We start from the raw sequence: 144179 nt of genomic DNA, 5'->3' as shown, positions 1-144179 counted from the left end.
GGATTTTTAGAGTTATAGATCTCTGTGTATTCGATTTCGTCTCTCTGTTATGCATTTTTCATTCTAAGGTTTTGAAACCTTAGATTTATGCCACATGGTAGTGGATAAGTGTTGACTCCCATTTCTCACTCATCGGTTGGGATTTTGGAGTTCTGGCAGAAGAGAGATATTTGCAAATTTTCTTGCTGATTTCGATTATGCAATGGCGCCCATGTTTTGAAGCATCTCAGGTTCTATTTTCAGTAGCGCTCATTACCGTGGGACTATGATTTCTTGAGCATACCTTATGCAGATCACTCTGGTTGTAGTTTGAGCAGTGTGCGCTCATTCGTGGTATGCATTGGGTTGCAATGGATGATTTATAGGCCATTTGGATGCATTGCGGTTCTTATTGGATGCGCTGATAGGCCCAAATTGCCTTGTGGGATGCTATTTTTTATGGACGCTTTGCACATGAATGCTATTTTATGCTGAGGGACAGCTTTGACACATTGCAGGTGATGCACTGATAGTGCTATGCTCTCTTGGATGAGACATTATTGATGCATATGCCAGTGGACAGTGTTTATGCTTGAGTCATTTGGCACTTATTGGCATTTTCTTTTGGGCCAGATTTGCTCATATGGATGCATAGTATATGCACATGAGTCAGATGCTTTGAGCTTTGAGTTTTGGTGATATTTCACTCTATTGTGGCATACACATTTGGGTGCACCTAATATTTGGTGTGATTCTCTCTTGAGGCACTAGCATTTGGGATTTTGCTTTATTTGCATCATGGCATCCTCTTCCATGTCTGAAAAGGAGTTTTTCAGCATTAAAAAGTTTGATGGGACAAACTTTTCTTTGTGGAAAGAACAAATAAGGGATGTGCTTATTCAAAAGAAGCAGATTAAACCCTTGGCAGGGATTGAAGCTAAGCCTGCAAATATGTCTGAGGATGATTGGAATGAGTTGGATGCATTAGCAAAGTCTACTATTAGACTTCATCTTGCAGAGTCAGTTTATTTCACAGTAGTAAATGAGCAGACTACTGAAGATTTGTGGAAGAAACTGTGTGCCACTTATGAGAAGGAAACTGCCTCTAATAAAGTTTACCTCATGAAGAGGTTGTTTGAGCTGCAAATGAAGGAAGGGGTCTCCATTGCTTCTCACTTGAATGAATTCAATATTATTTTCAGCCAACTTCAGGCTCAGAAAATGAATTTTGATGCGGAGACTAAGGCAATATTTCTCTTATGTTCATTGCCATCCTCATGGGATACCTTCCGTACAGCTGTCAGTAACTCTGCACCTGGTGGAGTACTGAAATTTGATGATGTTGTGGATAGCTTGTTGGCCGAGGAGATTAGACAGAAGTCTATGGATGGCAACAAGTAAGATGCAGCCTTAAATGTGCAAAGGGGCAGATCACAGTTCAGGGGGAAGTCCCAAGAAAGAGGGAAGTCTCGTAGCAAATCCAGGGCACGGAACATTGAGTATTACCATTGTGGCAAGAAGGGCCATATGAAAAAGGATTGCTACAAGAAGCTGAAAAGAGAGCAAAAGAATAAGAAAAAGAATGCAAATTGGGGTGCAAATCAAAAGGAAGAAAGTCCAAGGGAGGACAAAGGAAAAGTGAAGATCGAGGAGATCAATGTAGTCACACATGATAGTGACAATGATGTTCTCTTCATGTCTAGTTTATCTGCAGAGTTGCTTACCACTTCAGATGATGCATATTCCGAGGATTGGATTTTGGATTCTGGTGCTTCATTCCATGTTACTCCCCATAGGGAATGGTTCTCCACTATGATAATGGAAAGACAGGTTGTGTGCATCTTGGAAATGACTATGCATGTGACATAGTGGGAGTAGGTGACATAAAGTTTTCTTTTGCAAATGGGTCTGCATTTGTTTTGAAACATGTGAGACATGTGCCTAAGCTGACCAAGAGTCTTATTTCAGTGGGTCAGCTAGATGATGCAATCTTTAGCCATATGATCCATTTTACCACAATAGTAGCATTCAACATTGTTGTTTGCATTTTGACCTCTCTGCCATCCACCATGGCCTCTTTGGCTCCCCCTACCTCTAGAGTTACCACGTCCTCCTCCATAGGATTGGTTTTCTTGAGTTTGCTGCATATTCTAATTTCTACCATGGCCTCCAGATCGGCCTCCTCTACCTCTGCCTCTACCTCTTCCAGCATTTGAGTAGAAGACAGTTTCTTTTGAAGCTGTATCCCACTTGGTGATCTAATCACCTCAATGCCCAAGAAATAACGCAGCTCTCTTAAATCCTTCATCTCAAACTTCTGCCTCAATAGCATTTTCACATGAAGGATATCTTCATCACTATCACCTGTGATGATCAAATCATCAACATAAATGACCAGCAGCATAATCCCTTTCTCTGTTTTTCTCACATAGAGTGAGAAATCTGCCTTGGAAATCTAAAAGCCAATAGTGACAAGATACTGTCCTATCTTGTCAGACCATGCTCTAGGTGCTTGCTTCAAGCCATACAAGGCTTTTTTCAACCTCTGCAAACAAACTCGGGATGAATAGCATGAACATAACCTGCTGGCTGCTCCATAAAGACCTCTTCTTGCAAATCACCATGCAAGAAGGCATTCTTTACATCCATCTGATGTAAAGACCATCCCCTTGATGCAGCCATAGCAATGGCTGCTCTTACGGTTGCCATCCTTGCAACTGGGCTGAAAGTTTCTTCATAATCAATGCCATATGTCTGTGCATACCCCTTGACAACTAATCTTGCCTTATATCTATTCACAGAACCATCTGCATTGTGCTTGATCTTATAAACCCACTTACAACCAATTGCATTCTTGCCTTTAGGCAAAGGCACCAATTCCCATGTAGCATTAGCATCCAAGGCATCCATTTCTTCATCCATGGCTTTCTCCCATTTTTCATTTCCCATGGCTTGCTCAAAAGAAGTGGGTTTTGGTTCCTGTATCACTTTGACCATATAGGGATAGTGAATGGCTGTAAATCCATCATATTTCAGCCTATCCACAGGATACCTGACCCTGGTAGACCTGTGCAAAATAGGCTCACTTCTAGGTGCTCTCAAAACATCCCTGGTCTTCCTTACTCCAGGTGTAACAACAGAAGGAATACCCAACTCATAATCAATGCTCTGTTCTGAGCCACTGGATTCACCATCCACACAAGAGTGACCTGCATTCACATCAAACATGGGCTGATCTACCTTCTCTTTTCCTTTTCGTGATACCTGCATACCACTCTCTGCATTGCTTTGAGGAGATTCTCCTGATCTCAATCTGCCTGTCCATGGTGAAGTATGTGAACCACTGCTAGATGACGCTACAGGTCCACTGATATTTTGTGATTGCTGCTGTGAATTTTGTGCAGCATTACCATTTTGTGCATCTACATCAATCATCACATTTATTGGTTTATACCAGCTGCTCATCTCATCAAAAACAACATCTCTGCTCACTGTGAACTTACGTGTAGAAGGGTTATAGCATCTATACCCTTTCTGCTGCAGAGAATAACCAATAAAGATGCACTTCTCAGCTTTTGGATCCAACTTGGACCTCAACTCATCTGGCACATGGACATAGGCAATGCAACCAAAAATCTTCAAATGAGAAATATCTGGTTTCCTACCAGTATACATCTCCTCTGGCATCATGCCATGTATTGCTGCAGTAGTTTAACTTGACATCTCTAATGTCCATATATAGTGCAAGAATTTCATCATGACAATCAATCTCTTTAGATAGCCCGAGATACCTCTCCAATATGCCTATTTTTTCTTTCTGCAATTCCATTTTGCTGTGGGGTATGACTGCATGAATATTGCTGCTTTATACCATGCTCCTGCAAGAACCTTGCAAACTCATTTGAGAGGTACTCTCCCCCTCCATCTGACCTTAGGCATTTTATTTGCAGGCCTGTTTCTTTTTCAACCATAGCTTTGAAGGCTTTGAAGTGCCCAAACACTTCACTTTTCTTTTTCATAAAATACACCCACAGTTTTCTGCTGAAGTCATCAATAAATGTGACAAAATAGTGACAGCCTCCAATAGATGCAGCTTTTGTAGTCCACACATCAGAGTGAATTAATTCCAATGGCTTTTTACTCTCTTGAACATGCTTAGGAAAAGGTTTCCTTGCCTGTTTCCCAAATTGATAGGCTTCACAAACCTTGTGCATTTCTGCAACCTTGAATTTAGGCAATCCTGCAACAATATTTTGGGCTTGCATTGATTTAAGTCGCTGTATATTAACATGACCAATGCGTTTGTGCCAGATATCAATATCTGCAACTACACCGGTCCCATGTGCGAACATTGCTGCACTCCATTCAGGCATGTCTGCATCCAACGTAAACATCCTGCCCTTCTTCTTTCCTTTTGCTATCAAGCGACCATTATTTTTCATATCCTCAACAAAGCATCCATGAGGATTAAATCTGACCTGCAAGCCCTGCTCAACCATCTGACCAACAGAAACCAGGTTCTTGGTGATGTTCGGGACATGAAATACATCAGACAAGTATTTCTTTTTCCCATCCTGCATAGACAAAGGAATTTTGCCAATCTGCACAATAGGATGTGCAGTATCATCACCAGTCTCCACAAATCTTGGCTTTTCCATTTTCCTTGTATCTTGCATCCATTCTGCATGACCTGTCATGTGGTTTGATGCACCTGAGTCAACATACCACACATCATTTTGTTCTTCTGCACTTGTCACAGAATTGGTCATATGCTGCACCATAAATAGATGCTCATTTCTATCATCACCCTGCCTGCTAGAAGATGCATAATTGCCTTGCTGCAATTTTCCATTCATAATGTCATTCTGCTTTTTGTAGCAGTCCTTAGCCATATGACCCATTTTGCCACAATAGTAGAATTCAACATTGCTGTTTGCATTTTGGCTTCTCTGCCATCCACCACGGCCTCTTTGGCTCCCCCTGCCTCTAGAGTTACCACGTCCTCCTGCATAGGACTGGTTTTCTTGCATTTACTGCATATTCTGATTTCTACCACGGCCTGCAGATCGGCCTTCTCTACCTCTGCCTCTACCTCTACCAGCATTTGAGTAGAAGACAGTTTCTTTTGAAGTTCCTGCTGAAGAAGATGCACCACCATTTCTCTGCTCTTCAGAAATTAGAAGAGCAATCAGCTCCTCAAAATCAGGAAATTTTTCACGGACGGCAATGGATGTCCGGAACTGTGCATAATCCTTTCCTAGACCATTCAAGGTCACAAAGACCAAATCGTCATCATCTACTGGCGACCCAATGGAAGCAAGTGCATTTGCAATTTTCTTCACTTTCATGTGGTAGTCATTTATGCTCAAATTTTCTCTCTGCACATTGTGCAACTCCTGTTTGAGTTGCATTTTCCTGGCTTGCGTATTTGTGCTATACATTTTTGCCAAAGTATCCCATGCCTCCTTTGGCGTATTTGCATCCTGAATATGCACAATCATGGAGTCTGAAATACTGATAGACAGCCAGTACATAACTTTCCTAGCTCTCTCATGCCATCCTTTGAATGCCTGCAATTCCTGTTGACTGGGAACATTAGGAAGAACAGGTTCTTCTTCATTTCCTGTAATGAATTCCCAATAGCCTTTTCCCATCAAGAAATTCGTCATTCTAAACTTCCATTCCTGGAAGTTGTTCTTGTCAAGCTTTTCAGTGACAATCTGTGAAAGAGAATCAGATGCCATTACAGAACACTGCAAAATATTCTGTCACTGCAAAAAACACAGCTTTTGCCTCACACGGGCAGATCTGCAAAACTGACGAAAGTGGTATTTCACCACACAGTCACTTCCTAGTGACGATTTTGCATCAAAAGGCAACAGGCATGAATCTGCAACTTCCAATATCTTTGCACACAGGCATATGATGCAATTTCTGTGGCACCTTTCCACCAACTAGCCGCACAGTGGTCGCACAGCCAAAAATAGGGCCTTTTTCTGAGTGCCTGCGAAGAACTTACGCCTTCAAAACGGGCCCCAAAATGGCCTCAAATCAGAAAAATAAAGTCACTAAGGGCTTCGCCATCTCCCGCAGCATATACTGCGCTCTCGCAACACCGCGAAGGGCGTCTCAATCTGAAACAGTGCACTCCTGCACTTCTGGCTGTGCTACCTGCAGAGATTTGCTCCCAAACTCGAAATAGGAAAGCAACACTGATCCTCTTACCAAGACACCACGAACTTGGCTTGCTTTCTTGAGCTCCTTACCACGAACAAGGCTCTGATACCATGTGAAGATAGTGGGAGAGAGGGAAGGAGTCTCACTTGAGGCTTTCTCACAATCACAATGGGGGAATACACACAAAGGTGGAGGCTGAAAACAGTTTTCCTCTTCTTAGTTGTGAAAGCCAAAAGAACTCTAGTACAAAGAAATAAAAGAACCCTATATGTGGGTCTCAAACCAAACTCAACTAACTAAGGTGGCATACTAACTGAGCCACGAACTAGTGTAGATAAGGATAGCTGTCATCTAGCTATTATTCGTGGGCGGTGTACCAACCGCATCTCCAGCTAACAAGTCGGTGACATAAATGCACAACAGTCACCCTGGCATATCGCGAGTGGAGCTCAATATCTCAACAGGGGAAAGAAGAGAGAGGAGGGAAGAGAAGGAGAAGGAGGAGGGAGGAGGAGAGAGGAGGAGGAGGAGAAGGGAGGAGGAGAGAGGAGGAGGAGAAGGGAGGAGGAGGAGGGAGGAGGAGAGGGAGAGGATGGGTTGTAAGGTTGGAGGAGAGGGGAGGAGGAGTTGCGAGGTTAGGACATGCTGTTGGACGTGGAGTGCAAGGAAGCATGGAGACTTGAGACAACTTCTTGGAATACCAAAGTAGAACTCAACACAATGCCCCAAAGAGTGTGGGATTCATTCCATTATGGGGTATTTATACAAGTTGGAGAGCTTCTCTCTCTGCATGTAGGAATTGTAACACATTCTCTCTCTACTTGTAAAACTTGCATATAGAAGATGTAGAAGTCGTATGTAGAACTTGCATGTAGAACTCGCATGTACAACTCGCATGTAGGAGTTGCATGTAGTTGTATGTAGAAGTGGTATGTAGAACTTGCATGTAGAACTCGCATGTACAAGTCATATGTAGAACTTGCATGTAGAACTCACATGTACAAGTCGTATGTAGAACTCGCATGTACAAGTCATATGTAGAACTTGCATGTAGAACTCACATGTACAAGTCGTATGTAGAACTTGCAACTCGCATGTAGGAGTTGCATGTAGAACTTGCATGTAGAACATGCAAGTTGGATTTCTAAGAGGGATTATTTGTAGCCTTATGCAAGTACAAGCGGAGCTTTGCCGCTACTCTACACACACATTCTATTCTACCTAAATCCATGTTGGCATAGAGTCAACATACTCCCGGATCCATTTTATTACCCGTCCTCGAGTTATGGCTTATTTTGATTTCAGAGTTGGGATGCTAGGTGCGTAACTCAGTGGCTGTTGAGCTTGTGGCATGCGAGTCGTTCATCCTGTAATGCTTTTGCACCATACAATTTATGATCTATAGTCAAGAAGCTTATCTCCTCTTGAGGAGGGGTAGAGAGTTGTGAATTTCAGAGGGAATCTCATTGCTGAGGCTGCAGTCTTTGACATCGAATCTTCTTGGGAAGAGGTTTGGCAGGGGTCTCGTTGTTGAGGTTGGCATTTCTTGCTATCTTGCATACATGTCGGCTGCAATTGCACCCGTATCATTGAGCTTGTAGATAAGTTTGTATGCAAGTTTGATATTTTTGCATATAGGAGACTACTGTGATGTTTGGCAGGGGTCTCTTTGCTGAGGCTGCAGACTCTTGTGCCAATTCATCTTGAGTTTTGGCATAGCTTCTTGTCCTGCTTGTGAATTCATTGCATGCTTTGAGAGTATGGAATGATAGTGTGTGATACTCTTATTAATGCAATCTATTATGTGCCTATGCAAAATTGTGTGAGTGCACGTGATGTGTCTAACTATATGCTTATTTGTGGGATTTAATAGGGAAACTAAGACTCAATCATCCCTAATACGTGCATTTGCCAGTGAGTGTGCGTGTAATAATCTAGTGCAAACTATATGTGCAAAAACGTGCACATGCTAGTGAGTGCTCATGATACAATCTAATCCTAGCTAAGGAAGACTTGGTTCCCAAATATTCGTTTTTGTCGGGGATGGCTTGTGTGTTGATGTAGTAGCACTTCAGTCGTCTCCCATTTATTGTTGTGTTGAATTGGACTCCATCCAATGTTTCTAGTAGGTAAGCTTCGATGGGATTCATATTTTGTACTCGGTAGGGTCCTTGACCTAGATACTTCAGTTTCCCCTTATGTACTTTGACATTCCATAACAGGACAAAGTTGCCTTTTTTGATGTCTTTAGCTTTCAGATTTCTATCAAACCATGCCTTTCTTTTGTGTTTTTCTGTTGTCATGGCATGGTAGGTGACTAGTCTTGTCTCTGTATGCTTCTCCAACTGATAGAGCCTTTCTTTCAAACATTTATGGTTTCCCATGCGTTCCTGTACTGCTATGTGTAGGCTTGGCATTACAAATTCTAGTGAGACCACAACTTTAAGGCCATACACCAATTGAAAAGGTGTGTTCCCTGTACTGACCTTGAATGTGGTTCTATATGCCCATAAGGCAGCATTCAGTTTCTCTGCCCAATTAGAATGCTGTGGTTCTACTACCTTGGTGAGGATAATGCATATTATTTTGTTGGTGGATTCAGCCTATCCATTTCCTTGGGGGTAGTAGGGTGTGCTTTTTCTATGGATTACCATGAAGCTAGACAAGAGTTCTTGGATTACCTCATTGACAAAATGTGTGCCTCTATTCGACACAATTTCAATGGGGCATCTGAATCGGGTGATCACATTTTCGTATAAGAATCTTGCTCTGCTTCTGGCATTTGCCTTTCTAACTGCTTTAGCTTCAGTCCATTTTGTAAAGTTATCAGTGGCCATAATGATGTAGTGTGCCTGTGTTCCTTTTGCTACTGGATGTATGGGACCCACATGTTAATTCCCCATTTTTCAAATGGTTTTTATGCAACAACTGTTGTTAGGGGATTGAAGTCTTTGTGTTGTGGTTTAGTAGTCTGTTGGCATACATCGTAGCCTTTTACATATTCATAGGCATCTGTCTAGAGTGTTGGCCACTAGTAGCCTGCGAGGAGAACTTTTCTTGCTATGGCTTCCCCTTGGAAGTGTCCTCCTACAATGCCTTCATGGACTTCACTCAGGATTGGCATGATCTCATGAGGCATTACACATCTTCTTAATATCTGGTCCTTGCCTATCTTATATAGTTGTCCTGCAATGAGTTGATAGGGTGCAGCCTTTAGAATCAATTTTCTAGCATCTACTGTTTTCATTTCAGGGGGTGGTCTTCCTACCATCAAGTACCCAATGATATCTCCACACCACTCTGGAACATCATCTATTTGAAATAGTGTGGCATCTGGTAAGTCGTCTTTAACTCCAGTGGCTTCTTCTCCTGACTTGACTTGAGACATGTGATCGGCAATGTAGTGTTGGGCAGCTTTGTGGACCACTATTTTAAAGTTGAATTCTTGAAGCAAGAGGAGCAATCTGGTTATTCTTCCTATAGTACATGGGCGGTTCACAAGATAAAGCAATGCTTGATGGTCGGTGTAGAAGACAAAATCATTTGCCAGTAGATAGTGCTGAAATTTCTTAACAATATACACCATTGCTAGGGCTTCTCTTCTGTGGTTGTATAATTGATCGTTGCATCATTGAGTTGTCGATTGGCGAAGTAGAATGAGTAGTCTTTCTTATGTTCACCAGGTCAACAAAGCACACTCCCAATTGCATACTTGGATCCATGAGTATGAACATGAAAATAAATATCCCAATTGGGAGATATAAGGATGGGTGCTATGATTAGGCACCACTTTAAAAGTGCAAAAGCTTGGTTGCACTCTTCGGTCCATAAGAATTTCACTAATAATTTGTAAAGTGGTCTAGCTATCATGACATACCACAATATAAATCTTCTATAATAGCCGACATGTCCCATAAAGACATGTACACCTTTGGAATTTGTAGGAGGAGGCAATTCCATGATGATTTTGACTTTATCCATGTCAGTTGCAATCCCATGTTGAGAGATGGTGTCTCAAAACAACTCCGTGGGTAACCATGAATTGGCATTTTGTTGGATTTAGGGAGTTGCCATAGTCCCTACATTTGATTAAGATTGCTTCAAGACATTTGAAGTGGTCTTGTTTGTTTGAATGGATGCACAAATCATCCAAAAAAACTTGTAAAAACTTATTTAGAAATGACTTGAAAGCTATGAATATGACTCACTGAAATGTGGCCAGGGCATTACAAAGGTTAAATGGCATGACTCTATATGCAAAAATACCCCATTCTGTAGCAAATGCTTTTTTTGATTGGTCTTTAGGAGCAATTTTCACTTGGTTATAGCCACTAAAGCCATCCAAGAAGCTATATATTTTTAAACCTGCCACCTTTTCCAACACTGTTTCTGTTAAGGCTAGGGGATAGTGATCCCTAATTGTGGCGGCATTCACATTTTTTAAGCTTATGCATATTCTGAGCTTCTTGTTGCATTTAGGCACAATGACGATGGCTGAAACCCAATCAGTGTGCTCTATCTCGTAGATGAATCTGGCATCTAGGATTTTTTCTAGCTCATGATAAACCATGGTGCCATATTTAGGATTTGTGCAATAAGGTCCACTTACCTTAGGGTGAGTACCTTCCCTTATAGATATTGTGTGTACTGCCACTTCTGGTGAAATGCCTTTCATCTCTTTGTATGACCATGCTAGGCAATCACGATATTCCATTAGGAGTGCTTTGAGTTTGGTTTCATCTTCTTGACAAAGCTGTTTCCCAATGAAAACCAGTTTTTCTTCCTCCCCTTTAAGGGCAAGCTTTATTGTGTGTGTTTTTGCTGGTCCGTCATAGATTGGAGTTTCTCCAATACTATCGGTTTCTTGAACTTCAGATTCTCTTAGTGGTCTTGGCATTACTATTGGCGCATTGCCACTTGTATAGTTCCTGAAGTATTTCAACACTTCTCAAAGATCGGCCTCTGATGGTGTTGAACTAGCTTGACATGTGTCATGTGTACTAGGTGGCATAGTTGCATTTACTAATTTGTTAGACTCTTCTTGATTGTCTTTTTTTGAAGTCTCTTGATCGAGCTTCATCCATACATGTGGCTTATATTTCAAAAACTTCTTATGTTGGGAATTGTGGGGTAACTTTTCCTCTAGTAAGGTGTTTCCAAGTAAGGGTTCATTTGCTGCACATACTCCTTCCAAGCCCTCAAGGGACCATTCAAGAGGCGATGGTTCTGATTTTGAGGGAGCTGACTTTGCAAGGTATAATTCAACGGTCCTTGATTAGACTCGTTTGATTTCATTGAAGTGTCCATCGGCCTTGGCTTTTCTGTGATTTCCTCCTTCAGCTTTCTTGCGAGATCTTGTGCTGTTATTCAACGTTGGAGGTTCAACTTTTGGGAGTTCGACTGCCACCATTAGAGCATGCAAATTGGCTAAGTCATTATCAAAGATTTAATCTTCAATTTCAACATTCTCAGCCTCAGTTTCAAGGTCCCAAGGAAAATGTAAATCATCATTGGTATGGGTACCTTCTTCAGGTTCATTTTCCCACTCGAGGTCAGCCATAAAGAATGGCATCTCTAGATCGATTGGTTCTTCATGTGGGAGTGGAGGATCTACCTATAGCACCTTAGCATCTATCTATGAGAAGATGGGGTGTAATGAATGGGAGTTGTTGATGGTTGCCAATGTTTGTATCCAGTTATTAACGTTGCTTTGTGAGTCACCTGCTATGGCATGCTATTGCAAGGGAGCTGCTTTGCTTGAGATTGTTGTTGAAGATGTGCCATCCAACGCTCTATGCACAATTGGTTTAGTAGCTCTTGTCCCCACATTCACCCTGATTGCGATGTCATGATTCTGGATTGTCAGTCTATCAGCTTCCCAGTCATGGAGGACTGATGCTTCCAGTAACCAAGGATGTCCCAGTAAGATTTGATAGAATTTTTAGGGGAGATCCAAGATTGTGAATTGAAGGAAAAAGTAGACCCTTGCGATCTTTGTGGAATGCCATTCACTATTCCCGAGGGCTTAGCTTGTGAATCATCGGCAAGGCGTATGTTGAAATTAGCATTTTGCATTGGTGGGAGATTCCATTCTTTGTAGAGCTCCTTTGATAGGGCATTAACACTTGCTCCACCATCCACTATGGCTTGGACTATATCTTTGATGTCGTTCATAGGTGGAGGGGGATTTGCGAGCTCAATCCATCCTTTGAAACTCTCCCAAGGATTGGTACAATTTCATAGGAGGATTCCGATGGGAATTGACACAAGGCAACTCAAAATGCTAGAGAGTGCAGCTCCTTCAAGTGGATGTGGCAGTACATTATGTTGTGGAGCCTGTTGTTGGAACAAAGGCTCGAGTACAATATCAATACTTTGTGGGGCCAAGTCATGGATTTGTTTCTTAGCCTCAAATTAAGCTTGTTCATTTTGTACCCATTGTTGAAGTGCCTGAAAACTAGCCTTCTCCACCTCTACATTTGGGTATGGAGCTTCTTTTATTTGAGACTCGGGAGTTGATGTGGATGAGCTCGGCTGCTCATTTCTTGGCGGAGGTGGAGACACTTGTGCTTTCTTTTTCAGAAGTTGCTTTGGTTGGATTGGAATATTAGGGTCTTTGGTGGCCTCTTTCTGTTGGCATCTAATTACATTTATAGGTTGTGATATTACACTTCCTAGACCCAGACTTTGATGATCCACCCCAATGATGCTGATTGGGGATATCAAGCTTAACCTCTATTTGTTCTGGGCCTTATTTTTCATGGGACAATCCATATAGGCATGTCCTATGCTGCAATCTTGACAAACGGGTTGGAAAGTAGCTGGGCTACCATGATGAGGGCACTCTACGATCCGATGATTTTCTTGACAACCATAGCACTTGATTGGTGCACGATATGAGTTGGGATGTACTTAGTTTGCATAAACTGGTATTAGACCCTCTGCACCTTCTACATAGTACACTGGGTACTCTGCTTGATACTCAAATGGTGAATCTGCTTCCTCGGCTTGTAAATGATGTATTGGAACTGCTTGAGGAGTTGGATTTGGTGCTCTTGGATATGGTTGTGGATTCGGATTCTTGAGTAGGACTTGTATATGAACAGGAATAGGATTTAGCCTCGGAGTTGGGGATGCTTGTGCAAGTGCCGGTTGCCTATATATTGGCATGGGTGTCGCTTGGTATTGTTGAGGTCCAGTCGGGTTGTTGCACATGTTGAAGATGCAACTGCTCTCATCATGGCCACCGGCGATGTAGATATGGCACCACAACCTTAGGGGTGGATTTGCTTGTGCAGTGATCCTGGCTCTTAGGACTGGGCACTCATTTAATGTATGATTGGCCATGCAGTGTGGACACCAGACATTTTCTCGCCATGGATATGTCTGAGTTGGCGGCTAAGACAAGTGAAGTTTTTATTCCATGGCCTACATCATGTCTTCTTTCAGCTTCATGGTCATGGCCTCTAGGTGATCTTCATTTGATGTTTCAATAGTGGCCTTTGATTTTCCCTTTTTCGAGTGGTTATCGCGTGTACTAGATTTGCCATCATCACTGCTAGTATCTGAGTCATTCATGCCATCCTTGATGTCAATGGCTACCACATGAGCAGCACTGAACATTTCATAGCTGCTTATCTTTTTCATATCCTTTTTGATTTTCTTTCTTAGTCTTGCAATAAACCATGCCGTGAGGTACTTTGCATATGGGTATGGGTCACATTTGGTAGTTAATCTTTTCATTTTATCCAGGGACGTGCATCTTCTCGTCGGCCTTGTTTGATCTTGCTTAGCTAGAGAGCGGGATCATCTTATAGCCTCTCCATTTGAAAGCATCTTTTCAATTCCGTTTGAAGTAGGTTCCATGTGGCGTGCTCTTACACTAGGAGGTCTAGGTACCATTCAGACGCTTCATCAGTTAAGGCCATGGGAAACCAAGCCACCTTGGTTTCATGGGATTGATCTCCACCTTCTTGGCATGCAGCATCAAAATGCTAGAGGAATCGGGCTAGATCTCCCCTACCATTATATTTGGGAAGTTCCAGTTTTCCCAAGGGGCATCTAAGGAGATATTGAGCTCCACTCGTGATATGCCAGGGTGACCGTTGTTCATTTATGTCACCGACTTGTTAGCTGCAAATGCGGTTGGTACATGGCTCATGAATAATAGTTGGATGACAGGTATCTTTATGTACTCTAGTTAGTGGCTCAGTTAGTATGCTACCTAGGTTAGCTGAGTTTGTTTTGAGACCCACATATAGGGTTCACCTATTCCTTTTGTACTTAGATAGAGTTCTTTTGGCTTTCACAAGTAAGAAGAGGAAAACTCTTTTTAGCCTCCACCTTTGTGTGTGTTCCCCCATTGTGTATGTGAGAAAGCTGCAAGTGAGATTCCTTACTTCTCTCCCACTCTCTTCACATGGTATCAGAGCTCGGTTTCATGGTAAGGAGCTCAAGAAAGCAAACCAAGTTTGTGGTATCTTGGTAAGAGGATCAGTGTTGCTTTCCTTTTTCGAGTTTGGGAGCAAATCTCTGTAGGTAGCATAGCCGAAAAGTGCAAGAGTGCACTTTGCAGTGTGGCGAGAGGGTAGTATATGCTACAGCTATGGGCCAAGCCATCGATGACATTATTTTTTTGATTTGAGGCCATTTTGGGGCCCATTTTGGTGGCGGAAGTTTTCTGAAGGCACTAAAAAAAGTGCCCTGTTTTTTGCTGTGCGACCACTGTTCCACAGGTCAATGAAAAGTTGCTGCAAAAATTGCATCGTATTCTGGTGCATAGAGATATTGGGAGTGAGAGAATCATTCTTATTACCTGTTGATGCAAAATTGTCACTAGGAAGTGACTGTGTGGTCAAATACCACTTTTGTCAGTTTTGTAGATTTGCCCTTGTGAGGTGGAAGTTGTGTATTTTGCGGTGTTCTATAATGGCATCTGATGCTCTTTCACAGATAGTCACTGAAAAGCTTGACAAGAACAACTTCCAAGCATGGAAGTTTAGAATGACGAATTTCCTGAAGGGAAAAGGCTATTGGGAGTTCATCACTAGAGTTGAACAAGAACCAGTTATTCCTAATGTTCCCAATCAATAGAAGTTGCGAGCATTTAAAGGATGGCATGAAAGAGCCATAAAAGTTATGTACTGGCTGTCTATTAGTATTTCAAGTTCTATGATTGTGCATATTCAGGATGCAAGCATGCCAAAGGAGGCATGCGATATTTTGACAAAAATGTATAGCACAAATATGCAAGCCAAGAAAATGCAGCTCAAGGAGGATTTGCATAATGTGCAGAGAGAAAATATGAGCATCAATAACTACCACATGAAGGTGAAGAAGATTACAGATGCACTTACTTCTATTGGGTCACCACTGGAAGATGATGATTTAGTTTCAGTACCTTGAATGGTCTAGGAAAGGATTATGCACAATTCCGTACATCCATTGCTGTCTGTGAGAATTTTTCTGATTTTGAGGAGTTTACTCTTCTAATTTTTGAAGAGCAGAAGAATGGTAGTGCATCTTCCTTAAGAGAAACTTCAAAAGAGACTATATTCTACTCAAATACTGGAAGAGGTAGAGGCAGAGATAGAGCAGGCCGATCTGAAGGCCATGGCCAAAATCAGAATATGCAGCAAATGCAAGAAAACTAGTCCTTTGGAGGAGGACATGATAACTTTAGAGGTAGGGGGAGCCAAAGAGGTTGTGGTGGATGGCAGAGAGGGTAAAATGCAAACAGCAATGTTGGATGCTACTACTGTGGTAAAATGGGTCATATGATTAAAGATTGCTATAAAAAGCAAAATGACATCATGACTGGAAAATTGCTGCAAGGCAATTATGCATCCTCTAGTAGATAGGGTGATGATAGAAATGAGTATTTGTTTATGGTGCAACACATGACCAATTCTGTGACAAGTGTAGAAGAAAGCAATGATGTGTGGTATATTGACTCAGGTGTGTCAAACCACATGACAGGTCATGCAGAATGGATGCAGGATGCAAGGAAAATGAAAAGACTAGGATTTGTTGAGAATGTTGAGGATACTACACATCCTATTGTGCAGATTGGTAAAATTCCTTTGTCTATGCAGGATGGGAAAAAGAAATACATGTCTGATGTATTTCATGTCCCGAATATCACCAAGAACCTAGTTTCTATGTGTCAAATGGTTGAGTAGGGCTTGCAGGTCAAATTTAATCCTCATGGATGCTTTGTTGAGGATATTAAAAATAAAGGTGGTTTGATAGCAAAAGGGACGAAGAAGGGCAGGATGTTTACGTTGGAGGCGGACATGCCTGAATTCAGTGTAGCAATGTTTGCACATGGGGATGGTGTAGTTGCAGATATTGATATCTGGCATAAATGCATTGATCATGCTAATGTACAACGACTTAAATTAATGTAGGCCCAAAATATTATTGCAGGATTGCCTAAGTTCAAGGTTGTAAAAATGCATAAGGTATGTGAAGCCTATCAATTTGGAAAATAGGCAAGGAAACCATTTCCTAGACATGTTCAAGAGAGTAAGAGGCCATTGGAATTAATCCCATCTGATGTGTGGACTACTAAAGTTGCATCTATTAGAGGCTATCATTATTTTCACTTTTATTGATGACTACAGCAAAAAAGTTTGGGTGTATTTTATATAAAAGAAAAGTGAGGTTTTGGGCATTTCAGAGATTTTAAAGCTATGGTTGAGAAAGAAATAGGCCTCTCAAATGGAGGGGGAGAGTACCTCTCAAATGAGTTTGCAAGGTTCCTATAGGAGCATGGCATAAAGTAGCAATATTAATGCAGTCATACCCCACAGCAAAATGGACTTATAGAAAGGAAAAACAAGCATATTGGAGAGGTATCTCATGCCATGCTCAACGAAAAGGACCTGCCAGATTATTATTGGGCTGGAGTAGTTGCTACAATAGTGTACATAATGAACATGATGCCCATTATAGCAATACATGGCATGACACCAGAGGAGAGGTATATTGGTAGAAAACCAGATATTTCTCATTTGAAAGTTTTTGGTTGCATTGCCTATGTTCATGTGCCAGATGAGTTGAGATCCAAGTTGGATCCAAAAGCTGAGAAGTGCATCTTTATGTTGAGATATCGAGCTCCACTCGCGATATGCGAGGGTGACTGTTGTGCATTTATGTCACCGACTTGTTAGCTGGAGATGCGGTTGGTACACCGCCCATGAATAATAGCTGGATGACAGCTATCCTTATCTACTCTAGTTTGTGGCTCAGTTAGTATGCCACCTTAGTTAGTTGAGTTTGTTTTGAGACTCACATATAGGATTCTTCTACTTCTTTGTACTTGAGTTCTTTTGGCTTTCACAACTAAGAAGAGGAAAACTGTTTTCAGCCTCCACCTTTGTGTGTATTCCCCCATTGTGCATGTGAGAAAGCTGCAAGTGAGACTCCTTCCCTCTCTCCCACTATCTTTACATGGTATCAGAGCCTTGTTCGTGGTAAGGAGCTCAAGAAAGCAAACCAAGTTCGTGGTGTCCTGGTAAGAGGACCAGTGTTGCTTTCCTATTTCGAGTTTGGGAGCAAATCTCTGCAGGTAGCACAGCCAGAAGTGCAAGAGTGCACTGTCTCAGATTGAGACGCCCTTCGCGGTGTGACTTTATTTTTTGGATTTGAGGCCATTTCGGAGCCCATTTTGAAGGCGGAAGTTCTTCGTAGGCACTCAGAAAAAGGCCCTGTTTTGGCTGTGCGACCACTGCTTGACTAGTCGGTGAAAAGTTGCCGCAGAAATTGCATCGTATGCCTGTGTGCAGAGATTTGGGAGTTGCAGAATCATGCTTGTTGCCTGTTGATGCTAAATCATCACTAGGAAGTGACTGTGTGGTGAAATACCACTTTCGTCAGTTTTGTAGATCTGCCCGTGTGAGGGAAAAGCTGTGTTTTTTGTAGTGACAGAATATTTTGCAGTGTTCTGCAATGGCATCTGATTCTCTTTCACAGATTGTCACTGAAAAGCTTGACAAGAACAAATTCCAGGCATGGAAGTTTAGAATGACGAATTTCCTTATGGGAAAAGGCTATTGGGAGTTCATTACAGGAAATGAAGAAGAACCTGTTCTTCCTAATGTTCCCAATCAACAGGAAATGCAGGCATTTAAAGGATGGCATGAGAGAGCCAGGAATGTTATGTACTGGATGTCTATCAGTATTTCAGACTCCATGATTGTGCATATTAAGGATGCAAGTACGCCAAAGGAGGCATGGGATACTTTGGCAAAATTGTACAACACAAATACGCAAGCCAGGAAAATGCAGCTCAAACAGGAGTTGCACAATGTGCAGAGAGAAAATTTGAGCATAAATGACTACCACATGAAGATGAAGAAAATTGCAGATGCACTTGCTTCCATTGGGTCGCCAGTGGACGATGATGATCTAGTTTCTGTGACCTTGAATGGTCTAGGAAAGGATTATGCACAGTTCCGGACATCCATTGCCGTCCGTGAAAAATTTCTTGATTTTGAAGAGTTGTTTGCTCTTCTAATTTCTGAAGAGCAGAGAAATGGGGGTGCATCTTCTTCAGGAGGAACTTCAAAAGAAACTATCTTCTACTCAAATGCTGGAAGAGGTAGAGGCAGAGGTAGAGGAGGCCGATCTGTAGGCCGCGGTAGAAATCAGAATATGCATCAAACTCAAGAAAACCAGTCCTATGCAGGAGGACGTGGTAACTCTAGAGGCAGGGGGAGTCAAAGAGGCCGTGGTGGATGGCAGAGAGGCCAAAATGCAAACAGCAATGTTGAATGCTACTATTGTGGTAAAATGGGTCATATGGCTAAGGACTGCTACAAAAAGCAGAATGACATTATGAATGGAAAATTGCAGCAAGGCAATTATGCATCTTCCAGTAGACAGGGTGATGACAGAAATGAGCATCTATTTATGGTGCAGCATATGACCAATTCTGTGACAAGTGCAGAAGAACGAAATGATGTGTGGTATGTTGACTCAGGTGCGTCAAACCACATGACAGGTCATGCAGAATGGATGCAGGATGCAAGGAAAATGGAAAAGCTAGGATTTGTGGAGACTGGTGATGATACTGCACATCCTATTGTGCAGATTGGTAAAATTCCTTTGTCTATGTAGGATGGGAAAAAGAAATACTTGTCCGATGTATTTCATGTCCCGAACATCACCAAGAACCTGGTTTCTGTTGGTCAAATGGTTGAGCAGGGCTTGCAGGTCAGATTTAATCCTCATGGATGTTTTGTTGAGGATATGAAAAATAACGGTCGCTTGATAGCAAAAGGAAAGAAGAAGGGCAGGATGTTTACGTTGGATGCGGACATGCCTGAATTGAGTGCAGCAATGTTTGCACATGGGACCGGTGTAGTTGCAAATATTGATATCTAGCACAAACGCATTGGTCATGTTAATATACAGCGACTTAAATCAATACAAGCCCAAAATATTGTTGCAGGATTGCCTAAATTCAAGGTTGTAGAAATGCATAAGGTTTGTGAAGCCTGTCAATTTGGGAAACAGGCAAGGAAATCTTTTCCTAGGCATGTTCAAGAGAGTAAAAAGCCATTGGAATTAATCCACTCTGATGTGTTGACTACTAAAGCTGCATCTATTGGAGGCTGTCACTATTTTGTCACATTTATTGATGACTTCAATAGAAAACTTTGGGTGTATTTTATGAAAAAGAAAAGTGAAGTGTTTGGGCACTTCAAAGCTTTTAAAGCTATGGTTGAAAAAGAAACAGGCCTGCAAATAAAATGCCTAAGGTCAGATGGAGGGGGAGAGTACCTCTCAAATGAGTTTGCAAGGTTCTTGCAAGAACATGGTATAAAGCAGCAATATTCATGCAGTCATACCCCACAGCAAAATGGAATTGCAGAAAGGAAAAACAGGCATATTGGAGAGGTATCTCGGGCCATGCTAAATGAAAATGATCTACCAGATTATTATTGGGCTGAAGCAGTTGCTACAGCAGTTTATATAATGAACAGGACTCCCACTGCAGCAATACATGGCATGACGCCAAAGGAGATGTATACTGGTAGGAAACCAGACATTTCTCATTTGAAAATTTTTGGTTGCATTGCCTATGTTCATGTGCCAGATGAGTTGAGGTCCAAGTTGGATCCAAAAGCTGAGAAGTGCGTCTTTATTGGTTATTCTCTGCAGCAGAAAGGGTATAGATGCTATAACCCTTCTACACGTAAGTTCACAGTGAGCAGAGATGTTATTTTTGATGAGATGAGTAGCTGGTATAAACTAGTAAATGTAATGATTGATGTAGATGCACAAAATGGTAATGCTGCATAGAATTCACAGCAGCAATCACAAAATATTAGTGGACCTGGAGTGTCCTCTAGCAGTGGTTCACATACTTCGCCATGGACAGGCAGATTGAGATCAGGAGAATTTCCTCAAAGCAATGCAGAGAGTGGTATGCAGGTATCACCAAAAGGAAAAGAGAAGGTAAATCAGCCCATGTTTGATGTGAATGCAGGTCACTCTTGTGTGGATGGTGAATCTAGTGGCTCAGAACAGAGCATTGATGATGAGTTGGGTATTCCTTCTATTGTTACACCTAGAGTAAGGAAGACCAGGGATGTTTTGAGAGCACCTGGGAGTGAGCCTATTTTGCGCAGGTCTACCAGGGTTAGGTATCCTGTGGATAGGCTAAAATATGATGGCTTTACAGCCATTCACTATGCCTATATGGTCAAAGTGATACAGGAACCAGAACCCACTTCTTTTGAGCAAGCCATGGGAAATGAAAAATGGGAGAAAGCCATGGATGAAGAAATGGATGCCTTGGATGCAAATGCTACATGGGAATTGGTACCTTTGCCTAAAGACAAGAATGCAATTGGCTGTAAGTGGGTTTATAAGTTCAAGCACAATGCAGATGGTTCTGTGAATAGATACAAGGCAAGATTAGTTGTCAAGGGGTATGCATAGACATATGGCATTGATTATGAAGAAACTTTTAGCCCGGTTGCAAGGATGGCAACCGTAAGAGCAGCCATTGCTATGGCTGCATCAAAGGGATGGTCTTTACATCAGATGGATGTAAAGAATGCCTTCTTGCATGGTGATTTGCAAGAAGAGATCTTTATGGAGTAGCCAGTAGGTTATGTTCATGCTATTCATCCTGAGTTTGTTTGCAGGTTGAAGAAAGCCTTGTATGGCCTGAAGCAAGCACCTAGAGCATGGTCTGACAAGATAGGACAGTATCTTGTCACTATTGGCTTTCAGATTTCCAAGACAGATTTCTCACTCTATGTGAGAAAAACAGAGAAAGGGATTATGCTGCTTGTCATTTATGTTGATGATTTGATCATCACAGGTGATAGTGATGAAGATATCCTTCATGTGAAAATGCTATTGAGGCAGAAGTTTGAGCTGAAGGATTTGGGAGAGCTGCGTTATTTCTTGGGCATTGAGGTGATTAGATCACCAAGTGGGATACAGCTCTTGCAGAGACAGTATGGATTGGACATGCTGTCCAAATATGGGATGACAGGCTGTAAGCCTATTTCAGCTCCTTTGGAGCAGAATGTGAAGCTGAGCACAGATGTAGGTGAGCTTTTGGAAGACCCTACTATGTACAGATGCATAGTAGGAGGTTTGATTTATATGACTATTACCAGACCAGATTTAAGCTATGCTATTGGATTGGTAAGTCAGTTTATGCAGGCTCCAAGGAAACCGCATTTGGATGCGGCTAGACGCATACTCAGGTATGTGAAGTCCACATTGCAGTATGGACTATTTTATGAGGCTGGGGTTCAGATACAGTTGCATGGATACACTGATGCTGATTGGGCTAGTAGTATCTCTGATAGACGATCTACCAGTGGATATGTGTTCTCTTTTGGGAGTGTTGCAGTCACATGGAGCAGCAAGAAACAGCCTACAGTTGCCTTGTCGAGCATAGAGGCTGAGTACAAGGGTGCAGCAATGGCTGCATGTGAGGTAGCTTGGTTGCATAAACTACTGTATGATATGCATCAGTATACAGATGGGCCAGTTGTCATTCATTGTGACAACATGAGCAGTATACACTTGGCAAAGAACCCAGTCTTTCATGCTAGAACAAAGCACATTGAGGTGCATTATCATTATGTGCGGGAGAAGGTTTTACTAGGTCTTATTGATGTTGAGATATCAAGCTCTACACCCGATACATCTCCTGGATGACTATCATTTATGTCACCGCCTATGTTAGTTGTACTCGTGGTGTAGTTAGACTACCACGTATGTTTTTGGTTTGGGTTCACATATGAACCACGTATTCTAGGTTTTGACATATAGGGTATTTCCCTCTTCTATTGTATAGTTGTTGTGTGCAAAAGTGAAGAAAGGCTTCACCCTCCAACCTTGTGTCCTCTCTCTTTTGTGTGTTGTGAAGAAAGCTGAACTTGAGTCTCCTATCTCTCTCCCTCTTTCGTTACATGGTATTAGAGCCTTGTTCGTGGTAAGGAGCTCAAGAAAGCTAGCCAAGTTTGTGGTGTCCTGGTAAGAGGACCAGTGTAGCTTTCTTATTTCGAGTTTGGGAGCAAATCTCTGCAGGTAGCACAGCCAGAAGTGCAGAGTGCATTGCTTCAGATTGAGAGGCCCTTCGCGGTGCGGCGAGAGCGCAGTTTATGCTGCGGGTGAGGGCAAAGCCCCCGGCGACTTTATTTTTCTGATTTGAGGCCGTTTCGGGGCCCGTTTTGAAGGCGGAAGTTCTTCGCAGGCACTCAGAAAAAGGCCCTGTTTTTGCTGTGCGACCACCGCGCGGCTAGTCGGTGGAAAGGTGCCATAGAAATTGCATCGTATGCCTATGTGCAGAGATATTGGGAGTTGCAGATTCATGCCTGTTGCCTGTTGATGCAAAATCGTCACGAGGAAGTGACTGTGTGGTGAAATACCACTTTCGTCAGTGTTGCAGATCTGCCCCTGTGAGGCTCTTTGCAGAAGTTTTGCTATTTGCCCTTCTGAGGCATTTGCTGTGTTTACAGGTTGCTGTTGCAATTCGTGATTTGTAAAATGTCTGAGAATCTGTCTACCATTGTCAGTGAGAAGCTTGACAAGAACAACTTCCAAGCATGGAAGTTCAGGATGACAAACTTCTTTATGGGAAAGGGAGTTTGGGATTACATCAGTGGTGAAACTGCAGAACCAGTTTTGGGTGCTGCTCCCACTCCTGTTGAATTGAAGGCCTTTAAAGAATGGCATGAAAAAGCCAGAAAATGCCTGTATTGGCTGTCCGTTAGCATTTCAGATTCTATGATTGTGCATATACAGGATCTAGAGATGCCTAAGGAGGCATGGGATACATTGGTGAAGCTGTATAGCACAAATACCAAAGCACGAAAGATGCAGCTAAAGCAGGAGTTGCACAATGTGCAAAGGAAAAATCTGAATATAAATGAGTATTCCTTGAAGGTGAAAGGCCTTGCAGATTCTCTTGCCTCCATTGGAGCACCTGTTGATGATGAGGACTTAGTGTCCGTGACCTTGAATGGTCTTGGGAAAGATTATGCACAATTTCGGACATCCATTGGAGTCCGTGAAACATTTCCTGATTTTCAGGAACTTATTGCTCTCTTGCTGAGTGAAGAGCAAAGGAATGGTGGTTCAGCCACCTCAACTTCTCAAGAGACTGCTTTCTACTCGAATACAGGTAGAGGCAGGGGTAGAGGAAGAGGCCGTTCTGGTGGCCGTGCAGGAAATCAGAACCAACAGCAACAACAGGAAAACCAGTCCTATGGAGGAGGACGTGGTAGTTCTAGAGGCAGGGGGAGCCAAAGAGGCCGTGGTTCATGGCAAAGGAACCAGCAAGTAAATAGCAGCACAGAATGCTATTATTGTGGAAAGCCTGGACACAAGGAGAATACATGCTATAAAAAGCAGAATGACATCAAAAGTGGGAAGTTGCAGCAAAGCAACTATGCATCATCAAGTGGGCATGGTGACGACAGAAATGAGCACCTTTTTGTGATGCAGCATATGGTTAACTCCATGTCAGGAGATGCTGCAGCTTGCAATGATGTTTGGTATGTTGATTCAGGTGCCTCTAACCACATGACCAGTCATGGTGAGTGGTTTCATGATGTCAAAAATTTGGATAAGCCAGGTTATGTTGAAACAGGTGATGATACTGCGCACCCAATTACGCAGGTTGGTAAAGTGCCATTGGCTATGCAGGATGGCAAAACAAAGTACTTGGCAGATGTACTTCATGTTCCAAAAATCACTAAGAACCTGGTTTCAGTTGGCCAGATGGTTGAGCAAGGTCTGCAGGTTAGATTTAATCCTGATGGATGCTTTGTTGAGGACCTGAAAAATAAGTGCCGCTTGGTTGCGAAAGGCAACAAAAATGGAAGAATGTTCACCTTGGATGTTGATATGCCTGAGGTGAAAGCTGCTATGTTTGCGCATGGGAGAGGTGTCATTGCAGATATTGAGATATGGCACAAGCGCATTGGGCACGTGAATATACAAAGGCTGAAATCTATGCAAACGAAAAACATTGTTGCAGGTTTGCCTAAATTCAGAGTTGAGGGAATGCAAAAGGTATGTGAAGCATGCCAAATGGGTAAGCAGGCCAGACATGCATTTCCTAAAAATGCTAAGGTGAGCAGAAGACCTTTGGAAGTGATCCATTCAGATGTTTGGACAACCAAAGCTACTTCTATTGGTGGATGCCATTATTATGTGACGTTTATTGATGACTACACAAGGAAGGTGTGGATTTATTTTATGAAGCACAAAAGTGAAGTGTTCAGCCATTTCAAGGCTTTTAAGGCCATGGTTGAAAAAGAGAAAGGTGTGCATATTAAAGTGCTAAGATCTGATGGAGGGGGAGAGTACTTTTCAGAAGAATTTTGTGAATATCTTAAAGAACAGGGAATTCAAAGGAAGTACTCATGCAGGTCTACCCCTCAGTAGAATGGGGTTGCAGAAAGGAAGAACAGGCATATTGCAGAAGTAGGACGGGCGATCCTAAATGAGAAAAACATGCCTGATTATTTTTGGGCTGAAGCAGTAGCAACTGCTATTTATATTATGAACAGAACCCCCACTGCAGCTGTCCATGGCATGACGCCTGAAGAAATGTATACAGGCCAAAAACCAGATATTTCTCACTTGAAGGTATTTGGTTGCATAGCTTATGTTCATGTTCCTGATGAGAAGAGAACAAAGCTGGATCCAAAGGCAGAAAAATGCATCTTTATTGGATATGCTCAGCACCAGAAAGGGTATCGCTGTTATAACCCTTCCACGCGCAAAATGCAAGTGAGCAGAGATGTTGTTTTTGATGAAATGAGCAGCTGGTATGCACCAACTGTTATGGTAGGAGATGCAGATGCAGGAAATGGGAATGCTGCAATAAATGCAGAGCAGCAATCTCAAGCCTTGAGTGGACCCAGAGAGTCCTCTACTAGTGGATCTAATGCATGGACAGGGAGATTGAGATCTAGTGAATCGTCACATGGCAGTCCTGATAGTGTTGTGCAGGTATCACATAAGGGAAAAGAAAAAGTGGACCATGCTCCAGTATTTGATGTGTCTGCTGGTAGCTCTCATGTTGATGGAGAGTCAAGCGGCTCTGAAATGAGCCTTGATGAGGAACTTGGGATTCCTTCTGTTGTTACACCTGGTGCAAGGAAAAGCAGGCATGATTTAAAGACTCCTGCAACTGATCCAGTTGTACGGAGGTCCACTCGTATTAAGTATCCAGTTGACAGGCTGAGATATGATGGGTATACAGCACATCACTATGCTTATATGGTCAAGGTTCTAGAGGAGCCAGAGCCCACATGTTTTGAGGATGCAGCAGGGCATAAAAATTGGGAAGCAGCTATGGATGAAGAGATGGCTGCCTTGGATGCAAACCACACTTGGGATTTGATGCCTTTGCCTCATGATAAGAAGGCTATTGGCTGCAAGTGGGTTTACAAAGTAAAGCACAATGCTGATGGGTCTGTTAGTAGGTACAAGGCAAGATTGGTTGCCAAAGGTTTTGCACAGACATATGGAATTGACTATGAGGAAACTTTCAGCCCAGTTGCAAGGATGGCAAGCCTGTCATCCCATATTTGGACAGCATGTCCAAACCGTATTGCCTTTGCAACAGCCATATCCCACTCAGGGATCTAATAACCTCAATGCCCAAAAAGTAACGCAGCTCTCCCAAATCCTTCATCTCAAATTTCTGCTTCAACAGCAGCTTCACTTCATTAATGTCTGCATCACTATCACCTGTAATAATCAAGTCATCAACATAGATGACTATAAGCACAATCCCTCTGTTTGTCCTTTTCACATAAAGTGAAAAATCTGAATTGGAAATCTGAAATCCAATAGTGACAAGATATTGCCCTATCTTGTCTGACCATGCCCTCGGCGCCTGTTTTAAGCCATACAAGGCTTTGCGCAACCTGCATACAAAATCGGGGTGTGCTTTATCTTCATAACCTTCTGGCTGCATCATATAAACCTCTTCCTGCAAGTCACCATGCAAGAAGGCATTTTTCACATCCATCTGATGCAAAGACCATCCCTTTGCAGCAGCCATAGCAATTACTGCAAGCCTATCTCTGTTCCATTGGAGCAGAATGTGAAGCTCCAGGTGAGCTTCTTGAAGATATTACTATGTACAGGCGCATAGTAGGTAGCTTGATTTACATGACTATAACCAGACCAGATTTGAGCTATGCTGTGGGGTTGGTGAGTCAGTTTATGCAGGCACCGAGGAAGCCACATTTGGATGCGGCTAGGCGCATACTGCGGTATGTGAAGTCCACATTGCATTATGGACTGTTTTATGAAGCTGGGTGTGCATTACAGGTACATGGATACACAGATGCTGACTGGGCTGGTAGTGTCTCAGATAGGAGATCTACTAGTGGTTTTATGTTTTCCCTTGGGAGTGGTGCCATCAGTTGGAGCAGCAAGAAGCAGCCAACAGTTGCCTTGTCGAGCACAGAGGCAGAGTACAGGGGTGCAGCAATGGCTGCATGTGAGGTAGCTTGGTTACGGAAGCTACTTGCAGATATGGGACAGTCAGTTCATGCAGCAGTTGTCATTCATTGTGACAACATTAGCAGCATCATGCTTGCTAATAACCCAGTTTATCATGCTAGAACGAAGCACATTGAGGTGCATTATCACTTTGTGAGAGAGAAGGTTCTAGCTGGTGAGATTGATCTTGTCTATGTCAGCACTGAGGAGCAGGTGGCTGATATTTTTACGAAGGCATTGGGTACCGAGAAGCTTCACAGATTTAGGAGCTTGCTTGGTGTACGTGAGATGGATTTGAGCTTGAGGGGGAGTGTTGAGATATCAAGCTCTACCCCCGATACATCTCCTGGATGACTATCATTTATGTCACCGCCTATGTTAGTTGTACTCGTGGTGTAGTTAGACTACCATGTATGTTTTTGGTTTGGGTTCACATATGAACCACGTATTCTAGGTTTTGACATATAGGGTATTTCCCTCTTCTATTGTATAGTTGTTGTGTGCAAAAGTGAAGAAAGGCTTCACCCTCCAACCTTGTGTCCTTAAAGTGTAAAGATAGTGGGAGAGAGGGAAGGAGTCTCACTTGCCGCTTTCTCACATGCACAATGGGGGAATACACACAAAGGTGGAGGCTGAAAACAGTTTTCCTCTTCTTAGTTGTGAAAGCCAAAAGAACTCAAGTACAAAGAAGTAGAAGAACCCTATATGTGGGTCTCAAAACAAACAAAACTAACTAAGGTGGCATACTAACTGAGCCACAAACTAGAGTAGATAAGGATAGCTGTCATCCAGCTATTATTCATGGGCGGTGTACCAATCGCATCTCCAGCTAACAAGTCAGTGACATAAATGCACAATAGTCACCCTGGCATATCGTGAGTGGGGGAGCTCGATATCTCAACACTCCCCCTCGAGCTCAACCCCAATTCCTGCACACCAAGTAGGTCTTTGAACTTGCGCAGCTTCTCTGCACCCAATGCTTTCATGAATATGTCAGCAACCTGATCCTCTGTGCTGACATAAACTAGATCAATTGTAACGAAAGAGGGAGAGAGATAGGAGACTCAAGTTCAGCTTTCTTCACAACACACAAAAGATGCTATAACCCTTCTACTTGTAAGTTTACAGTAAGTAGAGATGCTGTCTTTGATGAGATGTGCAGCTGGTATAAACTAGTAAATGTGATTGATGATGTAGATGCACAAAATGGTAATGCTGCACAGAATTCGCAGCAGCAATCACAAAATATTTTGGACTTGTAGTGTCCTCTAGCAGTGGTTCACATACTTTGCCATGGACAGGTAGATTGAGATCACGAGGATCTCCTCAAAGCAATGCAGATAGTGGTATGCAAGTATCACAAAAAGGAAAAGAGAAAGTAGATCAGCCCACATTTGATATGAATCCAAGTCACTCGTATGTGGATGGTGAATCCAGTGGCTCTAAACAGAGCCTTGATGATGAGTTGGGTATTCCTTTTGTTATTACACTTGGAGTAAGAAAGGCAAGGGATGTTTTGAGAGCACCTGGTAGTGAGCCTATTTTGCATAGGTCTACTAGAGCTAGGTATCCTATGGATAGGCTAAAATGTGATGGATTTACAGCCATTCACTATGCCCATATGGTCAAAGTGATACATGAGCGAGAACCCACTTCTTTTGAGCAAGCCATGGGAAAAGAAAAATGGGAGAAAGCCATGGATGAAGAAATGGATGCCTTGGAAGCAAATGCTACATGGGAATTGGTGCCATTACCTAAAGACAAAAATGCAATTGGCTACAAGTGGGTTTATAACGTGAAGCACAATGCAGATGGTTCTGTGAATATATACAAGGCAAGATTAGTTGTCAAGGGGTATGCATAGACATATGGCATTGATTATGAAGAAAAATTCAGTCCAGTTGCAAGGATGGCAACTATAAGAGGAGTCATTGCTATGGTTGCATCAAAGGGATGGTCTTTACATCATATGGATGTAAAGAATGCTTTCTTGCATGATGATTTGCAAGAAGAGGTCTATATGGAGCAGCCACCAGGTTATGTTCATGTTGTTCATCCTAAGTTTGTTTGCAGGTTGAAGAAAGCCTTGTATGGCTTGAAGCAAGCACCCAGAGCATGGTCTGACAAGATAGGAAAGTATATTGTCACTATTGGCTTTCAGATTTCCAAGGCAGATTTCTCACTTTATGTGAGAAAAATAGAGAAAGGCATTATGCTACTTGTTATTTATGTTGATGATTTGATCATCACAGGTGATAGTGTTGAAGATATCTTTCATATGAAAATGCTATTGAAGCAGAAGTTTGAGATGAAGGATTTGGGAGAGCTGCGTTACTTCTTGGGCATTGAGGTGATTAGATCCATAAGTGGGATATGGCTCTTATAGAGGAAGTATGGATTATGTATCTTGTCACTATTGGCTTTTAGATTTCCAAGGCAGATTTCTCACTTTATGTGAGAAAATAGAGAAAGGCATTATGCTGCTTGTCATTTATGGTGATGATTTGATCATCACAGGTGATAGTGATGAAGATATCCTTCATGTGAAGATGCTATTGAAGTAGAAGTTTGAGATGAAGGATTTGGGAGAGCTGCGTTACTTCTTGGGCATTGAGGTGATTAGATCCACAAGTGGGATATGGCTCTTGTAGATGAAGTATGGATTGAACATGCTGTCCAAATATGGGATGACAAGCTGTAAGCCTAATTCAGTTCCTTTGGAGCAGGATGTGAAGTTGAACACAGATGCAGGTGAGTGTCTGGAAGACCCTACTATGTACAGGCGCGTAGTAGGAAGTTTGATTTATATGACTATTACTAGGCCCGATTTGAGTTGGTAAGTCAGTTTATGCAGGCTCCAAGGAAACCGCTAGATGCATACTGAGGTATGTGAAGTCCACATTGCAGTATGGAGTATTTTATGAGATTGGGGTTTAGATATAGTTGCATGGATACACTGATGCTGATTGGGCTGGTAGTATTTCTAATAGATGATCTACAAGTGGATATATGTTCTCTTTTGGGAGTGCTGTAGTCACTTGGAGCAGCAAGAAACGGCCTCTGCAGTTGCCTTGTCGAGCACAAAGGCTGAGTACAGGGGTGCAGCAATGGCTGCATGTGAGGTAGCTTGGTTGCGTAAGCTACTTTATGATATGCATCAGGGCCAATTCTCATTTATTGTGACAACATGAGTGGTATACACTTGGAAAATAACCCAGTCTATCATGCAAGAACAAAGCACATTGAGTTGCATTATCACTATGTGCGGGAGAAGGTTCTAGTAGGTTTTATTGATCTAGTTTATGTCAGCATAGAGGATCAGCTAGCTCATATATTCACGAAGGCATTGAGCGCAGAGAAGCTACGCAAGTTCAGAGACTTGCTTGGTGTGCAGGAATTGGGATTGAGCTCGAGGGGGAGTGTTGAGATATCAAGCTCCACTCATGATATGCTAGGGGGACTGTTGTGCATTTATGTCACTGACTTGTTAGTTGCAAATGCGGTTGGTACACTGGCCATGAATAATAGCTAGATGACAACTATCTTTATGTACTCTAGTTAGGGGCTCAGTTAGTATGCCACCTAGGTTAGCTGAGTTTGGTTTGAGACCCACATATAGGGTTCACCTATTCCTTTTGTACTTAGAGAGAGTTCTTTTGGCTTTCACAACTAAGAAGAGGAAAACTGTTTTTAGCCTCCATCTTTGTGTGTATTCCCCCATTGTGTATGTGAGAAAGATGCAAGTGAGACTCCTTACTTCTCTCGCACTCTCTTTATAGTGTCTGCCTTGATTGTTATTATTTTTGTAATTAAAGAAATTGTCCGCCGCCTCTGCATCAAGGTCGATATCCCCATCATGTAACAACAAAAGGAATACCCAACTCATCATCACTGCTCTGTTCTGAGCTAATGGATTCACCATCCACATAAGAGTGACTTGCATTCACATTAAACATGGGCTGATCTACCTTCGCTTTTCCTTTTTGTGATACCTGCATACCACTATCTACATTGCTTTGAGGAGATTCTCCTGATCTCAATCTACCTGTCCATGGCAAAGTATCTGAACCATTGCTAGAGGACACTACAGGTCCACTAATATTCTGTGACTACTGTGAATTTTGTGCAGCATTACCATTTTGTGCATCTACATCATCAATCACATTTATTGGTTTATACCAGCTACTCATCTCATAAAAAACAACATCTCTACTCATTGTAAATTTAGAGTAGAAGGGTTATAGCATCTATACCCTTTTTGCTACAGAGAATAATGAATAAAGATGCACTTCTCAGATTTTGGATCCAACTTGGACCTCAACTCATCTGGCACATGAACATAGGCAATGCAACCAAAAATTTTCAAATAAGAAATATCTGGTTTCCTACCAGTATACATCTACTCTCGCATCGTGCCATGTATTGCTGCAGTGGGAGTCCTGTTCAGTATGTAAACTACTATAGCAACTGCTTCAGCCCAATAATGATCTGGTAGGTCTTTTTCATTTAGCATTGCCCGAGATACCTCTCCAATATGCCTGTTTTTCCTTTTTGCAAGTCCATTTTGCTATGGGGTATGACTGCATGAATATTGCTGCTTTATGCCATGCTCCTGCAAGAACCTTGCAAACTCATTTGAGAGGTACTCTCCCCCTCCATCTGACCTTAGGCATTTTATTTGAAGGCCTGTTTCTTTTTCAACCATAGCTTTAAAAGCTTTGAAATGCCCAAACACTTCACTATTCTTTTTCATAAAATACACCCAAACTTTTCTGCTGTAGTCATCAATAAAAGTGACAAAATAATGACAGCCTCCAATAGATGCAGCTTTAGTAGTCCACACATCAGAGTGGATTAATTCCAATGGATTCTTACTCTCTTGAACATGTCTAGGAAATGGTTTCCTTGCCTATTTTCCAAATCGACAGGCTTCATATACGCATTTCTGCAACCTTGAATTTAGGCAATCTTGCAATAATATTTTGGGCCTGCATTGATTTAAGTTGCTGTACATTAACATGACCAATGCGTTTATGCCAGATATCAATATCTGCAACTACACTGGTCCCATGTGCAAACATTGCTACACTCAATTCAGGCATGTCCACGTCCAACGTAAATATCCTGCCCTTCTTCTTTCCTTTTGCTATCAAGCGACCGTTATTTTTCATATCCTCAACAAAGCATCCATGAGGATTAAATCTGACTTGCAAGCCCTGCTCAACCATTTGACCAACAGAAACTAGGTTCTTGGTGATATTCGGGACATGAAATACATCAGATAGGTATTTCTTTTTCCCATCCTGCAAATAGACAAAGGAATTTTACCAATCTGCACAATAGGACGTGCAGTATCATCACTAATTTCCACAAATCCTGGTCTTTCCATTTTTCTTGCATCCTGCATCCATTTTGCATGACCTGTCATATGGTTTGATGCACTTGAGTCAACATACCACACATCATTGCTTTCTTCTGCACTTGTCACAGAATTGGTCATGTGCTGCACCATAAACAGATGCTCATTTTTGTCATCACCCTGTCTACTAGAAGATGCATAATTCCCTTGCTGCAATTTTCCATTCATGATGTCATTCTGATTTTTGTAGTAGTCTTTAGCCATATGACCCATTTTACCATGATAGTAGCATTCAACATTGCTGTTTGCATTTTGGCCTCTTTGCCATCCACCATGACCTCTTTGGCTCCCCCTGCCTCTAGAGTTACCACGTCCTCTTGGATAGGACTGGTTTTCTTGAGTTTGCTGCATATTTTGATTTCTACCACAGCCTCCAGATCGGCCTCCTCTACCTCTGCCTCTACGTCTTCTAGCATTTGAGTAGAAGACAATTTCTTTTGAAGTTCCTCCAGAAGAAGATGCACCACCATTTCTCTACTCTTTCGAAATTAGAAGAGCAAACAACTCCTCAAAATCAAGAAATTTTTCATGGACGGCAATGGATGTCCAGAACTGTGAATAATCCTTTCCTAGACCATTCAAGGTCACAAAAACTAAATCATCATCTTCCACTGGCGACCCAATGGGAAGCAAGTGCATTCGAAATTTTCTTCACCTTCATGTGGTAGTCATTGATACTCATATTTTCTCTTTGCACATTGTGCAACTCCTGCTTGAGCTGCATTTTCCTGGCTTGCGTATTTGTGTTGTACATTTTTGCCAAAGTATCCCATGCCTTCTTTGGTGTACTTGCATCCTGAATATGCACAATCATAGAATCTGAAATACTGATAGACAGCTAGTACATAAATTTTCTGGTTCTCTCATACCATCCTTTAAATGCTTGCATTTCCTATTGATTGGGAACATTAGGAAAAACTAGTTCTTCTTTATTTCCTATAATGAACTCCCAATAGCCTTTTCCCATAAGGAAATTCGTCATTCTAAACTTCCATGCTTGGAAGTTGTTCTTGTCAAGCTTTTCAGTGACAATTTGTGAAAGAGAATCAGACGCCATTACAGAACACTACAAAATATTCTTTCACTGCAAAAAACATAGCTTCTGCCTCACAAGGGCAAATCTGCAAAACTGACGAAAGTGGTATTTGACCACACAATCACTTCCTAGTGATGATTTTGCATCAACAGGCAATAAGGATGATTCTGTAACTCCCAGTATCTCTGTGCACAGGCATATGATGCAATTTCTATGGCAACTTTTCATTGACCTGTAGAGCAGTGGTCGCACAGCAAAAACATGGCCTTTTTCTCAGTGCTTGGGGAGAACTTCCGCCTCCAAAATGGCGGGCCCCGAAATGGCCTCGAATCAAAAAAATAAAGTCACCAAGGGCTTGGCCCTTTCTCGTAGCATATATTGCCCTCTCGCCACATTGCAAAGGGCATCTCAATCTGAGACAATGCACTCTTGCACTTTCCGGCTATGCTACCTACAGAGATTTGCTCCCAAGCTTGAAAAAGGAAAGCAACACTAGTCCTCTTACCAGGACACCGTGAACTTGGTTTGATTTCTTGAGCTCCTTACCACAAACCAGGCTCTGATACCATGTGACAATAGTGGGAGAGAAGGAAGGAGTCTCACTTGCGGCTTTCTCACATACACAATGGGAGAATACACACAAAGGTGGAGGCTGAAAACAGTTTTCCTCTTCTTAGTTGTGAAAGCCAAAAGAACTCTAGTACAAAGAAATAGAAGAACCCTATATGTGGGTCTCAAACCAAACTCAGTAACTAAGGTGGAATACTACCCTAGCCATGAACTAGAGTACATAAGGATAGTTGTCATCCAGCTATTATTCATGGGTGGTGTACCAACCGCATTTGTAGCTAACAAGTCGGTGACATAAATGCACAATGGTTACCCTGGCATATCATGAGTGGAGCTCGATATCTCAACACACATGTCATTAAATGAACTAGTAACTATCAGATCAAAAGTCAACTAGTGTTAGGGCTAATGCATTGACTTCCAACCCGATACACTAATCAAGTCACTACCATATCTGACCCGTTGCATTACATGACCCGCTACTATAAATGTCGCCTAGCATTAATAATCGTCGTGTGAAGAGAGTGGGAGAGAAGTAAGGAGTCTCACTTGCAGCTTTCTCACATACACAATGGGGGAATACACACAAAGGTGGAGGCTGAAAACAGTTTTCCTCTTCTTAGTTGTGAAAACCCAAAAGAAGTCTCTCTCTCTCTTAGTACAAAAGGAATAGATGAACCCTATATGTGGGTCTCAAACCAAACTCAACTAACTGGTGGCATACTAACTGAGCCACTAACTAGAGTACATAAAGATAGCTGTCATCCAGCTATTATTCATGGGTGGTGTACCAACCGCATCTGCAGCTAACAAGTCGGTGACATAAATGCACAACGGTCACCCCGGCATACCACAAGTGGAGCTTGATATCTCATCACTCCCCCTCAAGCTCAATCCCAATTCCTGCACACCAAGTAGGTGTTTGAACTTGTGCATCTTCTCTGTGCCCAATGCCTTCATGAATATGTGAGCTACCTGATCCTCTGTGCTGACATGAACTAGATAAATAAAGCCTACTAGAGCCTTCTCCTGCACATAGTGATAATGCACCTAAATGTGCTTTATTCTAGCATGATAGACTGGGTTATTTACCAAGTGTATACTACTCATGTTGTCACAATAAATGACAACTGGCCCATCTATAGACTGATGCATATCCTAAAGTATCTTATGCAACCATGTTGCCTCACATGCAGCCATTGCTACACGCCTGTATTCAGCCTGTGTGCTTGACAAGGCAACTGTAGGCTCTTTCTTGGTGCTCCAACTGACTGCAGCACTCCCAAAAGAAAACACATATCCACTGGTAGATTGTCTATCAAAAATACTACTAGCCCAATCAGTATCAGTGTATCCGTGCAACTGTATCTGAACCTTAGTCTCATAAAATAGTCAATAGTGGAATGTGGACTTCACATACCTCAGTATGCATCTAGCTGCATCCAAATGTGGTTTCCTTGGAGCTTGCATAAACTAACTTACCAACCCAACAACATAGCTCAAATCTGGCTTGGTAATAGTCATATAAATCAAACTTTCTACTATGCATCTGTACATAGTAGGGTCTTCCAGAAGCTCACGTGCATCTGCACTCAACTTCACATTCTGCTCCAATCAAATTGAAATAGGCTTACATCCTGTCATCCCATATTTGGATAGCATTACCAATCTATACTACCTCTACACAAGAGCCATATCCCACTTGTGGATCTAATCACCTCAATGCCCAAGAAATAACGCAGCTCTCCCAAATTTTTCATCTAAAACTTCTGCTTTAATAGCATTTTCACATGAAGGATATCTTCATCACTATCACCTATGATGATCAAATCATCAACATAAATGACAAGCAGCATAATGCCTTTCTTTGTTTTTATCACATAAAGTGAGAAATATGCCTTGGAAATCTGAAAGCCAATAGTGACAAGATACTATCCTATCTTGTCAGACCATGCTTTGGGTGCTTGCTTCAAGCCATACAAGGCTTTCTTCAACCTGCAAACAAACTCAGGATGAACAGCATGAACATACACGGTGGCTGCTCCATATACACCTCTCCTTGCAAATCACCATGCAAGAAGACACTCTTTACATCCATCTGATGTAAAGACCATCCCTTTGATGTAGCCATAGCAATGAATGCTCTTACAGTTGCCATCTTTGCAACCAGACGGAATGTTTCTTCATAATCAATACCATATGTCTATGCATACCCCTTGACAACTAATCTTGCCTTGTATCTGCTCACAGAACCATCTGCATTGTGCTTCACCTTATAAACCCACTTGCAGCCAATTGCATTCTTGTCTTTAGGCAAAGGCACCAATTCCCATGTAGCATTTTTTCTAGTTCATGTATCACTTTGACAATATAGGCATAGTGAATGGCTGTAAATCCATCATATTTTAGCCTATCCACAAGATACTTAACTCTAGTAGACTTGCGCAAAATAGGCTCACTACCAAGTGCTCTCAAAACATCCCTCGTCTTCCTTACTCCAGGTGTAACAATAGAAGGAATACCCAACTCATCATCAAGGCTCTGCTCTAAGCCACTGGATTCATCATCCACATAAGAGTGACCTACATTCACATCAACCATGGGCTGATCTACTTTCTCTTTTCCCTTTTGTGATACTTGCATACCACTATCTGCATTGCAATGAGGAGATTCTCCTGATCTCAATCTGCATGTCCATGGCAAAGTATGTGAACCACTGCTAGAGGACACTACAGGCCCGCTAATATTTTGTGATTGCTACTGTGAATTCTATGCAGCATTACCATTTTGTGCATCTACATCATCAATCACATTTACTAGTTTATACCAGCTATTGATCTCATAAAAAACAACATCTCTGCTCACTATAAACTTACGAGCAGAAGGGTTATAGCATCTATACCCTTTCTGTTGTAGAGAATAACCAATAAAGATGCACTTCTCAGCTTTTGGATCCAACTTGGATCTCAAATCATCTGGCACATGAACATAGGCATTGCAACCAAAAACTTTTAAATGAGAAATATCTGGTTTCCTACCAGTATACCTCTCCTCTGGCATCATGCCATGTATTGATGCAGTGGAGTCCTGTTCATTATGTAGATTGCTGTAGCAAGTGCTTCAACCCAATAATATGTAGAAACATGTGGGATAGAATAGATGCATCTTGGAAGAGGAGTGAGAGCACAAGATGTAACCAAAAATGTTGTTCACTATTGATTGTGAGAGAGGTGACTCTGTCTTATAGAGATGGGGAGAAGGTGGCCTAGATCAAAGGCACCTTCCCTACATCAGTTGCAATTAGCCCCTACATCAGTGGGACTGGCCTAAATAAAAGGAACCTCCCATGTGGGGGTCTTTGGCTTACATCATCACTTAAGTCACACACTAGACACATCATAGCACTTGATGTGCCTCTACTGTGGGGGTTAAAGGTCACTGTGCCTTTACCCCGGTTATGTACAATACTCAAACACATATATAAATGAACGAAAAAGAAGATTAGGGTGGTTCTGCACCCACCAAAACTTGTCTGGATCTCTATTTCTCTCTCTCCTTCTTACGTTCTTGCTTGCGTTGAGAGCACTCTCAAGTGGTATCAGAGCCCGGGTGATCTAGCTAAGCATGCGTGAATGCTTGAAGCTCAGCAGCTCTGAGGCAGGAAGGAGAAGCTCTGTGGGAAGCTTTGTGGGCGACTTTACTTGCATCCGAGTGTGCAGAGACCTTGGAGGAACCTTTGGAAAAGTCACTTTGGCTTTTCGAAGTGGTTTTGTGAGCCTGTTAAGTGTTTTCAAAGAAAAAGTCGTTTTTTGAGCTTTTCCCTATTCCGTTCGATGACAGAGACTCCGTATTGACTTGTAGAGGCAACTATTGCTTGCTTTTGGTGTCCACATTAGTTCAAGAGCTTGGAAACACCTTCATTCTTGAATCTGGGATCATTTCATTGGATTTCTGACTCACTGTGTCAGTGTTGGCGTTTTTTGCCTGGGTGTTGGAACTCAAGTTTGAAGCAACCATTTGCAGATTTGTCAGTTCCGGGGACTCAGGAGGTCCTAAAACTTCTATGTTGCTCATCATTTGCACTCCGGTGGAGTTTACAAACAGCTCTCTTTCCAAAAACGTTTTTCAGTCCGTGTGTTGGACCCAGTGATTGAGACCACGGTTTCCAAAACCATATGTACCATTGCGTTCCGGATGCCCAAAAACCCCTACCTGTCAGGATTCGGTGGAGGATTTCAGAGTTATAGATCTCTGTGTATTCGATTTCGTCTCTCTGTTATGCATTTTTTCATTCTAAGGTTTTGAAACCTTAGATTTATGCCACATGGTAGTGGATAAGTGTTGACTCCCATTTCTCACTCATCGGTTGGGATTCTGGAGTTCCGACAGAAGAGACATATTTGCAGATTTTCTTGCTGAGTCCGATTATGCAATGGCACCCATGCTTTGAGGCATCTCAGGTTCTATTTTTAGTAGCGGTCATTACCGTGGGACCATGATTTCTTGAGCATACCTTATGCAGATCACTCTGGTTGCAGTTTGAGCAGTGTGTGCGCTCATTCGTGGTGTGTATTTGGTCGCAGTGGATGATTTATAGGCCATTTGGATGCATTGCAGTCCTTATTGGATGCGCTGATAGGCCCAAATTGCCTTGTGGGATGCTATTTTTATGGACGCTTTGCACATGGATGCTATTTTATGCTGAGGGACAGCTTTGACACATTGCAGGTGATGCACTGATAGTGCTATGCTCTCTTGGATGAGATATTATTAATGCATATACCAGTGGACAATGTTTATGCTTGATTCATTTGGCACTTATTGGCATTTTCTTTTGGGCCAGATTTGCTCATATGGATGCATAGTATATGCACATGAGTCAGATGCATCTTTTGATGCATTGAGCTTTGAGTTTTGGTGATATTTCACTCTATTGTGGCATACACATTTGGGTGCACCTGGTATTTGGTGTGATTCTCTCTTGCAGGAACTAGCATTTGGGATTTTGTTTCATTTGCATCATGGCATCCTCTTCCATGTCTGAAAAGGAGTTTTTCAGCATTAAAAAGTTTGATGGGACAAACTTTTCTTTGTGGAAAGTGTTACAAATAAGGGATGTGCTTATTCAAAAGAAGCAGATTAAACCCTTGGCAGGGATTGAAGCTAAGCCTGCAAATATGTCTGAGGATGATTGGAATGAGTTGGATGCATTAGCAAAGTCTACTATTAGACTTCATCTTGCAGAGTCAGTTTATTTCACAGTAGTAAATGAGCAGACCACGGAAGATTTGTGGAAGAAACTGTGTGCCACTTATGAGAAGGAAACTGCCTCTAATAAAGTTTACCTCATGAAGAGGTTGTTTAAGCTGCAGATGAAGCTGCAGATGAAGGAAGGGGTCTCCATTGCTTCTCACTTGAATGAATTCAATATTATTTTCAGCCAACTTCAGGCTCAAAAAATGAATTTTGATGCAGAGACTAAGGCAATATTTCTCTTATGTTCAGCTGTCAGTAACTCTACACCTAGTGGACTACTGAAATTTGATGATGTTGTGGGTAGCTTATTGGCGGAGGAGATTAGACGGAAGTCTATGGATGGCAACAAGCAGGATGCATCCTTAAATGTGCAAAGGGGTAGATCACAGTTCAAAGGGAAGTCCCAAGAAAGAGGGAAGTCTCGTAGCAAATCCAGGGCATGGAACATTGAGTGTTACCACTGTGGCAAGAAGGGCCATATGAAAAAGGATTGCTACAAGCTGAAAAGAGAGCAAAAGGATAAGAAAAAGAATGCAAATTGGGGTGCAAATCAAAAGGAAGAGAGTCTAAGGGAGGACAAAGGAAAAGTGAAGATCGAGGAGATCAATGCAGTCACACATGATAGTGACAATGATGTTCTCTTCATGTCTAGTTTATTTGCAGAGTTGCTTACCACTTCGGATGATGCATATTCCCAGGATTGGATTTTGGATTCTGGTGCTTCATTCCATGTTACTCCCCATAGGGAATGGTTCTCCACTTATGATAGTGGAAAGATAGGTTGTGTGCATCTTGGAAATGACTATGCATGTGACATAGTGGGAGTAGGTGACATAAAGTTTTCTTTTGCAAATGGGTCTGCATTTGTTTTGAAACATGTGAGACATGTGCCTAAGCTGACCAAGAGTCTTATTTCAGTGGGTCAGCTAGATGATGCTAGTTTTCACACCACTTTTGGCTTTCAGAGTTGGAAAATTCAGAAGGGCTCTATGCTTTTGGCCAGGGGTGCCAAGTGTGGGACTTTGTATCCTTTACATGTATCAGGGGTATTTGATCATGTTGTTGCAATAACCAAGTAGCCAAGCACTTCTTTGTGGCATTGCAGGTTGGGGCACATGAGCCAAAATGGAATGAAACTCTTATGCCGTTTGGGTTATGTACCACATTTGAGTTTCTCTGATTTTGAATTTTATGAGCATTGTCTCTATGGGAAGTAGACTAAATCAGCCCATAAAAGAAGGGGAAAGAAAGAGTTTGAAATGCTTGATTTGGTGCATTCAGACGTATGTGGTCCCATGCCTACACGGTCATTAGGTGGGGCTGAATACTATGTGACATTCATTGATGATGTAACTAGGAAAGTGTGGGCTTATGCTATAGCTCGGAAGAGTGATGTATTCCAGGTATTTTAGAAATGGCTGGCCTTGGTTGAGAATCAGTCAGGTAGAACACTTAAATGCCTACGGACTGACAATGGTAGAGAGTATCTCTCTCATGACTTTCAGCATTTCTGTGATACATGTGGGATTAAGAGGGAGCTCGCATCCCCTCGTACTCCAGAGCAAAATCCAGTTGCAGAAAAGATGAACCATACCATTCAAGAAAGGTTGCAATGCATGCTTTCCAATGCAAGTCTTTCTGGTGGTTTTTGGGCTGAGGCAATGAAGACTTTAGTACATGTGATCAATAGATCACCTAGTAAGAGTTTGGATGGTGGTATTCCTGAAGAGGCATGGAGTGGCAAGAAGCCCTCTTACTCTCATTTGCGCATATTTGGGTGTGAGGCATATGCACATGTGCCAAAAGAGCTTCGAAAGAAGCTAGATTCTAAGTCTAGAAAATGCATCTTTCTAGGTTATGGTGAAAGTGGAGAGATGGGCTATCGTCTCTGGGATCCAGAAGCAAAGAAGATCATACGTAGCCATGATGTGGTCTTCAATGAGAAGAAGATGCATAAGGCACCCATGAGGGATGTGGAAATGAGGAGAATCACTTTCCAGGATGTGAATCCACCTACATATGTGGATAGATAGCAAGCTGTCCATGCACCAAATGTGCAAGAAATGGTACCACCAAGTACTCCCATAGGTATACAATCAAGGGTAGATGATGGATCATCTATTGGTGGAAATGATGAGCCAAATGTGGCGGATATGCAGGTGGGACAACAAGCTGAAATGCCCTTGAGAAGATCATCTAGAGTGTCTAGACCGCCTGATAGGTGTGTTCCAGGGGTAGACTATGTGATGCTTACTGATTGCGGGGAGCCTTCTTGCTATAGAGAGGCTATGATGCGTGAGGATCAATGCAAGTGGGAGTATGCTATGCAATTAGAGATGAGTTCACTTATGGAGAATAAGACTTGGGACTTGGTTTCTTTGCCACATGGAAATAAAGCCTTGCCATGTAAATGGGTCTACAAAATGAAGGTCACAGGTGATGATATGCCTAGATACAAGGCCCGTTTAGTCACGAAAGGGTTCAAGCAAGAGAAGGGTGTGGAATTTGATGAGATATTCTCTCTGGTTGTGAAGATGACCACACTTAGATGCATGCTTGGACTAGTGGCATCAGAGGATATGGAGCTTATGCAGATGGATGTCAAGACAGCTTTCTTGCATGGGGATTTGCATGAGGAAATTTACATGATGCAGCCGGAAGGCTTTGAAGAAAAGGGCAAAGAGAATTTAGTTTGCAAGCTGAAGAAGAGTCTCTATGGTCTTAAGCAAGCACCTAGAGAATGGTATCAAAAGTTTGATGCTTTCATTCGGTCCCAAGGTTTTAGAAGGAGTGAAATTGATCACTGTCTCTATACTAAAAGGGCTAAGGATAATAGCCTAATAATCTTGGCACTATATGTGGATGATATGCTATTGGCTAGCAAGAATACTTATGAGCTAGATGCATTAAAGGCAAAGTTGCATGAGGCCTTTGATATGAAGGATTTGGGACTTGCAGGTCATATTCTTGGTATGCGCATCACACGTGATCGGAGTAGGAAACTCCTTTGGCTTTCACAAAAAGAGTATGTTACAAAAGTATTGCAGCGTTTCAATATGGAGGGGGGGAAGGCAGTGAGTACTCCATTGCCTCCATATGTGAAACTGAGTCATACAGATAGTCCCAAATCAGATGAGGAAAGGGCCATGATGGACAAGGTTCCTTATGCATTAGCGGTTGGGAGTCTTATGTATGCTATGATAGCTACTAGACCAGACATTGCATTTGCAGTGGGAGTTGTTAGCCGGTATATGGCTAATCCAGGAAAGAGGCATTGGGAATCATGAGGTACATGAAGGGTACCAAGGAGATGTGCATTTGCTTTGGTAAAGGAGACATGCGTGTACTTGGGTACACAGATTCAGACTATGCAGGGCATGTGGTAGTAGGAGATCCACTTCTGGTTATGTGTTCACATTTGCAGGTGGTGCAATGTCGTGGATGTCTCGTGCACAGAAGTGCATTGCTTTGTCTACCACAGAGGCTGAGTATGTTGCAGCCACAGAGGGTTGCAAGGAGGCTATCTGGCTTGATCGGCTAGTGGGAGATTTGGGGATTCATACAGGTGTACTGACATTGCATAGTGATTCCATGAGTGCTATTCAGCTAGCACGGAATCCGGTCTTTCATGCAAAGACCAAACACATTGAGGTCAGGTACCATTTCATCAGGGAGGTACTTGAGGACAAGCGCATAGAGCTTGTCAAGGTTCATATAGATGATAACCCTGCAGATATGCTGACGAAGATTCTACCTAGTCAGCGGTTTGAGTATTGTCGTGTATTGATGGGCATTGGATAGTATGCTCACTGGTTGTTCTCCCTTAAAGGCACATTGTCCTTTAAGTGGGAGGTTGTGGGGGTTAAAGGTCACTGTGCCTTTACCCCGGTTATGTACAATACTCAAACACATATATAAATGAATGAAAAAGAAGATTAGGGTGGTTCTGCACCCACCAAAACTTGTGTGTGGCTCTCTGTTTCTCTCTCTCCTTCTTCCGTTCTTGCTTCCGTTGAGAGCACTCTCATCTACAACACACACACACACACACACACACACACACATGTGACTCCCCTAGATGCACACATGCACCATAGAGCAAGCCCTTGATCACACTTATCCCAACATATCCCCCCTCAAGGGTTTGCCTCTTGCAATATCAAGGATACATCTAGTCTCATAGTTTCTCATGCCATCTCATGGTGGTCAAGGATAAATCTATGGCTAGGATCTCATGCTAGCAAGGGTTCCCAAGGGTGTGAGGTTCACAAAAATGGGATAGACAAAACACATATCACATGGCCTACATCATATGGTGACCAAAGGTGATTTACAAAAGACAAAACATATGACATTATTTTTGGAGTACTACTCCAGGCAGAGAACCTCAAAATTTAACCAAGTGATGACAAACAAAAAATCAAAAGACAAAGTGCTCAAAAAGCATAGTCTTTATCTTCTACCACCAAGTTTGATTCTTCATTTGTTGATGGAGTTCTTCCTTCAGCTAGATTTGCTTTGTTGTTGAAGTAGCCCTTCTTCACAAGAAATGCTTCATTCTCTTTGGAGTTGTTCTTCTTCATGGAATAACACATTCCATTTTTCAATTGTAGCCAAAGGAACTTAATAAGCAAGACATATTTGAAGCATTTCCCTTGTGCACCAAATACTATGTGAATATGTGATCCCAAGCTTCATGTGAAGTTTCAAAGCCATCAATGTGGTGAATGTATGAGTCACTTAATCCCAAAGCAATGATAGCAAGAGCCTTCTTGTCTTTGATCAACCAATTAGCTTCTTCTTTTGTAGGCTTCTTTTCCTTTCCATTCACAACATTCCATATCCCCTTTTTCATAAGCACAAACTTAGCTTTTGTTTGCCAAGTATGGAAACTAGTTCCATTAAATTTCTCTACTTGCTTGGGCTTAGTCATGTTTACAATTCAAGTACTCATCAATCATGGTCAAAGAGAATCACATAGTCATCATTCTAAATGCAAAGTATAAGGACACTTATGAGCTCCATGAATGAGTTCTACTACTCAAGTACAATCAAAACAATGAAAATTTGCAGTAAATAATAGAAGCCCCAAGCTTATGGTGATTTCTCAACACCCTTTGACCAGAATATGAAGAATTCTACCAGCAGAGACCAAGGTAGATTGGAGGGTGCAATTTAGACACATGAAACATGAACTGAGGGAGATTTTAAGGCAGAAATAACACTAGTATACTAGACCAAGGCTACCAGCAAGAAGAGGCACAATGTTCCGCTAGGTCGCCATATAGAAGTTTAGCAAAATCGACTGGTCCTTTGTCTGTTTCTCCTCAAGTGCTTAACCAAACTAGCTCAAACTTCATCAGCAGCTTGCTTTTAGGTTGCCCAACTTGTGCTCAGAGGAATTTGGAAATGAGTGAACACAGAGGCAGAATTACGCAATACATCAAAGGACTATTTTCTTGGTGGCACAGGCGATGGAGGCACAATTTTGCGACAAGATTCAAGCTGAAGGTGCGCCCTACAGAGATTGTTCTACATCAAAAAGGGCTTGGAGAATGGTGAAACGGTGAGGGAGAACAAGCTCTCACAAATTTGGGGAAGAAATGGTGAAGATGGCAGAAGCTTGAAAAAGTCTAAGAATTCCTACTAGGGAGCATCTAATGCTAGGCTAAGCTAGATCTAGAACCTAAAGCTTTGATACCACATGTAGAAACACATGGGATAGAATAGATGCATCTTGGAAGAGGAGTGAGAGCACAAGATGTAACCAAAAATGTTGTTCACTATTGATTGTGAGAGAGGTGACTCTCTCTTATAGAAATGGGGAGAAGGTGGCCTAGATCAAAGGCACCTTCCCTACATCAGTGGCAATCAGCCCCTACATCAGTGGGATTGGCCTAAATTAAAGGTGACAAAATATGAAGAGGGGAGAGGAGAAGAGTGGAGATGAGGAGAGAGGGCACAGCTAGAGAGCACACCGCAAATGACTAACTGTACACTAGAATTAGTTGAAAAAATAGAATATATACAAACCCTTTTAGGGTTAGGGTTAGGGGATCTAACCCTTTCCTTTATAGCACTCTATAAGGTTAGTGCTATGCACATATGATCACGTGATGGTGCTATGCACACATGATCACATGATGTTGAGCGTGAACTCTCAACACCTTCCCTCAAGATCAACATCATGAAGTAGGCCTTCCCTCAAGATGATGATTCTGGGGAATCGAAGAAGGACTGAGCATTACATTCCATCACACCCCTTTAATGGGAATGTCCTTCCTCTGCATCAAACCAAGAGCTAGTCGGTGTTTCTCGAATAGCTCTTTACCGAGTGGTTTGGTAAAGATGTCTGCAACATTTTCTTTGCTATCACAATGTTGCAGTGTGATGTCACCAAGTAACACTCTTTCTCAGATGAAGTGCTCTCTGACATCAATGTGCTTTGTTCTGGAGTGATATACTGGATTTTTGGCCAATGCTTGAGCCGATTGATTATCACAGTATATTGTTGTTGGCTTTGACTCATCAAAGTAATCTGTTTCTGACAATAGTCTTATGAGCCATATAGCCTCACATGCACCTGTAGTGAGTGCTCTATATTCTGCTTCAGTCGAAGACAAAGAAACAATTGGCTGTTTGTTTGACAACCATGATATAGCACCTTGACCAAGGAAAAATGCATATCCCTGTGTCGATCTCCTGGTCTCATGATCTCCAGCATAGTCACTGTCACAGTATCCATGCAACCATGGATGACTTCCTCTATATTCTATCCCAAACTGTCTTGTACCTCTGATGTATCTCAAGACTCTTTTGGCTGCATTCCAGTGAGACTGTTTTGGATTTGCCATAAACTGTGCTAGTGAACTTACTGCATAACAAATATCTGGCCGTGTGATTGTCAGATATATAAGAGATCCAATGAGTTGCCTGTAGTATCTGTCATTGATTGTAGGCTTTTCTGAATCTTTAGTAAGTTTCAAACTCTGTTCCATGGGAGTGGCTGCAATCTTGCAATCTGCCATATGAAACTTCTTCAGGAGACTGTCAACATACTTGAGCTGACTCATGAATGTGCTATCTGAATCTCTCCAGAACTCAATTCCAAGACAATAGTGCATAAGTCCAAGATCTTTCATGTCGAACTCTGCAGATAAGTCTTGTTTTAGTTTTCTGATGAAGCTATCCTTGCTTCCTGTCACAATCAGATCATCTACGTACAAAAGTGCAATAGTAATATCTTCCCCTTGAACTTTGTAGTAGAGAGTATGATCTGCATTGGACTTCATGTATCCCAGATCAGCAAAATACTTGTCAATTCTGCTGTACCAACTTCTGGGGGCTTGCTTTAAGCCGTAGAGACTTTTCTTGAGATGGCAAACCTTGTTCTCTTTTCCTGGTTTAACATAACCGGCTGGTTGTTGCATGTAGACTTCCTCGTCTAGATAACCATTGAGAAATGCATTCTTGACATCGAGCTGATACACATTCCATTTACTGAGTGTCGCTAGTGATATCAAGAACCGTATGGAATCCATCTTTGCTACTGGAGCATAAGTCTCATCATAATCTTGGCCATATTGTTGTGCAAATCCTTTTGCAACTAATCTGGCTTTGTATCTCTGAATACTGCCATCTGGATTGTACTTCACTTTGCATACCCATTTGTTGGCTATGGCCTTCTTTCCTGGTGGAAGGTCGCATAATTCCCAAGTGTTATTTTTATACAAAGCATCCATTTCTTCATTCATAGCAGTTTGCCATTCTGGCTTGTCTACTGCATCTTCGAAGTACACTGGCTCTTCCGTAGCCATGATGGTAGTCATAAGAGCATAGTTGGTGGTTTCCACCTGAATTGCTTTGCCTTTCTGAGCATATGTCAATCTGGCTGGTGGTCTGCTTTCCCTAGTAGACCATCTGAGCTGCTGTGGCGCTGCTTGGGGTGTTGCTGGCAATTCTTGCTCTTCTTCATCAACCTGTTCTGTAGGTGACTGTGAAGTCGATGCTTCTATCTCCTGTGTAGGTGAGGTTTTCCATTCTGATTCTTCATCGAAGATTACATCTCTGGAGATAATGACTTTGCGGTTGATGGGATCATACAATTTGTATGCTTTGCTTTCTTCACTGTAGCCAACCATGATGCATTTGCGTGACTTCGCATCCAATTTCCTGCGATGATCATCATGTATGTGGGCATATGCTATGCAACCAAATATGCGGAGATGCCCAATGCGTGGCTTGTGACCAGTGAATGCTTCATAAGGAGTCATACCTTGTATCGGTTCGGTAGGAAGCCGATTAAGCAAGTAGTTATCTATAGCTATTGCTTCTGCCCAATATTGATTCGGAAGATGCTTTTCACTAAGCATTGCTCTAGCACTGTCTGCTAAAGTCCCATTCTTTCTTTCAGCTCTTGCATTTTGCTGAGGAGTATCTGCACATGTGAATTGTCTTCGAATGCCGTGATTTTTGCAAAAGTTCATGAATGCTGAAGACATGTATTCACCTCCTCTGTCTGATCTCATGACCTTGATCTTTCTGCCTGTTTGGTTTTCTACCATGGCTTTGAATTCTTGAAATCTGGTAAACACTTCAGATTTCTCTTTCAAAAAGTAGACCCAACAATATCTGCTGTAGTCGTCGATGAAGGTCAAGTAATAAAGTGAACCATTGATGCTGCGGGTCTGGGCATAACCCCATACATCTGTATGAATCAAATCAAGAATACCTCGTGCACGAGAGGTACTTCTGACAAAGTTGGTTCGCTTTTGTTTGCCGAAGCAGCATGCTTCACAAACTTTTCCAAGAAACTGTAGCTTCGGAATCCCAATCGCCATATTTTGATTCCTGAGGTCTAACAAGTACTTGAAGTTGACATGACCATATCTCTTGTGCCATTTTGCAGAGAGTGGCATCTGTTGCATTTGAGCTGACATGGCATGCTTATCTGGTACTGTAGCTAGCATCCTGTATAAGCGTCCTTCCTTGACACCTTTTGCTACTAGCTGACCTCTTTTGGATTTGTCTCTGATAGTGCATTCATCACCGTCGAAGATGACTTTGTAGTTGTGTTCCGTCATTTGACCTACTGACAAAAGGTTCTTGTTGAGCTTCGGAACATAGAGCACATCTTTGACTAATCCTTTTGTACCAGTGAAATTGTTCATAGGGATAACACTTGTCCCTTGAACCGGATTCGGTGTATTGTCTGATGTGTAGATGACATTCTTTTGACCTTCTAATGGCTTCATTTCTGTGAACCATTCCTGATGATTTGTCATATGAGATGATGCACCGCTGTCGATGTACCAAGGATCCTGTTCCACTTGGTCGACTTGATAACTGAAATCCTCTTTGGGATTGAAATCAGTGTCTAGGTGCATTGTATCAGTCTGATGCAATTCCTCACTTGCAAGAAACATATTTCCATGTTCATTTGCAAAATGACTGTGACTAGAATGTCCACCACGATGATTTCCTCTTCCTCGAGAATTCCCTCGATTACTGCTGGATTGACCGCCTTGGTCATACTGCTTCTTGTGGCAATCTCTTTCATAGTGTCCAAACTTGTGACAATAGTTGCATTGAATGTTTGACACATTGGTGGATGCATTCCCTCGTCCTTGGAATCTTCCTCGGTTGGAATGATTTCCTCTTTGCTGATTCTGATGTTGCTGAGGATGATGCTGATGCTGATGCTGATTTTGACTTTGTTGATAATGACCACTTTTTTGATATGATCTACCTCTGTTTCTGCCTTTGCCTCTGCTTCTGTCTGAAGCTGTGAATGCCTGATCATTAGAATGACCTTTACGTGCTTGAATGGCTTGAGTCCTGAGTTCTTCACCAAGTAGAACTGACTGAAGTTCTTCCAGTGTTGGAATTTGCCGTTGGATGGCAATACTCTGGACTAGATTCTCATATCCTTCTCCTAGTCCATTCAGGATTACTTGAACCATTTCTGCGGGATTCATAGTCTCTCCTGCTGCTGCAAGTTGATTGTTGTAGTCTTTGATGCGGAGTACATAAGCATGACCAGTTTCACTGCTCTGTTGCGGAAACTCTGGTTGATCTGGTTTCTCAGGGTGAGAATTCTGGATGTGTTCTTGGACTCGTAGAGAGCTGCGAACATATCCCATGCTTCTTTTGATGTCTTGACTGTGTTGAGCTGTCCTAGCATGACATCTTGCACATTCTGCTTGATCAGGTGATAGGCATACTTGTCTTTCTTATCCCATTCTGCTTGAGCTCGGGCAATGGCAGGATCTGCTGCTACTGGTGCGGAAACTGTTTGTGTAGATGTAGATTCCGATGTATATCCCGTTGCTGGTGCTGTGACAATAGATGGAGTAGAGCTACTGGTGGCTAGATCAGCCAATGGTCTAGGTATAGATCCATCGACATACTCCCATTTGTCCTGAAGCACAAGAATGGTCTCCATTCGGTATTTCCATGTACCGTAATTGGAGTTGTCTAACTTAGCAGATGCCTCCAGATTGAGGTTGCTAGTCGACATGGTGCAAACAATGTACTCAAAAGTGTCCTGAAAAACTCTGTATGAATCAACTGCAAATACACTGAAGATGCCAAGTGAAATCTCTGTACCGTCAGTGAAGATAGAACTGCAGTAAATAAGATCTGATCTGTGTTACAAGGCTTGTGGCAATGATGCCGGGAATAGCCAAGAGGCTTTACAAGGCTGAAAAAAATGATGTGCACGATGCCGTGAGATAGCCAAATAGGCTTTACAATGGTGGCATGTGTGTGTGAAATCAAGTGCTATTTGCCCACTGAATCAATCTGCAATGCCTCTGAACTCTGAAGTCTGCTCACTGAACTGATGAACGTAAGGTTTCAGGTAATGTAATGATGTGAAATCGGATGTGAGCGTATGGACTGACTCCGAGTAGGTACTAGTCGGGAATTTCGGGCATGGCTTAGATTGGCAACTTGGGGAATTCAAAGCGTCCCCTCTATGGCGATCTAGTCTACTTTGATCTAGATCTAAACCAACCGTCGATCGATGAAAGAGCAACAAATAATTCCTTTTCCTTTGTTCTTTTTAAGTGCTGGGTCAGATGCGTCGATGTAGAGGCAAATGTGCGTGAAGGAAGTGGTTTTGTCGGCGAGGCTCAAATGTGAGTGTAACTTGCACCGAAATGTGCAGATGATGTAACAAGCGCGTAGAGCACAAAAAATTGAGCGACTTTCCTTTTTGGAGCACCCTCAAATTCTTCCTGGATCAAGAGATATGACTTGATCTAGGTGGAGGGGCAAAAGGAGTGCAAATGGTGCTCAATGATGATGTGTCACTGTGAGTCACATGCAGTGATGATTTGGCACTGTGCTTAGCAAGAGGTGTGCCAGTGAAGCTCTGTGCTGAGGTGGCAGGAGTGTGCACATGCAGTGTGCCTGGCAAGGGACGGTGCCTGCAGGGGTCACTGCTGAGGTGGCAGTGCTCAGGTGGCACAGATGATGTCAACAGGGTGACGTGGCAATGCTGACGTGGCACTGATGACGTGTCACAGGTGATGTGGCACTGATGACGTGGCACAGGTGACGTGGCACTGATGATGTGGCATTGATGACGTGGCACAGGTGACATGGCTTGGTGACGTGGCACTGATGATGTGTCACTGATGACATGGCAGGTGATGTGGTTGATGATGTGGCAGATAAGATGACCTTGCCACGTGGCACAATTGTGATCATACCGCCTAACTAGGGTTGACTGAACCTAACCCTGGTTAGGTCAAATCTGCCATGTGTCAAGTGACTGACCACTGGTGGGTAACCAGACCTAGGGTTGCTAACCAACCCTATCTGCCACGTGTTGCGAGGTGAGCCACCAGAATCTTTTGAGATTCTGACGGAATCTAGGAAGATTCTGTCAGCCTGCGGATTTCCATCGATGAGGTCGTTGGAGAGCGCGGCTCGTCGTAGGTGTCGTTGACGGAGGTCGCCCAGGTGCGAGCTATGGCGGCTGATCGTCGAAGAGCCTTCGGAGGCTCAAGGCGTAGCGCGAGGCTCGGTTACTGCAAAGTTGTAGGGAGGCCGTCTAGGAGTCGCGGCTACGGGACTATTGTAGGAGACACCATTGCAGTCGCGCATCGTAGAGCAGAGGCTGGAGATGCTTGCTTGTTGGCGCTATTATTTAGGAGGTTGTGGTCGTGTCGCTGGAGGGCTATCAGGGTGTTGCTCATCAAAAGGAGTGCTATCACAGAGACTGTTGTCGCTCGTAGTCGCTCGTCGTTGATGAAGCTTAGGAGCCGCTGGTGCCGCGTTGAGAGAGCTGCTGACGGAGCCGTTTGGACCTTCGTTGGAACTGCGAGTATTGGCTATGTAACTGCTGGTGCAACGAGAGCCGCTGTTGTAGAGGTCGTCGAGGAGGTGCAGCTTTGTATGTAAATACTTGGAGAGGTGGCTTGCATGGGCAGTTTTGAAGCGTTGCCCGTGAGCCCGTGAACACGACGGGTCAAAGCTTGGAGAAGCAGGCCATCGTGGATGAGCCCTCGCTGAGGACGCTATGCATAGAGAGCCTTATTTGTTGTAGGCATGTAGTCAAGGTCGGAGCCTTGGAGACTTGGCGAGCACGCAGGGGCTGATGCGCCTCAGGTATGCAGTCGTTGAGGGAGTCTAAGAACTCTTTCTCACAGATATCTCAAAACCTCTCTCTCTGTCACACAATCTCTCAGAGTGAATCTCTCTCAACCAAACCTCTTCACAATAAGAATGTCTCACAAAATGAATTGAAATCCTCACAAGGAAATCTCAAGAAATGAATGGAAATCTCTTAAAGAAAATGGACGGAATTTTCTCTCAAATGGACGGAAATTTCTCTCAACAGAAGTGAAGGGAAGGATCTCACAATCACTCAAGAGAACTCTCAATCTCACAATCTCTCTCACACTCTCAAGAATTGCAATGCCTCAGCGGAAGGCAAGGAAGCTTTGATACCATGACAAAATATGAAGAGGGGAGAGGAGAAGAGTGGAGATGAGGAGAGAGGGCACAGCTAGAGAGCACACCACAAATGACTAACTGTACACTAGAATTAGTTGAAAAAATAGAATATATACAAACCCTTTTAGGGTTAGGGTTAGGGGATCTAACCCTTTCCTTTATAGCACTCTATAAGGTTAGTGCTATGCACATATGATCACGTGATGGTGCTATGCACACATGATCACATGATGTTGAGCGTGAACTCTCAACAAAAGGAACCTCCCATGTGGGGGCCTTTGGCTTACATCATCACTTAGGTCACACACTAGACACATCATAGCACTTGATGTGCCTCTACAACACACAAACACACACACATGTGACTCCCCTAGATGCACACATGCACCATAGAGCAAGCCCTTAATCACAATTATCCCAACATAATAATCTGGTAGGTCTCTTTTGTTGAGCATGGCACAAGATACCTCTCCAATATGCCTGTTTTTTCTTTCTGCAAGTCCATTTCTATGTGGGGTATGACTGTATGAATATTGCTGCTTTATGCCATGCTCTTGTAGGGATGTTGCAAAATCATTTCAGAGGTACTCTCCCCCTCCATCTAACCTTAGGCATTTTATTTGCAAGCCTGTTTCTTTTTCAACCATAGCTTTAAAAGCTTTGAAATGCCCAAACACTTCACTTTTCTTTTTCATAAAATACACCCAAACTTTTCTGCTGTAGTCATCAATAAAAGTGACAAAATAATGACAGCCTCCAATAGATGCAGCTTTAGTAGTCGACACATCAGAGTGGATTAATTCCAATGGCCTCTTACTCTCTTGAACATGTCTAAGAAATGGTTTCCTTGCCTATTTTCCAAATTGACAGGCTTCACATACCTTATGCATTTCTGCAAACTTGAACTTAGGCAATCTTGCAATAATATTTTGGGCCTATGCATTAATTTAAGTCGCTGTACATTAACATGACCAATGCGTTTATGCCAGATATCAATATCTGCAACTACACCGGTCCCATGTGCAAACATTGCTGCACTCAATTCAGGCATGTCCACGTCCAACGTAAATATCCTACCCTTCTTCCTTCCTTTTGCTATCAAGCAACCGTTATTTTTCATATCCTCAACAAAGCATCCATGAGGATTAAATCTGACTTGCAAGCCCTGCTCAACCATTTGACCAACGGAAACTAGGTTCTTGGTGATATTCGGGACATGAAATACATCAAATAGGTATTTCTTTTTCCCATCCTGCAAATAGACAAAGGAATTTTACCAATTTGCACAATAGGACATGCAGTATCATCACCAGTTTCCACAAATCCTGGTCTTTCCATTTTTCTTGCATCCTGCATCCATTTTGCATGACCTGTCATGTGGTTTGATGCACTTGAGTCAACATACCACACATCATTGCTTTCTTCTGCACTTGTCACAGAATTGGTCATGTGCTGCACCATAAACAGATGCTCATTTTTGTCATCACCCTGTCTACTAGAAGATGCATAATTCCCTTGCTGCAATTTTCCATTCATGATGTCATTCTGATTTTTGTAGCAGTCTTTAGCCATATGACCCATTTTACCATGATAGTAGCATTCAACATTGCTGTTTGCATTTTGGCCTCTTTGCCATCCACCATGACCTCTTTGGCTCCCCCTGCCTCTAGAGTTACCACGTCCTCTTGGATAGGACTGGTTTTCTTGAGTTTGCTGCATATTTTGATTTCTACCACAGCCTCTAGATCGGCCTCCTCTACCTCTGCCTCTACGTCTTCTAGCATTTGAGTAGAAGACAATTTCTTTTGAAGTTCCTCCAGAAGAAGATGCACCACCATTTCTCTACTCTTCCGAAATTAGAAGAGCAAACAACTCCTCAAAATCAGGAAATTTTTCATGGACGGCAATGGATGTCCAGAACTGTGAATAATCCTTTCCTAGACCATTCAAGGTCACAAAAACTAAATCATCATCTTCCACTGGCGACCCAATGGAAGCCAGTGCATTCGAAATTTTCTTCACCTTCATGTGGTAGTCATTGATACTCATATTTTCTCTTTGCACATTGTGCAACTCCTGCTTGAGCTGCATTTTCCTGGCTTGCGTATTTGTGTTGTACATTTTTGCCAAAGTATCCCATGCCTTCTTTGGTGTACTTGCATCCTGAATATGCACAATCATAGAATCTGAAATACCGATAGACAGCTAGTACATAAATTTTCTGGCTCTCTCATGCCATCCTTTAAATGCTTGCATTTCCTATTGATTGGGAACATTAGGAAAAACTAGTTCTTCTTTATTTCCTATAATGAACTCCCAATAGCCTTTTCCCATAAGGAAATTCGTCATTCTAAACTTCAATGCTTGGAAGTTGTTCTTGTCAAGCTTTTCAGTGACAATTTGTGAAAGAGAATCAGACGCCATTACAGAACACTACAAAATATTCTGTCACTGCAAAAAACATAGCTTCTGCCTCACAAGGGCAAATCTGCAAAACTGACGAAAGTGGTATTTGACCACACAGTCACTTCCTAGTGACGATTTTGCATCAACAGGCAATAAGGATGATTCTGTAACTCCCAGTATCTCTGTGCACAGGCATATGATGCAATTTCTATGGCAACTTTTCATTGACCTGCAGAGCAGTGCTCGCACAGCAAAAACATGGCCTTTTTCTCAGTGCTTGGGGAGAACTTCCGCCTCCAAAACGGTTGAAATGGCCTCGAATCAAAAAAATAAAGTCATCGAGGGCTTGGCCCTTCCTCGTAGCATATATTGCCCTCTTGCCACATTGCAAAGGGCATCTCAATCTGAGACAATGCACTCTTGCACTTTCCGGCTATGCTACCTACAGAGATTTGCTCCCAAGCTCAAAAAAGGAAAGCAACACTAGTCCTCTTACCAGGACACCGTGAACTTGGTTTGATTTCTTGAGCTCCTTACCACAAACCAGGCTCTGATACCATGTGACAATAGTGGGAGAGAAGGAAGGAGTCTCACTTGTGGCTTTCTCACATACACAATGGGGGAATACACACAAAGGTGGAGGCTGAAAACAGTTTTCCTCTTCTTAGTTGTGAAAGCCAAAAGAACTCTAGTACAAAGAAATAGAAGAACCCTATATGTGGGTCTCAAACCAAACTCAGTAACTAAGGTGGAATACTAACCTAGCCATGAACTAGAGTACATAAGGATAGTTGTCATCCAGCTATTATTTATGGGCGGTGTACCAATTGCATCTGTAGCTAACAAGTCGGTGACATAAATGCACAATGGTCACCCTGGCATATCATGAGTGGAGCTCCATATCTCAACACACATGTCATTAAATGAACTAGTAACTATCAGATCAAAAGTCAACTAGTGTTAGGGCTAATGCATTGACTTCCAACCCTATACACTAATCAAGTCACTACCATATCTGACTCGTTGCATTACATGACCCGCTACTATAAATGTCGCCTAGCATAAACAATCGTCGTGTGAAGAGAGTGGGAGAGAAGTAAGGAGTCTCACTTGCAGCTTTCTCACATACACAATGTTGGAATACACACAAAGGTGGAGGGTGAAAACAATTTTCCTCTTCTTAGTTGTGAAAACCCAAAAGAAGTCTCTCTCTCTCTTAGTACAAAGAATAGATGAACCCTATATGTGGGTCTCAAACCAAACTCAACTAACCGGTGGCATACTAACTGAGCCACTAACTAGAGTACATAAAGATAGCTGTCATCTAGCTATTATTCATGGGTGGTGTACCAACCGCATCTGTAGCTAACAAGTCGGTGACATAAATGCACAAGTCACCCTGGCATGGCCACGTCCAATGTAAATATCCTGCCCTTCTTCTTTCCTTTTGCTATCAAGCGACCGTTATTTTTCATATCCTCAACAAAGCATCCATGAGGATTAAATCTGACTTGCAAGCCCTGCTCAACGATTTGACCAATGTATTTATAATAGATATCAATATCTGTAACTACACCATCCCATGTGCAAACATTGTTGCACTCAATTCAGGCATGTCCACATCCAATGTAAACATCCTACCCTTCTTCTTCCCTTTTGCTACTAAGCGACCTTTATTTTTCATATCCTCAACAAAGCATCCATGAGGATTAAATCTGACCTGCAAGCCCTGCTCAACCATTTGACCAACAAAAACTAGGTTCTTGGTGATATTCGGGACATGAAATACATCAAAAACGTATTTCTTTTTCCCATCCTGCATAGACAAAGGAATTTTACCAATCTGCACAATAGGATGTGCAGTATCATCACTAGTCTCCACAAATCCTGATCTTTCCATTTTCCTTGCTTCCTACATACATTCTGCATGATTTGTCATTGGTTTGATGCACCTGAGTCAGCATACCACCCATCATTGCTTTCTTCTTCACTTGTCACAGAATTGATCATGTGCTGCACCATAAACAGATGCTCATTTCTGTCATCACCCTGTCTACTAGAGGATGCATAATTGCCTTGCTGCAATTTTCCATTCATGATGTCATTTTGCTTTTTGTAGTAGTCTTTAGCCATATGACCCATTTTACCATAGTAGTAGCATTCAACATTGCTATTTGCATTTTGGTCTCTCTGCCATCCACCAAGATCTCTTTGGCTCCTGCTGCCTCTAAAGTTACCACGTCCTCCTCCATAGGACTGGTTTTCTTGAATTTTGTTGCATATTTTGATTTCTAACATGGCCTCTAGATCGGCATGCTCTACCTCTGCCTCTACCTCTTCCAACATTTGAGTAGAAGATAGTTTCTTTTGAAGTTCCTCCTAAAGAGGATGCACCACCATTTCTCTTCTCTTCAGAAATTGGAAGAGCAATCAACTCCTCAAAATCAGGAAAATTCTCATGGACGACAATGGACGTATAGAATTGTGCATAATCCTTTCCTAGACCATTCAAGGTCACAGAAACTAAATTATCATCTTCCATTGGTGACCCAATAGAAGCAAGTGCATCTGCAATTTTCTTCACCTTCATGTGGTACTCGGATGCTCATATTTTCTCTCTACACATTATGCAACTCGTGCTTGAGCTGCGTTTTCCTGGCTTGCATATTTGTGCTATACATTTTGTCAAAGTATCCCATGCCTCCTTCAGCGTGCTTGCATCCGCAATTTACAGAATCATAGAATCTGAAATACTAATAGATAGCTAGTACATAACTTTTTTGGGTCTCTCATGCCAGCTTGTAAATGCTTGCAACTCCTGTTGATTGGGAACATTAGGAATAACTGGTTCTTGTTTAGCTCCAGTAATGAACTCCCAATAGCCTTTTCCTTTAAGAAAATTTATCATTCTAAACTTCCATGCTTGGAAGTTGTTCTTGTCAAGCTTTTCAGTGACTATCTATGAAAAAGCATCAAATGCCATTACAAAACACTGTAAAAATATTATGTCACTGCAAAAAACACAACTTCTGCCTCATAAGGGCAAACTTGCAAAATTAATGGAAGTGGTATTTGACCACACAGCCACTTCCTAGTGATGATTTTGCATTAACAAGTAATAAAAATGATTCTATCACTCCCAATATCTTTGTGCATAGGCATACGATGCAATTTCTACGATAACTTTTCACCAACCTGTGGAACAGTGGTCACATAATAATAAACAGGGCACTTTTGTGAGTGCCTGCGGAAAACTCCACCACCAAAATGGGCCCCAAAATGGCCTCAAATAAAAAATGGCAGCATATACTAACCTCTCACCACACCACAAAGGGCATCCCAATGCACTCTTGAACTTTTTGGCTGTGCGACCTGTAGAGATTTGCTCCCAAACTCGAAAAAGGAAAGCAACACTGATCCTCTTACCAAGACACCGCGAACTTGGTTTGCTTTCTTGAGCTCCTTACCATGAACCTAGCTCTGATACTATGTGAAGAGAGTGAAAGAGAAGTAAGAAGTCTCACTTGCAGCTTTCTCACATACACAATGGGGGAATACACACAAAGTTGGAGGCTGAAAATAGTTTTTCTCTTCTTAATTGTGAGAACCCAAAATAAGTCTCTCTCTCTTAGTACAAAAGGAATAGATGAACCCTATATGTGGGTCTCAAACCAAACTCAGCTAACCTAGGTGGCATACTAACTGAGCCATTAACTAGAGTACATAAAGATAGTTGTCATCCAGCTATTATTCATGGACAGTGTACCAACCGCATCTGCAGCTAACAAGTCGGTGACAAATGCACAATGGTCACCCTGGCATATCACGAGTGGAGCTCGATATCTCAATAGTTGGAGGAGAAGGGAGGAGGAGTTTCAAGGTTAGGACATGCTTTTGGATGTGGAGTGCAAGGAAGCATGGACACTTGAGACAATTGCTTGGAATACCAAAGTAGAACTCAACACAATGCCCCAAAGAGTGTGGGCTTCATTCCATTATGGGGTATTTATGCAAGTTGGAGAGCTTCTCTCTCCACATGTAGGAATTGTAACACATTCTCTCTCTACATGTAGAACTTGCATATAGAAGTTGCATGTAGGAGTTGCATGTAGAACTCGCATGTAGGAGTTGCATGTAGGAGCTGCATGTAGAATGTAGGAGTTGCATGTAGAACTTGCATGTAGGAGTTGTATGTAGGACTTGTATGTAGAACTTGCATGTAGGAGTTGCATGTAGAAGTTGCATGTTGAACTCGCATGTAGGAGTTGCATGTAGAACTCGCATGTAGAACTCACATGTAGGAGTTGCATGTAGGAATTGTATGTAGAACTTGCATGTAGAACATGCAAGTTGGATTTCTAAGAGGGATTATTTCTAGCCTTATGCAAGTACAAGTGGAGCTTTGCTGCTACTCTACACATACATTCTGTTCTACCTAAGTCCCTGTTGGCATAGAGAAAACATACTCCCGGATCCATTTTATTACCTGTCCTCGGGTTATGGCTTATTGCGAGCATGTACTTGGATTGCCATGCCTTTAGTCCAGTGGCTATGGAACTTGTGTTTTGCCAGTCGATCTTGCTGTAAAGCCTTAGCACCATATAATTTTTTCTCACTTTCAAGGTAGCTTGTATCCACAATTTGCTCAAACAAAGATATGTGGCATGCTTCTTAGAAGATCACTCTTTGATAGAGTCAGCTTGTGATATCTGAGGATCGACCCATTCATTGGGATTAAAATTGAGTGGAGGGAAATGGGTATCGAGGTAATGGGACCTCTAGAATGAATTCCAATGTTTTACAGAATATAGCACTTAGGTGAAGGAAGCGATCAATGTTGCCACACATTATCTACTCATGCTGCTGAAGTGCTCGGATCATTGGCCTTGGATATTCCACTCTACACCAGAGTATGGTTCGATCATTGGCCAATTTATGGTTCGATCTTCATCCAAAGTGTGTATGTTGGCTTCCCATTTTTTATGCTATGAAACTGCATAGAACTTGGGATGGGTTCTGAGACATGGAGGTGCACATAGGCACTCCTTCAAGAAGATTACATCAAAGAGCTTAGGGCAATGCTAATCAGGTTGTGGATCCAACTTGCTAATCCAACCTTCACTAATTTGACACTGATGAAGGTTGGTAGGAAAGTTGTCCAGGGTCCTTGTCCAGGGTCCATGCACTCGAGTTTTCATATCAGGATATTTTCTCCTAAATTCCTTGATGGGGTTACTGGGAAGTGGTATCTAATCAAAATCATACCCATCATTGGAACTTAGCATGGGAGTATGAATTGGATTATCCAGATCCTGATATTCAAAATCAAATACTGTTCATTTTCTACTAATGGAACACAAGTAGTGTCGGAGATGATGACGGGGTAGGGAGAGAATTTGGGGACATGGGGGAGAAATATGGAAGTGTTAGTTGTGGGTGGTGTTGACTCTGTGCCAACATGAACTTATGAAGAAAGAGAAGGTGTTACAACTTTGTGATACAACTTTGTGATACAACTTTGTGTTACAACTTTGTGTTACAACTTCTAGACACAACTTTGTGTTACAACTTCTACATGTAGAGAGAGAATGTGTTACAACTGTGTGATACAACTTTGTGTTACAACTTTGTGATACGACTTTGTGTTACATGCAGAGAGAGAAGCTCTCCAACTTGTATAAATACCCCATAATGGAATGAAGCCCACACTCTTGGGGCATTGTGTTGAGTCTACATTGGTATTCCAAGCATTTGTCTCAAGTGTCCATGCTTCCTTGCACTGCACGTCCAAAAGCATGTCCTAACCTTGCAACCCTTCTCCCCTCTCCTCCAACCCTGCAACCCACCCTCTCCCTCTCCTCCTCCCTCCTCCTCCTTCCTCCTTCTCCTTCTCCTCCCTCCTCCTCCTCCTCCTCCTCCTCCCTCCTCCTCCTCCTCCTCTCTCCTCCCCCTCCCTTCTCCTCTTCCCTCCTCCTCCTTCCTCCTCTCTCTTCTTTCACCCATGCTCTTACACCTCTTCCTCTCCCACTCCTATGCTTTCCTAAACCCATAAATTCCATGATCTACGAGGGAGACGAGTTCTCTACCATGTACTCTACTCTGAACCTTGGATCCTCCTTCTAACCCTGGACTCCTTCTAAACCTTGGAACCTCCTTCTAAACCCTGGAACTCTTTCGGTACCTTGGAACTCTTTCTGAACCCTGGAACCTCCTTTTGAACCCTGGAACTCCTCCTAAACCCTGGAACTCTTTCTAAACCCTGGAACCTCCTGCTGAACCCTTAAACTCTTCCTAAACCCTACAAACCCCAATGAAGGCGAAAGCCTTCATTACCTCAACAAAGATGGTTTACGTGCCTTTTACACATGCTTGCACTTTGTTTGCTTACCACACTTAAGCCTACGTCTCTCACCAGAACACGACTCGAGGTCCTAAGCTACACATATACTACAACTGACAATCCCAATATATCTGTAGGTGACAAAAAGCCTCGGAACCCTGCAACATAGAATACCCAGCTCTTCCTACGAAAGCAGTAGGAAAGAGTCAACAGGTGGAAGGGGGAGTAGAGGGGAGGGGGGAAGAACTAGGCAAATGGTTTGAGCAACTTGGTAATCCTCAAGGGTAGGATTAGCAAGGGAGGGGAAGAAGCTAGGTGTGAGGGGCTCTTAAGTTTGTGACTGTTGGGTTAGTTGAAAATGGTGAGAGGCATGAGCAAAGAGATGATGGAGGGAATAGATGTTAGGATGGAGCTTGGGGAAGGTTAAGAGGGTGGTAGCAACAAGGGTAAGTGAGGTTATGAGGTTGGCAAAAAGAGTGGTTAGATATGGGAAGTTGGATGTGAGATAGGCCCTATCATCTTTCGACACTTCTTTTTGCTGGTGCGATGGGATCATCAGGTGCATGGGTGGGATGTCGGTTATGTCGTGCCTTGCAAATAATAGTGATGGCCTTTGTAGCAATGGCAATAAACCTACAATAACCCTGAGGGGAGGACTACCCACCATGAGGCATATATATGCAATGAAAGCATCCGTCCTGAGTGCTATAAACCGGGGATGTGTAGACACACAGAAGATATTTTTCTCATCTTTGGACAAAGTCTTGGCAAACTATGTGTAGGGTTTTGGTCCCTATGGAACGTTCCCATTTGATTGTTGGATGAGCAGATATGATCCTGATTTGGAGTTGCTTCCATTGGATAAGCACGCATGCGTTGAGGTGATCTTCCACTTGTAGAGAAACCACAAGCTCTTGGTACACCACTATTGTGCATTGTAGTGGGGCTTCATTGGTGTTGTCTTCTAATGCCTCATTGCTGTGCACTAGCAATTGGAGTTCAAGCTTGGAGATGATTATCTTTTGGGAGTGAATCTCATTCATTTTTTCTTTGTATTGATGGTAGATGGCTGTATATGCCTCCTTAAGCTTTCTCATTTGCAATGTGACCTTTGCCTATTAAGGAATGTCTACAGTGGTATTGGACCATTGGTCCAAGACTTGTGCTTGTGAAGTGCTAGCCTCTTAAGCGGTAGCAAGTTGGTCCTTTAAGATTCTACATTCCCTTGTAAGCTCATTAATGTTGAAGGCACATACTGCCAAAGATTGTTTCATTTCTTCAAGCTTGTCTTCGCAATCCTGGAGCTCTTCTTCTTTGTGAATTAGAGTGAGTCGAGCTTGTGTCACTATATCCGTCTGCTGAGCATGTGCGAATGTCAAGAAGTTATAGTAGCTTTGTAGTATGCCATTGCTTGTATTGATGCTATCAACTGTGTTTGACTTTGGTGGAGGTTGGAGGTAACACCCCTCACTACCTTCTCTTGAGCTTAGAGAGCTTGGTTCATGCGCACTTCTTCTACCTTGTTCTCATCTATCTATGCTCGAAGTGCCTTGACCTCTATGGCAATTGCCTTGAATTGATCTTCGATTTCTATTGCAGTCTATCTGTCCAATTCTCTTGCATATTCTTCCTTGGCCAAGCTAGTGTATAGTTCTAACATTTGGATCATTAGCTAGCTTGATGTTGGAGAATGACAGATGGTGATGAGGTTTGGCAATACTGCTGATACAGGTGGTGCTGTGACATGAAGTTGGGGGTAATAAACTCTCAATAAACTTCACCACCTCTTCACTTCCTGCTGCTTTTGAATTGACTGCCAAAGATATTTATCATTGAGAATGGGACATTAGAAAGAAGCTTTTATGCCAAGATACCACACCATACTTTCCTTCCTCAGATGAGAATGAAGATGGTAACATCCGAAGTGATGTTGTAATCAAGCATAGGGAGAAGGAAAGGATCAGCAGAGGCCATAATCTCAGCGAGCCAGTCTGTGCCAAAAAGAAGAGCGATACGTTGTTGAAAGAAGATCTTGCAGCTCAACATGACATGAACTGATATATATCGAGGAGTTTGAGTCAGATGGGTAGATTCCGAGGAAACATTGCACCTCCTTCATAGACACCTTTACACTTAGCTCAAAACACTCTACAAACTGTCATTAGACACAGAGGCCTATAACTTTCAGTAGAGACATGATATCAGAGATTCAAGCACAAAAAGAGATGCGCTTGAGATAGGCTTCACGTGATATAAGTTTCATTGAAAACAGACAGACGGTTGAAGAGATATGGATAGTTTACTGGAAGGGGGTAAAAACTATCATGAAAACAAACTGTCAAACACAGAGACTCATAACTTTTTGCAGCAGTATTTGATTTAAGATCTAAGTACATAGAGATATGCTCTTAAAGAGAGCTTCGCGTTGATATATGTTTCGTAAGAAACAGAGAAGCGACCAAAAAGTTATGGATAGTTTACTAGACGGGGGTAAAAACTAACATGACAACAGACTATCAAATACAGAGACTCATAACTTTTTGCAGCAGTATCTGATTTAAGATCTGATCACATAAAAACATGCGCCTTGAAGAGGGCTTCGCGCTGATATAAATTTCATTACAATCGGACTATCAAGCAGAAAGTTATGAGAAAAACACTAACAGGGGGTCAAACTGTCATGAAAACTACCCTCCACCCAGGCTAATTTCGGCTGAGCAGGATGCTCCCTCAAGACTCCACCTTCATCAACGATCCACCCCTCATAGATTTTGCCTAGAAGAGGGGAAGAAGTTTGCATGGTGGCTCGGGAAACAAATGGACCATGTATGCACAGTGAGCGGCCAAATAGAAAGAACTTTCAAGGCTTTAAAAGAGAAAAGGGACGAGGCACTCAAGAGAGAGAGAACCTGAAGTGACCTTCATTACAAATAGAGTGAGAATCCACTTCAACACTACAAACACAGGGGAGAAGAAGAGGTTTCATACATACAAGAGGGAGCGGAAGCTCCAAGTCTAGTCATAGAGAGAGAATAAACTAGAGAGAGATGGACTCAAGAGTCTACATAAGAGAATATCTACAAGAGGGAGAGAAGGCTCATGGAAGAGGCTTGGGGAGACTAGAGCTATAGCAACATGAGGCCTAATGGTGGAAGAGATTGATGAACAAGGGAGAGGAGGGCTCCTTTTATAGAGATTTTGTTACCCTCCTTCACCCATTTACAATTGCTGCCTATAGATTCCTTTCCCCATCAATCACATAAGCACGTATGTCACCATCCATGTCCTTTTTGGCTACTCTTGCCATGTGTCCCATCACAAGATGCTCAAGACTCTTAAAATATTGAGAAAGTCAAGAGTCTCCTCACATGGAGCCCATAAGGACCCTCTCTTTTCCACATGTCCACATCCTCCTTATTCCACATAGGAGTTCTAGAAGGATTCCTCTTGACTTCACACTCCTCCACATGCCTTCCACACTCTTAGCATGTGGCCTCTCTTATATTATTGGAACACATGGACATGAGCCCACCTCTTTATATGACTCACTCTTCCTATTTTTTGAAAAACTCATAATATCCCATACACAAATAACTCTCACCCCATACCAAGGTATTTATAATTCATACCTATGGTATTTACAATGAGCCATTTCACTCATCCTCTCAATCCCATACAATATCATAGAAAGTAGAAATAAGTGAGAGCCGCTAGGCTATCACTTGATACTCAAACTCTTATCAAACATAGAGAAAATCAATATCAATGCCAAGTTAAAAATATCAATTTTTGGCGTCACATCTTTCCCCCCCCAGCAGATCCTCTCTAGTACAGAGAGGGTCTGCTGGCCCTCAAGGTGATCGAGCATAGAAGAATTTAAGGCGATACTCATTGGTGCGTCTGGGTATCACCATGTCATCAACATCTTCAAGTTGAAAGGTTCCATTCGTGAACTTCTTTTTGACTCGATATGGTCCCTGCCATCGGTCGATAAATTTTTTGTCTAGCCACTTGTCCAGACGGCTATCAAATCTCATTACCAAATCTCCTTCTGCAATATCTTTCTTCTTGCGTAATTTGGTGTCAAAACTAGCCTTGCACCTTCTTTGAGAAGATTCCAAGTTTTGTAAGGCCTGTAATCTGCATTCATCCAAGGCTTCTAGCTATACCAAGCATCGAGCATAGGCATCCTCCTGTCCTTCTATTCTTGCAACAGCTGTGCGAAGACTATGTATCTCCAATTCAATGGGTAAAATGGCTTCTATTCCATACACTAGTTGGAATGGTGTAAACCCAATAGCTAGCTTGTGTGTGGTTCTGTAAGCCCATAAAACTTCTGCCAAGTGCCTATCCCAATGCCTTTTCTTGGTGTCAACAAGCTTTCCCATTGAATTGCACAACAATCCATTTGTTTTCTCAACCAAGCCATTACATTGGGGATAGTATGGCGTGGACATGCTATGATTTATCTTTAGCTTATGCACCACATCTTCAATTAGTTCATTTCTAAAAAAGGTTCCTCCATCAGTGAGAATTTCCAAAGGACAACCAAAGCATGAAAAAATTTGATCAAAGAGAAATTTTGCAACTGTGCTTGCCTTGCTATTGACTGTGGCCTTGGCCTCTGCCCATCGAGTCGCATAATCTGTGGCCACCAATAAATAATGCTTGCCTTGAGATGAGCGAGGGAGTGGTCCCACAGAGTCCAACCCCCACCTCTCAAATGGTCCATATGCTGGAATAGGCTTTAAGGGCCCAGGAATCAACTGTCGCCTTCCAAACTTTTGGCATACTTTACAACTTCGACACCATTCATATACATCCTTATGGAGGTGTGGCCAAAAGTATCCTACATTAAGAATTCTCCTAGCTGTGCTTGCTGAAGCAAAATGACCAGAGCATTCATGACACATTTCTAGGATTCTCCTAGTCTCCATGGGATGGACCACCTGACGAAGCACCTTATCTTTTCCCAATTTATAAAGAATGTCATCAACAATAGTATAGGGACAAGCCTTCCTTACCAATCTTTGCTTTTTTTGTGGAGTTAACCATTGAGGAAACATGCCTTCTTCCACATATTGATGAACATCTTGTAGTTCTGGCCATCCAGTGTCTACCAAAGAAACCACCCCCCGGTCTTGCACTATAATGGCTTGAGTAGCTAACTCATCTACCCTTTGATTTTGTTTTTTGTTTATATGAACAAACTTGCAAAATTCAAACTGAGTACATAGTGCCATAGCCTTTTGATTAAGCTCCTTCAAATGAGGACTTCTTGTCTTGTAATGCCCTTGCATTTGCTTTATAATAAGCTGAGAATCTCCTCTTACTTCCAATTCTTTAACTTGACTTTGAAGACAACCCTCCAAACCAAGAATCAAAGCATTATACTCAGCTGCATTGTTAGTTGTGATACCTGGAATCTCTTGTCCTCTTGCCCATACCTCTTGACCTTCAGGATTCATCAAGACTATCCCCCCGGCTCCTTGTTGGCATGAAGGACTAAAAGCCCCATCAAAATACAAAACAAAAGCTGTTGGTGGTGTATCCCTTTCATCTTTAATATTCTCCTTACATTTCTTTTCTTCTCCTAGATCCTCCCGTCTTGTGAGCAAATCTGCCATAGTGGACCTAGTGGTATTTTTAGTGACAAAAGAGAGAGAACTCTTGAAGCTCTGACAACCATTTTGCAAATCTCCCCCTAGGATTAGGCTTGCAAACTAGATATGCTAATACAGACTGAGAGGTAAGGAAGAAAAATGGTCGAGGTAATAAATAGGAGCGAAACTTTCTGACTGAAAACACCAAAGAGAGAGCTTGCTACTCCATTTCTTCATACCTTGTTTCCATATCTGTAAGCTATCGGCTGGCATAATAGATGGGTTGCATTCTACCTTCCTCTCCTTTTTGTAGCAATACAACACCAACTGAATGCAAAGATACACTTGGATTTACATAAAAGTCTTGAGACCAATCAGGGGGCTTTAATATTGGGCCCTTACTCATGGCCTCCTTAAGTTGCTCGAAAGACTCTTGTTGATCCACACCCCATTGGAAAGAAACTCCTTTTCTTGTTAGCAAGTTCATGGGATGCACTATCTCTGTAAAATCATCACAAAAGCATTGATAATACTTGCTCTTTCCTAGAATTCTGCGAACACCAATGATACTCTTAGGACTTGGCAATGCCATGATTGCTTGAACCTTGTTAAGATCCATTTGCAGGCCTTCTTCAGACACAATATGCCCCAACAAGACTACTTTTGTTTGAGCCAAATGACACTTGCTAGGATTTAGACACCTTTTTGTTTCATCAATCCTAGCTAAGGCCATCTTTAACTTCTCCATGTGATCTATGCGCCGAGAATAAATGCAAAAATCATCCAAAAACACCCGTATGAACTTTCCCAAGTAAGGCTCCAGGACTTGACTCATGAACCTTTGAAATGTAGCTGGTGCATTGGTCAACCCAAAAGGCATCACTCTGTAAGCAAAAACTCCCCAAGGTGTGATAAATGGTGTTTTCTTTTGATCTTCCTTCCGAATATGAATTTGAAAGTACCCATAATACCCATCACATACAGAATACATCTCATGCCCTGCTACTTGGTCTAGTATTTCATCTTGTAATGGCAAAGGAAAATGATCCCTCTTAGTGCATGCATTCAAAGGACAAAAGTCCACACAAACTCGCCACTTATTTCCTTTCTTTGGTGTGACAACTACAGGAGATATCCATTCTGAATCATCAACAGGAAAGATGAATCCCACCTCAAGTAGTTGTGTTACCTCTTTCTTTAGTGCCTCAGCTTGGATCACCCCCAATCACCTTAAGCGTTGCACAACTGGCTTGCTTTCTGGCTTCAACTCAATCTTGTGCTCCACAAGAGAGATTGGTTGAACCTGTGAATAGCTTGTTGGAAAGAGACATGGAAAATCATCTAGCATATCCAAGTACTGGAGCTTCTCACTACCTGATAGAGAATCACCAAGAAGGTCTTCATTGCATTGGCGTCGTTTAGTGTGCTCCACATCCTCCACATGAAGTGTCTCTATAGGATCTTCTTGCACCACCACCTTGTTCCTTCCTCACTCATCCCGATCAGCACCAAGACAAAGACCAAAGGCCACTCCTTCCACCTCACCCTCTGAGTTGGACTCCTCGGAGCTACACCCTGTCTCTTCTTCTTCATCAGTTAAGTCAGAGCTTGAACTCTCTGATGTTGAAGACTCCTCCTTGGCAACTTCCTTTTTGCGGCTTTTGATGTTGTAGCGCACCTTCTTATCATTTCCCTGCAAAATCAATTCTCCAGTATCCCACTTTTGAATAGCCTTCACCTTGCATAGCCAAGGCCTTCCCAAAATCAATGGATAGGCATGTGCATCTGGCTTGGTAGGGATCACCTGAAAAGTAGTCGGCACAGAAATTCCACATACATCCACTTCTAGATTCTTCACAACTCCCAAGGTCTTAACCCTAGTGTTGTCAGCCAATTTGATGTGATAAGGAGAGGTAGTACTAGAGTATTTTAAATCAGCATCTATCATGGTCTTCTCACTCATGACATTAATCGATGCACCTCCATCAACGTACACATTAGAAATCACTTGACCATCAATGATCACATCAACCATAGGTACATCATCACCAACATCTATATCTACCTTTTTTACAATAGAAATGGCACTTTTCTTCTTTTTCTTCTTTGACACTCTTGTGCTTGCTAGTTTTCCCCATTCCTTCCGTAGTTTTGGAGACAAAGCAAGTAATTGACCAAAGGTGATATGAGCTTCCTTTTCTTTAAGGTCGGACAACAAGTCATAGCTTCCAATTCCTTGTCCTAAAGGAAAGTCTGACTGGCTAATTCTCCTTCTAGATGCCTTCTTTTTCTTACTACGGTGTTCCTCTTCCTGATGTTCCTCATCTACTTCTTCCTTGCTTTCTTCTTCTTCTTTTGCTTTACCACACCCCCGTTTAGCCATCATTACCTCTCTTTTCTCATCCTCTGAAGAAGCTTCTAACAAGGATACTTGTTTTTCTTCTTTCTTTCTCAATCTAGGACACTCGGGGCGATAGTGACCTTTTTCATTACATTTATAGCAAGTGACCCCACTCCTATCTCGAGGCCTATCTTCACTCTTTGGTGCCTTAGGTTGTCGTGCATTAACCAAATGCAATTGCAAATCAGCAAACTCTGCCATCAATTGGAAAATATTATGATCTAACTCAAAGGACTTTGGTACCTAAGGAGTGCCCATTACCTCCACCTTAGAACTTGAAGCTATTGAAGACACAAAAGAGGATTCGATCTTTAGAGAAGATTCTTTCTTGGTCGCAATGCGAAGTGCCTCCACATATGTTGTTGGATTTTTACTCATTACTTTTGAGCGAAGACGAGGCTCCAAAGCCATAACAAATTTGCTCATCTTTAAGTGCTCCATCCCTGAGAGACTTTGAGGGGCCGATGATGCAGATTCCACAGCTCGCAAAGCTGCCCTTTCATACTTTGTCCATAAAGTTTCATATCGGATTGCCAACGTAGAGACCAACTCACCCTCTCCTTGATAGAACCGGTCCAACTGCAACATCAAAGCATTTGGCGACTCCACTGCCCCAAATCTCTGCTTCATTGCTGCCACCACCTGGTCCCAGTCCTCCTTGGTAGAGTCCGGCAAGGTCTCATGCCAACTCAAGGCTACATCTTCAAGAAAATCAGGCAAAATCTCCGCCCGATCCTTCATGGACCATCCAGAAAGCCGGCATCCTCGAACAAAATCCCGAAGATAAGACTCCGGGTCTTCCCCTTGGGTCCCTCGAAACACTGGAATCTTCACCATGATGAAACACAAAAAGGAAACACCAAGATCCAAATAATATCCCAAACAAGATCTGAACAAGATCCCACAGAGCCTTAGTATACCAAGACCAACTTATTATGCATAACCACTTGTTGAAAACCCTCCACAATGTGATCCTCAACAAAATCTTCAAAAATAAGTGACCAACCAGCACCATGAAAACATTGTGTATACATGCATTCTAGAATCACCCTTCTCACAATAGGAAGTGCACATAAAAGCTTCAAGATATTGTACTCTTCATCATTTGCATAGCAAAAGCTGTTGAAAGCATTAAGAATCACCACTCCACTGTTATAGTCGAAAACTACCCAAAGACTCAACTCTTTTTCACACCAAGCTGCCAGTGCATGGAACAATCCCCAATCTATCATTGTGCCTACTGCCGGCATTGTCGATTCACCAACATATTCAATAGTGCAAACATAAAGGATATGATCATGGTGACTGTGCGAATAGCTTGAGCATCACCTTCACAATCTTCAAGTTCTCTTAAACGGGTTGCAATCTCTTCTAATGGAGTTCTTCCAGGCATCTTCTTTATCTGATCAAAACACATGCCTCTTCTAGGCATAACATGCAATCAAGTACACCCGAGACTGTTTAGTAAAGTGGGATGAATCCAATACCATATGTACCCGGCGTCTCCACCAAAAGATGTGACATGAAGTTGGGGGTAATAAACTTCATGCACCTCTTCACTTCCTGCTGCTTTCGAATTGACTGCCAAAGATATTTATCATTGAGAATGAGACATTAGAAAGAAGCTTTTATGCTAAGATACCACACCATACTTTCCTCCCTCAGATGAGAATGAAGATGGTAACATCCCAAGTGATGTTGTAATCAAGCATAGGGAGAAGGAAAGGATCAGCAGAGGCCATAATCTCAGCGAGCCAGTCTGCGCCAAAGAGAACAGCGATACATTGTTGAAAGAAGATCTTGCGGCTCAACATGACATGAACTGATATATATCCAGGAGTTTGAAGGGGCTGATTAGGTCGGATGGGCAGATTCCGAGGAAACATTGCACCTCCTTCATAGACACCTTTACACTTAGCTCAAAACACTCTACAAACTATCATTAAACACAGAGGCCTATAACTTTCAGTAGAGACATGATATCATAGATTCAAGCAAACAAAGAGATGCGCCTTGAGATGGGCTTCGTGCTGATATAAGTTTCATTGAAAACAGACAGACGGTTGAAGAGATATGGACAGTTTACTAGAAGGGGGTAAAAACTATCATGAAAATAGACTGTCAAACACAGAGACTCATAACTTTTTGCAGCAATATCTGATTTAAGATCTAAGTACATGCTCTTAAAGAGAGCTTCACGCTAATATATGTTTCGTAAGAAACAGAGAAGCGACCAAAAAGTTATAGACAGTTTACTAGACGGGGGTAAAAACTGTCATGAAAACAGACTGTCAAACACAGAGACTCATAACTTTTTGCAACAGTATCTGATTCAAGATCTGATCACAAAAGACATGCATCTTGAAGAGAGCTTCGCGTTGATATAAATTTCATTACAATCGAACTATTGAGCAGAAAGTTATGAGAAAAACACTAACAAGGGGTCAAACTATCATGAAAACTACCCTCCACCCAGGCTAATTTCGCCTGAGCAGGATGCTCCCTCAAGACTCCACCTTCATCAACGATCCACCCCTCATAGATTTTGCCTAGAAGAGGGGAAGAAGTTTGCATGGTGGCTCGGGAAACAAATGGACCATGTATGCACAGTGAGCGGCCAAATAGAAAGAACTTTCAAGGCTTTAAAAGAGAAAAGGGACGAGGCACTCAAGAGAGAGAGAACCTGAAGTGACCTTCATTACAAATAGAGCAAGAATCCACTTCAACACTACAAACACAAGGGAGAAGAAGAGGTTTCATACATACAAGAGGGAGCAGAAGCTCCAAGACTAGTCATAGAGAGAGAATAAACTAGAGAGAGATGGACTCAAGAGTCTACATAAGAGAATATCTACAAGAGGGAGAGAAGGCTCATGGAAGAGGCTTGGGGAGACTAGAGCTATAGCAACATGAGGACTAATGGTGGAAGAGATTGATGAAAAAGGGAGAGGAGGGCTCCTTTTATAGAGATTTTGTTACCCTCCTTCACCCATTTACAATTGCTACCTGTAGATTCCTTTCCCCATCAATCACATAAGCACGTATGTCACCATCCATGTCCTTTTTGGCTACTCTTGCCATGTGTCCCATCACAAGATGCTCAAGACTCTTAAAATATTGAGAAAGTCAAGAGTCTCCTCACATGGAGCCCATAAGGACCCTCTCTTTTCCACATGTCCACATCCTCCTTATTCCACATAGGAGTTCTAGAAGGATTCCTCTTGACTTCACACTCCTCCACATGCCTTCCACACTCTTAGCATGTGGCCTCTCTTATATTATTGGAACCCATGGACATGATCCCACCTCTTTATATGACTCACTCTTCCTATTTTCTAAAAAACTCATAATATCCCATACACAAATAACTCTCACCCCATACCAAGGTATTTATAATTCATACCTATGGTATTTACAATGAGCCATTCCACTCATCCTCTCAATCCCATACAATATCATAGAAAATAGAAATAAGTGAGAGCCGCTAGGCTATCACTTGATACTCAAACTCTTATCAAACATAGAGAAAATCAATATCAATGCCAAGTTAAAAATATCAATTTTTGGCGTCACAGTGCCCATGTAGCCATCCCAATGACTTTGTAGTACTTGGGGGAGGTTGTTTCAATGGTATTTCAGGCCCTTGTGTACAATAGTCATACTGTTGATCTGGCACTAGCTCCCCTTGTGACTCATCGACTGGCATGGCGTCCATGGGTGGTTCTAGTGGTTGATGTAGCCTCAGGCTCTGCTCATGCCGATCTTTCCTCAGATTCTAGTGCCGATCTTGCCTCAAACTCTGGTGGTTGCTGTTGTTGGAGATATATTGGTTGTGATTGTGCATTGAGCTGTAGCATCTCGTGGGGCAATTCCTCAATCCCGACCTCCAGAATAGGTATTTCTTCTAAGGCATCTGCACTTATCAATGTGATAGTAGGAGAAGTTGGTGATGGCTCCCATACTAGTGAGAAGGGTATGTCCAATCCTCAATTGGTTTTGGTGACTGGAGCAAAGTCATTTCTCTTTCTTGTAGTTTTTTTTGATGATTATAGCCAATAAGTGTGGAATTTTACATTTTGGGCCCGATGAACCATCTAGTTTCTTTGTAAAGAAGATGACTAAGTGCTGGACCCAGTCTTATTTTAGCTTCCTACTCAGCAAAACAAATGTGCAGACTAGAAGGGATTGATTCTTGCTGCACTTAACCCCCAGGATTGTGGATAGGAATGGTGCTGCTTCCTTGAGGCGATGGTTAAGGATTGTGCGAAGCAATATGCCGTCTCTATGGAACAATGTGCCCTTGGTGAGGAGAGACTGTACTTTGAAAAACTTTGCATCGACAGGCCGTGTAGGGTATTTGGCACCGTGTGCTGGCAGTGAGAAAGCCCTTTAAATGACTGTACTGTCGAGGATAATGTTTGGTGGGCTCTGATCTACAGTGATTGTACTGTACTTGCCAACCTTTGCATTACTGGAGTGGTAAGAATGGAGAAAGTCCCTGATGTATGTGGTCATTGTAGGACTATCCTCCAAGGATTTTAGGCTCTTATGCAAACTGCCTAGACCAATTTGCTCTAAGTAAGATGTTGCTTCCTAGGAAAGAGCATAAGTCAATGTGGGTGGCTAAACAAATTCTAGTGACCGGGCCCCATCAATGGCTATGTAGGCCAGTGGTGGTGACTCAGGTGGCATTTGTCTTCTTGGTCATACACTAAATCCTCTTCGGAGCTATCGCTCTAGACCATAAATGCCTATGGTTGCCATGGTTGAGAGGATGTAGATGGCTGCAAACTCTGGAGGGGGTCCCATGGTTCAGGCGGTGGGCTCTTTCTACGCACCCTCTTTAGTGGCGGCATCTTTTCTGAACCTGCATCCATGTGCATGTGGTGTACCATTGATCATTAGATTGGTTGGCATGCAGGTATGACCTTTCTGTGTGTGTGTGAGAGATCTTATTTTTATATATACTTTTAGAGTGTGGAATGAAAGTGTGTGGCACAATTATTCATGCAATCAACTATGTCTCCAAGCAAAAGCATGTGAGTGCACATGACCTAGTAGCTAGGTAGAGACTAACTATATGCTTTTTTATTGCTGGGATTTTCATAGGGTAGCTAGAACTCAGGCATCACTTCTGAGCCCTAGGCTAAAATCGATTAATGCTACCTATATGTGTGAAGATGTACATATGCAAGTGAGTGCTCGTGATACAATCTAATCCTAACTAAGGAAGACTTGGTTTCCCAAATCTTCATTTTTGTCAGTGATGACTTACATGTTGATGTAGTAGTGCTTCAGTCACCTCCCATTTATTGTTGTGGTGAATTGGACTCCATCCAATGTTTCTAGCAGCACAGCTCCCTCCGATGGGATTCATCTTTTGTACTCGGTAGGGTCCTTGACCTAGATACTTTAGTTTCCCCTTGTGTACTTTGGCATTATATAAGAGGACCAAGTCACCTTGATGTCTTTAGCTTTAGATTTCTGTCAAACCATGCCTTTCTTCTATGTTTTTCTATTATCATGGCATGGTAGGTGATTAGTCTTGTTTTTGTATGCTTCTCCAACTGATAGAGTCTTTCTTTCAAGGATTCATGGTCTCCCATGCGTTCTTATACTACTATGCATAGGCTTGGCATTACAAATTCTAGTGGGACCATAGCTTCAAGGCCATACACCAATTGAAAAAGTGTGTTCCTTGTACTGACCTTGAGTGTGGTTCTGTATGCCCATAAGGCTGCATTCAATTTCTCTGCCCAATCAAAATGCTGTGGTTCTACTACCTTGGTGAGGATAATGCATATTATTTTGTTGGTGGATTCATCCTGTCCATTCCCTTGGGGGTAGTAGGGTGTGCTTTTTTTATGGATTACCATAAAGACAGACAAGAGTTCTTGGATTACCTCATTGACAAAATGTGTGCCTCTATCCAACACAATTTCAATGGGGCATCTGAATCGGGTGATCACATTTTTGTATAAGAATCTTGTTGTGCTTCTAGCATCTGCCTTTCTGGCTACTTTAGCTTCAGTCCATGTTGTAAAGTAATTAGTGGCCATAATGATGTAGCATGCCTGTGTTTCTTTTGCTACTGCTGGATGGATGGGACCCACATAGTCAATTACCCATTTTTCAAATGGTTTTTGTGCAACAACTATTGTAAGGGGATTGAAGTCTTTGTGTTGTGGTTTAGTAGTCCGTTGGCATACATCACATCCTTTTACATATTCATAGGCATCTGCCCATAGTGTTGGCCACCAGTAGCCTGCAAGGAGAACTTTTGTTGTTGTGGCTTCCCCTTGGAAGTGTCCTCCTACAATGCCTTCATGGAATTCACTTAGGATTGGCATGATCTCATGAGGCATTACACATCTTCTTAATATATGATCCTTGCCCATCTTGTACAATTGCCCTACAATGAGTTGATAGGGTGCAGCCTTTAGAATCAAATTTCTAGCATCTACTACTTTAGTTTCAGGGGGTGGTCTTCCTACCATTAAGTACCCAATGATATCTCCATACCACTCTAGAACAACATCTATTTGAAATAGTGTGGCATCTGGTAAGTCGTCTTCTACTCCAGTGTCTTCTTCTCCTGACCTGACATGAGACATGTGATCAGCAATGTAGTGTTGGGCAGACCACTATTTGGAAGTTGAATTCTTGAAGCAAGAGAGCCATCTGGTCATTCTTCCTATTGTACACAAATGGTTCACAAGATAAAGCAATGCTTGATGGTCAGTGTAGAAGACAAAATCATTTGCCACCAATAGATAGTGTTGAAATTTCTTTACACTATACACCATTGCTAGGGCTTCTCTTTCTGTGGTGGTATAGTTGATCTCTGCATCATTGAGTTATTGACTGGCAAAGTAGAATGGGTAGTCTTTCTTATGTTCACTAGGTTGACAAAGCACACTCCCAATTGCATACTTGGATCCATCAGTATGAACATGAAAATCAATATCCCAATTAGGAGATATAAGGATGGGTGCTATGATTAGGCACCACTTTAAAAGCTCAAAGGCTTGGTCGCACTCTTCAGTCCATAAGAATTCCACTAATAATTTGTAAAGTTGTCTAGCTGTCATGGCATATCGCAATATAATTCTTTTATAATAGCTGGCATGTCCCATAAAGACCTATACACCTTTGGAATTTGTAGGAGGAGGCAATTCCATGATGATTTTGATTTTGTCCATGTCAGTTCCAATCCCATGTTGAGAGACGATGTGCCCCAAAACAACTCCGTGGTGGGTGACCATGAACTAGCATTTTGTTGGATTTAGGGAGATGCCACACTCCCGGCATTTGATTAGTACTGCTTCAAGACATTTGAAGTGGTCTTTTTTGTTTGAATGGATGCACAAATCATCCAAGAATATCTATAAAAACTTATTCAAAAGTGACTTGAAAGCTATGAACATGACTCGCTGGAATGTGGTCGAGGCATTACAAAGGCCAAATGGCATGACTCTATATGGCAAAATACCCCATTATGTAGCAAATGCTATTTTTGATTGGTCTTTAATAGCTATTTGCACTTGGTTATAGCCACTTAAGCCATCCAAGAATCTATATATTTTTGAACCTACCACCTTTTATAACACTATTTCTATTAAGGGTAGGGGATAGTGATCCCTAATTGTGGCAGCATTCACATTTTTTAAGTTTATGCATATTCTGAGCTTCTTGTTGCATTAGGCACAATGAAGATGGGTGAAACCCAATCAGTGTGCTCTATCTTGTAGATGAATCTAGCATCTAGGAGTTTTTCTAGCTCGTCATAAACCATGGTGCCATACTTAGGATTTGTGCGATACGGTCCACATACCTTAGGGTGAGCATCGTCTAGTATAGGTATCGTGTGTACTGCCACTTCTGGTGAAATTCCTTTCATCTCTTTGTATGACCATGCTAGCCAATCACAGTATTCCATTAGGAGTGCTTTGAGTTTGGTTTCATCTTCTTGTCGAAGCTGCTTCCCAATGAAAACCCGTTTTTCTTCCTCCCCTTCAAAGGCGAGGTTTATTGTGTATGTTTTTGCCAGTCCCTCATAGATTGGAGTTTCTCCAATGCTATCAGTTTCTTGAACTTCATATTCTCTTAGTGGTCTTGTCATTGCTATTGGTGCACTACCACTTGTGTAATTCTTGAAGTATTCTGGCACTTCTTGAAGATTGACCTCTGATGGTGTTGAACTAGCCTGACATGTGCCATGTGTACTGGGTGGCATAGTTTTATTTACCAATTTGTTAGGCTCTTTTTGAATTTCTTTTTCTAAAGTCTCTTGATGAGCGTCATCGGCATATGTGGCTTATATTTATGAAACTTCTTACGTTGGGAACTATGGGGTAACTTTTCCACTAGTAAGGTGTTTCCAATAAGTAAGGGTTCACTTGTTGTGCATACTCCTTCTAGTCCCTTCGGGGACCATTCAAGAGGCGGTGGTTCTGATTTTTAGGGAGCTGAATTTGCAAGGTACAATTCAACGATCCTCATTTGGACTCGTTTGAATTCATTGAAGTGTTCGGCCTTGGCTTTTCTACAATTTCCTTCTTCTGCTTTCTTGCAGGATCTTTTGCTATTATTCAACTTTGGAGGTTCAACTTTTGGGAGTTCGACTGCCACCATTAGAGCATGCAGAATGGCTAAGTCATTACCAAAGATTTGATCTTCAATTTCAACATTCTCAGCCTTAGTTTCAAGGTCCCAAGGAAAATGTAACTCAATATTGGTATGGGTACCTTCTTTAGGTTCATTATCCCACTCGAGGTCAGCCATAAAGAATGGCATCTCTAGATCGATTGGTTCTTCATGTGTGAGTGGAGGATCTACCTATAGCACCTTAGCATCCATTTGTGAGAATATGGCATCTATTGAATGGTAGTTGTCAATGGTTGCCAATGTTTGTATCTAGTCATTGACATTGCTTTGTGAATCGCCTGCTATAGCATGCTGTTGCAAGGGAGCTGATTTGCTTGAGATTTTCATTGAAGATGTGTCATCCAATGCTCTAGGAACAATTGGTTTTATAGAGATTTTATAGCTCCTGTCCCCACATTCACCCTGATTGCAGTGTTGTGATTTTGGATTGTCAGTCTATTAGTTCCCCAGTCATGGAGGACTGATGCTTCTCGTAACCAAGGACGTGCTAGTAAGATTTGATAGGATTTTGAATTGAAGGGAAAAGCGGACTCCTCTGACTTTTATGGACACCCCATCACTATTCCCAAGATTGTGAATTGAAGGGAAAAGCGGACTCCTGTGACTTTTATGGACACGCCATCACTATTCCCAAGGGTTTAGCCGGTGAATCATTAGTAAGGCATATGTTGAAATTAGCCTTTTACATTGGTGGGAGACCCCATTCATTGTAGAGCTCCTTTGATAGGACATTTACACCTGCTCCACCATCCACTATGGCTTGGACTTCATTATATGCCTTGTGGGTGAAAGGCATAGTAATGTTGCGTATGTCATCTCTCTCACCCATCTGCACAGGGATATCTTTGATGTCATTCATAGGTGGAGGGCAATTGGTTAGTTCAATCCATCCTTTGAAACTCTCCCAGAGATTGGGACAATTCTGTAGGAGGATTCTGATGGGAATTGACATAGGGAAACTCAAGATGCTAGAGAGTGAGGCTCCTTCAAATTGACGTGGCAATACATTATGTTGTAGAGTTTGTTGTTGGAACAGAGGCTCGAGTACAGTATCAATACTTTGCGGGGCCAAGTCATGGATTGGGTCTTGAGCTTGTTTCTCAGCCTCAAATTGAGCTTGTTCCTTTTGTACCCATTGTTGAAGTGCCTGAAAACGAGCCTTCTCCACCTCTGCATTTGGGTATTGAGCTTCTTTTATTTGAGGCTCGGGATTGATGTGGATGAGCTCAGCTGCTCATTGCTTGGTGGAGGTGGAGGCACTTGTGCTTTCTTTTTAAGAAGTCACTTTGGTTGGATTGGAATGTTAGGGTCTCTTGTAGCCTTTTTATGTTGGCATGTAATTACATTTACAGGTTGTGATATTACACTTGTCGAACCTAGACTTTGATGGTCCATCACAATGATGCCAATTAGGATGTTAGGCTTAACCTTTGTTTGTTGTGGGACTTTATTTTTCATGGGTCAATCCATACAGGCATGTCCTATGCCACAATCTCTGCAGAGTGGTTGGAAAGTAGCAGGGCTACTACGATGAGGGCACTTTGCAATCCGATGATTTTCTCCAACCATAGCACTTGATTGGTTGTCTCAATATGTGTTGGGATGTACTTGATTTGCATAAACTGGTATTAGACCCTTTGCACCTTCTACATAGTACACTGGGTACTCTATTTGATACTTAAATGACGAGTCTATTTCCTTGGCTGGTAATTGATGTATTGGAACTGCCTAAGGAGCTGGATTTTGGTGCTCTTGGATATGTTTGTGGATTCAGATTCCTAAGTAGTTATGGGACTTGTGTCCAAACGGGAAAAGGATTTAGCCTCGGAGTTGGGGGTGCTTGTGCAAGTCTAGTTGCCTATGCATTGGCATGGGTGCCGCTTGGTATTATTGAGGTCAAGGCGGGTTGTCGCACATGTTGAAGATACAACTGTCTTCATCATGGCCGACGACGACACAGATACGGCACCACAACCTTGGTGGTGGATTTGCTTGTGTGGTGATCCTGGCTCTTAGGATTGGGCACTCATTTGCTGTATGATTGGCCATGCAGTGTGGACACCAGACATTTTCTCACCATGGATATGTCTAAGTTGGCAGCTGAGACAAGTGAAGTTTTTATTCCATGGCCTGCATCATGTCTTCTTTCAGCTTCATGGTCATGGCCTCTAGGCGATCTTCATTTGATGTTTCGGTAGTGGACTTTGATTTGCCCTTTTTTGAGTGCCTATCTTGTGCACTAGATCTGCCGTCATCACTGCTGGTGTCTGAGTTGGTCATGCCATCCTCGATGTCAATGGCTACCGCATGAGCAAGCATGAGCAGTACTGAACGTTTCATAGCTGCTAATCTTTTTCATATCCTTTTAGATTTTCTTTCTTAGTCCTGAGGCTATGAGGTACTTTGCATCAGGGCATGGGTCACATTTGGCAATTAATCTTTTCATCTTAGCTAGGTACGTGCGTACATCTTCTCGACAGCCTTGTTCGATCTTGCTTAGTTGGAGAGTGGGATCATCTTGTAGCCTCTCCATTTGAAAGCATATTTTGAATTCTGTTTGAAGTAGGTTCCATGTGGCTCACTCTTCCACTAGAAGGTCTAGGTACCATTCAGACGCTTCATCAGTTAAGGCCATGGGAAACCAAGCCACCTTGGTTTCATGGGATTGATCTCCACCTACTCGGCATGTAGCAACAAAATGTTGGAGGAATCGGGGTGGATCTCCCCTACCATTATATTTGGGAAGCTCCAATTTTCCCAAGGGGCACCTGCCTTGAGTGTTATTATTTCTTCGATTAAAGAAATTGTCAACCTCTACATCAGAGGCCAATATCCCCATTATTGTCGCAATGGCATCCAGCCATGTTGTGGCATGGAGGAGTTAAAGGGACTGATTGAATCTCAAGGGGAGATTCGGGGTAGAGGATTGTCTGGGGCGGTGGTTGGAGCAGAGTTGTATGCAAATTTGGCAAGTGTTGGAGTCAAAGGCATTGGCCGGAATGTAGCTGCATGCAGATTGGGCGAGATTTGCAAAGGGTGTCTCTGTTACCGCAAGTGCAGGTGTGGATGTAGTTTTGTTGGGAGGGTTAGAGTGGTGTTAGTTTGTATAGGGACCGTCGTGTTAATAATGTGCCTAAGATTGTCCTACATGTGTAGAGAAATGTGCCGGTGTAGACAGATTGTCAATCGGAGGTGATGACATGAAGATACGAGCGAATTTGTGTGAAACGAGGCCCACACGAGGGCATGAATGAGCGAGTGCTAGGGATGCCAAAATGGTGTGCAATGGGCTGGAAAAATGCTCCATAGCATGGTCTTTCCATGTGTGAAATTTTGATTCAACGCTGTCCAGTTTGGCGGGCGCGATACAAAGCGTTGAAGTAGGGATAAAATTGGCCTTTTGGGGGGGGGTCTTAAGGGTGGTGTGAATGGACTTTAAGTCCAATTGAGGGGTTTGAACCAAGTTAATTCTAGTTAAATTAACTAGCCTATATCCTCCTCAGTTACTATAACTGGGAGGTTAACCTAACTAGTTTCACTAACTATAGTTAGTTACTATAACTAAAGGTTAGTTAAACTAACCTAGCTGTTAAGTAGCTAACCTAGGTTAAACCTAAGTAAGTTAGACTAACCTAACCTAAGTTAAACTAACCTAGGGTTAGATTGAGGGTTAGGTTAGGTTTTTTAAAATATATTTTTTTAAAAGAATAATTAATTAATTAAAAAAAATTCGTGGGGGTGGGGGGGGTTTTCGCATGGCGGCGGGGGGTGGGTGGAAGGGAGGGTAGAGGGGAGGGGAGGGTGGAGGGGAGGGGGAGCCGCGGAGGCAAAGGGTGGAGGGGAGGGGGAGCCGCGGAGGCAGAGGTTGGAGGGGAGGGGGAGCGTAGGGGGTGGTGGAGAGCACGGCGGGTGGTGGAGGGTGCGGGCGTGGTTTGGGCGAGCATCGCTGGTGCACCATCGTGGCCACGATCACTGCGAGCACTACTGCAGGCTACACGCCATCGGGATGCTAGCGCAGCAAGGCCCTAGGTAAGGGCCTTAAGCCCTTTACAATTAGAAAGGGCCTTAGACCCTTAGACTAGGGAGAGGCATTGTGAGTGGAGGGTGGGGGGGGGGGGAGAGAGAGAGAGAGAGAGAGAGAGAGAGAGAGAGAGAGAGAGAGAGAGAGAGAGAGAGAGAGAGAGGGGGGGGGGGGGGGGGATGGGGGGTAAAAGGGGGGGGGGAATGGGGGGTGGTGAAGGGGGTGAGGGAGTGGTGGAGTTGGTGGTCAAGAGGGAGGGGGGGTGGACATGGGAGGGGGGTGGTGGAAATGGAGGGGGGGGGGGAAAGGGTGGTGGTGAGGGGGGGAGGTGGAGATGGACGAGGGGTGGAGGAGATGGAGGGGGGTGGAGGGTAAGCTGGAGGAGGGGGGTGGAGATGGAAGGGGGGGTGGAAGGTGGAGTGGGGGTGGAGGATATGGAAGGAGGGGTGGGGGGTGGAGGAGATAGAAGGGGGGGTGTAGGGTGGAGTGGGGGTGGGGGGTGGAGGAGATGGAAGGGCGGGTGGGGGGGAGGGGGGGAATGGAGTGAGGGAGGGGGAAAAAGGGGTGGTGGAGATGGAGGGGAGGGTGGAGGGGGAGATGGAGGAGGGGGAGGGGGAAAAAAGAAAAAATAAAAAACTTGATGGACAAAAAATTTTGATGGAAAGTGGAAAACTTCGACGAAAATCCAAAGGGAGGAAGAGATGGTCACCTGAACACTCTCCAAGTCTTTCTCATTGTAACAAGATTATTGAGGACCAATGGACAGTGGGTGGATGGCTAGGTTATCGCTCTGCGAGATGGGCTCAAAGTAACTTACCATGTGAGGATGGGAGTAGGGTGGTCATCGATGGAGAGGGAGGAGTGTCTTGTGTAGGGCTTGGAATGGTGGGAAAAAGGATGGAGGCAAGATGTGAAAGAAATAGTATGAGAGGGATGGATACTCTTTTATAGGGAAGGAGGGGGAGCTGTGGATTTAGTCAAACACATGTGCACCTTTGAATTTGTCCAAGTTTGTCTAGGGAGGTGGTTTTAATTTTTCTTTTGGGTTATGGCATTTAGAACCTTTAATCATCGATTGCCTATAATTTTTGGTGGTTGTGTTGGAATGTGCTTCCATAAAAAGGAGAAATATTCAAAATTTCAAGCTCTACACTCTAACAACCATCACCTGGTCTAATTTATGCCTTAAGGTGCTATTTTTCTAAAAAACATGCATTTTCCTAAACTGATAACGAAGAGTTTCAGCTAGAAAATTATTATTATTTTTTACTTTTGGAAAAATTTTAGCTATCCTAGCTCTTGAGTGATATGTTCATGAAAGTTCAAAGTAGTTTGTTTTTTACACATACCTACATATGTTTACTCATTACTTGAGATGCTAGTCTCCTCAGTAGCGGCGCCAAATGTTGGTTCTTTCCCATGGCTTTCACAAGAAGAGCAGGGTATTCTTAGTATGCAGGGTTCCAAGGCTTTTTGTCACCTACAAATATATCAGGGTTGTCATTTGTAGTATATGTGTAGATTAGGACCTCGAGTCATGTTCCGGTGAGAGACATAGGCTTAAGTGTGGTAAGCAAACATAGTGCATGCATGTGTAAAAGGAACATGTATCATCATGGTTGAGGTAATGAAGACTTTCATCTTCATGGGGGGTTGGAAAGAGGTTCCAAGGTTTAGGAGGTTTTAGAGTTTAGAAGAGGTTCCAGGGTTAGGAGTTCCAAGGTTTAGAAGGAGTTCCAAGGTTTAGAAGGAGGTTTCAGAGTTTAGAAGAGGTTCCAAGGTTAAGAGTAAAGTACATGATGGAGAACTCATCTCCCTTGTAGATCATGGAGATTAAGGTTTGAGGAACTAAGGGTTTAGGGGGAGCATAGGAGTGGGAGGGGAAGAAGGTGTAAGAGCATGGGGGAAAGAAGAGAGAGGAGGGAGGAGGAGGAGGGAGGAGGAGAAGGGAGTAGGAGAAGGTGTAAAGAATGAGGGAGAGAGATAGGAGACTCAAGTGCAGCTTTCTTCACAACACACAAAAGAGAGAGGACACAAGGTTGGAGGGTGAAGCCTTTCTTCACTTTTGCACACAACGACAATACAATAGAAGAGGGAAATACCCTATATGTCAAACCCTAGAATACGTGGTTCATATGTGAACCCAAACCAAAAACATACGTGGTAGTCTAACTACACCACGAGTACAACTAACATAGGCGATGACATAAATGATAGTCATCTAGGAGATATATCGGGGGTAGAGCTTGATATCTCAACACTCCCCCTCAAGCTCAAATCCATCTCACGTACACCAAGCAAGCTCCTAAATCTGCGAAGCTTCTCGGTACCCAATGCCTTCGTAAAAATATCAGCCACCTGCTCCTCAGTGCTGACATAGACAAGATCAATCTCACCAGCTAGAACCTTCTCTCTCACAAAGTGATAATGCACCTCAATGTGCTTCGTTCTAGCATGATAAACTGGGTTATTAGCAAGCATGATGCTGCTAATGTTGTCACAATGAATGACAACTACTGCATGAATTGATTGTCCCATATCTGCAAGTAGCTTCCGTAACCAAGCTACCTCACATGCAGCCATTGCTGCACCCCTGTACTCAGCCTCTGTGCTCGACAAGGCAACTGTTGGCTGCTTCTTGCTGCTCCAACTGATGGCACCACTCCCAAGGGAAAACATAAAGCCACTAGTAGATCTCCTGTCTGAGACACTACCAGCCCAATCAGCATCTGTGTATCCATGTACCTGTAATGCACACCCAGCTTCATAAAACAGTCCATAATGCAATGTGGACTTCACATACCGCAGTATGCGCCTAGCCGCATCCAAATGTGGCTTCCTCGGTGCCTGCATAAACTGACTCACCAGCCCCACAGCATAGCTCAAATCTGGTCTGGTTATAGTCATGTAAATCAAGCTACCTACTATGCGCCTGTACATAGTAATATCTTCAAGAAGCTCACCTGTCTCTGCATTGAGCTTCACATTCTGCTCCAATGGAACAGAGATAGGCTTACAGCCTGTCATCCCATATTTGGACAGCATGTCCAAACCGTATTGCCTTTGCAACAGCCATATCCCACTCAGGGATCTAATAACCTCAATGCCCAAGAAGTAACGCAGCTCTCCCAAATCCTTCATCTCAAATTTCTGCTTCAACAGCAACTTCACTTCATTAATGTCTGCATCACTATCACCTGTAATAATCAAGTCATCAACATAGATGACTACAAGCACAATCCCTCTGTTTGTCCTTTTCACATAAAGTGAAAAATCTGAATTGGAAATCTGAAATCCAATAGTGACAAGATATTGCCCTATCTTGTCTGACCATGCCCTCGGCGCCTGTTTTAAGCCATACAAGGCTTTGCGCAACCTGCATACAAAATCGGGGTGTGAATTATCCTCATAACCTTCTGGCTGCATCATATAAACCTCTTCCTGCAAATCACCATGCAAGAAGGCATTTTTCACATCCATCTGATGCAAAGACCATCCCTTTGCAACAGCCATAGCAATTACTGCTCTCACGGTTGCCATCCTTGCAACTGGGCTGAAAGTTTCCTCATAGTCAATTCCATATGTCTGCGCAAAACCTTTGGCAACCAATCTTGCCTTGTACCTACTAACAGACCCATCAGCATTGTGCTTTACTTTGTAAACCCACTTGCAGCCAATAGCCTTCTTATCATGAGGCAAAGGCATCAAATCCCAAGTGTGGTTTGCATCCAAGGCAGCCATCTCTTCATCCATAGCTGCTTCCCAATTTTTATGCCCTGCTGCATCCTCAAAACATGTGGGCTCTGGCTCCTCTAGAACCTTGACCATATAAGCATAGTGATGTGCTGTATACCCATCATATCTCAGCCTGTCAACTAGATACTTAATACGAGTGGACCTTCGTACAACTGGATCAGTTGCAGGAGTCTTTAAATCATGCCTGCTTTTCCTTGCACCAGGTGTAACAACAGAAGGAATCCCAAGTTCCTCATCAAGGCTCATTTCAGAGCCGCTTGACTCTCCATCAACATGAGAGCTACCAGCAGACACATCAAACACTGGAGCATGGTCTACTTTTTCTTTTCCCTTATGTGATACCTGCACAACACTATCAGGGCTGCCATGTGATGATTCACTAGATCTCAATCTCCCTGTCCATGCATTAGATCCACTAGTAGAGGACTCTCTGGGTCCACTCAAGGCTTGAGATTGCTGCTCTACATTTATTGTAGCATTCCCATTTCCTGCATCTGCATCTCCTACCATAACAGTTGGTGCATACTAGCTGCTCATTTCATCAAAAACAACATCTCTGCTCACTTGCATTTTGCGGGTGGAAGGGTTATAATAGCGATACCCTTTCTGGTGCTGAGCATATCCAATAAAGATGCATTTTTCTGCCTTTGGATCCAGCTTTGTTCTCTTCTCATGAGGAACATGAACATAAGCTATGCAACCAAATACCTTCAAGTGAGAAATATCTGGTTTTTGGCCTGTATACATTTCTTCAGGTGTCATGCCATGGACAGCTGCAGTGGGGGTTCTGTTCATAATATAAACAGCAGTTGCTACTGCTTCAGCCCAAAAATAATCAGGCATGTTTTTCTCATTTAGGATCGCCCGTCCTACTTCTGCAATATGCCTGTTCTTCCTTTCTGCAACCCCATTCTGCTGAGGGGTAGACCTGCATGAGTACTTCCTTTGAATTCCCTGTTCTTTCAGATATTCACAAAATTCTTCTGAAAAGTACTCTCCCCCTCCATCAGATCTTAGCACTTTAATATGCACACCTTTCTCTTTTTCAACCATGGCCTTAAAAGCCTTGAAATGGCTGAACACTTCACTTTTGTGCTTCATAAAATAAATCCACACCTTCCTAGTGTAGTCATCAATAAATGTCACATAATAATGGCATCCACCAATAGAAGCAGCTTTGGTTGTCCAAACATCTGAATGGATCACTTCCAAAGGTCTTCTGCTCACCTTAGCATTTTTGGGAAATGCATGTCTGGCCTGCTTACCCATTTGGCATGCTTCACATACCTTTTGCATTCCCTCAACTCTGAATTTAGGCAAACCTGCAACAATGTTTTTCGTTTGCATAGATTTCAGCCTTTGTATATTCACGTGCCCAATGCGCTTGTGCCATATCTCAATATCTGCAATGACACCTCTCCCATGCGCAAACATAGCAGCTTTCACCTCAGGCATATCAACATCCAAGGTGAACATTCTGCCATTTTTGTTGCCTTTCGCAACCAAGCGGCACTTATTTTTCAAGTCCTCAACAAAGCATCCATCAGGATTAAATCTAACCTGCAGACCTTGCTCAACCATCTGGCCAACTAAAACCAGGTTCTTAGTGATTTTTGGAACATGAAGTACATCTGCCAAGTACTTTGTTTTGCCATCCTGCATAGCCAATGGCACTTTACCAACCTGCGTAATTGGGTGCGCAGTATCATCACCTGTTTCAACATAACCTGGCTTATCCAAATTTCTAACATCATGAAACCACTCACCATGACTGGTCATGTGGTTAGAGGCACCTGAATCAACATACCAAACATCATTGCAAGCTGCAACATCTCCTGACATGGAGTTAACCATATGCTGCATCACAAAAAGGTGCTCATTTCTGTCGTCACCATGCCCACTTGATGATGCATAGTTGCTTTGCTGCAACTTCCCACTTTTGATGTCATTCTATTTTTTATAGCATGTATTCTCCTTGTGTCCAGGCTTTCCACAATGATAGCATTCTGTGCTGCTATTTACTTGCTGGTTCCTTTACCATGAACCACGGCCTCTTTGGCTCCCCCTGCCTCTAGAACTACCACGTCCTCCTCCATAGGACTGGTTTTCCTGTTGTTGCTGTTGGTTCTGATTTCCTGCACGGCCACCAAAACGGCCTCTTCCTCTACCCCTGCCTCTACCTGTATTCGAGTAGAAAGCAGTCTCTTGAGAAGTTGAGGTGGCTGAACCACCATTCCTTTGCTCTTCACTCAGCAAGAGAGCAATAAGTTCCTGAAAATCAGGAAATGTTTCACGGACTCCAATGGATGTCCGAAACTGTGCATAATCTTTCCCAAGACCATTCAAGGTCACGGACACTAAGTCCTCATCATCAACAGGTGCTCCAATGGAGGCAAGAGAATCTGCAAGGCCTTTCACCTTCAAGGAATACTCATTTATATTCAGATTTTTCCTTTGCACATTGTGCAACTCTTGCTTTAGCTGCATCTTTCGTGCCTTGGTATTTGTGCTATACAGCTTCACCAATGTATCCCATGCCTCCTTAGGCGTCTCTACATCTTGTATATGCACAATCATAGAATCTGAAATGCTAACAGACAGCCAATACAAGCATTTTCTGGCTTTTTCATGCCATTCTTTATAGGCCTTCAATTCAGCAGGAGTGGGAGTAGCACCCAAAACTGGTTCTGCAGTTTCACCACTGATGTACTCCCAAACTCCCTTTCCCATGAGGAAGTTTGTCATCCTGAACTTCCATGCTTGGAAGTTGTTCTTGTCAAGCTTCTCACTGACAATGGTAGACAGATTCTCAGACATTTTACAAATCACGAATTGCAACAGCAACCTATAAACACAGCAAATGCCTCACAAGGGCAGATAGCAAAACTTCTGCAAAAAGCCTCACAGGGGCAGATCTGCAACACTGACGAAAGTGGTATTTCACCACACAGTCACTTCCTAGTGACGATTTTGCATCAACAGGCAACAGGCATGAGTCTGCAACTCCCAATATCTCTGCACACAGGCATACGATGCAATTTTTGTGGCACCTTTCCACCGACTAGCCGTGCAGTGGTCGCACTGCGAAAAACAGGGCCTTTTTCTGAGTGCTTGCGAAGAACTTCCGCCTTCAAAACGGGCCCCGAAACGGCCTCAAATCAAAAAAATAAAGTCACCAAGGGCCACGCCCTCTCCCGCAGCATATACTACGCTCTCGCCACACCACGAAGGGCCTCTCAATCTGAAACAGTGCACTCCTGCACTTCTGGCTGTGCTACCTGTAGAGATTTGCTCCCAAACTCGAAATAGGAAAGCAACACTGGTCCTCTTACCAGGACACCACAAACTTGGCTTGCTTTCTTGAGCTCCTTACCACGAACAAGGCTCTGATACCATGTAAAGAATGAGGGAGAGAGATAGGAGACTCAAGTGCAGCTTTCTTCACAACACACAAAAGAGAGAGGACACAAGGTTGGAGGGTGAAGCCTTTCTTCACTTTTGCACACAACAACAATACAATAGAAGAGGGAAATACCCTATATGTCAAACCCTAGAATACGTGGTTCATATGTGAACCCAAACCAAAAACATACGTGGTAGTCTAACTACACCACGAGTACAACTAACATAGGCGATGACATAAATGATAGTCATCCAGGAGATATATCGGGGGTAGAGCTTGATATCTCAACAGAAGGGAGGAGGAGAGAGGAGGAGGAGGAGGAGGGACGAGGAGGAGGAAGAGGGAGGAGGAGAAGGGAGGAGGAGAGGGAGAGGATGGGTTGCAAGGTTGGAGGAGAGGGGAGGAGGAGTTGCAAGGTTAGGGCACGCTTTTGGACGTGGAGTGCAAGGAAGCATGGACACTTGAGACAATTTCTTGGAATACCAAAGTAGAACTCAACACAATGCCCCAAAGAGTGTGGGCTTCATTCCATTATGGGGTATTTATACAAGTTGGAGAGCTTCTCTCTCTACATGTAGGAATTGTAAGACATTCTTTCTCTACATATAGAACTTGCATGTAGAAGTTGCATGTAGAACTTTGCATGTAAGAGTTGCATGTAGGAGTTGCATGTAGAACTTGCATGTAGGAGTTGCATGTAGGAGTTGCATGTAGAACTTGCATGTAGGAGTTGTAGGTAGGACTCATATGTAGAACTCACATGTAGGAGTTGCATGTAGGAGTTGCATGTAGGAGTTGCATGTAGAACTTGCATGTAGAACATGCAAGTTGGATTTCTAAGAGGGATTATTTCTAGCCTTATGCAAGTACAAGCGGAGCTTTGTCGCTACTCCACACACACATTTTGTTCTACCTAAGTCCATGTTGGCATAGAGACAACATCTACACTCGACAATAGCAGCAGCTGCCACACACATATGAAATACCTGACCTTCCGCTCCTCTACTCTGGCTACCTCCAAGCCTTCCTTAGCATCATCTACCTACAACCACTACAGCACCAACTCATAGCCTAACTCCCTTCTGCACTGTGAATCCTTCAAAGGCTGATTGTCCAGCAATGCTTCCACTTGCTAGAGATCCTGTGTGATAGCACGTCTCTGACCTCCGTCGACATCAATAAACTATAACAAATGCGACGCATGACCCATGCCTCATAGAATCCACAATCCACAGAGCCTTCTTTCTCAAGGTTTGATAACCTTAGGCCACATGGTAAGATAAGGTGGTTAGATTTACCAATGTGGTGGAAAATGTTTAGGTTCACCATTGTTAGGGTCAAGTAATTGTGGTAAAGATTGACCATGGTTAGGTTTTGGTCAATTAATTATGGTTATGTTTGCTTAGACGTTGGTTAATTCAGTTCAGTTAAGAGATTGCCACATGGCATAGTGCCACCTATGCACATAATAACCCCTGCTAAGCACAGTGTATCTTCAGCATGTGAATGCCCCCTGTGCCACATCATCATGCCTCTTCTTTCTTGATAAAACTTTGATAAGCCATAACTCTCAATCTAGAAAGAATTTACATGCTCTCCGAAAAGGAAAAATAACTGGTTTTTCAAGCTCTATGTGCTGTGAGTTTAGATTTTTTGTATGCAATTAGACATTGCCAGATTGAAAAGTATCTTCAATTGGTAAGACCTTTTCAATGGCAATACGCATCCCAATTGTTGAGAAGTTCACCGGGGAAGGATTTCACACTTGGTATACACAAATGAGGTATGTCTTGATGCATCAAAAGCTTTGGAAGACTGTAAAAGAAGACATACCCACTGCACAAAATGATCTTGGAAGGAAAAAGACGAAGCAGCACTATCATTCATTGGTTTGCACATGGGTCCAAACATAATTCATCATATAGACTCCAAGGATCATGCCAAAGATGCATGTGATGAGTTGAACACACTGTTTGGTGCAAAAGCCAAAAACCAAGAAATCCATCTTAAGATTGAATTCTATGGTATGCACATGGGCTTCAATGAATCCATGGCAAAATTTGTCAACAAAATAAAAAGCATTAGGACTCAACTAGAAGGCATGAATGCAAAAGTAGAGGAAAAATATGCACTTGCAATTCTCCTTAAAAGCATGCCTGCAGAGTACAGTGCACTGACAACCACTTTGAAGAATTTGCTAGATCCAAAGTTTGAGGAATGTGTAACCTCTCTTCTTGAAAAAGAAAGAGAGTTGAAGGCATCGACATCGACATTGACATCTACATGAACACGCAACAACTATAATGAAGAACAAGCACTGTTTAGTAAAATAGTAAAACATCAATGAAGTGCTACCATTGCGGAAGGATGGGTCACTATCAAAGTGACTGCATATTGAAGAACAAACCAAAGTGGCACCATTGCAAGAAGTTGGGACACAAGGAAGAAGTTTGTAGATTAAAGAACCAACAAGTCAACTACGTGGACTCATCATCAAGACATGAGCAAAATGACAAATAACATGTATTGAGAAGCAACATCCTTGCCACCTTTAGCCCATATTCTTGTAAATCAAACATGACCACCTAAAAGTAGCCATGTAAGCACCCAGAGAGATGTGGATTAGAGGATCCGACATGTGTTGACTATACAAAGGGCTCTCTCTATATAAGAAGCCTATTATGTATTGTTGATGATATAGATTGAAATAGATTGAATGTTTCCTATTTGGTTTCTCTCTCCTCATGTTTTTCATTGTATGCTTTGAGCCTTTGTAGTTTTTACATTGATCTTATGTACACTAGGCTTAGCATGATCCCACTTTATTGATAGGGATTGCAGTGAACCTATGGAGATCTAGGTTTGGGGCTGACCCCACTTGTCCTCGATGCCACGTAGCAGTTGAGTCAGTTTAGCATTGCCTTTGGGAGTGCAGATAGGCAAGGATGATCTAGAAGAGTGTTGCTAGAATTCTTTGCATATTTCATAGAGCACCTTTCTTCATGACTTGCGGATCAGTGGCATGGTTATCTCTTACTAGGCCTCAGGTGTTTTTTGAGGGACATGACTCAGACTCATCCTTCATTATACAACGACACTCTATGGAGTCATGCTCTCTCCAAGATGTTCCTTTCACTCCTTCAAAGCTGCTCATGCATTAGTAGAAACATCTTGGGAGATTCTGGCTAGCATTGCAGCTTGACATATTTGGAGGGCCAGATGTAGGGAGGTGATGGATGGTTCACGCAAGGATCCTCCAGAGCAGGTACAGGCAAGAGAGATACTTTTTTCAGAGTTTGGAGAGGATCTCTTTTCTTCATTTGACAAATGGAGCAAGAAGAACTTGGATCAACAAATGATGATAAAGAGGATTGCTTTCAAATCGAAGATGAACAAAATTCAAAAGAGTCATATGCTGAGTGTGCATGCTATGACTTTGCACTGTCTTTTGCCATTAGTGTGATGTGGAAGCAAGAGAAAATAGATGCAAATCCAAGACATTTTCACCACTCATAAGCGAGCTTACCATGGTACCGGGCTTTGGCTATCGAGCATGAGTCTTAGATTTCAGCATGCTATAGCTCTCAGATAGTTGCTAGTTGCTAGTTTGTAGGTTATATATCTGATTTTGCTCGAGCTATTGAGCTCTGTAGAGTTATAAGGTTATTAACCTATCAACTTATCAATTTTTTAGTTTTTCAGTTTAGCAGTCTTAGCACCCAACCCAGTAAGGGCCTTAGTGTGACCTATGCTCTAGCCCACTAAGGCTTGTATGAGATCATCCTTTTGGGGTACTTTGTACTTTGTCCCATAGGCTCATGAGGTCTTCCATAGATGTTACATCTTTCTTTCTTTCTTTCTCACTCTTTACCCCCCCCCTTTTTTGCTCCCTCTCCCTTCCCCCTTACTCTCTCTATACCCCCCTCTCTCTTTCTGAACCATCTCCCACCCCTCGCTACTCCCTCCACCTACTCTGCCTCCTACATTAGCCTCTAATGTCCCTAAACTATTATTGTTTCTATTGTAGCACTACGTAGCTTTGTGTGGCATCCATTACCACATGGCACTACCACAAGCCTCCTCACATCTCTCAAGACATTGCCTCACTCTTTGTGCCATTCCATGCCGTGCCTACCTGGCACTACCACCATGTCCTTAGTGCAACCTCTGTGTGTACTACCATGATCAATTGAATTTAATATACAAAATGGACTTGAACTATAGTACCTTTTCAGTCATGCTTTTCCATGATTTCAACAATCTGCTGATGAAGAGCACATAAAATTAGGCATTTTTCCTTTTTTTAGCACCCCAAATTCCACATATCAAAAGTTATAGACCCTAGAAACTTTTTGACCAAGCATCAAAATATAACCAGTTTTCCACCTCGTTACATGAATCTATGGTTACCCTAATGGTAAAATTTTCTTTTTGCAAGTTTGAGGTTTTGGGTTCAATGAGATGATGTGGTAGGGCAATGCTGATGTGGTAGGGTGATGATGATTTGATAGCAAGGGGGATATGCTAATGTAGTGCAGAGGTGGCCGAATGACATGGCGATGTGGCTGTGGTACACATGGCAATATGCATAGAGGGGTGATGTGGCAATGATGTGACGGGTGGTCGGTGGCAATGTGGTAGTATGCATAGAGGGGTGACATGGTGGCGGTGATTGATGGTGATGTGGCGATACGCACAGAGGTCACATTGAGGACATGGTGGTAGTCCCACATAGGCACTGCATGGCATGCAAGCACAGAGTATGGATGGGAGCTATCCTGGGACCTAAAGAAGATTGAGGTATTACACATACATTGGGTCAATCTTGATTTTAGCACTCTGAGTTGCACAACTATGGCATCATCCAAGGTGGTACAATAAGTAAAGTTTGTTAACGAATGGGAATTACTTGAAGATTGAGGTTTTATCCTAAGAAGCCATGAAGCTAGGATTCTTTGAATTTCTTTGTAACAAATGCATTTGTATGGTTAACATGTTCCAACCCCGAAATCCTTTTGTTCCCACCATGAATTGCATATTGTAATATTTTTTGGGCATAAAGTAAACTTTCAGCAAAGAATAGTGAGGTTGTTTGGTCCCCAGCACTTGGCCGAAGTCTTGGCTTCTCCCCAACCTTTCATTCTTATGATCATGGATTATTGGGAGACTTGGGATGTGTGCATTTTGGTTCTCATCTAATGTTAGCATGGGTAATTGGTGCTTACAAGTCCTTAACAAAAGCAAAAGGAGATGGCATGACCTTAGTCTCACCGGATGGGATGGAATTCTAATATAGTGGTAGCTGACACTTGCAATCAAGCATAATATTGAGCCCTTATCTTTGCCTTCTAGAAGGCAAAGGATCATCGAATCACCTAGCTCAAAGTGTAGGGGGATTCTTGCTTGTGGGCTGACAAGTAATTGGTGATGGGAAGGTGTGAAGTGAAACCTTAGCCTCACACCATCAGCATGCTACTCAACTCTGTCGGGAGTTCCAAGAGATCTAAGTGCACCACATTCCAAAGTTACATTATAGTGTGGATGACACACTTGCCTGTGCTATTTGTGAGTCAATAGGAGGTACTTTTTTAAAAGAGACTTCTTGCCTACACAATTTAAAGTGATTTATGAAGCAAGAATGAAGACCCAAATGGAGACGAACGGCCCGCATGAGGGTCATCATCTGTAAATATTGTGGAGTGTGTGGCCACTGTGAGACTAGATGCTTTGAGTATCTCATGTACCTTTAAATACTCTAAAATCTTTGCTGATGTGTAGGTGGTCGGGTTTCAGGACGTGGTAATGTGAAACAACATGTGAGCATAGGGACTGACTGTGACAAGTAAGAACTCGTTAACAATTTTTGGGCATGGCTTTGATTGGCTGCTTTAGAGTTGTCTCCTCTATGGATAAACTAATCTACACTAATCTAGAGCTAGAACAACCAGCGAGTGATGAAAAGCAACAAATAGTTTTCTTTTCTCTTGTTCCTTTTGTGAAGAGAGTGGGAGAGAAGTAAGGAGTCTCACTTGCAGCTTTCTCACATACACAATGGGGAATACACACAAAGGTGGAGGCTGAAAACAGTTTTCCTCTTCTTAGTTGCGAGCCAAAAGAACTCTCTCTAAGTTGGCACAATAAATGACAACTGGCCCATCTGTAGACTCATGCATATCATAAAGCAGCTAATGCAACCAAGCTACCTCACATGCAGCCATTGCTGCACCCCTTTACTCAGCCTCTGTGCTTGACAAGGCAGCTATAGGTTGTTTCTTGGTGCTCCAAGTGACTGTAGCACTCCCAAAAGAGAACACATATCCACTGGTAGATCATCTATCAGAAATACTACCAGCCCAAATCAGCATCATTGTATCCATGCAATTGTATCTGAACCCCAGTCTCATAAAATAGTCCATACTGCAATGTGGACCTCACATGCCTTAGTATGCGTCGAGTCGCATCCAAATGCAATTTCCTTGGAGCCTACATAAACTGACTTACCAACCCAACAACATAGCTCAAATCTGGTGGTAATAGTCATATAAATCAAACTTTCTACTATGTGTCTATACATAGTAGGGTCTTCCAGAAGCTCACCTACATTTGCGCTCAACATCAAATTCTGCTCCAAAGGAACTGAAATAGGCTTACAACTTGTGATCCCATATTTGGACAGCATGTCCAATCCATACTCCCTCTGCAAGAGCCATATCCCACTTGTGGATCTAATCACTTCAATGCCCAAGAAGTGACGCAGCTCTCCCAAATCCTTTATCTCAAACTTTTGCTTCAATAGCATTTTCAAATGAAGGATATCTTCATCACTATCACTTGTGATGATCAAATCATCAAATAAATTACAAGCAGCATAATGCCTTTCTCTATTTTTCACATAGTGAGAAATCTTCTACCTTGGAAATCTAAAAGAAAATAGTGACAAGATACTGTCCTATCTTGTCAGACCATGCTCTGGGTGCTTAGGCTTCAAGCCATACAAGGCTTTCTTCAACGTGCAAACTCAAAATGAACAACATGAATATAACTTGGTGGCTGCTTCATATAGACCTCTTCTTGTAAATCACCATGCAAGAAAGCATTCTTTACATCCATTTTATGTAAAGACCATCCCTTTGCTGCAGCCATAGCAATGACTCCTCTTACGGTTGCCATCCTTGCAACCGGACTGAATATTTCTTTATAATAAATGCCATATGTCTGTGCATACCCCTTGACAACTAATCTTGCCTTGTATCTATTCACAGAACCATCTACATTGTGCTTCACCTTATAAACCCACTTTCAACCAATTGCATTCTTGTCTTTAGGCAAAGGCAACAATTCCCAACAGGATACTTAACTCTAATAGACCTGCGGAAAATAGGCTTCCTACTAGGTGCTCTCAAAACGTCCCTTGTCTTCCTTACTCCAGATGTAATAATAGAAGGAATACCCAACTCATCACCAAGTCTCTGAGCCACTGGATTCACCATCCATATAAGAATGACCTGCATTCAGATCAACCATGTGCTGATCTACTTCCTCTTTTCCTTTTCATGACACTTGCATACCACTATCTACATTGCTGTGAGGAGATCCTCCTATTCTCAATCTGCCTATCCATGGCGAAGTATGTGAACCACTGCTAGAGGACACTACAAGTCCACTAATATTTTGTGACTGTTGATGTGAATTCTCTGCAACATTACCATTTTGTGCATCTACATCATCAATCACATATACTGGCTTATACCAGCTGCTCATCTCATCAGAAACAACATCTTTGCTCACTGTAAAGTTACAAGTAGAAGGGTTATAGCATCTATACCCTTTCTGCTATAGAGAATAACCAATAAAGATTTTGGATCCAACTTGGATCTCAACTCATCTAGCACATGAACATAGGCAATGCAACCAAAAACATTCAAATGAGAAATATCTGGTTTCCTACCAGTATACCTCTCCTTTGGTGTCATGCCATGTATTGTTGCAGTGGGACTCTTGTTCATTATGTAGACTACTGTAGCAACTGCTTCAGCCCAATAATAATCTGGCAAGTCTTTTTCATTGAGCATCGCACGAGATACCTCTCCAATATGCCTGTTTTTCCTTTCTGCAAGTCCATTTTGCTGTGGGGTATGACTGCATGAATATTGCTGCTTTATGCCATGCTCCTGTAGGAACCTTGCAAACTCATTTGAGAGGTACTCTCCCCCTCCATCAGACCTTAGGCATTTTATTTGCAGGCCTGTTTCTTTTTCAACCATAGCTTTAAAAGCTTTGAAATGCCCAAACACTTCACTTTTCTTTTTCATAAAATACACCCAAACTTTTCTGCTATAGTCATCAATAAAAGTGACAAAATAATGATAGCCTCCAATAGATGCAGCTTTAGTAGTCCACACATCATAGTGAATTAATTCCAATGGCCTCTTACTCTCTTGAACATGTCTAGGAAATGGTTTCCTTGCCTGTTTTCCAAATTGATAGGCTTCACATACCTTATGCATTTCTGCAACCTTGAACTTACGCAATCCTACAACAATACTTTGGGCCTGCATTAATTTAAGTTGCAATACATTAACTTGACCAATGTGTTTATGCTAGATATCAATATCTGCAACTACACCGGTCCCATGTGCAAACATTACTGCACTCAGTTCAGGCATGTCCGCATCCAATGTAAGCATCCTGCCCTTCTTCTTCCCTTTTGCTATCAAGTGACCTTTATTTTTCATATCCTCAACAAAGCATCCATGAGGATTAAATCTGACCTGCAAGCCTTGCTCAACCATTTGACCAACAGAAACAACGTTCTAAGTGATGTTCAGGACATGAAATACATCAGACAGGTATTTCTTTTTCCCATCCTGCATAGATAAAGAATTTTACCAAGCTGCATAGTAGGATGTGCAGTATCATCACCAATCTCCACAAATCCTGGTCTTTCCATTTTCCTTGCTTCCTGCATCCATTCTACATGACCTGTCATGTGGTTTGATGCACCTGAGTCAACGTACCACACATCATTGCTTTCTTTAGTACTTGTCACAAAATTGGTCATGTGTTGCACCATAAACAAATGCTCATTTCTATCATCACCCTGTCTACTAGAGGATGCATAATTACCTTGTTGGAATTTTCCAGTCATGATGTCATTCAGCTTTTTATAGTAGTCTTTAACCATATGACCCATTTTACCATAATAGTAGCATTCAACATTGTTGTTTGCATTTTCCCCTCTCTGCCATCAACCATGACCTCTTTGGCTCCCCCTACCTCTAAAGTTACTATGTCTTCCTCCATAGGACTGGTTTTCTTGAATTTGCTGCATATTTTGATTTTGGCCACGGCCTCTAGATCAGCCTGCTCTACCTCTGCCTCTACCTCTTCCAACATTTGAGTAGAAGAGAGTTTCTTTTGAAGTCCCTGCTGAAGAAGATGCACCACCATTTCTTTGCTCTTCAGAAATTAGAAGAGCAATCAACTCCTCAAAATCATGAAATTTTTCACGTACGGCAATGGATGTCCAGAATATGCACAATCCTTTCCTAGATCATTCAAGGTTACAGAAACTAAATCATCATCTTCCACTGGCGACCCATTGATGCTCATATTTTCTCTCTACACATTATGCAACTCCTGCTTGAGCTACATTTTCTTGGCTTGCATATTTGTGCTATACATTTTTGTCCAAGTATCCCACACGTCCTTCAGCGTTCTTGCTGTGAAGATTGTGGGAGAGAGGGAAGGAGTCTCACTTGCGGCTTTCTCACATGAACAATTGGGGGAATACACACAAAGGTGGAGGCTGAAAATAGTTTTCCTCTTCTTAGTTGTGAAAGCCAAAAGAACTCTAGTACAAAGAAATAGAAGAACCCTATATGTGGGTCTCAAACCAAACTCAACTAACTAAGGTGGCATACTAATTGAGCCACGAACTAGTGTAGATAAGGATAGCTGTCATCCAGCTATTATTCGTGGGCGGTGTACCAACTGCATCTCCAGCTAACAAGTCGGTGACATAAATGCACAACAGTCACCCTGGCATATCGCGAGTGGAGCTCGATATCTCAACACTCCCCCTCGAGCTCAATCCCAAATCCTGCACACCAAGCAGGTCTCTGAACTTGCACAGCTTCTCTGCGCCCAATGCTTTCGTGAATATGTCAGCTACCTGATCCTCTGTGCTGACATAAACTAGATCAATAAGACCTAGTAAAACCTTCTCCTGCACATAGTGATAATGCACCTCAATGTGCTTTGTTCTAGCATGAAAGACTGGGTTCTTTGCCAAATGTATACTACTCATGTTGTCACAATAAATGACAACCGGCCCAACTGATGCATATCATAGAGTAGCTTATGCAACCAAGCTACCTCACATGCAGCCATTGCTGCACCCTTGTACTTAGCCTCTGTGCTCGACAAGGCAACTGTAGGCTGTTTCTTACTGCTCCAAGTGACTGCAGCACTCCCAAAAGAGAACACATATCCACTGAAAGATCGTCTATCTGAAATGCTACCAGCCCAATCAGCATCAGTGTATCCATGCAACTGTATTTGAACCCCAGCCTCATAAAATAGTCCATACTGCAATGTGGACTTCACATACTTGAGTATGCGTCTAGCCGCATCCAAATGCGGTTTCCTTGGAGCCTGTATAAACTGACTTACCAACCCAACAGCATAGCTTAAATCTAGCCTGGTAATAGTCATGTAAATCAAACTTCCTACTATGCGTCTGTACATAGTAGGGTCCTCCAGAAGCTCACCTGCATCTGCGCTCAGCTTCACATTCTGCTCCAAAGGAACTGAAATAGGCTTACAGCCTGTCATCCCATATTTGGACAGCATGTCCAATCCATACTAGAGCTGTATCCCACTTGGTGATCTAATCACCTCAATGCCCAAGAAATAACGTAGCTCTCCCAAATCCTTCATCTCAAACTTCTGCCTCAATAGCATTTTCACATGAAGGATGTCTTCATCACTATCACCTGTGATGATCAAATCATCAACATAAATGACCAGCAGCATAATCCCTTTCTCTGTTTTTCTCACATAGAGTGAGAAATCTGCCTTGGAAATCTGAAAGCCAATAGTGACAAGATATATTCTATCTTTTCAGACCATGCTCTAGGTGCTTGCTTCAAGCCATACAAGGCTTTCTTCAACCTGCAAACAAACTCAGGATGAATAGCATGAACATAACCTGCTGGCTGCTCCATAAAGACCTCTTCTTGCAAATCACCATGCAAGAAGGCATTCTTTACATCCATCTGATGTAAAGACCATCCCTTTGATGCAGCCATAGCAATGGCTGCTCTTACGGTTGCCATCCTTGCAACCGGGCTGAAAGTTTCTTCATAATCAATGCCATATGTCTGTGCATACCCCTTGACAACTAATCTTGCCTTGTATCTATTCACAGAACCATCTGCATTGTGCTTGATCTTATAAACCCACTTATAGCCAATTGCATTCTTGCCTTTAGGCAAAGGCACCAATTCCCATGTAGCATTAGCATCCAAGGCATCCATTTCTTCATCCATGGCTTTCTACCATTTTTCATTTCCCATGGCTTGCTCAAAAGAAGTGGGTTCTGGTTTCTGTATCACTTTGACCATATAGGCATAGTGAATGGCTGTAAATCCATCATATTTCAGCCTATCCACAGGATACCTAACCCTGGTAGACCTGCGCAAAATAGGCTCACTTCCAGGTGCTCTCAAAACATCCCTGGTCTTCCTTACTCCAGGTGTAACAACAGAAGGAATACCCAACTCATCATCAATGCTCTGTTTTGAGCCACTGGATTCACCATCCACATAAGAGTGACCTGCATTCACATCAAACATGGGCTGATCTACCTTCTCTTTTCCTTTTCGTGATACCTGCGTACCACTCTCTGCATTGCTTTGAGGGGATTCTCCTGATCTCAATCTACCTGTCCATGGCGAAGTATGTGAACCACTGGTAGAGGACTCTCCAGGTCCACTGATATTTTGTGATTGCTGTTGTGCATTCTGTGTAGCATTACCACTTTGTGCATCTACATCAATCATCACATTTACTGGTTTATACCAGCTGCTCATCTCATCAAAAACAACATCTCTGCCCACTGTGAACTTACGTGTAGAAGGGTTATAGCATCTATACCCTTTCTGCTGCAGAGAATAACCAATAAAGACGCACTTCTCAGCTTTTGGATCCAACTTGGACCTCAACTCATCTGGCACATGGACATAGGCAATGCAACCAAAAATCTTCAAATGAGAAATATCTGGTTTCCTACCAGTATACATCTTCTCTGGCGTCATGCCATGTATTGCTGCAGTGGGAGTCCTGTTCATTATATAGACTGCTGTAGCAACTGCCTCAGCCCAATAATAGTCTGGTAGATCTTTTTCATTTAGCATAGCCCAAGATACCTCTCCAATATGCCTGTTTTTTCTTTCTGCAATTCCATTTTGCTGTGGGGTATGACTGCATGAATATTGCTGCTTTATACCATGCTCCTGCAAGAACCTTGCAAACTCATTTGAGAGGTACTCTCCCCCTCCATCTGACCTTAGGCATTTTATTTGCAGGCCTGTTTCTTTTTCCACCATAGCTTTGAAAGCTTTGAAGTGCCCAAACACTTCACTTTTCTTTTTCATAAAATACACCCACAGTTTTCTACTGAAGTCATCAATAAATGTGACAAAATAGTGACAGCCTCCTATAGATGCAGCTTTCGTAGTCCACACATCAGAGTGGATTAATTCCAATGTCTTTTTACTCTCTTGAACATGCCTAGGAAAAGGTTTCCTTGCCTGTTTCCCAAATTGACAGGCTTCACAAACCTTGTGCATTTCTGCAACCTTGAATTTAGGCAATCCTGCAACAATATTTTGGGCTTGCATTGATTTAAGTCGCTGTATATTAACATGACCAATGCGTTTGTGCCAGATATCAATATCTGCAACTACACCGGTCCCATGTGCAAACATTGCTGCACTCAATTCAGGCATGTCCGCATCCAACGTAAACATCCTGCCCTTCTTCTTTCCTTTTGCTATCAAGCGACCATTATTTTTCATATCCTCAACAAAGCATCCATGAGGATTAAATCTAACCTGCAAGCCCTGCTCAACCATCTGACCAACAGAAACCAGGTTCTTGGTGATGTTTGGGACATGAAATACATCAGATAAGTATTTCTTTTTCCCATCCTGCATAGACAAAGGAATTTTGCCAATCTGCACAATAGGATGTGCAGTATCATCACCAGTCTCCACAAATCCTGGCTTTTCCATTTTCCTTGCATCTTGCATCCATTCTGCATGACCTGTCATGTGGTTTGACGCACCTGAGTCAACATACCACACATCATTTTGTTCTTCTGCACTTGTCACAGAATTGGTCATATGCTGCACCATAAATAGATGCTCATTTCTGTCATCAGCCTGCCTGCTAGAAGATGCATAATTGCCTTGCTGCAATTTTCCATTCATAATGTCATTCTGCTTTTTGTAGCAGTCCTTAGCCATATGACCCATTTTGCCACAATAGTAGCATTCAACATTGCTGTTTGCATTTTGGCTTCTCTGCCATCCACCACGGCCTCTTTGGCTCCCCCTGCCTCTAGAGTTACCACGTCCTCCTGCATAGGACTGGTTTTCTTGCATTTGCTGCATATTCTGATTTCTACCACGGCCTGTAGATCGGCCTCCTCTACCTCTGCCTCTACCTCTGCCAGCATTTGAGTAGAAGATTTGAGTAGAAGACAGTTTCTTTTGAAGTTCCTGCTGAAGAAGATGCACCCCCATTTCTCTGCTCTTCAGAAATTAGAAGAGCAATCAGCTCCTCAAAATCAGGAAATTTTTCACGGATGGCAATGGATGTCCGGAACTGTGCATAATCCTTTCCTAGACCATTCAAGGTCACAGAAACCAAATCGTCATCATCCACTGGCGACCCAATGGAGGCAAGTGCATCTGCAATTTTCTTCACTTTCATGTGGTAGTCATTTATGCTCAAATTTTCTCTGTGCACATTGTGCAACTCCTGTTTGAGTTGCATTTTCCTGGCTTGCGTATTTGTGCTATACATTTTTGCCAAAGTATCCCATGCCTCCTTTGGCATATTTGCATCCTGAATATGCACAATCATGGAGTCCGAAATACTGATAGACAGCCAGTACATAACTTTCCTGGCTCTCTCATGCCATCCTTTGAATGCCTGCATTTCCTGTTGACTGGGAACATTAGGAAGAACAGGTTCTTCTTCATTTCCTGTAATGAATTCCCAATAGCCTTTTCCCATCAAGAAATTCGTCATTCTAAACTTCCATGCCTGGAAGTTGTTCTTGTCAAGCTTTTCAGTGACAATTTGTGAAAGAGAATCAGATGCCATTACAGAACACTGCAAAATATTCTGTCACTGCAAAAAACACAGCTTTTGCCTCACACGGGCAGATCTGCAAAACTGACGAAAGTGGTATTTCACCACACAGTCACTTTTTAGTGACGATTTTGCATCAACAGGCAACAAGCATGAATCTGCAACTCCCAATATCTCTGCACACAGGCATACGATGCAATTTCTGTGGCACCTTCCACCGACTAGCCGCGCAGTGGTCGCACAGCAAAAAACAGGGCCTTTTTCTGAGTGCCTGCGAAGAACTTCCGCCTTCAAAACGGGCCCCGAAAAGGCCTCAAATCAGAAAAATAAATTCACTGATGGATTTGCCCTATCCCGCAGCATATACTGCGCTCTCGCCACACCGCGAAGGGCGTCTCAATCTGAAACAGTGCACTCCTGCACTTCTGGCTGTGCTACCTGCAGAGATTTGCTCCCAAACTCGAAATAGGAAAGCAACACTGGTCCTCTTACCAGGACACCACGAACTTGGCTTGCTTTCTTGAGCTCCTTACCACGAACAAGGCTCTGATACCATGTGAAGATTGTGGGAGAGAGGGAAGGAATCTCACTTGCGGCTTTCTCACATGAACAATTGGGGGAATACACACAAAGGTGGAGGCTGAAAACAATTTTCCTCTTCTTAGTTGTGAAAGCCAAAAGAACTCTAGTACAAAGAAATAGAAGAACCCTATATGTGGGTCTCAAACCAAACTCAACTAACTAAGGTGGCATACTAACTGAGCCACGAACTAGTGTAGATAAGGATAGCTGTCATCCAGCTATTATTCGTGGGCGGTGTACCAACCGCATCTCCAGCTAACAAGTCGGTGACATAAATGCACAACAGTCACCCTGGCATATCGCGAGTGGAGCTCGATATCTCAACACTTGCATCATGAATATGCACAATCATAGAATCTAAAATACTGATAGACAGCCAGTACATAACTTTTCTTTCTCTCTCATGCTAGCCTTTAAATGCCTGCAACTCCTATTGATGGGAACATTAGGAATAATTGGTTCTTGTTCAACTCTAGTAATGAACTCCCAATAGCCTTTTCCCTTAAGGAAATTCGTCATTCTAAACTTCCATGCTTGGAAGTTGTTCTTGTCAAGCTTTTCAGTGACTATCTATGAAAGACCATCAAACGCCATTACAGGAAACTGTAAAAATATTCGGTTACTGCAAAAAACACAACTTCTACCTCACAAGGGCAAATCTACAAAACTGATGAAAGTGGTATTTGACCACACAGCCACTTTCTATTGACTATTTTGCATGAACAGGAAATAAAAATGATTCTGTCACTCCCAATATCTTTGTGCACAGGCATACGATGCAATTTCTACAGCAACTTTTCACCGACCTACAGAACAGTGGTGCATAGCAAAAATAGGGCACTTTTTTGAGTGCTTGCTGAAAACTTCTGCCACCAAAACGAGCCCCAAAATGGCCTCAAATCAAAAAAATAATGTCACCAAGGGCTTTGCCCTTGCCCGCAGCATGTACTGCCCTCTCGCCACACCATAAAGGATGTCCCAATCTGAGACAGTGCACTCTTGCACTTTTCAGTTGTGGTACCTGTAGAGATTTGCTCCCAAACTTGAAAAAGGAAAGCAACACTGATCCTCTTACCAGACACGGTGAACTTGGTTTGCTTTCTTGAGCTCCTTACCACGAACCGAGCTCTGATACCATGTGAAGAGAGTGGGAGAGAAGTAAGGAGTCTCACTTGCAGCTTTCTCACGTACACAATGGGGAATACACACAAAGGTGGAGGTTGAGAATAGTTTTCCTATTCTTAGGTGTGAAAGCCAAAAGAACTCTCTCTAAGTACAAAAGGAATAGGTGAACCCTACATGTGGGTCTCAAACCAAACTCAGCTAACCTAGGTGGCATACTAACTGAGTCACTAACTAGAGTACATAAAGATAGCTGTCATCTAGCTATTATTCATGGGCGGTGTACCAACCGCATCTGCAGCTAACAAGTCAGTGACATAAATGCACAATGGTCACCCTGACATATCATGAGTGGAGCTCGATATCTCAACACCTTTTAGGTGTGGGGTCAGATGCATTGAAGTGGCTTCAATGTGTGTGAGAGAATGATTTTGTGCCAATGCTAAAAATCATGTGATTCAAGCATAAAAATGTATGCATGATGTGACAAGCATGCACAACATGAAAAATCAAGCAATTTTCCTTTTTAGAGCACCGACAAAGGCTTCTTGGATCAAGAGATATGACTTGATCTAGGTGGAGGGGCAAAAAGGAGAAAAAATGATGTGGCAACTATGTTCATATGCAGAAAAAATTCTTGGCAACGGTGTGCAAATGTAGAGACAAGCTATGTGTGAGGTGGCAATGGTGTGTACATGTAGAGACAAGCTATGCCTATGTGACACTATGTGACACATGTCAATGATGATGTGGGAGGGGTGATGTGGCATGATCACATGGTAGTTGAGGTACTAGTGTTGATGGGGCACTTGCTGAGGTGGCAACTGATGATGTGGCTTGCCTAGTTGGCATTGTTAGAGATGTAGTAGATAAACAATGGTGAGTAGGCATTTGCTGCAAAAGAAAAGAAGCCCATGGTCATCTACAAATATTGTGGCAAAGAAGGCCATGAAGGTAAGCACTACTACAAGAAGGCCTATGTTGATAAGCATGGGATCAACTCCAAGGCATGCATAATCAAAGACAAAGACACAAAAGAATTGGCCGGGTTCATGAATGAAGGTAATGTTATAGACTTAGAGGATGGTGGCTATCCCAATAGTGATTATGCCTTTTAGCTCGTAGCATTATGATTCAATTTTGGCTTATAGTTTTAGCTTGGTAGTAGTGGTGTTTTTGGTTTTCTAGTTAATCCTCCTCTACTTGATTTAAGGGGGTCTATTAGCAATGGTTATACCTACTAGGGTCGTGATGGTCTAAGGTTGTAGAGTGGAGAAAACTATGGACACTTGGCATGCATGGAGTTGCCAATAGGACGTGGTCTTGATAAGGTGGTTTTAGGCTGTGAGTCATAGCAACACTTCTCTGTCCTGAATTCATAGCTAGTTATTTGGGTCTTTTGGCACCTCATGAGAGAGAATGTGGAGATGGCTAGTGATTGGGTAGCTATGCTAGAGGCTCATGGCAAGCATGAAAACTTAGGATCTCTATAAATTTTGGAAGTTGTACGTGTACTTGTTGCATGCAACTTTGTGTTGTATCTGTCAGAGGTGAACTATAGGTCTTCTTAGCATGTGTCGTCTTTCTTTATAGTCTCATGTGGACGTCTTTTTTTGTGTTGTAAGCTGTATGTGTTACAGCATACAATTAGATAGACTAGCAATGACAGTGAGTCATCATTTTATGTATTACTTGAGTCAATTTGGCTCCATCTCTTGTCCGAGCATAGTGTCTAGGAGTTGACATCTATTATAGTCATTATTGCTCATAAGACCTCCACAACAAGCCTTGTAGGGATGCATGGAGGTCAATCTATTTTCCAACAGTAAATATATTGTGTTTGGGTCTTCAATTTTGTGAGTTTCTCTTCCTGTTTCAACTAGTAATCACTTGTGAAGTCATCTATTCTTTTCTTTAATCTCAAACATAGCTTATGTCCAGTTTGTGTTACTATGCTACAATTATTCCTAATCTATGATTATTTTTAAAATAACATTTATAAAAAGTAATAAAAGAAAAATTGTGTGTGTTTTTGGATTAAAAATTCCCATTAATAATTGAGCCATACAATTAATTCCATCAATTGGATAAAAAATTAAAAAAGGGGAACTTATAAAGGAAAAACGTTTAAGACATCTAACTTGAAAAATGCAACAATGAGAGTTTGCAAAATCTCCACAAAAATGAATAATTTTTAATAGTATAAGTTTGAAAAACAAAAATTTGAAAAAAGATGACCAATCCTCAGTCAGCTTTTGAGGTTAGGGTCCACTTATCTACCACCATCCAAACAAACTAGGTATTAGAACAACATAGTTATGTTTGGGTAGACAGGTAATTCCTATTTTCCCCCGCTTGGTTGTTATCACTTTACTGAGGAATATAGAAAACCATATGGATTCTGAGATAATTTAAAAAACAATTTACATCACAAGTGGAGTAAGGAGCAGATGAGTGCATGGGTTGAGAAGTGACTAGTGGAGGTATGGGAGGATTAGTGTGCTTGGTGTGTGGGGTGGTTAAAAAGAGAGTGTAAAGGGAGATTTCACGAGGTGTACATAAAAGAATAACTCATAGTTGGGAAAGTATGCATGTGTGTGTGTGTGTGTGTAAAGAAATAAGTGTTTGTGTGTGTGTGAGGTACATTTACTAATCAAAATTATTGTGTGTGTGTGTGTGTGTGTGCATGCATGACATTGTGCACGTGCATGCATTCATCTACATGGATGAGTACATATGTGTAGAGAGAGAGAGAGAGAGAGAGAGAGAGAGAGAAAGGGGGGGGGAGGGAGGGAGGGAGAGAGAGAGGGGGAGAGAGAGAGAGAGAGAGAGAGAGAGAGAGAGAGAGAGAGAGAGAGAGAGAGAGAGAGAGAGCCATACAAGAAATAATGAAAAATGTACAATACGATTCAAAGTTTCAATAAGAATTTTATTTAAATATTACTCTAAAGAAAAAATTTCTATTGTAGGCAAGATTCCACTTTGATAAGAACAACCTACGTGGACTCTCACGAGATGCATCTGCAGAAGTGAATACTTATGGTGAATTATACTCAAATGAGCATTATGTAGCCTTTGATACAGTGTACTTCTCAATACTTTGTAGTAATCATGAGGTACTCTCTCTCTCTCTCTCTCTCTCTTTGTGTGTGTGCATGCGTATGCATGCACACACACTTGCAAATGGATGTGCATACATGCACGCACACACCCACACATGCATGGGGCATGCACATGCACATGTAGATGCACACGTACAAGCATACATGCACATTCGTGCATGCATGCACAAACACACACACACACACACACACACACACACAAAGGCATGCACTTATGACACACACACTCACACTCACACATGTATGCACGTGCGTACACACACACAGAGGCGTGGAGAGAGTTATTTTGTGTATGTGTGTGTGTGTGTGTGCATCCTTTTCAAATTCTAATATAGAAAAATACAATTTAAACGAGATTAATTTCCATTCACAAGTTAGAGTAACTTATTTTCATATCTTCACATCATAAACCTTGCTTAGGTAGGAAACGTTGTACTCAAAGTGATCTTCAATAGCAAAATCTTCAATGTAAAGCATAAAGTATTCTATTCTTTTACTTCTATTCTAGTGTCAAGTGTCAATTGATTCCCTTTCCAAGAGCCTTCAAACATCTAGTTATATGATTATATACTAGAGGTATACGATTTGGGATTAGGGTCTCCAAGATTGAGAATTAGAGGTTTGTTGGAGGATTGGGGGGAGAAAGAGTGGAGTACATAGGAGATGACTTATTTTACATTATTTTGTACTGAACATGATGATGAATATATACATCTTTACCCCTTAAAGTTAGGGTTAGGTATTGTCCCATGCCCTTAAAATCCTCTCTAGAATAGTGCAATGTACACTATACTTAACACCTCCTCTTAAATTGCACTACATAAGTAGAGGGTGCATGTACAAGATATATTGTTTGAGTTTTGGGAGAATATGATGCAACCAGTATTGGAAAGAAAAATTAAAATTATTAGACTTAGTATGTGCATGTTGAGCATAGTGACTATATAGTGGAAGTCTACATTGTGTATATCTTGTAAAACTTAACCTTTAATTCCCCATCTTAAGTTGGAGATTGTCCTTTCCTTTTGGGAACAAAATCCAAAAAATAGGTAAATGGTAAGAAGGCAGTATGCCAAAAGAGGGAAGTCCTCTTGTCTGTCTTGTATAGCCTTCAATTACCTCTCTTTAGTTGTAGATCATATTTCATCTTTGGAAACAACACTAAAAAAATGGGCCAAAAGAAGAAAGAAGTATTCCTCCCGGATGGTTGATCAATCAATGACTACATGAACGATTGCATGTATGACTGAACATGTTGAATGTAGGTATGTCATGTCACTAATGATGATTGTGAATGAAGCAACTCTATAGAATATGCATCTTGATGTGAAGCTAATTGGTGTAGGTGAGATGATGTAATCTAGAAGGTTGTGAGGAACAAGGGTGTTACCACAACACAAAAGACTTGACAGCACTATCTAAGGTATGATATAGTAGAGTAATATCTATCATATGATGCAAGGCCATAGAAGATTGTATAGTTGTTATGGATAGAGTGATCTAGGTGTTGCATAAAAGTAGGGGCTAAAGAAGCAATTTTGACACTATGCTTCGCAAGTAGACATACTATCAAACCTTTATGCTTGACTATCATGAGATGAAGATTGTCTACTATGTACATGCCTAGACATCTATCAACATCAGATGCAAGTAGATAGACTATCAAACCTTTATGCTTAACTATTATCAGATGAAGATTGTCTACTATGTACATGTTTGGACATCTATCAACATCAAATGCATTATCATAGGCTCATTAAGGAGCTGATAGTAAGAATGAACAAAAGTTGTTTAAATTGTCCTTGAGGCATGTGAGCTATTGAATGATACTATTCGATAGAAATGAAGCCCTATATCCAACCACTAATCTGTGTCCAAGTACATAATGTATACTACGTTCATAAATGCACATTGGAATGTTGAGGTTCCCCAAGTTGATCTATTTCCAAACCTGAAAATGTCTGCTACATTGGTGCATGCCTGCACTAATGCATGTATGTCTTCATGTTGAAGAATGATCTATTGATTTGAAGTGGTGGGTGATAAAACTAAAACCAAGCAGTATGCACTATGGCCATTGTTTTTGTGTCTTGAGGACTAATCTATTGATCTAAACTAGTGGCAAGGACTATAGCCTAGTAACACGTGGTAGCCAATAGACCATCAATAGTTTGTGTGGCTATTTGTCATGTGGAACATTAGTAATAGTCAAAAACCTATCACATGTGGCCATTTTTCACATGACACATCAGTAATAGTCAAAAGCCTATCACGTGGCATATACCCTACCACCTCAACTACACGGCAACATTACCCTTTTGATCAAGCTAGGAAAATCTTCAAGTTTAATCCCAAAGGCATTTTCCCATTTCACATGTTGTAAAGAGGGAAATGTGCAACATTGCATACTCAACACATTAGCCCCCCAAAATCTAAAATTTGACGTACTCATAGTGCAATTTGATCCAAATTCACCATTGAAACCACTCTTGGTTCATTAAAGTCTCTTTAAAAAGTCTCTTTAAAAACTGGTACACAAAATGAACAAAGATAAGAAAATGTTTGAAATTGTGCCACCCTCTCCTTACACCTCTATTTGGCCCAGTCTAGTGCTTCTTGGAACATAATTTTTTTAGCTGTCCCTTGAGGTGTCGCTAGATTTGGATACCATGGGCTATTGTGGGTACTACTAAACTATTGGTCCTCATTAGATTTTTTTGCTAGTTCTTTAGCTAGTGTTCCAATTGTTATGCTACTAATGGCATCCTCGTCTTTAAGTTCTATGGATGGATTCTTTTTCCCAGTCCCTCCGACTTGAAGCAGGTCATACCGTGGTAGATGCTTTGTCTGCCACTGAGCCAATGCGGTAGTTTTGATTATGAAGAATAGATCATGCTACAACAATTCTCCCGATAGAGCCATGCCAACACCATCCTGAGATGCCATTCGGACCTTTCCATCCACCCCTGAGGGTTCTTTTGCATTTACTAATGGTTCAATGACTTACAGATCTGCATCCCGCTCCTACAAGTGCCGCTATCGCAATTGCATACGTGAAGTGGTGGATCCTAACTGATCCATAAATCTAACATGCAAACCATTTCCTATTGCTTTCCATTCTATCCATACTATCAAATATGCTTTGCGAATGCTTCTTCTATCAAACAACACTAAATCTTCACCAATCCTGTAAGCAAAATGATTTTGCCCTAGAATTGCTAGCCCTCATTTTCTACACAGAACATCAATCTTCTTGGCAATTTTAGTCTTGGAATTTTGGCAGGGTACATGAATAGCAAGATCGCCAGTGTTTTGGGGTTCATATGGAACACTGTAAAAGTGTTCCATATATAATGTCTACCACTCTCATCACTCTAAAAACAAAGAAACTACTGACAGACAACTTATGAGCATCTTGTAATATTGCACTAGATCTACAATGCTATGATATGGCACTGCAGATTGCATAAAACATCAACATTTGAAACATAATTTAGAAACTTGAACTATTGAATTACAAAAGAAAAGATCAATGAACATGGGATCAACGGTAATAGACATCTTCATAATTTAGGAGAATATACATGCTTACAGCAATAGCTAAAACTATCATTCCAACAACAACCCCACACATCCTTATTATGATTCTGATACATATCCATGTGTGGATATGAAGGGATACACTCAACAGGTGGTAACCCTTTGTATCTATGAGCAATAACTATACAAAATAATAATAAAATACTTATCTGAATATGATCTACCTATCATTCAACTCTTCAAACTATGTATTAAAGTTCAATATGTGGTTAGTGTTGGAAAACTGAAAGGAAAGAAGAGAGTGAACACAAACTCAGAATACTTGCATATAGAATGAAGAAGAGTGAGGTCCTTATGTAGGCACCTCTTACATGCTCACTGACATCACTGATGACTTCAGAGCTCCACAATCATCTCCTCAATCTACTCCTAGATTCTCTCAATTATCCTATGTGGCTTCTACCACCACCTAACTGTGCTTATGGGCACCTAACTATGCCTTTAGCACTCACACATAGAAACCAAGGTGTGCCAGAGGCATACACCTTGATATATCCCAACAAACCCCCCCTCAAGGGAATGCCTCAGGCTATGTCAAGGATACAGCTAGCACAAGGTGTCTCATGCCATCTCATGGTGGTCATGGATCTATCAATGGCTAGGATCTCAAGCTAGCAAGGGTTCCCATGGGTGTAACGTAAACAAAAGGGATATAAAAAGACCTTCCAATGGTTATCTCCCCTGCATCTACATGCACACAATGTCTGCAAGAGGTACCATGGAACAAAAAGGCATAGACACGAACCCTTCTTATGCAACAAACATGAATCTTGGAGCCTTTGGAAGATCATATCGAAAACAAACACTTCAAAAACAAAAAAAAACATACACATGGCCTACATCATAAGGTGACTAGAGGTATTTACAAAACACACAAAACACAATAGTTTATTTCATTCATTTTGGAGGACTATCTAGGCTGAGTACCTTGACTCAACATAAAAAGAGAGATCTGGAGCATACATAGAGACGATTTAAAAAGCATGATCTTCAAAGGATGCCTCATCTTGTGGAGGCACATCAACTGAAAGTAGATTGGCATTTTCTGTCTTTGAAGTTGCTTCCTTTTTGGCAACCATTATCTTGGCAATCTTCAACAAGGAAGCCATGTTGGCATTTTCTTCCTTTGTAGCATAACAAGGCATTGCTTTATGTTTAGGCTTTTCACATATTTTGCATAAGCAAGCCATGAGAGGGTCTAACCCAGGTATTGGGCAGTGTCTTCTCTCTTACAAGGCTAGAATAACAACTGAAAAGCTTCAGAATATAAGCATTTAATGTAGCAAAGTCTTGTGACCAAATTTCAATCAATGATGCTTTCACTTATATGCTTCACAGAGGTGGCTAAATGAAAGCTTTTCAATCAAAACCAGGTATAGCAACTCAAAGCAAAGCTGAAGCCACAATTGTACTGATTCTATTGAAAACTTCAAAAACTCAGAAATGCTAAAGTAGCATCTTGTGTAGCATCATTTTCAAAAACTTATCAAAACTATCAAAAACAAAGGACTGAACTTGGAGGGCTTGTATCTCACTCTCCAAAGAAAAGAAAAAGGGGATTTCTAAGGCAAAAGAAGGCTTATTTACCACAAAAGGTCCATTGAGGAGAAGGGGTGCAAATCTACGTCAGAGCACCATAGCTTGCCTCTTCATTTTCGACTGGTTTTTCTCTATTTTCAGCTTGAATATGCAGCCATTGCTGCTCCAATTTCAGCATAGGATAGCTCAAGGTATGGAGAAGCTCCCTCTGAAAGGAATTAGAGAAGCATGGAGTAGTCTCAAAGAAAACATAGGAAGGATAGTCATTGATTTTCGTGCAATGTCGTCGAGCAGAGGCAATGAAACTTCAATTTGTTGCAGCCAAGGGTTTTCCCCTTTGAGATATATCTCCAACAGGAAGGGCATGGAGAATGGCAGAGAAACGGAGGAGAATAGGCTTAAGCAAGATTTGGGAAGAAGAGGAAGAGATGGTCAAGAAGAAGATGGAGAAGAAGATGATGATGTGGCAGAAATGGGATCAAGGGGGATCAAATGGCTCTGATACCATGTTGGAAAACTGAAAGGAAAGAAGAGAGTGAACACAAACTGAGAATACTTGCATATAGAATGAAGAAAGTGAGATCCTTATGTAGGCACCTCTTACATGCTCACTGACATCACTAATGACTTCAGAGCTCCATAATCATCTCCTCAATCTGCTCCTAGATTCTCTCAATCATCCTATGTGGCTTCTACCACCACCTAACTGTGCTTATGGGCACCTAACTGTGCCTCTAGCACTCACACATAGAAACCAAGGTGTGCCAAAGGCATACACCTTGATATATCCCAATAGTTAGTACAAGAGTCGTATTTATTTACATGGTATTAGAGGTAACCTTCTTGGTCTGAGGGTTGGGCTATTTTGCTCTATATATGATAGACACTTGAGAGATCTTTGAGTTCAATTGTGGATCTTAGTGTTTTGAAAAAAAGACCCCCTTTGGAAAGGAGCACCGAACTGAGAAATGATAGCATAAAATGGGCAATTATGCTCAAATTGGTGGAGAAAATTACCCATAAATTCATAAAATCTTTACTTTAATGCATGTAGCTTTATTAACTGGTGCAACAAACATGTTTAATATTTATATCATGCCTTGCCATTTGATTTGATATGCTACATGACTTCGTTTGGATTTGTTAACCAAAAGATAAAGGTTGGCAAAGTTTGGTGTGGTAGGCTAACTATTGGTGATCCACATGAATTTTTCCAAAAAAAAAGAATGACATTGTCATCTAGCCTTTTGTCCCAAATCCAAATGAGTGCCTAGTTTCTTACATCCATCTTTAAAAAACCCACTTTTGTTTGTTCGCTATGAAGGTGTCGTCTGAGTGATCAACTATAGGTTCTTCTATGTAATCTTTAATTGAGTGTCTCTCTTGTGTGTTTTTGAGACTTTCAAGTACAAGCATCAACTTAATGATCAGTGGAGGCAAGGAATTATGGCTCCTGAGAAAAAATAATTCGATAAAAATGATCAATTTTATGAACAAAGAATCATATGTGGTTTGTCAAGATGAAAATGGCTTTAATCGAAAGAGACTATGGGGGATAGTATCCAAAGTTGACAAGAAGCCATCTTCTCGTCGACCAAAAGGTATCGTAGCTTGGTGACCATGGACATAAAGGCAATTACTTTCTTTGTCTCTAGATTAGAAGGATCTCAAATAAATTAAGTGTCTTTGGAAAATTCTTCATATGAAGATTGGGAAAATTTTCGACATGCATTTGGTCAACTAAATGCACCTCTCAATTGTTTCTTCAAAAAAATCTGTATTGCCTCAATATGAATGAAGGAGTGAAAGGGGTTGAGCATGTTGGGAAAAACTGTGCCTTGGTGGATCAACTTGCTAGTGCTTGGGTGCCTATAAATGATGAAGAAGCTTTTGTTGAGATATCGAGCTCCACTCGTGATATGCCAGGGTGACCGTTGTGCATTTATGTCACCGACTTGTTAGCTGCAGATGCGGTTGGTACACCACCCACAAATAATAGCCGGATGATAGCTATACTTATCTACTCTAGTTTGTGGCTCAGTTAGTATGCCACCTTAGTTAGTTGAGTTTGGTTTGAGACCCACATATAGGGCTCTTCTATTTCTTTATACTTGAGTTCTTTTTGGCTTACACAACTAAGAAGAGGAAAACTGTTTTCAGCCTCCACCTTTGTGTGTATTCCCCCATTGTGTATGTGAGAAAGCTGCAAGTGAGACTCCTTCCCTCTCTCCCACTATCTTCACATGGTATCAGAGCCTTGTTCGTGGTAAGGAGCTCAAGAAAGCAAACCAAGTTCGCGGTGTCTTGGTAAGAGGACCAGTGTTGCTTTCCTTTTTGAGTTTGGGAGCAAATCTCTGCAAGTAGCACAGCCAGAAGTGCAAGAGTGCACTGTTTCAGATTGAGACACCCTTTGTGGTGTGGCCAATTCTGTGACAAGTGCAGAAGAACAAAATGATGTGTGGTATGTTGACTCAGGTGCGTCAAACCACATGACAGGTCATGCAGAATGGATGCAAGATGCAAGGAAGATGGAAAAGCCAGGATTTGTGGAGACTGGTGATGATACTGCACATCCTATTGTGCAGATTGGCAAAATTCCTTTGTCTATGTAGGATGGGAAAAAGAAATACTTGTCTGATGTATTTCATGTCCCGAACATCACCAAGAACCTGGTTTCTGTTGGTCAGATGGTTGAGCAGGGCTTGCAGGTCAGATTTAATCCTCATGGATGCTTTGTTGAGGATATGAAAAATAATGGTCGCTTGATAGCAAAAGGAAAGAAGAAGGGCAGGATGTTTACGTTGAATGCAGACATGCCTGAATTGAGTGTAGCAATGTTTGCACCTGGGACCGGTGTAGTTGCAGATATTGATATCTGGCACAAACGCATTGGTCATGTTAATATACAGCGACTTAAATCAATGCAAGCCCAAAATATTGTTGCAGGATTGCCTAAATTCAAGGTTGCAGAAATGCACAAGGTTTGTGAAGCCTGTCAATTTGGGAAACAGGCAAGGAAACCTTTTCCTAGGCATGTTCAAGAGAGTAAAAAGCCATTGGAATTAATCCACTCTGATGTGTGGACTACAAAAGCTGCATCTATTGGAGGCTGTCACTATTTTGTCACATTTATTGATGACTTCAGCAGAAAACTGTGGGTGTATTTTATGAAAAAGAAAAGTGAAGTGTTTGGGCACTTCAAAGCTTTCAAAGCTATGGTTGAAAAAGAAACAGGCCTGCAAATAAAATGCCTAAGGTCAGATGGAGGGGGAGAGTACCTCTCAAATGAGTTTGCAAGGTTCTTGCAGGAGCATGGTATAAAGCAGCAATATTCATGCAGTCATACCCCACAGCAAAATGGAATTGCAGAAAGAAAAAACAGGCATATTGGAGAGGTATCTCGGGCTATGCTAAATGAAAAAGATCTACCAGATTATTATTGGGCTGAAGCAGTTGCTACAGCAGTCTATATAATGAACAGGACTCCCACTGTAGCAATACATGGCATGACGCCAGAGGAGATGTATACTGGTAGGAAACCAGATATTTCTCATTTGAAGATTTTTGGTTGCATTGCCTATGTCCATGTGCCAGATGAGTTGAGGTCCAAGTTGGATCCAAAAGCTGAGAAGTGCGTCTTTATTGGTTATTCTCTGCAACAGAAAGGGTATAGATTCTATAACCCTTCTACACGTAAGTTCACAGTGAGCAGAGATGTTGTTTTTGATGAGATGAGCAGCTGGTATAAACCAGTAAATGTGATGATTGATGTAGATGCACAAAATGGTAATGCTGCACAGAATGCACAGTAGCAATCACAAAATATCAGTGGACCTGGAGTGTCCTCTACCAGTGGTTCACATACTTCACCATGGACAGGCAGATTGAGATCAGGAGAATCCCCTCAAAGCAATGCAGAGAGTGGTACGCAGGTATCACGAAAAGGAAAAGAGAAGGTAGATCAGCCCATGTTTGATGTGAATGCAGGTCACTCTTGTGTGGATGGTGAATCCAGTGGCTCAGAACAGAGCATTGATGATGAGTTGGGTATTCCTTCTGTTGTTACACCTGGAGTAAGGAAGACCAGGGATGTTTTGAGAGCACCTGGAAGTGAGCCTATTTTGCGCAGGTCTACCAGGGTCAGGTATCCTGTGGATAGGCTAAAATATGATGGATTTACAGCCATTCACTATGCCTATATGGTCAAAGTGATACAGGAACCAGAACCCACTTCTTTTGAGCAAGCCATGGGAAATGAAAAATGGGAGAAAGCCATGGATGAAGAAATGGATGCCTTGGATGCTAATGCTACATTTGGAATTGGTGCCTTTGCCTAAAGGCAAGAATGCAATTGGTTGTAAGTGGGTTTATAAGATCAAGCACAATGCAGATGGTTCTGTGAATAGATACAAGGCAAGATTAGTTGTCAAGGGGTATGCACAGACATATGGCATTGATTATGAAGAAACTTTCAGCCCGGTTGCAAGGATGGCAACCGTAAGAGCAGCCATTGCTATGGCTGCATCAAAGGGATGGTCTTTACATCAGATGGATGTAAAGAATGCCTTCTTGCATGGTGATTTGCAAGAAGAGGTCTTTATGGAGCAGCCAGCAGGTTATGTTCATGCTATTCATCCTGAGTTTGTTTGCAGGTTGAAGAAAGCCTTGTATGGCTTGAAGCAAGCACCTAGAGCATGGTCTGACAAGATAGGACAGTATCTTGTCACTATTGGCTTTCAGATTTCCAAGGCAGATTTCTCACTCTATGTGAGAAAAACAGAGAAAGGGATTATGCTGCTGGTCATTTATGTTGATGATTTGATCATCACAGGTGATAGTGATGAAGATATCCTTCATGTGAAAATGCTATTGAGGCAGAAGTTTGAGATGAAGGATTTGGGACTGCTGCAGTCACTTGGAGCAGCAAGAAACAGCATACAGTTGCCTTGTCGAGCACAGAGGAGGCTGAGTACAGGGGTACAGCAATGGCTGCATGTGAGGTAGCTTGGTTGCATAAGCTACTTTATGATATGCATCAGTACAGATGGGCTGGTTGTCATTTATTGTGACAACATGAGTAGTATACATTTGGCAAAGAACCCAGTCTTTCATGCTAGAACAAAGCACATTGAGGTGCATTATCACTATGTGCGGGAGAAGGTTTTACTAGGTCTTATTGATCTAGTTTATGTCAGCACAGAGGATCAGGTAGCTAACATCTTCACAAAAGCATTGGGCGCAGAGAAGCTGCGTAAGTTCAGAGACCTGCTTGGTGTGCAAGAATTGGGATTGAGCTCGAGGGGGAGTGTTGAGATATCGAGCTCCACTCGCGATATGCCAGGGTGACTGTTGTGCATTTATGTCACCGACTTGTTAGCTGGAGATGCGGTTGGTACACCGCCCACGAATAATAGCTGGATGACAGCTATCCTTATCTACACTAGTTCGTGGCTCAGTTAGTATGCCACCTTAGTTAGTTGAGTTTGGTTTGAGACCCACATATAGGGTTCTTCTATTTCTTTGTACGAGAGTTCTTTTGGCTTTCACAACTAAGAAGAGGAAAACTGTTTTCAGCCTCCATCTTTGTGTGTATTCCCCCATTTGTGCATGTGAGAAAGCCGCAAGTGAGACTCCTTCCCTCTCTCCCACTATCTTCACAAGATAGGCATTGCCCTCTGAGTCGAAGAGTAGTCATGGAAATTCTTTTGTCCATCTTGGCTACAAAGATGGACTAGTTCAGTCTCTCCACATCTTGGCTACAAAGATGGACCAGTTCAAGCCTCTCCACATGCCATTGGATGCATCATGACAATTCACTTTAACTACTATGGTCATTCCGAGCTTCGTGTGCATCTTGCAGGTAGCAACGACTTTCAATAAAGATCTAGGCTTCTTGGTAATTGGAACTTGAATTGCATGTATTTTAGTTTTTGGTCCCTAGATCTATTCAAACCCCTTCAAGCAATTGAAATAGTGATTAAGCTAGCATTTTATTTGGCACGTTGCAAACTGCCCTCCCATACTTTTGCAAAGCATTTATTTTAGTGTTTCATCTCTTCCATATATTCTTTGCCATTCATTATTGGCAACCTTTTGAATTGCATAAGCCTTTACACTTGTAAGGCACATGGATATATTTTGCATGAAATTATCCACTTCATGCATTGGTGATTATGGCAAGATCGTGTGATTCATAAGGGAGTGGATAGATGAGTACTTTGTTGAGTACTTGATGGATATTGACTCAAGCATTTTTAACTTCACTTATGCTCGATTCAATGAAGTCATCAATTGCAATAAGTTATTACTTTGTTATTGGAAAATTTCCAGTGTATTTATGCCTTGACATTTGCATGAAAGCAAGCCAAGCATGAGCTCTGCCTAAAGGCAAATATCACACGTAATGAAGTCCATCACACGTGGTATCCCTTTGGCATTTTCTTAAATTCACATGTGGCAATCACACAATGAGACACATGGCAAACACATAGTCATACATGTGGCATGCATCCAATCAAATACGTTGTAGTTTGTTGGGTAGACACATGGTTAGAATATGCATCTCTATGGTTAGAATGCCTTGACCTCGTAATCCCTTTTTACCAAGTCAAATCAATTGGAGCTAGACATTTTAGTTTTGTTTTGGCATAAGATAAATTTCCAATAGAGGGTAATTTATGCATTTGGTGTGCTAAATGCCTTGTCAAGATTTTCGCAATATCCACACCTTCATTGGAAGGCATCTCCACACCCACTAATTCTCCCTATACTTGATTATTGTGAGACCTAAAATGTTTGAATCTTGGTTCTTGTGTAATGTCATCTTGAATTTTGCACTTTGATGGTGTTTTAAAGCCATCTACAAAGTTTGTTAGTGCCAGAATGACCCTTAATGTGCCTAATGGAATGGAATTCTAATATAGGAACTTTGTGTGGTAGCTAATATGTGTGACCAAGTTGAGTATTTGGCACTCATTTTTGGCCTAAAAAGAGGTCATGGTCACCAAGTTACAGAATCAAAAGTGCAAGGAGATTCCTAGCCAATGTGACAACACCTCGATGGGAAGTAGGAAATTGCAGTGCAAAAACTTGGTGCCGATGCTCAACTCTGTGAGAAGTGGATCCTGCAAAGATCTTGAGATGTCGCATTTTTGCACATTCCAAGTTTCTTGATTGGTGCCACTCCTTCCCTTGCTTGTGAAGCTTGTGTTCTTGCTCTTCATGAAGAGGGCTTCTATTTTGCCCTAATGGAAGAGACGTGCATGCATGAGAGAAATCATCGATAAGGGTGTATGGTTGGCTGGGGAAAGCATAAAACAAAGTGTATATCTCATCTTCTTTGAGTAACCCACCTTGATGCATTAATTAAGAGAGTCCTCAAGCAAAGCAGCCCCAAGAAACAAAGACAAAAAACCACACCCCCTTGGAGGAGATTGATTTGAGAATAAAAGTCCCAAGAATTATAAAACCGAAGGGGATGTACAAGACCTGCAACTCCTCAACTTCATTATGGCTTTCCTCTGTGCTCTAATCTAATGCAACATCATGTACCTCATCCATAATATTTATATCTTGTTTTTCTATTTTCCTACCTCCCTCCTCCCTGCAATGGTTGGTGTCCAAGTATTCTATGGGTGATTGGATGAAATCCCAGTGAGTACCATGTAGCATTCAAAACTTGTTGTGCATCCTTTGAATTTATTGATAGAAGATAAATGGTTTGTAGTCTTGGCAACATTCCTAGAAGGGCTACCAAAAGTGTGATATGAAAAGCAGTCCTGACCCAAGTTGTCCTTTGTTAGTTGCAACAATAAAGGAACATTTTAGGAAGGAAGAAGACCCTACCAATGTGCATTTGTAGGTGGCTAAGTTGAGGCCATAAGAAGGTGGATTGGGTGGCCACCCTCCTTGATAGCCTAATAGCCACACAACTTGGCAATGAAGGGAACCGTTCCAAGTGGATGGTCCCATGAGTATATAAAATCAGGTAGGTGTGTGAAATCCAAGGGATAATAGTTTTATAAGGATAAAGTAGGATGAGGTGGCAAGCATCTTTGTGCCATCACTCCACTTGTCCTAATTGATGCTTGTGTGTGCACTATAATTGGCAAGGATCTATGGAATATCCTAGGCTATGGATCTGGGGCTTGGTTTATGTGAGATATTGGCACTTGAGGGTGTGTGGACTATGGGATTACATGGAATATGACCATCCCATAGGATGCATGTGAGAGGATACTTAATTAGGGAATGAACTTGGCTATCAAAAGAGTGACCATTATTTGATGCGGGATGCTCTGTGCTCCTTTAACCTCATTCTTGGAAATTGCCATGATACATCTCAATGTAGTAATATGTATCTATCCTTATTTCCTTTGATGTCCATACTCTCTCCGATTTCCTCCTTGCCTCTTTCCATCCCCATTCCCTTAGCCTTTACCCCCTTGTGCCATAGTTTCCCTAATTCCCCTTATTTATCCTCTTCCCTCTTACAACCCTTGTAATGATGATTACAATGCACATGGGTGTGACTACATGATAAGAAGGTGGAGGTTCTAAATCCCATTAATAGTTGTGAGTGAGTGTGTGTGTGTGCGTGCATGTGCACATGTGTGCATGGGTGCACATGCATATGGTGCTCCTCTGTGCATGCACATGTGGGGTGTGCATGCATGTGTGTGTAGGGGATGGAGGGTGAGTGAGGGTCCATCATATAACATATTTCATAAAACAAAATGTTAAGCTTTACAAATGGCACCTTTATGATGTACAAAATATTGTATACCTTAAATTTTTTAGATGAAATCTACAGGTTCTAATTGCTTCCTTGTGTTTTAGATAAAAGATAATTGTTTGGGCTCTATAATTTAAGGTTGAAGTGTGAAAATTACATTCCTAATATCAAAATTTTGCTTACAATTAAGCACATTTTTAGAGTACCTATGTGGGTAATATATGATAGCCACTACATAAGACTATTTTAATTTTATTTTTGAACAAACTAAGATGTACTTTATGATAAAATTGCATATATAAAATTGCTTTTCTAATAGTGTGATGGTTCAAGCCCCAAAAAAAGCTCTTGGATATTGCTACCAAGAAACGAATATGCAGATGACTTCAATGCAGAGTGTCATAAGATTGGTACATCAATGCAAGCCTTTGCTTGGTGGATTTATATGAAAGGGGACACTGAGTGCTTTTCTCCATTTAGATCATGCTTCGACAATGATATTCAAACCAAAATTCAAGTAATATTTCTTTTCTCTATTATTAAATATGTTTCATTTGTCAATCTATGATTTTCAATATAAAATTTAATGTTATCTATTAATGAAATTGAGAAATTTAATGTTGTATTAATAAAATACTAAATGAATTTTTATATAGAATAGAGTGTTTACTCTCAAAATATTATTATTTATTGATAGTTATTTTTAAAGCATTCCAAATAATAGTGTGATTCCTTAATAGTAATATCTTCACACTAACCTTCATGGCAAGTTATTTTAAACATTTTAAGATTCCATCTAAATTATCAAAGTTTGAAATGTATTGCATTGTTTTTTTTTTAATTGGATTTGTATTTTCCTCATTCAATAAGTTGTCTTCAACTTAGTAAATGTAATTTTCTATATTTTATTTAAATCTATTGAAATATTAATTAAAATTAATGGTAGTTTAAAATTCCTTTGTAAGATGCATATTTTCTGTTATTCCTATGATTGAGCTTTTAAAAAAATATCTTCATGCTCCACCCAATATTTCAAAGTATTGTTTCTTTTATAATTTATAGTTTCTTCATGCTCCACCTAATATTTTATATGTATTGTTTCCTTTTATAATTTATAGTTTCCCTAGATTTGAAAGGTTCTTGTTTTCTTTAGAATAATACTGACTCCTGTAGACTAGTATTTTAAACTAGGAAATCCATTTCAAGGAACGAAGCACGGGAAATCCATCCTTTGATAAACCTTTATCAACTAACTTAAAATAATTATGATATTTTTTTAAAGATGTCCTACCACCAAATTCAAATAACTCCCCAAATATAGGCTATGGTCTATAGATTGCCAAGGCGAATTTACTTGTATAGTATAGATCTACTTGTTCAGACTCTTCCATTGAATCATAAAGATGATCCTTCTTAGTTAATTATATAAATGGAAGCCACATCCACCAACAAATAGTTCAAAAACCAACTATGCCAATTTACTTGTCCCAAAAGCCTATGCAACTACTTCAAATTCTAAGGTGATTGCAATTTGTGCACTATCTCATTTTTTTAAATCAACCATGATTCCAAATCCAAAACCACGTGGCCCAATAGAATGATGATCTTAATTGCAAAGGCACACTTTGATGGATTCACATGAACATGGAGACAACATCTCATCAAGAACTTGGTCAAATGATCCACGTGTTCTCACTCTGTATCGAGATTTGTATCAAACACATTGAAGTCATCCAAGAACACTTACATAAAGGATGTAAGGTATTTATAAAAAATATTTTGTACTATTCATTAGAAAATAGTAGGGGTGTTCTTTGAAGAGGGATCTTTGTTTTGGCATTCAACTTCTAATAGTGCACACATAATTTCCATTTTCTTGGGAGCAATTACTATTTAGGAAAGCCAAGTAATTCTATCAATGATCAAGAATATGAATTGGGCCTTTAGTAATTTATCAATGTCTTCCCTCACACACACACATACATATATATAATTTTTTTTTTAATTTTTTTTGGGCAAAGAATTTTTTTGTTTATAATTTGATCATTTGTACAATGCTGTAAAAAATTCAACAGAAAAGTTCACCTCTAATGAGGGCTGCCAGCATACAAAAGAACATCTTTCTATAAATAAGAGGAGACAAAACCATTATCTTAATTTTACCAAGTTGATAAGTCTCAAGCTATATATCCCAGTCCAAGGAGGAGACAGAGAGCCATGGTAATCAGAAGAAAACAACAAGGAGTTGTAGATGTGCCATCCTTCAACAATGGAGCCTTTAGCAATAACCTATGCACATGGGATGAACAAATAAGGAGCAAGATCTAGTTGATGTAGTCTAATCAGCTGGTTCTTCTTTGACTGGGTAGAGAGGAGGGAGGAGTTGTGACTACATGTCTAGTTTAGCACTTGAACATTTGCCTGCCTCTTGAGTGTGGTAAGCCAATTCAGATTACAGTTGAGTGATTTGATCATTGTAATTATGAAACTCCTGATCCAAGAGAAATTTTGCCTGAGGCATAACAGAGGATATTCAGTTAGTTAGCAAAAAGAAACCATACCAATTACTAAAGAGGTAGTCAGCATGCATGAGTTCATCATTGAATTGAAAGGCTCCCAAGTGGCCACTTGGCATAAGAAGTTTTGAGAGCCCCCCAATTTTGATTTGCACATGTTTCCATACCTTTCTTGCAAGCAATGAAGAGGTGAAAAATATCTTCTCTATTTATCACACCACATTTGCATGTGCCATCCCCCTTGCTAATGCTGAGACTTCTACTATTGGTCGAGACTGCCTTATGCAAAGTTAGCCATAGTAGGGTAGACATTTTTTCAGGGTTTTCTCTATTCCATATCAACTCAAATCTGAGAGTCCACTTTTTAGCATTATCAGAACAGTGCCACCTTTTGTTTAACTTAGCAACAACCTCCACAATGCCTTCAAAGGGTGTGGGTATTGGTAAAAGAGATGAGCTACCAACCCAGCCAAACTCTTTGGTGTAGTCAAATACCCTACCTCCCTTCCAAGAAATATCCCCCTCCCACAGGTGCAATCTTCTCATGACCAGCTCTTGATCTACATTTTGCAGTCTGAACTCTCTTCTTATCTCAAGCCAAGCTTTCCATCTAAAGTTATTCCTATCCCAAAGATCACCCCAGCTAGAGAATTCCTTCTTTTCCAAGTTCCAAGCTCTTAAAAAATCATTATCACTCAACTGCTGCCTTGGAAAAAAAGTAGAAACCCATATGGAATCTAGAGTCATGTAACTTCCTTTCCCTATGAGTGTGATGAAACATTTAATCTATTCAAAGGCTCCCCATAGCGACTTCCACAATTGGCTCCCTTTGATAATGCAAGGCTCTAGATTTCCAATAGCTGCCAAAGCAGGTAGTCCTTCCATCTTGGGGCTCTAAGAGGTCTGACATGCTTAAAGTTCCTGAGCAGAAGATTAGCCCAGTCTCTATCCAGATTGGTAATTGCTTTTATTACCCACGTGGTAGCTAGCTTGTAGGAAGCCAATTGAATATTTATTACCCCCATCCCTCCTTCTTTTATTGGCCTAGTATAAAAAATCCATTTAACTTTAGCAATCCTCCTTCTGGTGTCATTCCCACCCCATAGGAAAGATCTACATATTCTTATGAATTTTTCTAGTCTTGCTTTGAATGGGCACCAGCAGGAGAGATAGAAAATAGACATTGGGTAAAAACAATGATTTAGGACAACTCTCCTCCCTGCCAAGTTTTCCTGCAACCCCTTGATATTGTTTAGCTTCTTTTTGAATTTCTCAAGGAACCAATCCCATTTTTCCTTCATCTTGACATTGAAACCTATAGGGATACCAAGTAGCTTGAATATCTGACCATGAGGTATCTTTTTACATCCCAAGTGGTCTAATAGGTTTAAGTTGTCCCCTATTAATACAGCATACCCTGTTTTGGTGTGATTAATCTTTGACCTAGATGCTCTATAGAAAATGTCCATGCACTCCATTGCCCTTTGGATGTCCACATCTGTGTTTTTGATTGTGAGGGTGGTGTCATCTGCAAATTGTTGATTGACCAACTTGTTTTCTTAGGGGAGTTCTATGCCATTGATTTCACTTGCCACTACTTGATCTTTAATCAACCACCCCAAGGCATCGGTAGCAATTGCAAATAAGACAAGGGAAAGAGGGCACCCTTGTTTGATGGATCTTTTTAACATAAGACTCTGAGACATCTCCCCATTAACACAAACCTTTGCAGAGGCACTGGAAAGTAGCAAGGCTACATATGAGATAAAGTTCTTCCCCAAACCCAAGCTACCGAGGGACTATAGAAGAAAGTCCCAGTTGAGTCTATCATAGGCCTTATCAAAATCTACTTTGTTTCCTTAGCATGTGTACATCCTTCCCAGAGATTGATAATTGCCTCCAACAAGTGTCTGTTCTTTATGAATCCTTTTTGTTCTTCCAGGATCCACTTGTCCATTTTGTGCATGAGTCTCAAGGCCAGTGCTTTAGCAAATATCTTGTAAGAGCAGTTAAGCATAGTTAGGGGTCTCCAGTTTTTTAATACTATTCTGTCCCCTTCCTTTGGAATAAGTTAAATGAAACCCCCATTTAAATGCTTTGGGAGTAGCCCCAATTGGATACTCTCATTCCAGACAGCCAGTAGAGAAGGACCAACAGTATCCCAAAAAACCTTGTAAAATTCAGTTGGAAGTCCATCCTCTCCAAGGGTTTTTCCATCAGCCATTGCAAAAACATCCTTTTTGAGCTCTTTAAGGAAAACAATGCTTCCAATTTATTTCTATCTAATTTAGAATTTAGAGGGTTGTCTGGCTGCATGACACTTAAGTCTTGCCTCTAAAACATTATGGTCTATTAATTCCACTGTGCTTAGAAGGTTTCTGAAAAGGGTGACTATTATCTCTATATTTTCTATTTCTGAAAGGGCCAAATTTCCATCTTCTTTTTAAAGTAAAGGACCTTTTTTTTTAATTGTTGTTGAAGACTTAGTCTCCACCTACGTGGCCAATAACCCAGGGTTAGCATAGGTTAAGATAAGTTAGTCCCATGGCACAAGGTGGTTACTAAGCATGTAGTGGATACCACTGTCTGTAACTAATAAGTAGTGGGCTAATGCAATAGTATGATGTATTATAACCAGGGATGTTACTAAAAGATATAACTGACTGTAGACTTATAACAATCGAAAGGGATTTGGACAGTTATAAAAGTCATGTAACAACCCTTTTTGAGGTTGAGTTGTTGTTTAAGCATAATACAAAATACCCATTTTGCAAATTCACGAGTTCTCTGCTATTCTTTCATTATTTAGTTCAGTCTACATGCAATCCGACTCCTGCCAATCTCTTGTCCAACTCCTTGCACCTGTTGCATTTGATTTGACATGTGTTCTGTGTTTTCATTAGTTGAATACCACTCTGAACACATTTGGCAATCCTCACAGCATTCGTTCCTAGAGTCTCTAGTTCATGCTGATTCACGCTGATAATAATAGTAGAGATAGAAAAGCAACAACTCCACAAAAACAAAAGCAAGTTGAAGCAGAAACAATTTTACTAGATAATTTTCTTCTGCAAGTATGCCACTCATACAGACCCACAGCGCAACCAAATACGGTTGCGAGGTTGGAGTGGTGAATGACCATTCATAGTTCACACACCAAATCTACATAGTTTGCATTACTACAAAAGCCGCATACAATTCATTCACATCGAATTGGCAGGTGCAAATGACCACCAAGATGAGCTACAGCCAAACAAGCTAGGCTGCACTAATACAGAATTTGTCAGACAACAACAGTCAGATTACTGCCAGAAAGAAGACCAATAACAGACGACAACAAATCAAGACAACAACAGTCGGATTTCTAGTGGAAAGAAGACCAACAACAGATGACAACAAATCAAGACAACAACAATCGGATTACTGGCAGTAGAAAGAAGACCACCAATAGACGACAACAAATCAAGACAACAATAGTTAGATTACTAGTAGAAAGAAGACCACCAATAGATGACAACAAAAGTTAGATTATCGGCAAAAAATGATGGGCAATAGGTGACATAAAAAACAATGAAAAGCAACTACAACAAATACAATCCAACAACAATATGGAGTTGCAGTAGGCAGAGCAACATTTGAGGCTTCAAACTCAAGAACAATCAATCCACTAAAATCCAGTGAGTAAAACTTTTTCCATTTATTTCATGGAAAGCACAGTCCATGTCAAATAGGCTTGAGGAAGATATCTATCCACATCACGTTGGTATTGCATACTTCACACAAAATAGAAGTCGAGCAGAGACTACATCACAAATGAAAGATCTAGATGACATTCTACATGACTCTGATTATATTCTAATTGGCACAAGTTTCTCAAATAATTCATTACATAGCAGGGAACTGCATGAAGCACAAGCTGAATTACAAAAACCGATGCTGCCTAGTCCTACACAAGAACTCCTACAAAGAGCACTTATAACAAATATTACAACTAATGTATTCATGAGTCCAAGACAGAGGATGAATTTCAATCCCCTCCCCAAACCTCCTAAAAAGAAGACCTCCCAAGTGCAAGCTAGTGCATCAATACAACCAAAGATGCAGAACCCACTAGTCAAAGCAGCCAAATTTATTGGCAAAGATAAAGAATACCCTGATAGTCATGTTGGACAATTTGAGAGAAGATGCACCACTAGTGGATTGGGACAATTGCCAAATGCTACCAATAAAAAACAATTTGCAGCTACCTTCAATGGTAAAGTGATGATTTGGTTTATGCAATACAATGTTGCTCATTTTGCTGACTGTGACACATTAAAAGTAGCATTCTTGAGTCATTTTAGAAAAGAGAAAACTCTAGAGGATATCCTCAAGAAACTGAGAACTATGAAACAAAAACATCTTATCTTTTGAAACCTCAACAAAAGACTAACAACAAACCAACAACCCACCCAGGAGCAACTGGGGGATTATTTTTGCAAAGGATTAAACAAAGAACTCAGAAGTCAAAGTCCAAGAAGACAAAGAGGAAAAAGCATTCAGATTCACAATCAGATTTAGATATAGACACTCATAGTGAAGCAAAAGAAGGCATTGATGAAGAAGAAGCTACCTTATCAGAAGAAGATAAGAATGATGAAGAATATGCCAAGAAGAAAAAGAAAGAGAAGAAGCAAAAAAACAAAGAAAAATCCTCAACAAAAAAGACAGCAGATAAAATCTCCAAGCTGGAGAAAATGCTCAAGGAGTAGCTTCAAAGCTTGAAGCCACCACCTCAAGCACCACAGACCCAAAGGATTCCATGTGAATTTTGCAAGAAAGATAACCATGACAAAGAAAGATGTTGGTACAACCCAAACTACAGAGGGAGGGTACCACCTTATGTACAACAACACAATCAAGAGCCAATTGTACTTGCCAACAATCAAGTAGTAGTATAGCAAGTCCAGCCCAAAAAAGATATCTAAATGCAGCCCCTAGAAGGAATTTCAGCAACAATGGGGAAATCAACAACAACAACAGAAAGGACAAACCCAGGCATGCACTTATTATGGCATGGATGGCCATAGGCAAGGCCCACAACATGAACTTTGGTGTAAACACCATGGGGAAAGAGGTATGCAAATCATCCATTATGATGGAAGAAACAATCAAAATGGTCAACAACAACAACCTCGAGGAGTGAATATGGTATATATCGCTCCTCATAATTCGGATAATAGTTACAACAATCAGCAAAATCCAAATACTACTCATGCATTAGCAATTACAAGGTCACAAAATACAAAGCCTCTACAAGGATTGGGAGAAACACAAAGAGACAATGCTTGGGCAACGAATTGGTCTAATCAAAATGAGACAAGAAACAAAGCATTGCAACAAGTACTTGCCAATAATTCTTCCCAGGATGTCAAGAAAGAGCATCACATTAACAAAGGCAAGGGGATCAGTCAATATAAACAGATCTGATAGTAGTCCGACAATAGTACATTTGCACAACAAACCAAAGATGGCAACTAGGATAAATCTCCTCAAAGCAGTCAAAAGACATCAGAATAGATTGCAATAGATAGAAGCTACACTAAAAAAGCTTCCTTAGAACAAGACACATCTGCAAAATAGGATATGCATTCTGCAGACAGAGAACATGATTAGAAACACCAGAAAGGGAAAACAAAGATATAACAGTAGAACCGCAAGATGTGCTACATTCCATCACAGTAGAAAAAAGTCAGAATGCTTATGATGACTGACACTGAGTAGAAAGAAGGCATCAATACAAAACAAGAAGACCATACACTCTTTTACCAAAAGCTTATGGAGTCACAAGTTCAAATCACTCTTGACCAGTTATTGAACTTGGTTCCAACCGTCAAACATCAAATTTGCAAGGGATTGCTAACACAAGAGTCAAATACATGCAGAGACTATAAAGCAAGTGATGATGAAGAAGAGACTCCAGACATTTATACATCTACAATTGAATATGTGGACTATCAAGTGCCACTTATTGATGTCATATACAAAAGGCAAAAAATTCCATAAGTTTTAGTTGATGGAGCTTCAGGTGTAAATATCCTATTAGAGGATATATTTAAAATATTTTGCTGTAGTGAGCTGGTTCCAACACCATTCCAAGTGAGGATGGCTGAGCAAAGAAGAATCCAACCTCTTAGAATCCTAAGAGGGCAAGAAATTACAATCATGGCTATGAACTTCATAGTTACATTTGTGGTACTTAGAATGGAGGAAAAAGATTCTGCTTACAACATGCTCTTGGGTTGGCCATGGTTGAGAGTTGGCAAAGTCAAGAAAGATTGGGGCTCAGAAAGAATCACTATCAGGAAGGGAGAAAAGAAAATCAAAGTTATCTTCCACAAAAAGTTTTCCCAGAAAAACAGAGCCACTAGAAGCAGAGGGCTTTCGATATTGATGAAGATGAGGAAGAAATTTTCTCAAAAGGAACCCCACTATCTTTCCTATTTTTAAAATTGATGTTGTGAAGATTATTGATCAATTTGTTGACTTGGATGAACAAAAATAGCAGTCCAACACACTTCCCGCTGCTACAGGACGTCAGAAAAGCTTTTGATAGGAGAATCTACAAAAAAGATATAAATGTAGACAATAGCAATGTAGAAAGATCTTTTTCTTCTACATCACCTGAACAAGCAATTCAAGAGGCAATAATTCAATTTGAAGAGCAAATGCAAAGGAGTGCTTGGGTAAGACAAGATGACTTGGAAGAAATGAATTTGGGAGACAATGATAACCCACAAACAGTTATGGTAAGAACAAATCTTCCCCCACCATTCAAAGTGGCTCTCAAAAAGTTATTAGAATAGTACAAGGACATTTGTGCATGGCATTACACTGATATGAAGGGGATAGATCCATTATTCTGTCAACATAGAATAAATCTAAAGATGGATGCAGTACCAATCATTCAAGGGAGATATAGAATGAATCCAAATTATGCCAAGTTGGTAAAGGAGGAAATTGACAAGTTGCTAAGGGTTGGTTTCATATATCCCCTAACACATGTGACATGGTATCTCTAATTGTTATTGTTTCAAAGAAAAATGGGAAACTGAGAATATATGTCGACTATAGAAAGTTGAATGCAGCAACCATCACTGATCCATTCCCTCTTCCATTTTGTGATTCATTGATTGATGTTGTGGCTAGACATGAGATTTACAATGTTTTAGATGGTTTCAGTGGGTATAACCAGATCAGAATGGCTCTAGAAGACAGAGATAAAACTGCATTTCTAACAAAATGGGGTGTATTTGCATCCAATGTCATGACCTTTTGATTGAAAATTGCACCACCCACTTTCCAAAAATATATACAAGAGGTATTTGCAGAGTACCTGACCTCATTCATGAAGGTATTTCTGGATGACTTCTCAGTATTTGGAAAAGGGATAGATCATTTGCATCACTTGTCATTATGCTTTGCTAAATGTAGATTTACTACCCAACAAAATGTGCTTTTGCTCTGTCAGTAGAGGTATTCTACTAGGACATATTATCTCACAAGAAGGCATGAAGATTGACCCTAACAAGGTCTCATTAATCTAGAATGCTAAAGCTCCAAAAAATGTCAAGCAACTATAGAGATTCATCGGCCAAATAAAATGGCACTACAGATTTATGAGATACCTTGTTGATATATGTTATCCTCTTACTAAATTCACAAGGGATACTAAACCATTCATCTGGGACACTCCTTAAGAACAAGCTTTCAACATTCTCAAGAAGATACTGATGGTCGCTCCTGTATTACAGCCTCTTGATTGGTCTCTTCCTTTTGAAGTCTTTGTGGATGCATCAGATTCAATAGTGGGACCAGTACGCATGGAAAAATAATCACCTAAGTGGTTCATACCTATATATTATGCAAGAAAAATCTTGACAAAACATGAAAATAACTTTGCAACAACAGAAAGAGAAGCGCTTGGTATGGTGTATGCTTTGAATAAATTTAAACATTATCTTTTGGCTAACAAAGTACATTTTCATGTTGACCACCAAGCTTTAATTTACTTGGTCAACAAACAGTATCTAACAGGAAGATTAGCAAGATGGATGCTATTGTTGCAAGAGTTTGACTACACAATTGTCCATAGACTAGGGAAACATCATACAATTGCAGATTATCTGAGCAAGCTACAGTCAAGAGAGCCTCCGACAGGTATACCAGATGAACTTCCTGATGCAAATTTGTTCATGGTACGGATTGATGAGTAGCCAAACTGGTATGACAAAATGTTATTTTTTCTCATTGATGGACTAATCCCAGAAACAATGAATCAAGATCAAAGAAAGAAGTTAGTATTGCAAAGCAGACTTTTTCTTATCATTGTTGGAGTGTTGTATAGAAGAAGCATTGATCAGGTCATCAGGAGATGTGTCCAGGACCATGAGCAGAAAATTGTATTAATAAAAGCACATGGAGGTACGGCAGGAGGTCACTTCTCAGGAGATATCACATGTAAGAAAATCTTGTAGGCTAGATTATGGTGGCCCACAGTGTTAAGGGATGTCCACAAATATGTAAAATCATGCCTACCTTGCCAAAGAGATGATAGACCAATGGATAGTGATAGGATGCCACACCAATCCATCCTCCCATTGGGTCCATTTCAAAAGTGGGTATTGGACTTTATTGGACCAATCAAGCCTCCAGCAAAATATTATGGTAATCAATATATCCTTGGTTCTATTGATTATTGCACAAAATGGGTAGAGGCTATTGCACTCAAAACATGTAAAGCTAGAACATTTGCACATTTTCTATACCATAATATTGTTAACAAATTTGGTGTTGTGATGCCAAAAATTGATATTTTTAATTTGGCATTGGTATTGTTTTTCTCTATGTTTGATAAAAGTTTGAGTATCAAGTGATAACCTAGTGGTTATCACTTATTTCTATTTTCTATGATATTGTATGGGATTGAGAGAATGAGTGGAATGGCTCATTGTAAATACCATAGGTATGAATTATAAATGCCTTGGTATGGGGTGAGAGTTATTCGTGTATTGGATATTATGGAGTTTTTAGAAAATAGGAAGAGTGAGTCATATAAAGAGGTGGGCTCATGTCCATGTGTTCCAATAATATAAGAGAAGCCACATGCCAAGTGTGTGGAAGGCATGTGGAGGAGTGTGAAGTCAAGAGGAATCCTTCTAGAATTCCTATGTGGAATAAGGAGGATGTGGACATGTGGAAAAGAGAGGGTCCCTATGGGCTCCATGTGAGGAGACTCTTGACTTTCTCAATATTTTAAGAGTCTTGAGCATCTTGTGATGGGACACATGGCAAGAGTAGCCAAAAAGGACATGGATGGTGACATATGTGCTTATGTGATTGATGGGGAAAGGAATCTACAAACAACAATTGTAAATGGGTGAAGGAGGGATTTTGTAGAAAAGGAAGCTCATATCACCCCTGGTCAATTACTTGCTTTGTCTCCAAAACTACAGAAGGAATGGGGAAAGCTAGCAAGCACAAGAGTGTCAAAGAAGAAAAAGAAGAAAAGTGCCATTCCTATTGTTAAAAAGGTAGATATAGATGTTGGTGATGATGTACCTGTGGTTGATGTGATCATTGATGGTCAAGTGATTTCTAATGTGTACATTGATAGAGGTGCATCGATTAATGTCATGAGTGAGAAGATCATGATAGATGCTGATTTGAAATACTCTAATACGACCTCTCCTTATTGCATCAAATTGGTTGACAACACTAGGGTTAAGACCTTGGGATTTGTGAAGAATCTAGAAGTGGATGTATGTGGAATTTCTGTGTCGACTACTTTTCAGGTGATCCCTACCAAGCCAGATGCACGTGGCTATCCATTGATTTTGGGAAGGCCTTGGCTATGCAAGGTGAAGGCTGTTCAAAAGTGGGATACTAGAGAATGGATTTGGCATGGAAATGATAAGAAGGTGTGCTACAACATCATAAGCCACAAAAAGGAAGTTGTCAAGGAAAAGTCTTCAACATCAGAGAGTTCAAGCTCTGACTTAGCCGATGAAGAAGAAGAGATAGGGTGTAGCTCCGAGGAGTCCAACTCAGAGGGTGAGGTGGAAGGAGTGGCCTTTGGTCTTTGTCTTGGTGCTGATCAGGATGAATCAGGAAGGAACAAGGTGGTGGCGCAAGAAGATCCTGTAGAGACACTTCATGTGGAGGATGTGGAGCACACTAAACGACGCCAATGCAATGAAGAGCTTCTTGGTGATTCTCTATCAGGTAGTGAGAAGCTCCAATACTTGGATATGCTAGATGATTTTCCATGTCTCTTTGCAACAAGCTATTCACATGTTCAACCAGTCTCTCTTATGGAGCACAAGATTGAGTTGAAGCCAGAAAGCAAGCCAGTTGGGCAACGCTTAAGGCGATTGGGGGTGATCCAAGCTGAGGCACTAAAGAAAGAGGTAACACAACTACTTGAGGTAGGATTCATCTTTCTTGTTGATGATTCAGAATGGATATCTCCTGTAGTTGTCACACCGAAGAAAGGAAATAAGTGGCAAGTTTGTGTGGACTTTCATCCTTTGAATGCATGCACTAAGAGGGATCATTTTCCTTTGCCATTCCAAGATGAAATACTAGACCAAGTAGTAGGGCATGAGATGTATTCTGTATGTGATGGGTATTCTGGGTAGTTTCAAATTCATATTCAGGAGGAAGATCAAAAGAAAACATCATTTGTCACACCTTGGGAAGTTTTTGCTTACAGGGTGATGCCTTTTGGGTTGACCAATGCACCAGCTACATTTCAAAGGTTCATGAGTCAAGTCCTTGAGCCTTACTTGAGAAAGTTCATAAGGGTGTTTTTGGATGATTTTTGCATTTATTCTCAGTGCATATATCACATGGAGAAGTTAAAGATGCCCTAACTAGAATTGATGTAGCAAAAGGGTGTCTAAATCCTAGCAAGTGTCATTTGTCTTAAACAAAAGTAGCCTTGTCGGGACATATTGTGTCTGAAGAAGGCCTGCAAATGGATCCTGACGAGGTCCAAACAGTCATGGCATTACCAAGTCTTGAGAGTATCATTGGTGTTCACAGAATTCTAGGAAAGAGTAAGTATTATCAATGCTTTTGTGATGATTTCATAGAGATAGTGCATCCCATGAACTTGTTGACAAGAAAAGGATTTTCTTTCCAATGGGGTGTGGAGCAACAAGAGTCTTTCCAGCAACTTAAGGAGGCCATGAGTAAGGAGCCAATATTGAACCCCCTTGATTGGTCTCAAGACTTTTAAGTAAATCCAAGTGTATCTTTGCATTCAATTGGTGCTCTATTGGTACAAAAATAAGAGGCAGGTAGAATGCAACCCATCTATTATGCCAGCCGATAGATTACAGAGGTGGAAACAAGGTATGAAGAAATGGAGTAGTAAGCTCTCTCTTTGGTGTTTTCAGCCAGAAAGTTTTGCTCCTATTTATTACCTCGACCATTTTTCTTCCTTACCTCTCAGTCAGTATTAGCATATCTAGTTCACAAGCCTAATCCTGGGGGGAGATTTGCAAAATGGTTGTTAGAGCTTCAAGAGTTCTCTCTCTCTTTTGTCATTGAAAATACCACTAGGTCCACTATGGTAGATTTGCTCACAAGATGGGAGGATCTAGGAGAAGAAAAGAAATGTAAGGAGAACATTAAAAATAAAAGAGATATACCACCAACAGCTTTTGTTTTGTATTTTGATGGGGCTTTTAGTCCTTCATGCCAACAAGGAGCCAGGGGGATGGTCTTGATGAATTCTAAAGGTCAAGAAGTATGGGCAAGAGGACAAGAGCTTCCAGGTATCACAACTAACAATGCAGCTAAGTATAATGATTTGATTCGTGGTCTAGAGGGTTGTCTTCAAAGTTGAGTTAAAGAATTGGAAGTAAGAAGAGATTCTCCTTATTTAAAGCAAATGCAAGGGCATTACAAGACAAGAAGTCCTCATTTAAAGGAGCTTAATCAAAAGGCTATGGCACTATGTAGTCAATTTGATTTTTGTGAGTTTGTTCATAAAAACAGAAAAGAAAATCAAAGGGCAGATGAGTTAGCTACTCAAGCCATTGTAGTACAAGACCGAGTGCTGGTTTCTTTGGTAGACACTGGATGGCTAGAACTACAAGATGTTAAGAAATATGTCAAAGAAGGAATGTTTCCTCCAGGGTTAACTTAACAACAAAAGTAGAGATTGGTTACTTTTGGCCACGCCTCCATAAGGATGTATACGAATGTCACCAATGGAACCTATCAGTTTGAGGATGTTGACAGCATGGTGATACCTAGATGCACCAATGAGTATCGCCTTAAATTCTTCTATGTTTGACCACCTTGAGGGCTAGTAGACCCTCTCTGTCATTAGAGAGGATCTGCTCGGGGGGGAAAGATGTGACGCCATAAATTGATATTTTTAACTTGGCATTGGTATTGTTTTTCTCTATGTTTGATAAGAGTTTGAGTATCAAGTGATAGCCTAGCGGCTCTCACTTATTTCTATCTTCTATGATATTGTATGGGATTGAGAGGATGAGTGGAATGGCTCATTGTAAATACCATAGGTATGAATTATAAATACCTTGGTATGGGGTGAGAGTTATTTGTGTATTGGATATTATGGAGTTTTTAGAAAATAGGAAGAGTGAGTCATATAAAGAGGTGGGCTCATGTCCATGTGTTCCAATAATATAAGAGAGGCCACATGCCAAGCATGTGGAAGGCATGTGGAGGAGTGTGAATTCAAGAGGAATCCTTCTAGAATTCCTATGTGGAATAAGGAGGATGTGGACATGTGGAAAAGAGAGGGTCCCTATGGGCTCCATGTGAGGAGACTCTTGACTTTCTCAATATTTAAGAGTCTTGAGCATCTTGTGATGGGACACATGGCAAGAGTAGCCAAAAAGGACATAAATGGTGACATATGTGCTTATGTGATTAATGGGGAAAGGAATCTATGTAGGATCCCGTAGGATAGAATAGATGCATCTTGCAAGAGGTGTGAGAGCACAATGAAAGAAAGATGGTAGATTTCTATTATGATTGTGAGAGAGAGAACTCTCTCTTATAGAAAGGGGGAGAAGGTAATACCTTCCCTACATAGTGACAATCAGCCCCTACATCAATGGGAATCAATCCCTACATCAGTGGGATTGCCTTTGTCTTACATCATCACTTAATTCACACACTAGACACATCATAGCACTTGATATGCCTTTAAAACACACACAAACACACATGTGACTCCCCTAGATGCACACATGCACCATAGAGCAAGCCCTGGATCATACTTACCCCAACAAAACCCCCTAAAGGGATTGCCTCTTGCAGTGTCCAGGATACATCTAGTCTCATAGTTTCTCATGCCATCTCATGGTGGTCAAGGATTAATCTATGGCTAGGATCTCATGCTAGCAAGGGTTCCCAAGGGTGTGAGGTTTACAGAAATGGGATAGTCAAAACACATATCACATGGTCTACATCATATGATGATGAGAGGTGATTTACATATTCTTTTTAGAGTACTACTCCAGGCAGAGAACCTCAAAATTTTGACCAAGTGATGATAAACAAAGTGCCTAAAAAGCATAGTCTTCATCATGTGGAGACTCATCAAATGAAAGTAGATTGGCAGTTTCTGACCTTGTAGTTTCTTCCTTTTTGGCTTTACAATACTTCTCATGGTGATTGTTTTTGCCACAATGTTTGCATGGATTGATATTGAAGCAATCTTTTGAGAGGTGACTAGTCTTCCCACAATGTTTGCAAGGTGAAAACTTGCCTCTTTGAATTTTTATGGCATAGGCTGTGTCATTGCCTCTCTGGTAGGCTGTGTCATTGCCTCTCCGAAGTTCCATGTGCCTTTCTTCTTCTTGAAGAGCAGTAATAAGACCTTCAAGAGTAGGATTAGGAAGATTTTTCAGAGTGGCAACAACATGATCATAATCTTCGAGCATACTTTTGAGCAATACTGCCATTGCATCATCTATATGATTGGAGAGTTGATAGAAGCAAGTTGAGTCATGAGACTCCGCATATAATTGACATGGGTAGCCAAAGGAGTGCCACTAGCCATCTTCAATTCAAAGAAAGCAATCTTAAGTGACAATTTTGAGATGTGAGAGCTAGCACCAAAAATAATGTCAAGCTTCTGCCAAGCTTCAGAAGGAGACTCTAAATTAGAAATGTGATGAATATAGTCATCTCCTAAGCCAAGGGCAATGATGCCATAGGCTTTCTCCTCTCTAGCAGGATCTCTTGCTAGATGTGTCGGATCTGAGGATTCTCCAGCATTAGAGGCTGTTGAAGAAGTAGTTAAAGCAGGTTTGACAACCCCCCAGAGGTGTTCCCTCATCAATACAAACTTAATCTTCATTTGCCATGTGTGAAAGCCTTTATCATTGAACTTATCCATATTCAAGATGGTAGCCATGAGAGGGTCTAACCTAAAATGGGTAGTGTCTACTCTCTTACAAGGCTAGAAAGAGTTGAAGAGCTTCAAAATACAAGCATTTAGAGTAGCAAAGGCTTGCAACCAAATTCCATACTACAAAACATAATGGAAATGATGCTTTCACTTGCATGCTTCATAGAGGTGGCTAAATGAAAGCATTCCAAGCAAATCCAAGTGTAGCAACTTAAAGCAAAGCTATAGCCATAGTTGTATTGAAGCTATTCAACACTTTAAAACATCAAAAATGCTAAAGTAGCATCTAATGTAGCATCAAACTCATAACATTGCCAAAATTGTCCAAAACAGAGACCAAAACTTGCAGGGTGCAATTCTCACAGCTCATAGCTCTATTCAAGGGGATTTTTATGTAGGAAGAAGGCCTTATACCAGAGAAGGGCTACCATTAAGGATGGGTACAATGTTGCGTCAGGTCGCCATAGCCACCGACTGGTTTTTTGTCTGTTGCACCTCCATTCCTTATCCAAATGAGCTCATATTTCAGCAGCAGCTTGCCCTCAATGTCTCCAGCACAGGCTCAGAGGAATTTGCAGATAGGTAGGTATAGAGGCAGAATTGCGTGAAAGTTCATCGAGGAGTGTGAGTGTTAGCATTGCGCATACAAACGAAATTTCCCTAAATGCTTGCAGCTGGAAGTTCGCCGATATGTGAGGAGTTTTTAGATCAAAGGATTTGGGCAATGATCATTTGTAAGCAGAGAACAGAGCTCTCAAAGATTTGGGGAAGAAGAAGAAAATTAGAGAAGATGAAAAACTAATAGTTTATGCTAGAGATAGCATCTAGTGCTAGGCTAGGATAGATATAGAACCTAAAGCTCTGATACCATATGTAGGATCCCGTAGGATAGAATAGATACATCTTGCAAGAGGTGTGAGAGCAGTTCATGTCATGTTGAGCCGCAAGATATTCTTTCAACAATGTATCACTCTTCTCTTTGGCGTAGACCGGCTCGCTGAGATTATGGCCTCTGTTGATCCTTTCCTTCTCCCTATGCTTGATTACAACATCACTTGGGATGTTACCATCTTCATTCTCATATGAGGGAGGAAAGTATGGTGTGGTATTTTGGCATAAAAGCTTCTTTTTAATGTCCCATTCTCAAAGATAAATATCTTTGTTAGTCAGTTCGAAAGCAGAGGAAGTGAAGAGGTGCATGAAGTTTATTACCCCCAACTTCATGTCATATCTTTTGGTGGAGACGCTGGGAACGTTTGGTATTGGATTCATCCCACCTTACTAAATGGTCTCGGGTGTACTCCCGGGGGATTCACAGGGGAAAACTTATGATATCATGTGAGTGTACAACAGGTTTTTTTTTTGAAATGAGACATAAGCTTATACATTAGGGGTGGGGGCCCTTTTTTTTTCCCCAATATTGAATTTAAGCTAGGGGGACCATGTCATATTTAAGAAGGGGGGACATAATATAGGTTACCTTGGGTAACAAGTCCAAACAAGTTTGATTTTGTGTATGGTTTTAAATAGTCATAGGGAAAGTAACCTAAATTTGCTTATTGTGTAATCTAAATGCTTGAGAAAGAATGTAGATTTAAGGAAAGGGGGGGACATAATGGAATTTTGGTGGTATCTTATAAGCTTAAATAGGGGTGTTTTATCATCCTACGTGGATCTTAAATAGGGGGTTTTCTTGAAGTTCATGCATGCAGGTGACTATGAAGATAGTGGGAGAGAGGGAAGGAGTCTCACTTGATGCTTTCTCACAAGCACAATGGGGGAATACACACAAAGGTGGAGGCTGAAAACAGTTTTCCTCTTCTTAGTTGTGAAAGCCAAAAGAACTCTAGTATAAAGAAAATAGAAGAACCCTATATGTGGGTCTCAAACCAAACTCAACTAACTAAGGTGGCATACTAACTGAGCCACAAACTAGAGTAGATAAGGATAGCTGTCATCCAGCTATTATTCGTGGGCGGTGTACCAACCGCATCTCCAGCTAACAAGTCGGTGACATAAATACACAACGGTCACCCTGGCATATCGTGAGTGGAGCTTGATATCTCAACACTCCTCCTCGAGCTCAATCCCAATTCCTGCACACCAAGTAGGTCTCTGAACTTGTGCAGCTTCTCTGCACCCAATGCTTTCGTGAATATGTTAGCTACCTGATCCTCTATGCTGACATAAACTAGATCAATAAGACCTAGTAAAACCTTCTCCCGCACATAGTGATAATCCACCTCAATGTGCTTTGTTCTAGCATGAAAGACTGGGTTCTTTGCCAAGTGTATGCTGCTCATGTTGTCACAATAAATGACAATTGGCCCATCTGTAGACTGATGCATATCATAGAGTAGCTTATGCAACCAAGCTACCTCACATGCAGCCATTGTTGCACCCCTGTACTCAGCCTCTGTGCTCGACAAGGCAACTGTAGGCTGTTTCTTGCTGCTCCAAGTGACTGCAGCACTCCCAAAAGAGAACACATATCCATTGGTAGATCGTCTATCAGAAATACTACCAGCCCAATCAGCATCAGTGTATCCATGCAACTGTATTCGAACCCCAGCCTCATAAAATAGTCCATACTGCAATGTGGACTTCACATACCTGAGTATGCATCTAGCCGCATCCATATGCGGTTTCCTTGGAGCCTGCATAAACTGACTTACCAACCCAACAGCATAGCTCAAATCTGGCCTGGTAATAGTCATGTAAATCAAACTTCCTACTATGCGTCTATACATAGTAGGGTCTTCCAAAAGCTCACCTGCATCTGCACTCAGCTTCACATTCTGCTCCAAAGGAACTGAAATAGGCTTACAGCCTGTCATCCCATATTTGGATAGCATGTCCAATCCATACTGCCTCTGCAAGAGCTGTATCCCACTTGGTGATCTAATCACCTCAATGCCCAAGAAATAACGTAGCTCTCCCAAATCCTTCATCTCAAACTTCTGCCTCAATAGCATTTTCACATGAAGGATATCTTCATCACTATCACCTGTGATGATCAAATCATCAACATAAATGACAAGCAGCATAATCCCTTTCTCTGTTTTTCTCACATAGAGTGAGAAATCTGCCTTGGAAATCTGAAAGCCAATAGTGACAAGATACTGTCCTATCTTGTCAGACCATGCTCTAGGTGCTTGCTTCAAGCCATACAAGGCTTTCTTTAACCTCCTGCAAACAAACTCAGGATGAATAGCATGAACATAACCTACTGGCTGCTCCATAAAAACCTCTTCTTGCAAATCACCTTGAAAGAAGGCATTCTTTACATCCATCTGATGTAAAGACCATCCCTTTGATGCAGCCATAGCAATGGCTGCTCTTACGGTTGCCATCCTTGCAACCGGGCTGAAAGTTTCTTCATAATCAATGCCATATGTCTGTGCATACCCCTTGACAACTAATCTTGCCTTGTATCTATTCACCGAACCATCTGCATTGTGCTTGATCTTATAAACCCACTTACAGCCAATTGCATTCTTGTCTTTAGGCAAAGGCACCAATTCCCATGTAGCATTTGCATCCAAGGCATCCATTTCTTCATCCATGGCTTTCTCCCATTTTTCATTTCCCATGGCTTGCTCAAAAGAAGTGGGTTCTGGTTCCTGTATCACTTTGACCATATAGGCATAGTGAATGGCTGTAAATCCATCATATTTCAGCCTATCCACAGGATACCTAACCCTGGTAGACCTGCGCAAAATAGGCTCACTTCCAAGTGCTCTCAAAACATCCCTGGTCTTCCTTACTCTAGGTGTAACAACAGAAGGAATACCCAACTCATCATCAATGCTCTGTTCTGAGCCACTGGATTCACCATCCACACAAGAGTGACCTGCATTCACATCAAGCATGGGCTGATCTACCTTCTCTTTTCCTTTTCGCTCGGGGGGGTCACTCATCATATGTAACCCTATCACGTGAGTCCCCCCCTCCCCCTTTTCCCCATCTCTCTTTATCTCTCTTTCCCCTCCCCCCCTTTCCCCCCAATCTCCCCCGGCCCCTCCCCCCCATCTCCTCCCCCCCTCCATCTCCCCCTCCCCCCTCCATCTCCATCTCCACCACCCCCTCCCCCCTTCCCCCTCCATCTTTAACACCCCCTCCCCCTTTCCCCCATCTCTCTTTATCTCTCTTTCCCTCCCCCCCTCCCCCCTCCATCTCCATCTCCACCACCCCCTCCCTCCTTCCCCCCCATCTCCTCCCCCCCTCCCCCTTTCCCCCATCTCTCTTTATCACTCTTTCCCTCCCCCTCTCTCTTTCCTCTCTTTCTTTCTCTCTCTTTCTCTCTCTCTTTCCCTTCCCCTCTCTCTTTCTCTCTCTATCCCTCCCCCTTTCTCTCTCTCTCTTTCCCTCCCCCTCTCTCTCTCTTTCTCTCTCTCTCTCTCTCTTTCCCTCCCCCTCTCTCTTTCTTTCTCTCTCTATCCCTCCCCCCCCTCTCTCTCTCTCTCTCTCTTTCCCTCCCCCTCTCTCTCTCTGACTCTCTCTGTCTCTCTCTCTCTCTGTCTCTCTGTCTCTCTCTTTATCTCTCTGTCTCTCTCTTTATCTCTCTCTCTCTCTCTTTATCTCTCTCTCTCTCTCTCTCTCTCTCTCTCTCTCTCTCTCTCTCTCTCTGTGCTCTGGCTCTTGTCGTTGGGTGTGTTGTGTTCGATCCCCGGATCGCGTCGGATGAGTCAGAACTGGCTCCTTGGGATTGCTCCTACAACGTAAAAAAACTCTCCTTCTTCTTCTTCTTCTCTCTCTCTCTCTCTCTCTCTCTCTCTCTCTTTTGCCCCCACCCCCCGTCTCTCTCTCTCTCTCTCTCTCTACCCCCCCTCACCATCCGCTCCTACACTAACCTACCCACAACTAACCTACCTACCTTGCTGCTAGAAGTAATCGCGCAGTGGTGGCGCGCCAGCGGTGCCCGCTATCTCCACGTCGCGATGCTTGATGCCTTTGCCACCTACCCCAACCTCTTCCTCCCGCCCGCCCCAACCTCCCTCTATTGTGGCATCCTCCCGAACCTCCCTCCGCCGCCCGCTTGGTGCATCGCTCTACCCCTCCCACCCACCCCCCTGCTCACCTCTCACCCCTCCCCTCCACCCCCCTCCGTCCACCCGCCCCTCCACCCTCCCC

This window comes from Dipteris shenzhenensis, chromosome 11 (assembly GCF_047967505.1).
Source record: "Dipteris shenzhenensis isolate YYH24624 ecotype China chromosome 11, Dip_SZ_1.0, whole genome shotgun sequence".
Lineage (NCBI taxonomy): Eukaryota > Viridiplantae > Streptophyta > Polypodiopsida > Gleicheniales > Dipteridaceae > Dipteris > Dipteris shenzhenensis.
The sequence above is the reverse complement of the archived record's forward strand: the minus strand, read 5'-3'. Positions refer to the sequence as shown.